General features: G+C 32.8%; 1 protein-coding gene across 1 annotated transcript; it reads right to left on the reverse strand.

Moving 5' to 3' along the window:
• Positions 1 to 10611: 10611 nt before the first annotated feature.
• Positions 10612 to 116226, reverse strand: Ten-a (Teneurin-a transmembrane protein). Its single transcript, XM_085958669.1, is given in 21 exon segments — positions 10612 to 11853; positions 11977 to 12331; positions 12531 to 12684; positions 12991 to 14879; positions 15533 to 15936; positions 16965 to 17714; positions 18419 to 18654; positions 20688 to 21349; positions 21949 to 22147; positions 23813 to 23977; positions 25471 to 25590; positions 54891 to 54917; positions 56741 to 56948; positions 58826 to 58972; positions 71163 to 71348; positions 72097 to 72306; positions 75810 to 76004; positions 90202 to 90495; positions 90694 to 91062; positions 92763 to 92882; positions 115989 to 116226. Coding segments are annotated over 21 exon segments (7953 nt in total). The 3' UTR covers positions 10612 to 10828.
• Positions 116227 to 144179: the final 27953 nt, after the last annotated feature.

The following is a 144179-nucleotide window of genomic DNA, read 5'->3' on the forward strand; positions in this document are numbered from 1 at the left end:
ATAAATAACTACGCTACTTGAACTTATACGCACGTATTAAGTCTATACCTCTAAGACTTTAGATATATCTTACCTACTTTTAGATAATTTCCCTAGTATATAAAAAAAATACTTATAATTTTGCAATATCGATTCCCTGATTATAATCTATAATATAAAAATGAATATTTGTTAGTTTGTTTGTTCGTTTTTTTATGCGCTGCCATACCGTTCATCCGATTGCGATAAAACTTTGTCAACTTATTGCTTGCACTTGCGCGCAGATTATAGACTATATCTTATACATACAAATGAAAGTCTGTCTGACATATGCGTTCCTATACCATTCATCCGATTGCGACGAAATTTTGGTGAATTGATGTGTGCACTACGGGTGCGAGTCATAGACGCTAAATGTAAAAGCAGCTGAAATGGTGGATTGCTTTGAGAGAAAGATCCTTAGGCGGATATACGGACCCATGAATGATGATGGGGAGTGGAGAATTAGGTACAACACGGAACTATACCGCTTATACCAAGATTCAAAACTCTCCAACTTCATAAAACTCCAGAGGCTAAACTGGGCAGGCCATGTCCAGCGCATGCCTGAGTCACGGATACCGAAGAAGATCCTCGAAGGAAACCCAGGAGGAAAAAGGCCAGTGGGAAAGCCACGCACACGATGGCGTGATAATGTTACAAAAGATGCCAACCAGATACTAAAAATCAGGAACTGGAAAAGACGTGCGGAGGACCGTTCCGGCTGGAGGATAGCGGTGGAGGAGGCCAGGGCTCGACTTGAGCTGTAGCGTCATCGAAGAAGAAGAAGATGTGTGCACACCCACAAAGGTTTCTGAATTAGAAAAACTATCTTCTTCTTCTTCATTATATCTTCTTTTATTCATATGGTTCCTATACCATTCATCGGATTGCGATGAAACCTTCGCCAGTTGTTGTGGCAACACCCGCAAAGGTTTCTGAATCAGTACAACCATCTTCTTCTTCTTCGTCGTCTTCATTCTATATTCTTTTATTCTTATGATTCCTATACCATTCGTCCGATTGCAATGAAACTTGCGTCAGTTGTTGTGCCGACACCTGCGAATGTTTCTGAATTAGTACAACAATTTTCTTCAACCTTTTTTTCTATTCTATCTTCTTCTATTCGTATGCGTTCTTATACCATTCATCCGATTGCGATGAAATTTTGATCAGTTGTTGTGCGCATGCCCGCGAAGATCTCTGAACTAGAAAAATCATCTTCTTCTTCTTCATCATATCTTCTTTTATTCATATGGTTCCTATACCATTCATCCGATTGCGATAAAACCTTCGTTAGTTGTTGTGTTAACACCTGAAAAGGTTTCTTAATTAGAACAACCATTTTCTTTTTCTTCTTCATTCTATCTTCATTTATTTTATATAGTTCCTATACCATTCATCCGATTGCGATTAAATTTTGGTGAGTTGTTGTGTGCACACCCGCAAAGGTTTCTGAATTAGAAAAACTATCTCTTCTTCTTCATTATATCTTCTTTTATTCATATGGTTCCTATACCATTCATCGGATTGCGATGAAACCTTCGTCAGTTGTTGTGCTAACACACGCAAAGGTTTCTGAATTAGTACAACCATCTTCTTCTTCTTCATCGTCTTTATTCTATATCCTTTTATTCGTATGATTCCTATACCATTCGTCCGATTGGAATGAAACTTTCGTCAATTGTTGTGCCCACACCTACAAAGGTTTCTGAATTAGTACAACAATATTTTTTCTCTTCTTCTATTCGTATGCGTACCTATTCCATTCATCCGATTTTAATAAAACTTTCGTCAGTAATTGTGCCAACACCCGCGAAGGTTTCTAAATTAGTACAATTATCTTCTTCTTCTTCTTCTTCTATTCGTATGCGTTCTTATAACATTCATCAGATTGCGATGAAATTTTTCTCAGTTGTTGTTCGCACACCTGGGATGGTTAGTATTATATAAAATACAAAGTTTGTTGTTTGTTTGTTCCATCCAATTTTGAATTTTTTACTACATATTAATACTATTAATAACGTTTGCATATTTTGGATTCGATTTTAATTTACAGTTCTTTTGTTTGACCTTTACTCCTATTAGAATTACTTTCATATTGTATTACACAGATATTTTAATATTAAAAAGATAATTTCATTATTATTTTTTAAATATCTAAGGTAAATGTATCCACTAAGCGACCCTGTGCGAAGCCGGGTATCTCACCTATAATATAATTTCAAAACACGTTAAATATTTATATAAGAATAATTAAAAACAAAAATAATTCAATCTTATAGTTTCCACTAAAATTATTTAATGTTATGTTTATTATGCTGAAATAATTACACATAATAAAAATTAAATCACTACGCTATGTGTACCTATACGCATGTAGTAAGTCTATAATATACCCACCTTTCGAGAATTTCATAACAAGAGGTTTTCTAGTCTATGTTAAAATAAATATATTGTATCTCCATAAAAATGTACTTTCATACATATTATATATTGCCAAACTGGTAGGTGCGCAGTGTTGCGAAGGTAGGCACGAAAAGTTTTACACAAATAAAGCCACGTCATGATTGCAGTTTGCAAATAAAGTTTATAAAACAGCCGCTAGTTATAAACTACATAAAAACAGTCCTAAAAAACGTTGTTTGTTAAACTGTCTGAAGATAATATGTAGACTAATTTTTTAATACCTCACTTCTATACTATTGTTGAGTGTGCTGGCTATCTCGTGAAAAAATGATATACAAGGATCAAATCATAATATTGAAATTTGAGGCAAATTTGTTAACGAATGATAACTGTTGTTAAATTTGTCTATTTAGTTAAAATTAAAAAAAAGTGAATAAATCAATGCAAGGACCACTAATGCATTGACTGATTTAAAAAGACAAAGTGAAGGCATACATAAAAAATTGGAGCTTTGGAAATCAAAATTTAAAAAAAAAATCGTCATGTTTCCACTTTTAAATGATTTTGCGCCAGATATATTGAAGCAAACAAAAATCTATTTACTGAGCGTTATGATAGTTTGCTAATGCACTTTCCCCATTATTTATTTCACAAATTTACTCTAATAGTAAAAAAATCATTTGATTTCAAAACTATGATATATTAAATATGTAGGTAGTTGTACGTTTGATGTGATACCTATATCATGAGTGATATATGTAATGATAACTCCCGTGTATGTGTATAATTTAGGAAACACTACATTATAGTACCACACTGCCCTTAACCTCAGAGATAGGTAGGTGGGCCCGACAAATATCCTGGCCTAGGGGCTCGCTTTTCGCAAAATCTTTTTTAAACATCCATCGCATGAAAAATAAATTAATTTAAATAAGTATAAGTAGTAATATAAGTAGTAAAACCTTGTTTATTATTTATATATTTAAGTTTTCTTTATTTTTGTATTAGTGCCTACATTTTTGACTATTTAAAAAGGTGTCTGAATTATTTAATGAAATAAAGGGGGGAGGCGCCAAGTTTCATTTTTTTTTAAAAAGGAGGCGTAATAACATTAAGTTTGGAAATCACTGATGTATTTGATAGGAACCGTAATTTAATACTTGTGTATTTTTGTAGATACTAAACATTATACTTACCTACATATAATAAAACAATCATTAGATTTACTTAGGTGGAAGATAACGGTGTGAAAGACCCCTTACTTCAAAAATTGTACTGAATTCCACACCACCGTGGAGGTACAGTTAAATTGCGGGTTTTTTTAAATCTGTGGTTTTCCCATTACGACTATTTCATTGTACTACGTTTTAACTTAATTTTCTAAGCATAACATATTATACAAACTACAAATGAATATATCTACATAATATTATCTAATTAAAATTTAAATGGTGACTCATAACTTTATATTATAATATAAAACAATCGAAATAATAAAACTACCTACTATTATATTTCTAAGAAAAATACTCACTTTCTGAAATGCAAAATATTAAGAATAACATTACCTACATAATATATACAAAATACATAAAAACATTTTATACATGTGATAGAGGTATTTTTTGCAATTTACATTAAATTTAGTCAATACCATTATGTACGGACTATGTCCAAAATGGTATACCAACATAAAATGAATTGATTTTACAGACATGGGGTGCAGAGAAATAATATTATATTATGTTTATACCTACATCAGATTGAGTATGATAACATTTTTATAATAAAATAATATTATTTGGTACTTATGACATTAAAAGCAAAATTAATAATTAGTAGGTAATCTTAAATGTATTAGTCCTACCTAAATAAATTCACTGATTTCAGGGACATAATAACATGGAGTTAATGTTATAGTATAATAACTACATGTAAATGCAACAGTTTCAATATAATTAATTATTTAGACATGTACCTACTCACTAATATTATTTTTTTTAAATAAAAAAGATAAAAATAAATATCAGTAAGCACTTATTCATTAGACGTAACCAACTGAAAGAAAGCATAGTGGTTCGTACCACGAGAATGTCGTGTATACTATACTATTGAAAATACTAAAAATACTTTCTGCGACTATTGTATACCTACATACTTCATAAACAAAAGAATATCTAGTTGTATTTGAAATGCATGTCCTGACTAAATAATATTCTTTTCGGGCATAAGTTATTATTAGTAATTTATAACTACAATATAATTTATTATAGAGGTAGAATATGCAAGTACTCATATGCACAAAGGAAAACCGACCGCTTGCTGTGCGTTTTTGTGCAGGTCACTCGAGGTAGGTATATTTTCAAATGCACATGTTCCACAAACTGATGTAAACTTTACAGACCTTGTAATAAGGGTTGGTATTCTTCTAAATCTGGGTAAAAAGGTTTTTATGACATGCCCGAGATACCGGGAATTTAAGGTAAGTGTTTAGGAATAAACGTCATATGAAGCAAAGTTAACATGATAAAATAAACACTAATAACATTACATTAAGGGTTAGTTTGGCATTTATCGTCAGATGCACGGAACATTTTAAATTTCAAGGTTCGTTATATTATGGGAGGATTTATACGAGCCATCAGTCATATAATTAAATTGAACAAACACATAAATTGGTCTCGCTGTTCTAACAAATAACATTTTATAATAGTGTCTCACTTTACAAAATTATTATGTGGGTTTCTCTAACGTATATCTTTTTACATAGCCCTATCACTGTCTTATCAAAATATCGATCAGACTTTGGAAAATGATTAATTTTATATAGAAAACATTCAATTAAACTACTTGTGCATTTTTATTTTTACGCATAAGCATTTTATCTACAAATAGCTAAAAGTAGATTTTTTTGTATATAATAATAAATGGGGTATCCATGATTTAAGGGCCTAAATAAAGTGCGAGTTCTTCATGGCAACGGGAGTGTTAATGAAAATACAATATGTACCCCACTAGCTTTGTTGTGTAAAAACGGAGAATTTGTATCTCCACAGGAAAGTACTTAAAAACGATAATCGACTAAAATTAAATTAATTAAAATTACAAATAAAAAGCGAATGTGACATATTAGGCCTTTTAATATTATATAATAATACCTATTATAATGACAGTATTCTTTCTAAGCTGTATTATAAACTTGTTAGATATTTATAATCATCCACAGGTAATAAACAAATAAATGTCAAAAGTTAAAAATCCTCCTCCTGTAAAATAGCATTTTGGTTAATTCGCCCTTTTTACATAACACCGACGATATTAAAGAAAATCTTCTTGTATAGAGATGGAGCCCAAACATAGGAAAAGTGATGTCAGAAAAGGGTCACTGGGACCACTAATTGTTCATAACCCAGGATTATTGTATTTGTTGTTTCTTTCTTCGATACAAAAAAGGAACTTATGTCAAACTGAAATTGACTACAGCCCTTTTTAGGTAAGATAGATAATGTTTGTGTGAGTAAATAAAAGGCATACTTTAAAAAACAAATTTAATTTATTAATATATATTCGAAACACTTATAATACTTTCTATTATAGTTAAATTATGGTGACAATGAATTGGACAGCTTAGACCAAACCTAAATACACTTATCGTAGTTGGATGGACAGAAAATTTAAACGATTTTAGAAATAATGATAGTTATCGAAAATGAGTTTTATGATTCAGTAAAAAATCTTTAAATATTTTACATAAAAGTTAAAAGCAGAACTAAAAACATGTTTGGCCAATAATTAGACACCTGCTGTAATTGTATCTATACAGCTTTTTAATGTGAATGTCTAAAATACCTATGCAAATAATTAAAAATGTGTATTAGAACTTATAATCAATTAAATTCTAAAGGAGAATTAATTATAAAGTCGGAGGAATTAGTAAAGTGGTATTGGAAACATAAATACTTTGTTAGACACTTAATAAGACATGCAGGAAATTTTAATTCCATTTATATGAATAGATTTTATAGTTAATAGTTTTTGTTTGTAAACAACACATATTTTTATAGTAATGCAAATACATAAACATCAATGCTTGACACAGAAAAACAATGTTCATAGTTCCCTCTATAAAATCTCATTGGTAAAAATATGAGTATTTCCTGTTTACATCAAAATATTTATAATATGATTGTTACTAAACAAACCATTGTTTAATATAATATCTTTCTATAATTACACGTTCTTTTAAAAGAAACAATAAATATGCACAATAAGCTTGCTTTGGTTACCAATCATATAAATTATTACATATTATAATATAGTCATATTATGTATAAAACGATAATAATTCATGCCAAGAAAAAATATCAACCAATCCATAGGCATCCAATTTCTATAATTATTATTAAAAAAATATGAAAAACTGTGTGTCAAATTATGTTATTAAAGCCGTGTTGACACGGTCCAAGTACGATCTAAGTACACTTGGATTGAGCGCCATCCAAGCGCACTCGTACGGGACATCTTCATACAAATTACTCGTATCAGTCCTATCTAAGCTACTTGGACCGCGTCCTACTCATCCAAGCTAGCTTGGATAGGAATAATTAGTATGAAGATGTCTCATACGAGTGCACTTGGATCGCACTCGGTCCAAGTGTACTTGGATCGTACTTGGACCGTGTCAACGCGGCTTAATTGTCTGTTTGATGGAAGATTATTCTAGAACCGACATGTAACGACTGCAATTTCATAGTCGGTGATTTTTATGTATCTGAAAAAGCAGGGGGATTTGTATGTAGTTCATGATATAATGGTATGGCTATAAATATTATTTTAAAATATAGGTAAGATGCTGTGGTCTACAAGGTGATTTTTAAATTGCACCCAGTGAATAACTGGGATGACAATGTGTGATGTTTAAAATATTTGACATTTTATAATATATTCATTTGGGTTAGTATTAAAAAGCATTGTATACTCAATAATGTACCCATATTAGTTTTAAAATAAAAAAAGTTTATGATATTGACTACCTCTTCCTATATCAATATTCAAAAAAATAATTATCTGTGGTATCTCTCCCAGTCTAGTTGAGATAATTTTACTGATTATATAATAAATTCAATCAACAACAAACAGTTGGTTCAACTTTAAATTATATAAAATTCCACCAAACAGCGTTTTTATTATTTATTTTTTATGAATTCATATTAGGTATGTTAATGCAAGATATTTATTTAAGACAGCTTAGGATGTCTATGGACCATTCAAAATAAATAATTTGGAAGATGGCAGCTATATACATAATATTGTAGATTCGTGTAATGATTCTTCGTAGAAATAAGCCATAAAATAAAAAAAAAGTATTTAGACAGAAATCAATTAATCATGTCAGGTTTTGTCCCTTTTAGCATAAGTCAAAATTCTACACTACATACTTACTATTACATTGGGCACAATTATTTCCTGCACTATGGATATTAATAATTATATATTGGACACTGTTAAAGCATTGGCAGATAGTAAATATCAATAAATAAAATTCGTATGCGTAATAATTATAATTTACATAAATCAGTCCATTTAGTAATTTAATTTATATATTTTCCCTGAAAATGCTATCTACACAAGTTTTGACTCATCGTCATAATATTATATCTTTATACAAAACAGTGGCTTTCTCAAAAAATATAAAACAATGAAAATGCAACACCGTTTAGAAGTTCTGGATATTCTATTAAAATACCAAACCTTTAATCAAAATGATAATATTTCAATATACGCAATTAGCTGAGTAATTTTTGCCACTTGAGTGAAATGTATCACACGCGGATTATCAAATTCTTATTACCTCAGATGAGTATAGTAACCGAGGAAACAACAATTCGATAATTCCACTTGCAGTCGGTGCAATGGAATATAGACGCTGAAGTCAAATTCAAACGGATGCATATTTTCTATTTTCATCTGTCATCACCCAGTACTTCTCAATAGTGTTTTCCCAATAAACGATTCAAAAAGAAGTTTTAATTATGTCGATATAAAAATTACTATAGTAATCTTATTCAGTTTAATATATTATTAAAATAAATGATATTAATATTTATATAATAATGTTTTTATCTATAATACATAACAAAGTCAGTAAATATTATGGTGTTGTTGGTTGTAAAAATGAGATTCAAATAGTAAACTAGATATTTTAAAATAAATTATTTTACCCTACATAAACATATCAGTTAATTAGGATTGGCAGGATATTTTTTTAATTAGTAGGTAGTAAATTATTGTTGTTTATGATTTTCAATTTTATTAGAAAATAGCGGAATGTAAAATAAAATATTCTTTCCTTAATTTTTTTTTGTGTATTTGATTATCATAGTGAAACTCCCTCGAAAAAATTGGTGTCTGAAATCGAGTTGTTAGTAATACAAAAAATGATAGGAAAACAGTTATTGCTTCAAGCAGTTTCTTGCAAGAGCATTACAATTCTTGGATTCTGAATCAATCGGAGATTTTAATTATATTTAAATTATAGCTAAAAATTTTTAAACAAGGTTTGAGTATAAGAAAACAATTGCCGATTATTTTGTTAAAAATGGAAAAACATTACGTTTTGTTACTATAAATATGCCACATTCGATAGTTTTGGTACGAAAGCCAAAGCCAAAAAGTGATGTAGTAGGCTTGATGGCAAGTACAGTCAACAAAAGCGAATGTAGCAGTAATCACATTATCTCTGTTTAATTTCTGTGCATGACAAGAAATTGCATCTGCGTTATACATGATTCCACTCAAAGATTTCGGACTAAAAAAGAAAGTCTTATACGTTATTTCTGTAATGAAATATTAAATTATTTTGCAAGCACATGACGTATGGTTAAGTTGACAAACTTTACAAATATCGTTCAGTTGCCATTCCGATTTTCTTACATACGCAACGGCGGCCATTTTCTTTTGTTCACAGTGAATACTTACTCGAGTACAGTTATAAACGGTTTTACACTAATTTTACATGATTTTTCAATTGTAGTATTATTAGCTGCTTATCTACTCATTGTGACGGATTGTCTCTTTATACGCCTTGCAAATTGGCAAATAAATGTCATAACAGTAGTGTGAAGTTCTTTACAAATGGACATGTAATGTGAAGTCACTTGTAGCTAACGTAATCTGTGGACCAGTGGTGCTTTTTATTGCTTCAATTTCATACATTTAAGCTCCATAGAGAAGAAGGTGTTTTCAACATCTTTGGTTCCACTATATCCATAAAACTTGATCGATATTTCTAGTTTTTCATATATTCTATCCGGCACCGTCAGGTTTTATATTGAGCCGGCATATTGAGACGCATTCTATTTTACCAAAAAGCACATCATCCGAGTTGCTTACTTTAAATAAGGTTGCATTAGATACGCGTAGTCAATGCAAATTATGACGAGGGATATTAAAAAATAATTAATTTTCAAAAATATATTCAGAAGCCAATAAGAATATTTTATTATTAATATTTTCACTAAAATAAAACAAAATAACAAGGATACTGTCAACTGATCGCATGACAATTTCTTTCTAAGCAGACAAAACATGTTTAAAACATTATTGAGTTATATGCTTTAAAAGTAATAATTGAATTACCATTTTCACTCCTAAGCAAGGTACATAGACGGGCCTCCACAAAGCGGAGCTTATACTGATAGACTTCATCCAACCCATTGAGTCCTTGCAGTGCAAACTATAAAATAATATCCTTCCACGAATAATGAAATTAACAGTTAACACCATTACTATTTATAAAATTTGTGTCACCATACGTAAAATATTAGTATCATCTTACAATAAATATTTATATTTTGGCACAAAAACAGTTTGATGGTGTGATTTTTGTGTCAAGTAATAATCTAGGTTAATAAATTAATTATCTACAGAAGTATAAAATAAGAATATTTGTTTTCCTAGCTATAACAATAATATTAAATTTACTTAACTGAAATTAAAACTTTTCCATTACTGTAATAATATAATCGAAGGAACAGTTTTATAATAATTAATATCATGTTATATTTTTTTATGAGAAAACCACTGATTATTATGTAAGTCATGATATATTACAGAGTACTTATATGTTTTTTCATCACATAATAGTTTTTTTTATTTACAAAAAAATACATTTTTAAACTCACTATACAATTTAATTAATCACAAAGATATTTTCATGCATACGCATTCACTCATTTCTCACAGAATTTTGGCATCTTGAATACACAAATATACTTTGGTTTTTTTTCATATTAATTTAGTAAAAAAATTGTCTTTCTTTTTTCAAAAATAATTATTTAAATGAAGTCTTTTTGATAGACGATCCTCCGCATGATCGCGTTAATGAAACCGGAATCGGTGACTAGCATTCGGGATCGTCGATCTCCGAAGGGCGGAAGGATCGAGACCGAGCCCTGACTTTCGTTTGTCTCTTCCTCCTTCATCTTCTTTTGGATTGGTCCGTCTGCTTCTTGATGAATCGAATGTTGAAAGGATCCTCCGCCAGCTCAGGATAAGTCTGGATGTCGTGAACGTATTCCCCTTCGTAGTTGGAAGCGGAGCCCTGTTTCTGGATCTCTTCCGTCTCTGACGCGGACCACTCCACGCTTCCGGTGAATCCATTTCGAACTGTCTCTTTCTCTCTGTGCCATGCTTTTTTTACCGCAGCTAGCCGGGCATGGTGCAAGAGACGCTGCTTTTCTTTTTCGACTGTCGTTCCATATCTCAAGTTGATGACTGCGTTGGCTCCGTGGATCTTCACATCGAGGTAATTGTTACCGCTACCGTTTTCTCTGGCTATTTCGTGGAACGTGGTGTTCACTTGTCCCTGCATCCTCTTCAGCTGTTGCTTATCTTCGGCGGCCCTCCAAGTCTCCTCCTTGACGAAATAGAATGCATCCTGCTGCTGTCCGCTGTGAATGACAAATGTGAACGGTAGCATGCTGGACCGATTGAACACTGACGTGTAGACGTCCCGGTATATAGCATTAGCTCCGGGCACGCTTGACACGATGGCCTGCCCACGATTCGTCCGCGACACTAAGATACCTTTCCCGAATGGAGGATCGGACGCCGCTCCAATTTTCTTAGGAACCAGATCCATCACATCCGTTTTGAGAGCAGACTTGGGAGGTGCCGAGAGAGCTTTCGCGTCGGACATTTTCCTCAGCGACAGGAAGGATATGAACCCAGACTCCACGTTGATAGCCGGTGAATTGGACATGAGAGACGGGAGCTGGAGGGCCCAAGATTCTTTTGGACTTCCCCAGATTGTCGGCTGTTTGGTAATGGGTGGAAGGACGGATCCGCCAGGGAGCTCGTCCGGGAAGAGTTGAGGAGCAAGGTTCTTCAAATTGTATCCGAGTCTCGTGAGCCAACTCAAATGATCTAGAAAAATGCAAATTTCATATGAAATATTATTTTTTATTTGAATACTATGGTAATACTGATGTTATGTCAGCGAAATGCGAAAATAGGCAAGATATGTGTTAAAATGTATAGCTACTTTACCTGTTGGTTTTTCTCTAGCCTGTTTCAGATTAATCGGATCATTCCCATTGAATCTATAAAGATGCAGGTGTGTAGGTGTGGGTACTCGTTGAATAATATTCTCCCAGAGGGGAGACATCCATTGGCCGATGAGTGGATCGTATGCTTTTCCATTGGGCATGTGGACCAGGGACGTGACCTGGTCCAGCAGTCCTCCGCAGTAATCAACGGGCAGATAAAGATACGGATTAGAATCATAAACAATATGACCGTATGGTGACCGCATGATCTCTCTTATTCCCTCTCCATATTGATTGAATATCATTATTGGCGTACCGCACTGATCTGTGGCCACGTAATACTTATGCCGATAAACCTGTAATGTAAAATGATAATTGCAACATTAATAGTTGTTCATCAAAAACGTTACTATTGTTTCAACTCTTCTAGTAGTACCTAAATAACAACAGAACGACAGAATAGCTTGTTTGTTGAATTGATAACAAGGTAAAAGGGTGATTAAATGAAATCAATATATTGTATTATAAGATATAGCTATATAAAATCAATAATACCTGAGCATAGATTAAGTGACCTCTGTCGTCGTAAACTAGTGTCATGAGTTTTCCATCTCGCGGGGAGTAAATTTGACTGACTTCATGTTGTCTCTCTTGGTTGGTGTAAAAGAACTGAGTAACATTTCCAAAATTGTCTTTTCTTGTCGCCAATCTGTGGAACAAAGAACATTGTCAGTTACAAAATAGATACAGTTTTTTATAAAATTTTTATCAATAGTGTTAGTTTGTGCAAGGAGGTTTTATATTACTTTTTAACTGTCAGAAAATACCGCCCCATTAACTGAATGTTAAATTAATGAATGATCAACCTGAATTTGAATTTATAATGAATTTGAATCTGTATATTATGTACTTGTCTAGGGCTGTTGAATTATGTAATTGTTGTCCGGAAAATTGTACGTATGTAGTTGGCCATCTCTTTCCACCAAAAATTACTTATAACGAAATTTTCCATTACCTGTCTAAATGATCGTAGAAGTAGCGGACGTCGAATCGACCTCGTTTGGTCGCTCGAACCAGCAGTCCTTTCGCATTGTATTGGAAGCGTTCCTCGCGTGCGTTTTGAGCCACCAAGCCGCGGTTGTCATATCTGTACTGCCCTTCACCAAACTTCACCATCCTATCCATGGCATTATACTCCATAGGGATGATGTTCTTCCGGTAGCTGAGCGACAGCATGTTGCCGTTGTCGTCGTAACGGAAACCCCATGGTTCCAGAGCCTCCACCCCGACCAGCTGACCGTCGCAGTCCCAAGTGTAATTCTTGACGTTGGTATAACTGTTGACTCCGACGTTTCTGGTGTAAGTTCTAGTCTGTGATATTCTTCCATGGGTATCGTGGGAGTATTCCATTCGGAAGACTTCCATCCCGTGAATGGTCACGGCGATTTGTTTTTCCAAAAACCTTTCGTCGATCGTTCGAGAAAATATGGCTGTTCCGTCGAACACAGTTGTCTCGTTAAATTTGGGCCTATTGATTTTAAACTGGCTTATGAGTTTGGGGGCGCCTGTTTTACTGCTATATGCAAGGTTGTGAGTCGGCAATGTCTGCCCTCCTATTCTCCCCTGCACTGATATTAGTCGGTAATTGGTGTCGTATTCATAGGTGAATTTCGCATTGCTGAGTCCCGTCTTTGCGCCATAGTCTATTCTCTCCTCGACCAGGAGTCCGCCGGCATACTGATAGTCCCAGCGGTAATCCATGTCCCGTTCGGTATGCAGGACCTCGCTCGGCATACCGGTGACTTTGGAGTAGCTGATCTCAGTTCGGCCGTCACCGTGTACAATTTCAGCAAGCCTACCGGATCCGTGATATCTATAGACGATACGAGCGCCGTCGCCCAGATAAACTGTCTGCAGAAGGGCACCAGAGTGAGAGTAGTGCTGAAGATACGATTTGAACGAGCCGGGCGGAGTGTATGTTACCCGTAGAAATCCGAAGGACGGCTGGACGCTGAAGGAGTGCTTCGTACCGCTAGGTAATGTCACCTGTCTCAGGCCACCGTCGTCGTCGTAGATCAAAGAGAACCGCCTCTGGCTTGCGAGGGTTATCTTGGAGACAAGATTGCAGTCATTGTACGAGATTGTTTTTGTCCCGTCCTGGGCACTTGTGATCTCTGAAAGCAGTCCATGGGGGTCGTAGCTGTATTTCTCTTCGGACGTTCCCCACTTCCAGCCATCAATTCTGTTGAATCTGTCATACGAAATGTTGAAAGGTGCCACCCCATTGGAGGGCACGAACGACTGTGGTAATCCAGCAGGATCGAAAGTGATTATTAGCAGTGGCTGGTGATCGCGATCGTAGAACGTCTCCTTGCTCGTGAATTGATCGAATTCGATTCCGAGCACCTTCGAGCCGTTGACGGAGATCTCTCGGTTTAGCGTCTGCTGAGGGTTTCTGACATCACCCACCAAGCTGTACACCGAAGACATGGTGTTTACGAGATTATCTCCAAAGGTTGTGGCTTGATGCGACCACATTCTCAACATTTCGGCTTCGACAGGAAGAGCGGCTTCCAATAGGGGATGTTTTGCTACTGCTGCACTTTCTAGTTTTCCACCCCACGGTGTCAAAACGGAGAGAGTGTCATTGGAATAGATGGCGGCCTCCGTTTTTTCATCGTTATTCGTGATCGTCAAGGCTTTAGAATTCTGGCCTTGCATCAGGAGCTCGCAGGTGTGTTGCTGGTCATTTACGATCATCGCTTTAATCGGGTTGGAAACCTGAACGACCAATCCGTGACTTTTACTGAGATCGGAGCCAATTTTTATGACTTCTCCTGTCGGTACGATTACAGAAATTACTCTTCCCAAGTCATCATATTGGTACATGAATGTTTCCCCACCCTGAAATGAAAAAAGCACAAATGTTATAAAATGATTTACAATAAAAAGTATCATTGCAGGGTTATTCGAAGTAGTGATTTGTCGTTTTATGAAGTTATTGTTTTTTCCGTAGTCTCCGTAATGCACTGAAAAATTATTGAACCCCTGTACTGATTGTTACATTTTGTCACTTTCCCCCCCTTGCCTAAACTGCATTTTAATTTTGCCCCTCCCCCTTATTAGCTACAAATATATTTGTTGAAAATAATTGAATGTCTTCTCAGATTATTTTATTTTCAGAACAGAAGTGATGGTTTTGTGACATCACATCATCTACAACCCTACCCTATCTCCCCTTCATCATATTATACCGTGCACCTTCTTCCCAATTAGGATGTGATATCATATTATGTGGACAATTCATATATTTAATAATACAGATTATAGATGATCAGTTACCAAATATTTGAAATAAGCTTTCAAGGGAAGAAAGATTCAAGGTAGAAAAAAAGAGATTGTTATTGTTAGTTCACGAATATCATAGTGATATTATGTAATATGCAATAGTGGTTTAATTTGAGTACCAACAAGATTCTGGTCTGACACCTGATGAAACAATTCCAGTGATTGACAAGCTTTGATCGAAGTCGTCATAAAGAAGAATAAATACTTACACTAGATTTGCTGTTGAGTAATCCAGTACTGCTGTCATAATCCAATTCGATTTCCGATCTTCCCTTTTCAGTCAACTTGGTAAGGAAACCGACGCCGGACATTTTCAGTTCTGATTTATGGTCTTGCGTATTTTCAATAGAGCTGACAAGGTTACTGTAGTCACGGAGGAACTGTATTTTATTGCCGGATGCGTCAGTCACCGTTGACAGTTTTCCGAAGCTGGTGTTCTTCGAGTACAGGAAAGAGTATCGCGTTTTTGCTGAAGCCAAATCTTTAGTTGCTACGTGTTGTCCGTATCTATTGAAGACGTATACTTCGGAAGTTGGTGGGTAAGGAATGTGGAACTCTCCACTTTCGTCATGACTTTGCAAGTAATGCTTCAACGCCAGGATGTGTAGTGATCCTAAAATAATGTAAAAAAAATACATATTGTAGCTACTTTAGAATCATTTTATAAAATTGTTCTCTCTGTTCGTCTGATTCAATTATTTATTTGTTTAGTGTGTGTTGCAATATTATTGAGATATTGCATTAGATTAGAACAGTGGTGGCGAACTTATGGCACGCGAGATGATTTTGCATGGCACGCGTTTGAAGAGAAAAACATACATAATAAATGACAGATCGCATCGTATAAACAATAGCAGGGAAACACTCTTCAAGAATACGCATTACGTTTAATGTAAATATATAATTGCATAGGTCGGTCCTTAGGCTTTATTCGTCACATATAATATTTTATCGCACTAACGTTATCAGGCGGTGGGGGATGCCACGCCGCGAACCTTTAATTTTGATCGATTTACAATGCTTGAGACCACTGTAGCGAGAGAATGCCTCATCTGATCGAAGCAATTCTGGTGTCAATTTATGCGTAAAGAACCAGACTAATCAATAGATTAACAGACAATGTCATTTTTACCCACAAAATTGGCTAGTAGACAGTTTTAAAATTGGTGGACCGAAATGTATGGCGTAATTGAAAAAAGTGATAAAGCTCTATGTGTGCTATGTTCTGTGAGTGGTATCTAGAACATCATCATTTTTTTAAAATAGAATTCTTAAATTTCCCCATGAAAAACTGCTCGGCACGTCAGAAAGCCGAAAAATAATATATGGGAAATTGGCACGTGAACATAAAAAGGTTTGCCAACCCTGGATTAGAAGATGTTTTTAGCTATTTCTGCATAAGATTTATGTTCTACTAGATCTTATTCTGGTCACATTATGGTGCAAAATGGAATTTAATTGCATCGACTACTTCTTCTCGGATTCATTAGCTGCAGAACTTTACATTAATTTTTCTATTGGACTTACACACTTAGTGGTATAAATAAGTATTCTTAAGCGAACACTTTATCATAACATGCTTTAACCCTTTTAAATGAAGAATTTGAATTAATATAAGTATGAGATGAGAAAATCAATTACCTTGATCAGCTACATTGAGAACGCCATCTGGCGAAACCGACAGCGCCGATATTGACTGAAATTTGGCATTGGATGAGAGTAGAGTCTCCGCATTGCTCGTGGTCTCTTCGTTGAAGAAGTTTGATATGCACGGGCAAGTGACGGGATCCATACTGCCGTGAGCCTGGGGATTGATCGTAGTCGAAGAGCTGGAGTTACATTCGCAGGACGCATCTTTCAATTTATCCTGCTGCTTCCCGGCGAAGATTGTGATTTTCCCAGCGGTATCGACACATTTTATCGAGTTGACTCTTCTCGAGTCGGCTTCGGCGATGTAAAGTTCACCAGTAGGAGAAAATGACAGCGATAACACTGTCCCCAAGACATTTTCGTGTTTTTTACTATTCACAGCCGTGGAAGTGTTTGTACCTTCTATTTTTTCATTGGAATCAACGCCAGAACTGCTGGTTGTAGAACGACAATGCAGAGGTGTTCCAGCGACCACTTTCACTTTCAAATCTGGGGTTAATTTCATTACCAATCTGTCGTCAATGAAGTGCAACGATCCGTCAAGCGGCGATAGGGATAACCCGGTGGGCCACTGCAGCTGTGCTTGATGGGCGGGGATAGCCCCGATGCAAGGTGGCGGACTCCAGTGGTTGTGGTGGCCGTGATGCCCGACCAGAGTATAGATGATGCCTTTGGGATCGACCGCTCGGATATTTGTGCCGTCGGCGATGTACATGGTCTTGTCTGCTGCTATTGCCAATCCTGAAAATATTTCAAATATGATACACCTACCGATTTTTTATGGTATAGCGATTGAGATGGAAATTTCTCTGAGTAAATAAACATTATATTATAATATGGATACGTGCATTAATTAAGGCTCTAAGTACCAAAAAGTAGTATTGCCTGTAGTTACAAAATACCGAGTCATTGCAGTAAAATTGCATGAAGCAGATCTTTTGAAAAATGTAGATTCACAGTATGAAGCAATCACGGCAGCTTCCATAATTTTAGGTATTAGGAACTCGCGAGTGTCAACACACCATCGTCAGGCATTTTATATTGAATGCCGTTGACCACTGCAGTGGTACTTACACCATTATAAATAAAACACGCCAACGGACTTACAACATCAAGAGGTTTAAATATTTTGCTGTATTTTTTTGACTTGCTTGAGGCACTTAGACCATATTTCAAGTTGGTATGTAGAACATTTTTCCATAAAAATGTCAGTTTTCATTTTTTTGGTACATAGCGCCTTAATTAATACACGTATTCATATATTATCACCCCAGGATTGTGCAAACTTAAAACAAAACAAGCAGTATGGACATTTCAAAATATAAAAATGTTGAAATTCTAGGATTAAAAAGTATAATCTAAAGTAAGCTAGTTGTAACCAAAATAATTATATAGAATTACAATTTCTTAATGCGATGTAGTCTATAGTAAAAATTATAAATTACCTTTAGGATGAGACAGTTTTGCTTTGATGGCGGGTGCTTCATCTCCGCAATTGGTTTCATCTCCCGGAATACACCTTTCACCATTACCGACAACCGGTTCCACATTGATTGATGGCTCTCTAACTGCATCGAGTGACAGAACCCTCAAAATCTGATGTTTTTCGGGATCCGAGACATATAAATGACCGTCAGCAGGAGAAACGCATAGGTAATACTGATATGACACTTGAGTTGCGCTGAAATCAGGGAAGGAATTTTAATAACATGACAACTAAAGTAAAATCAGGAACCATCAGTCAAACTAAAATTGTCATTTTTAAATCAGATATTTTTGTAATACTTAAGGGGGGACATGCTCGTCGTAGGTCAAAATTGAGTTTTTATTGTATTTTCAAACCATGATCCTGGACACTCCTTAAACGTTGTAGATAATCTATTTATATAATTTTGAAGCCTTATTATCCTTTATATTTATTTTAAACATTTGATAAAATAGTATTCTTTTAAACCTCTCGCTCTAATGTTTTAGAATATAGTCATATTTCGGTACATGAATGTGCAGTGGTGTTAAGATTTTTTACATTTATTAATTTTTAAACGCATTTATAAAACCATTAGTATAATTTATGACGAGATAATTTTAGTAAAATATTCACGATAAAAAATTATATTGATAATCTCTGTGATCACAAAATTTGACAAGAATTAGGCAATTTATTATTCAAAAAATCGGCAAGATTAACACATTTGAAAATAATTCTAAAGATACTGATTATAAGCTATGTCTTTGACCATTCAAGTGTGATAAACATCCTACGAATAATGATTGCTTTATAATAATTATTGACCTAAGAATAAGGTAGTGTTTTTTTTAAATACGCCCTTTCTTTTGGCATTCCCCAGTGGTTAAGCTACAACATACGGCCGTAGCCATAAATTGACAAACTATAATTAAAGTGGGGAGTAAAATTATGTTAACGCGTGTGTTTGAACATGTACCTAACCGAAATTTTTAAAATTTTTTTTTAAACGTTTAAGGAGTGTCCAGGATCATGGTTTGAAAATACAATAAAAACTCAATTTTGACCTACGACGAGCATGTGGGCCGTTAAGTACTAATCTTTGAAATATAGCATATTATATTAATAAAAAACACTACACATTATTTATAGTGTATCTGACTTAAATCATGATTCAAACAGGCTATAACATGTTATTCTTTATAAGGGATTCGGGTCTTCGCTACGTATTTATAAAACATATTGTTCTATACCAGTGCATTTATGTGGGAAGGACTTAACCATATGAAGAAAGCCAAGACAAATAAATAGCTTTATAAAAGATACAGAGATAATAATCAATCAATGTCAACCTATCCATCCTCACTTAAAACTTGCGAACACTCGTAAGATAATTGAAGTCCATTGTAGTAAATCTTTGTTCGATTCCCTTTTCCTACTTGGTCCCAACCATAGATAACAGACATACCTATATTTATACCTACAGCCCAAACTGACATCTACATATTATTATGAAAAATACAAAGTTTGTTTGTTCAAATTACAGACCTACAAACTTATCTGTAGAATGGCTAAAAATGGAACTAAGAATTACCATAGGACGCCATTTTGAAAATTTCATTCAAATGTCAGATTTTGTCCAGTTACGAGTCTTGATTGGGTAGTTTTCGACAGTGGCTCCCCCATCCCATTCTTCATAATATAAGTTTGTAGGTCTGTACCTTTCCAGTTAATTCCAATTTTGAATTTTCACAACTCTTTTATTTGACATAGCTGTCAGAATTATTTTCATTTTGACATGTTGTATGCCTAGATCATGACGTCTAGATATAGATATTTTAATATTGAAGAATGTAATTATTATTGTTTTGTTAAGTAAAATAAATGTATATTCATCAATAAGCGACCTTGTGCGAAGCAGGTTACTTCAGCTACTAACAAATAAAGTTAATTGAAAATTATTCTACCGTTGTTTACAAGGAACGAAACAGATAGGTATGTTTAACACAATCTATATTTTTGTAATATGATTTGCGGTTTGCAATTGTTCGATGCTTGAATATTTAATATTAGTTATGAGTTATCATTGGATGTGATTATAATCTGAAACACCTACCTATCAACATAAACAACTCAAACATCATAAAATTCTTAACAAAACGCTTTGTTACATAACTATTATAATGGAATTCTACAATGTAAAAGCCAGTTCAATTATTAATAATTATAAACGATATTAAAATATTTACCTCATTTGTAAAACGGTGTGCACGGTTCCTTCTGGAGTAATTCTTCTGACCAGGTTAAAATCACCAACGTAGAGACTTCCATCGGGACCTGAGGCAAGAGCGACAGGTGTGAGCAACTTGGCATCCTTGGCTTTACCGTTACAATGATCAGGACACAGCAGAGTCCTCCTGAGGCCGGTTCCCATAAGGACCTGAACCGTGCGAGGGTACTGCTTCAGGTGCAGCGTAGAACCGTCGCCTTTCTGTAAGATTCCTTCGTAAAAGTTGTAGTGATGATGGATGTCGAGTCCCCAACCGCCGATATCAGAAATATCCACGTCACATCCTTGTAAAGTGGCCGTTTGCGTTTCCCATACGGGTTCTCGACAATTTGTATGCTGATAGCCGATAGATATCTTCGCTTGAGCCACTCCATACACTTTCTGTTTGTATACGTTTCTCTTATTCCATGAGAATGTGTGCGTGAGGTTGGGATCCGCTTCATATGTCTTCACATGTAGAGAGCCCTCGATTTCGACTCTGACGTGCACATGGGTGAGTGAGGCCGGAATGACATCGTGAGTCAGTTTCATGTGAACGGTGCTCAAATAACCTGCCGCCTGTGACGATTGGTACATGAGGTGAAGATCTGAGCCAGGGATTGGAATCGATTCTTGAACAATCTGAAAACAATTCATAATAACAAAATTAGTACGTTTATATTTCGCATATATCAAGAGTTACCAAAATTATTGTTTTCCAAGCCGCAAAATAAAGTATTAAAAAAAGAAAAAAATATTTATTGAATAATAAAAAACACAATTTTATAATGAATGGTCTATTTGATTTTGACCATTCATATTTGTGTTTAGCGATGACTGACATAACAATAACAAAAATGCACATAATTCACATGATATGTTGAGATGCCATCTATAAAAGGTAATCATATTGGCTAAATATGCATACATACTCTCTATACGATCAATGGGTTTTTAGGGCTTAAATACTTACCTTTCACGTGGATCAGACAATACATACTATAACATTATAAACTAGGATAAAATGACAAACCGGTCAGGATTTCGGAATCCATCTGATAGTTAATAACTTCTTTGATAATATTTTCTTGACAGAATGCCAACAAAACAAGCAACAAGCATGGCACCTTCACTCATTCAGGGTCCTAGGCATTCTTCTATGTTGTCTATACTTTGTATAAATTTATCACAATATAAAATGAATCAATAAGTGATAAAAATATTGGGAAAGACAATAGTACCTGGGTTTCAGCAAATATAAGACTTCTTCCTGGTTGAGCTCCGACGGTGTGCGGGGCCCAAGTGCCGGCGAGGCGAGGAGTGAGAAGCTCGTGGTCGTGCGCAAGACACGGAGTGTGCAGTCCTGGCTCTGTGCCTCTCGTGAACACAGATGATGACAGGCCGGGGAAGCCCAGTCCATTGTGACGGTTAGCCAGGAATCTTTCAAAGATAATAGTGCATATTTAGCAACATTATAAGCAGTTACTCATCTGATACCGGGAAATTTATCTATAAAGGTACTTAATTCATTATGAATAATTTGATATGGAGAGTTTTGAAACACTTTTTCACATCGCAAACATTTATTGAAAAAACAAAATATGATTTTTGCGTGATTAGTAACTATGTAGGAATATATTTTTTAAAATTTTGGTCAAGTTATCAAATCATTTCTGTTCTGGCAGAACACACTAACTGGAGAATACTAGTTTTGAGTAATTTGACTTTGAAGTTGTTAAAAAGTTTGAAATAATGGACTATCATGTGAGTTTATTAAGTAATCGTAAAAAGGATGACTTTAAAATAAAGACTGTTTATTTATTAAGAAGGTTTCCAGACGGTAAAGTTTGAAATAAGGAACATTTTGGTACTAACTCAATATGTCATTTTTTCGAATTAGTGTCTTCTGCCAGAACAGTGACGAAATAATGTTCAAAGGTTTTTAAAGGACATCTAAAACAAAATATTAAAAGTTTGCATTGAAATATTAAATAAATAAAAGCGGTAATCGTATGTCTTTTATATTTATTATATTGTAATAATATTTGTATATTTATATAAAGTATTTCGTAAACATAAATTATTGCAATTTGTCAGGGCTATTTACACAACTTTGCATGAGGAATATTCCCTTGCATTAGTTTTGTTAGATACGTCTATGCCAAGCTCAGGGACAGGATGTAAGCTCCGTGTCAGATTTTGAATACGGAATTATAATAGTAAAATAACAAACTTAAAAACTCTATGTCTGCACTTGAAAAGTTTTCAAATGAGTATTTATACTATTGGGGGTGAACGTATGTGATCCCCGATATTATTGACGGTGTTCTAGAAGGTTGCGTTATGTGTGTTATGCGTGACATGATTTATTCGGGACACAGTTAAATAATCACAGTCTTCATATTATTGGTTTTGTATTATAGGTAACAAGTTTGGATATACACGACACAGATACAGGACTATTACATTTGTTTTTAAGTTGAAGTTTAAAGGTTTCCATTGTGATTTAGATTTGAGGTTGAATGTTATGCGGAGCTGCACGCATAATGTGACTGTATCGTTGAAGACCGAAAATGCAACTGAATTTGTTACCTGTCATTTCCTGTTCGTATTATTATCTATGCCATATAAATGAGCATAGATAATAATGTGTCTGTTGTAACGTTGAGTAAACCTCTACAATACCAGCATAATAACAATGATAAGAAACTGCGATTTGTTTTGATTTAGTAGACTAAAAGTCATAATTTAATAAACTGTATGACATTGTGAATTTTTACATTTGTACATTTGTGTCACACGGAGGATTATGGATTATTCAGCATCTAGTAGACAGCCATCATCTTTTTGTATTCAAATTTGCTAATTATGGTTCTCATTAGTAACATTCTCTCAAAACAATATTTTAATATTGTATTAGATATATTTTTATGCATTACACTGAAAGTATGCTTGGATATTTGGATTGATATGCGATCAGTATTTTTTTGATTGACACAATTTATATTATTACTTTTCCCCTCATACAGTTGAAATATTTTAATCTTAGAAAAGTAGGCAGGCATTAAAAAGTATGTCAATAGATATTATGAACTAATTTCTTACTGTGCATCTGTCCGATCTTCAGAGCCGCTGCTGAGTTCCATGTAGACTGGCGGCAACACCACAATCTGGTTCCACGGCACAAACACGGTCTTGGTGAGAGGATCGAAAGGCGATCGCTGGAACTGAAGTGTCACAGCACCTCCTCCGTTTACGAGGAAATCAAACCTGAAGAGTAAAACGTATGTGGTATTATACATTGTTTATTGAATTTTCGGTTTCATCAATATGAAACAGTAGGAGAAAATTATAAGAAATTTGTAGTTATATTGATTAGAGATGTATTTTTCTACTGAATACGACTAATGAATAAGGCATTAAGTGCTAAAAAGGGAATAAATTTGATTTAAATGAATGAATATTAAAGATATTTGCAAAGAAAAAATGTACATAACAAGATTTATAAAAAAAACATATGGGCTGTCAATAATTATTGGTCTTTGGTCTTTCATATAAAAATACATACATTTGGACTTAAATCCTGTTATGTTTCTGTTGTATTTTTCATAGGTATACGGAATTTTTGTGTCACATTGGACATTTTAACCGGTTCTATGCCTTCAGCGAGTTTTTTCGCTCTATAATCGACAGACCGCACATACAAATTTTGTGAGTTATCTTGTCTGACTTTAAACTCAAATTACTAGCCACTGTGGATTGATTTGCATAATTTAATAAAAAATTAAACCCACAGTGACATCAGTGTTTGAATACTTATGAAATACTAAGTCACAAATTATCAATATCACAGCGATTTTATTAAGAGTTTTGCTCTACTCAGTCAGATACTGTCATAGTAATATCGTGAGGCATAGAAAAGGTTAAAAGGTACTGGCAATGGTACATAGAATATTTATTCATCTGAAGTTTAATTTTTTGTACAATAATTAGCTTATTTATTACTGATATTCAATTGCTATATTTTATTAAACAAATATTAATATAACAAATAAATATCTTCAAACAATTATTGTAAAATAAAAATAATGTGTTTCACTATCTGTATCGCATTTAGAAGTGTGGCATACTTATTAGCTTGTTTTAGAACTTCTCTATGGCCACAGTGTAAGGAAATATCTTAAATGTATGTAATTTTACATTGTTATGAAGTCAAATGATGACATGACAGATGAATAAAACAAATGAAAATACCGTTGCTGTCATTCGCTCACACTCACTGAATAAATAATTATTAATTAAATTATACATGAATATTATAATTATTAATGGGGAACGTTTTCCAAAGTATGAAAAAGATTTATTGGAAGATTTTATAAGACATTCTATTCTGATCATTTGGATGACTTCATTAATAAATTATTAATAATTGTGAAAGTAATACTTTTACATACGCAAGACATTTTCCTTGGCAGTGGTAAAATAATGATGATGGTATTAGGTACCAACTTTATAGGTGGACTTTAGACCATCTATCATTTTACATGAGGCATGTTCCAAAATTATAGACGCCAGCATTAAGTTACCAATAATTAACAAGAATTTAGATATTATTTCATACATCCTCGGACCGGCTTTCCACCACCATTATATAATTGCTGATAATGAAGTTTGTATTTTTTCAAACTGAAATAAATGTAAAATATTAGTAAACTATTGAATTGTACATTATATATAAATATATTGAAAAAAAAAACACTTACCATCCACCCTGGCGGGAAAGTGTGAAACCAAATCTTGCGTCGCGGTCAACCGAAACTCTTATGCCAACTATTCCGAGACCCTGAGACGTCAACACCTGTCCTCTCATCACCGACACTCGGCTATAATTTAACAACACAGTCAAAAGATACTCCAATATAAAATTCACCATTAAGTTCATTCCTTGCGTTGGTTGATAAACACAAAAATAAATAAAGAGTGATTTGATATCAATACAATACAAAAAAAGTACTGTTGAAGGTTTAAACCATGTATAATAATGTGTTTATAATGTATAATACTTTTCATAAAAAAAATTGATAGATTTAATAAACAAAAATGATTTTTAACAATTTCAATTAAGTATAACAAAATAGTATTGGTTTTAAAACATGCAGCAATTGCCAACAATGTGCATGAGAAGACGTTTAGTTACATGTTATTATTGTTAATTTAGACTATGTTAACAGAAATTATTGCAATAGTTTCAATCTAATATAAACTACCATTTTAGATTATCATTAATCGTCATTCCAGTAATTCCCTTGCAATAAATATGTTTATTATATTCATAATATAGTCACCTTTTGGGTGATAGTAATGAAGGTTGCAAATGATACCATTATGAAAATATGGACAGTAATAAATCGCACATGTATTAGAAAAGAGATCTAACTCAAAATTTGTCGATTTTCAGTTATCACAACTGGAACCTCTGTAGAGCCATCTACACGTGTGTATATGCGAAAGTAATTTGTTTAATTTTTTATCCCTAGATTTCACAAGTGTCACTTTTCCACTGGGCCATATTTGACGTTGTGTGAATTTGAACAGTGACATTTTTTTAGTTGCGTCGCTTTTCCAGTACGCATAATGTGAGAAATATCTTCAAAACGTGAACTGTTTTTATTTTATTTTTGTCTCATTGCTTTGAAAATACGGAGAATCAAAGATCTAATAAAAATTAAAATGTCTCTCCTGAATAATTGCAAATTTTGAGTTAAGTCTCTTTTCTAATACATGTGCGAAATGTCTTGAGTATGTAACAATTTGTTCGTGTTACATATTATTCAGCATTAAGTGGTTATGAAAATTGAATATTTCTTGCAAGAACGTCAAGCTGTCATAATGGTTTGATTTTTAACAACTTCATTCATAGATAGATGATTGACAAATAAGTCCTAAAATGAAGTGACACAAAATTACTGTTTATTGAATAAATTTATATTTTTTTTAATATATATTATAGTCAGTGAAGGAAAATATTATTACAATGTAAATAATCGTGTCATTTCATTTTAAACACTCAAAGCTTCAATGATTATTATTTTATCAAAGAAATTAACAAAAAAACGTCATTTCACTTTTATTTTGTGCAATACCAAGCACACAATTGACATATTCAGTGTTTTTTTGATGTTGATCAAAACATTTGAAACACACAATGTATGTATGAGTTTTTTATTGAAAATTTCTTTGAAAATTACCACAAAGTTAGTATTTTCATAGCTGTTTGATAGTAGTAGTAGAGATGAACGTTCACATTTTCATATATTTTTATATTGCAGTAACAAAACTCAATATTTAAAATCTTAATTAGATATTAGAACAATGTGTGATTATGTTCATATTTGAAATTGAAGTGCCGAGGGTTAGACAAAATTGAATAAATCGACAATATCATACGATTGTAAATTTTACATGACTGCTTTTTCAACATTCTGTAAATTTAATGAAGTCTCATTCTCAGATGAGTCTTTATTACTATTCTAAATATAGATATTTCTTTATGTTTATGTATGTTTGAAGGAAGATAGTTGAAGCCAAAACGTTAAAATTATGAACGGGTGTTATAACATTTTATACATCATGTCTGAGAATAAAATGTTTAAGTACTTTACTTGTTTAATCCTCGGCACCTCAATTTTAACTGACAATACTGATATTAAAAATATTATATGAAATGTGAACGTTCAATATAGTAGACTTATAATTATAACAGTCCTGGATATGTAGCATAATCATTAGATAAATTAAAAATAATGTCATGCATAACTTTCCATATCTCGCAGTAAAGTAGGTAATGTCAAAGCGCATAGTATGAAATATATCTCCGTAAAAACAAACGGCAGAGGTAAGTATATATATATAATATATATTTATGTATAATATACTTTAAACAGTAATTATTGTAGTTTTGTTGAGCACAGTATGATGTTAAAATATAATGCCAGCGGGGCTTTATACGATCACGTATTTTGCTTGTAACTTGCGTATTGGTTGGTGGCTTGGAAACATTTAAGGATAATGACACAACAATAGGGAGGTAATGAGAGGCACCCGAACACAATGACTGAGAGTGTGTGTTAATAAATTAAATTAATAAATTACTCGCAGATGGCGACACCAACAGACTATAAGTAAATGATTGTCGCCATAGTACCACGACGGCAAGCTGAAATTGGCACTTTCCCGTTCATGTCCTATTGGTTGTCGGTACAGGAATGGGAGAGCAAATCTATTTCAGATATATGGCTTTGTACAGCGGCTACGGTATAGTAGTGACTGTAAACTATTGCATATAATATATTATGTATTATTGACATAACGACAAACAATAATATAGTTGATAGATTTTACAGTCTCAAATATGAGTATTCATTGACTTATAGTTTGCGTGTACCTATATATAAATTTTCTAAGCCTACAAACAGAATTTTGGATAGACTACTAGGATAATCTTTTATTATATTTAAATAAATAGGGCACATGTATATGAATAAATAATTTAACAATAATGAATGGATGTCTAGCTAATGGAATGCAACGTTTTTGTAAACATTTTTTAATAGGTCAAATAGCTTCTACAATTATCACAATTGAACCAGAGGTATACTCATTGAGATATTATTACAATTCAGGAATTAATATTTGCTAATTTTCATAGATTTTAACTATACAAAGTTTTTGACTCACAACAATTTCAGTCTGGTGACAGGCATTTCAACAGGTTTTTCCATGGGTTCATTTAATTGGTGTTTTCACTACATTGCCATATTATAATATATTATACTATTGAATCTCGATGAGTATCATTCAAAATATGTTCAGTTACTTATCAATGAGTATGCAATTTTCAATCAGATCGGTAAGTTTACTATATGACTGATTTTGACGGTTCCCGCAACTAAATCAATATTGCTCATTGAAAGTGACGAGATACTTTATGAAGTGGTATGCAGCTTACTTCACGTATGTCCAAACTGGTAGAGGTACAATTATTTTAGGGCATATCGGAGTCTTTAGAAGCGTTAGTGAAATCTTTACTCAATGAGTATATCACAGTTCCCCCCTTTTTTATGGAATATCTTAAACATATTTGATATTATTGATTGTTGACAATTAAACATATTTTATAGACATTTTAGAGAGAACTAGTTTTCAATTTTAATTGGTGCCGGACTTAACTTGTCAAAGCAATTACCACTAATAATATTCACCATTTCTTTCTAACCCTGCTAATTGACTGACTTCGATATTCTAAATATAATGTTTTTTATAAATTAACTTTCTAATTTCATATTTATTAATCAAGAGTATATGTTTATTTTGATTGGTATTTTTGAATCTGCTGTTAATTTTACATTAGGGTTTTAGTGACTGAAGAATGTATCAGTTTTGAGATAGGCGGTCTAAAAACCATTCAGTTTTATCATTTTGCATTAATAAAATACAGATTGAACATTATATTATATTACAATGTAAATAGATATATTGCACTATCACTATTAACGATATTATAAATCGTTCTGAGGATTGGTTTGTAATCTGTCAAAAGTTATTAACAGCTAATGACTGAAAAAAAAAATCAAAACCATTACTATGTTCTTACGTATTACAAAATTTTGGAATACATTATTCTGACACTTAAAACCGTAACAATCTAGACGACTGCACAATAATTTGTAGAATAAAATTACTATTTTCTATTTGGTACTACCTCAACACATTACCTATACAAGAAAAGACCTATCACAGATTGTAAGCTGTGTCGCTAACAGAGCGCATGAAGTAATTATGTATTTTGAAATAGTCCGTCTTGCTTGCACTTTCAACAGCCAAAAAACAATAGATAAAGCTAATATGTAATTGCAAAATAACACAAACTGTACAGAGTGACTGTGTATGTCACCATACTGTTGATTTACTGAAAAACGTCACAAAAAACATAGTTACTCAATCAACAATAATAAGTGATAATATATCAATTGCAAAATGATGAAGATTCTATAAATTATTAGGTAGTAAATTCATGCGAAAAGGAAAAACACTGATCCTCTTTTACTGAAACACATACAAACCAGTTTAAATGAACAAAGAAATATCTGAATAATAACGACAAATATATTCAATATTAATTAATTTATATAAATGGGACTTAGGATATAATATTAATAATTATAAATTCTCTGCCTATAAAATAATGACATTTAAAGGCGTTAACTGGTTTATAAATCTGATGAGATGGATTTCTAGAAAAGCTGTGTGCAATGGATGAACTTGCTACAGATTTATTAATTTCAGAAATGTTTACATGACACCTCCCTATATTCTACTCTCTACGTCTACCGGGTGCGTTAACTGTCAAATTTGAATAAAGAATATTATGAATTTGGCTTTGAATAACAGTGACAGTAACTCATGACACGTCATGCATTTTCAGAGGTATTGGTTAGTATTATAGAAATGTCCGGTTAATATTCCATAATGACGGTTAATTTTTATGACATTATGCAGCTTGCATGATTCAGGTGCCAGTTTCTTGACTCTGATGGAGTCTTTCGTGGAAGCGCTCTTTGTTGCGAGCTGCGTGAAACAAGCTGCTCAATTGTACTAATTCCAGTGAAACAAATTTTAATTGTAGACATGCAAGATTGCTGGTAAAGCCTCGATGACATTGAGCTACTTTACAAGCTGCTTGTCGGCGAGTTTAAAAGCGGGCGAGTCAGCCAGCGCGATTGTGATGATGACACGCAAAACTTTCCACTCGCTCAGAAGCCAACAAGCTAGCGAGTTTAAACCGTCATTTTTGGTACTATTTTGACAGGACGTATTGAGTAGTTCGTTTTTTTACCAGGAGGTCACCACTATCGCTCTACTGCGCAGACGCATATCGCCCCACACGCCAGCGTGTAGCGTGTAAAGTAGCCTGGCTTTCAACTTTTCTCGGTAGATTGTTTACAATCTGTTTGTTAGCTAGTTCGATGAGTACACTGGTCGAGTTTACAAGCAGATTTTAAATTCGCCGACAAGCCGCTTGTAAAGTAGCTCAATGTCATCGAGGCTTAAGTAACTAGTCGACAAGAAAACAATATTTTAACATGATTTTTTTTTAATATGAGTTCCTGCTAAAGTATACATGTCAATAATTCTAACTATGATTCTGAAACCTTTTGACCACTATGTGGTTTAAAATTTATAAGTTTCTGAAGTATAAGCATTGTAAAATAATTTTATCAAATATAATTTACCTATAAGTAATTAAATTATTGATAACAGTCAAATCAAAAACTATGTGTTTTTTTTCAAATTTAAAAGCACTTAGGTAATTAAAAAATACGTAGATAATGAAAGCAGTGTATACCTATTTGCTACATTTCTTTAAAAAAATTACTAAAGCATAAGCATTTTATAAGGCTGGTATATAAGCAATTTTATACTACTTATATAAAATAAAAATTTTCATAAATAATCATTATTACATTATGTTTAAATATAGGTACCTAAGTAATACGTTATATCATTTACAGAAATCAATTGAAAACAGAACCAATATCCAGATGACGGTAGTTCGATGCCTTACATTTTCATACAGAAGCAGTTGCAAGTGTATGAAAATATTGATGTTGAACTTTCGAGAAGTTTGAATGGAACTATAGTTTTCTAACTATAGTTATATTATAATAAATTCATACAATATAGCAGCGGTGTCCAAAATTTCCACTTTCTTGGCGCTCTAGAAAAAAATATGATTTGTACAACCCGTTGAAAATATTGTCTGTGGAATCAGATTTGGGACCGTTTTATTAATATTTTTTTTATACAATACTGAATACACACGAAAAGAAAATTTAATATTAGATTATTTACTACTAGAAAGAACATAATTTTGAAACGTAGCTATTGAAAGAAATCCTAGGAAAAAAGTTAGATCGAGTATATAGGACTCATCTGACTTCGAATATGTGCATAATGCCTGCGATAAGGGAAGAGCAGTTTAAATTTTGTTATTGCTATAAGAAAACAGCCATCGAAATATACGAATTTATCATTGTGATCGTGCATCAGCCGTATTGAATTAAGATCATCTGGAATATTTTTTTTCGAATAGCTTTTGTCACCCCAGGGCGTCGAGCCTCGTAACTTGAATACCACTGAAATGACGTAGCCTAGTCACTTTATCATGCTTTCCCATTTTAAGCATTTAAGTAAATAGTGATCCTAGCAGATCACGTGATCATCACTGTATACAGGTCACACGGATTTTTAGTTTTACACAAAATGATCTTGCATAAATGGCTGGAAGTGCGTCATCAAAATCATTGATAGTAGGTATACAAATTACACAAACTTTTAATAAGATTAGTTATGTGATTTTTTTAATCGTTTTCTCTTTATTATGTCTAAGCGTCAATTATATTGAGCTTCTTTACGAGCTGTTTGTTGGCGAATTTATAATCTGCCTGTAAAGTCGCCCAGTGTAATCATCGAACAAGCAGGTTCTAAACACTCTACCGAGAAAAGTTGAAAGCCGGTTAACTTTACACGCTACACGCCGGCATGTGGGCCTACTGCGTCTGCGCAGTAGAGCGCAGTAGCAACCTCCCGCTAAAAAAACGAACTACGTTCTGTCAAAATAGTCGCTGGCTTGTGGCTTTTCAGCGAATGGAAAATTTGTGTGTAATGATCAAATCGCAGTAGCTGAATCGCCTGCTTTTAAATTCGCCAACAAACAGCTCGTAAAGAAGCTCAATGTAATTGACGCTTTCTGAATGTCGATTATAATACATAAAAAGAAAATAAAATGGTTGATTTCCTTTTCCTACTTGGCCTCAACTACATATTATTATGAAAAATACAAAGTGAGGTTCTTTTAAATAACCTTTCTTGCCAATTCCTATTTTGAATTTTCACGACAGATCAAGATAAAGTTTACAGTCCTACAAACTTATCTAAAGAAAGGTAAAAAATGGAACTACGAACTACCATATGGACGCCATTTTGAAAACGTCATTCGAATGTCAGATTCTGTCCAGTTGCGAGTCTTGATTGGGTAGTTTTCGACACTGGCTCCCCCTTCCATTCTTTAGATAAGTTTGTAGGTCTGTACATATTATTTTGGATTCGATTTTAATTTAATGTTATTTTTTTTGACTTAGCTGTTAGAATATTTTTTATTTTGACATGTTATAAATGATTAATATTGAAAAATAAAAAAGATAAAATGTATATTGATCGATGAAGTGATCTCGTGCGAAGCTGAGTACTTCAGTCTAGTAATCAATTTAAAAAAAAAGTAAAAACCGATTTGGTTAAAAACATTTTGTATACAGATGATGATATAAGAAAAAATATTATAACGTTATACATATACATAAATTCAGGAGACAGCGATTATTGAAATAGTTCAATAATTTCCCTTCATGATGGTAGGTACAGTGACGTCCCGTGGGGGTAGGCAGATTGAGCGTCGCTTGGGGGCGGCAGTTACTCGAAGGGCGGCAAATCAAAGACAATCATTTTTTATATATATATAAATAGTTACATAAACTTATTAATAACGAACATATCTTTCCATTTAAAAAGTCAGCTCACCGATTGGAAACAACATGTATTAATTAATATAAAAGGTTTTATGTTTTAGTGGTAGGTATATATATTGTTAGTTCCTACCTAATGTATCCATACAACAAATTTCTTAGATATTGGAGTTATGAAAGGATGATAAAAAAATTGTACAAAAAATGGAGCGGCATTTTGGCGCTGCCTAGGGGCGGCATTTTGTCTAGGGACGTCACTGGGTAGGTAGGTACACCACACAACGATTCCTAATAAATTAGGTGTTACTAATATTATCCAACATATCTATGGCAAGTTATTTTATTAAAGAATATGCCATAGGGCATTCGAGGTGTAATTTGATTTTAACGAAAATTATAATATTAACGAATAACGCCACGGGCGAATAAGAAACTTATGGAGTCTGACATTATAGGGTAGTTTAATAAATTTAAGTGATTCAGAAGGGGGTACATCTTTCTTTTCTACAGAAAGGTTACATTACAATAAAAAGCGATTAAAAAGTTACGAAAATGAGTCGATGAAAATATTGTGTCTAGGTTTTACATTTTACAATAGATTTTTATATACATACGCTCTACATTTTACAGAACCAGTATGTATACTTTGAAGCTATTATCCTGTGTCAGCGACTTTATAATAATATTATTAAAAAGATAAATATTTTACGAATTTGGCCGGGATCGTCCCAAAAACATGACCCTGTCCGGATCTCGGTTGATCCTAATCCGGGACGCTAAATATCCCGGAATGTACAAGCCGTCGACCCAATTTTAACAGTTTGAAAGAATACGTAGTAGCTAGTGATTCAGTAAGCTTTGATGGGCAATATAAAAGTACATAGTTTTGAAAGGATTTTTTCGAAAGAAAATCTAAAAAAAATCTTCACTAACTTTAATTTACATGAATTGTCTACTACACGGTAGTCATAGTTACGCCGCGGATTTAATAGGTATTACCTTTTTTATATTATTTAAAAAATCATTGATTACATTAATCTCTGTTTTAATAGATAAATAATTTTTATTCGATCTTCCATAAATCAATACTGAGTTTAATCATTGATTTATATTATTTACAATACTGGATAGGTTTTTATTTTAACTCGCATAATATATTTGAGCCGTAGTTTTTAAAATTCCGTAAGATAATCGGGGGCGTTCATAGATTCGTTTATCGGTATTCAGCGGTATGCAACCGATGAGGTATTGGGCCTTTGGTGTCGAGTGGTTTGCAGCGAAATGATATTTTATATTGCAGGGGTGCAAGTTAAAACTGAAAGTTGACTTTGTACCACCTATCTGATTACCGATATTTTTACATCGCATCTGAGAAAGACATGTTTTTTGAAGACTTTATCACTCTTTCACTAATTCGGATCAATTGGCAACATTAAACAAACACAAACACAAAATATTGCAGGACACTGAATGATTCAGATATGCCAATGATTTATTAACCAATTCATTCGTATATAATGATTCTTTCACAGTGCTCTAATACATGTATGTTTCGAAGAGCGAATTGATTTTTTCCTCACTCGTAATGACATTCAGGAGCTTTTTTGAGTTTTTTAAGCTGTCAATTGAAAGCGTCTCTACTACAATCACTCTTGGATACGTTATGCCGGGTCCACACTGGCAACATGTCGCCGGCAACCTCGTTAAATATTACGATAATTATCATACTTATCGTAAAATTTAACGAGGTTGCCGGCGACATGTTGCCAGTGTGGACCCGGCATTAGGGGCGCCTGAGAACGCCACATTTGAATATCGTTCGGATAAACATTAATTCCATTTATTTTGTAGGTATAATGTACAACAATAATTTATAATGTTAAGTAAGTATATGCCATTTTTTTTTGCAAAACTGTGTTTGCTAATATAAAAAAAGTTTATGCATGTTTAAGGCATTCAGTTTTAAATAGTTTTTATATAACAGATGCTTACAATAAAGTCTCCTATAAATACATTGTTTTACAGTGCAGAAGTTTTAATTTGACATTGTTTTATATTGTTTGGTAATTTAGTGATAATCATAAACATAAAATAGCAACACGAAACACAAATTTTGTTAACAACAATGAACTAATTGAACGCGTGACCCAATATATTTTTTTAGAAATATAGGGTAATGCAAGATCCACTTTGGTACCAAGGATGTATGGGACCAATCTCAAGAAATATAAACAAGAATATAGATAGCAAGAAGTGGCTTTCTTAAAATGGGATGCCTCATTAGTAATTGAGACTCCAATCGAGACCTGCGACTTATTTGAGATCGTTTTCTATGGGCGCTAAACCAGAAGATGTCATAAAGAGTTGAGGCTTTCGAGACGTGTCTGTACTAACGTATCGTCTCCTTGGACTGACAGGGTAACAAATGTCGACGTCCTCAAACGAATAGAAAAGACTATAAAAACCAAAAAATACGGTAACTCAGTCCTATTATGACAGGGCAAAAGTACAGCATGCCCTAACTCGTATAAGAAAACATAAACGGTAAGTGTAGCAGAGGACAACACCGAATTTTGTAAGAACCTCCGTGACTGGCATGAGTGCATTTCCATCAAACTGTTTCGGGTAGCAGATGAAGATTGCACCGATGGTGGCCGATCTCAAATGAAGGATGCAATGAGAAAAACAAGACCCAAAACTACAGAACCTATAATACATTTTTTTACTGGTTTTAAGGTTTAATTTAAAATTCGCATTAGAAATTTCATGATAATATTTTAAAAATATGTTTTATTTTGTTGAGTAATTATTCACTAGCCTGCTTTAAAAGCGCAATTCCTTGGCTGCGAATGCTAGATGCATAATGATTTCTGTCTGAAAATGTATCTGCATTCCGGTTTATAACTTTATAATAAGGAAACATTATCTCCATATTATTATTTGTATAAGTATTGATAATGTAATATTAGAATATTTTGATTAAATTAAATTATTTTACTCATGTTAAGGGACCATAACTTCTGACTCATTCTGTTCAAGCATGTAACTCACTGCGTTATATAGAAATATGTAATAAGAATTCTTTTCGTGGCATTGGACTGTAACCCATCGACATAGTGATTCATGGTAACGTATATAATTTGAATGTTTTGTTCTGACCTATTATGATAGTGTAGGTATCTATCTAAAACTATAAGACTCAATTTCATTTATTTGGTCCTACTTTATTTAGTTATTTGATGTGTTACATGAATTTCTTGTATTGAGCTCTGATACGACTTTTCTGAAATATTGCCCTAATATATAATTTGTAAAATTATATATTATATTTATGCATATTTATAACATAATCTCACCCGACCTAATTAAATGGTAAATTACTATTATCGCTCCAAAATCGGAGAATTTAAAAAAAAGTAATGGTCGTTAGCTATTTTCTCAATCATTGGATCCATACTTTGAAAAATATACTAATTTCATCTTGGATTCAACACGCAACCCACGGATTTAAAGGCGGGTATTTTGTCCGCTACTTCAATTCGGCCACCGAAAAATGTAACACATACAAATGGTAGGTACAACGTGTGAATAACAGATACGACAGTTTATAATATACCTATCAATTATATTAGCTTTTCCGCTCCTAAGCGAACAGGGTCAGATTTACGCCTGAATGAGCCATGGGAAAATACATGTTGTAAGTTGTAACCCCCGCCCCAATAAAAGAACACTTATCTTTACTAGCAAAACAAATTTAAAAAAAATCGGTGTGTGTGTACTTATGTACGCGCGTTAGAAGTTATACTTCTTTGGCGTAACAAAACAAAAACAAAACTTGTGAAAACCTAGATTCTTCGACTAGCTCTTAAATATCTTGTTAAATTACACACGTAAGAAAACGGGCTGCTTATGCGCCATTGGTTTATTTCTATACACTTTAACTAATACGACTAAATTATATAATGGTTTCTCGTTGTTTTTATTTTTAAAGTACCAAATGTCACTCTGACGTTTAATAGTTTGTGTACGTAAGGGATTGCAAATGACAAATGACAATAATAAATTCGCTGCTTAGGCAACAAAACCATTCTAAACTATAATATTATACTGTATAATCGTCACGATTGCAGTATCATACTGTGGCGTAAAGGTAGTGCGTTCAGCTGATAACCGAACAATCGGTGATTCGAATCCAATCGATTGCGTTTTTTTTCTGTAAAAAAATAAATTATGTGTTACATATTTACACGCCAAAAATATAATCTGATCTGATTTTCCAAACGCGCCTAAAGAAGTATAACTTCAAAAATACTAGTTTTTAAAACACCTTTCTTACGTTATTGATGGTTAATTCCACCGAAATTGATAAATTCACTTGATTTTTTTTATTCAGTAAATAATTCACAAGATTTAAGAATGTAACATACATAATTTGAAAACACCTCAGAGAAATATATAACTTTTTTATTACCACTAGAAAAAATCTTTTTAGTGGTTATACCTATATTGTTTTCAAATTAAGAATGTTACATTCTTAAATATTGCAAATTAATCGTATAAAAAATATATTAAATTATTAGAAAGTGCAAGTACAAAAATTTGGAGAGATACTGTCGCCGGTAAGTAATTAAAGTAGTTTATTAATACTTTTAAAATCGATTGCTAAAAATTAACGCGATTTAGAAAGCGCTTCAAGAGAAATTTAAAAACTGCTAGTTGATTACGTCGCATCATCGCCGCAGATTAATTCCAGCGGGCGCAGATTCGAATCCGACTCAGTGTAGTTTTTAAGTTTTTAACATTGAAGACTCTCTTCAATGTTAAAAACTTGACAGACAGTTCTTGATATTAAAGAAAGTGAACAGTAAAGGAATTAATTAAATATTTTTTAATTCGTAAACGACAATAAGCTGCCGTTGGTATTCTACAAGCGATTTGGACGTTTGGTGGGGTCTGGGAGCGCTACTAATTTTGAGGGTCCCGGTTTATAGCTTACTTAGCCCTACGGTAAATCCAGTCATATAATCGAAGCATATTATGAACCTCCACAGATTTTAATAAAACTTTATTTTTTTCCTTTTTCTATAATGAATAAACGATTCTTGGTGGAAATACATTGTACATATTAATATTATAATAAAGCACAACATTAGTTTCTTTGAAATGGAGGACGCCGGTCTTGATTATTGTTATATAAACTGGGTGGAATAAGTACCTACGACAAATTGTGTTTTATTTTAATTATTATTCTATTTGTTTCTCTAATATCACCTACTATTATCAAATACTGAAGGGTAGGAAAATAATTATGCTAAAATTCGTATGGGTCTAAAACTTCTGCGACACGGTGCATAAATTACATTTTAAATTCGAATAACTCATTCCCTACGATCTTTCGGAATGTTCATTACATGCTATTAACATTCTTATCTCGTGCCCATAGTCGATGTTGTACAACTGGCAACGGTGAGTAACTAAGTATCTAATTCCCATTACTTAAAGTCGAATAAAACCGGTCGTCGAACATTACGAGAAATCATAGTACCGGATAATGCTTTGTCTTTTGATAAGGAAATTTGACCCTTCGCCCCCCGGCGCCGATAATTGACGCGCTGTTTAAAACAGGTAGACATCCCGCGGAGCCCAAATTACAGAGCGCCGCTCTGTAGGCATCTTTGATTCCAAGTTTTATGGCAGACACAATGCCCCCCCCCCCCCTTCTTCCACCTTCTCATACCCCTACTCAATCCCTCTTTGCAAGCAGTGGCGTTATACATTTAAACACCTGATCAATTCTTTGATAATCAATTTTCTAAGAAATACATATAATATATTGGTATTAAAATAAGATTAGCCAATTTGAAAAGAACTGCTTCAAAAAGTAAAATAATAATAATATGGCACAGTTGGTGGTTTTTAAACAGTACCATCAAGTCAAATAATTCTTAAAACTAGATATCTGCTAAATTAACAATAATGTTGATGCATGAGAATGGGGACGAGTCAGAATTAGTGCTTTTTAGACAGAAAAATATAGAAATTTACATAAAAGTGGTTCACAAATTAATCTATAAAAATCTATCAAAAATAAAGTTACCCCAATATTTTTTACGAGGAATGGTTATTAGATATTAGCTCAACTCATTGAATTGTTACTTTGAAAAAAAAATACATTAAAAAAAATAATAACGATTATTAATAAACAATACTTAAAATGTATAGTTCTTTCCAGCGGCGCGTTTCTAGATTCGTCAGATAAATTAAAAGGATGCACCCGAAAGTACAAAGAGTTAAAACCAGTCACAAAGTTATTAAATTACATTGTATTTTTTCTTTAAAAGATGAGTAAATTTGTGTGTAATGATTGTGTAAAAACACACTGATTATAAATGTTATTTTTTTATCGTAGGGGGTCTCAAAATCAGTCTGTGCGTCAGGTCTTGATGTAACTAAACGCGTGACTGATTCTTTCACGTTTTTTTGAAAAAAACCTAGCGGTTTCGTTGTGGTGTTTTCAAAAATTAACCTTTAAAAAAGTCCTAATCAACGAAACTGGCATAGATTTTTTTTAAATTACACGTGGACACTAAAAGAGTGTGTTGTATGTTTTTTTATTTATTCTCATGTATTCAGTTTCTTTTCCAAGTTATTAATACTTGAGATTGATATACATGAAACCTTGATTTGGTAGTTAAAATTTATACTGATTTTAATATATTTTTAAACAATTCGCCGCGACCGATGTTCCATTTTGCAAATATTACGAGTATGTAATAGGTAGGTTCTGATTTATAAATACCTTTGTCATAATTTAGGATTTTATTGATTGTGGTGATAATAGCACAATATTATGATACTCAGATGTAGGTACCTATGTAAATTAAGCAGGTTTCGAAAATTGTAAAATATTAATGACAATGAACATGTGTATTATTAAATGTATATAGGTTATCAAAGTATTTAGTGAATATAGGTATATTTAATTTCAGTAGTTATTTGAAAGTACACGTCACTTTTAATTGAGTTATGATGATTTATCTTTGATTGATTGTCTATCGCTCTCAATGATTGTCTAAAATAATGGTCGAAACACATTAGCCGCAAAATGGTGTCGATATCTATTAGCACTTAGCCCTTTTGAGAAAGTGTTTTCCAAAATATTAAACAATTGGATATAATGTGAAACTATCGACTATATTAAAAGCAATTTATTTCTAGGTGTAGGTAATTAATAAAAACATCCTTGTACCCTTGCAATTTATTCGGGTGGGCGTACCACACTTTGGGAAGTATTGTATTATAACACTACAATCATTAATGCTGTAGACTAGAGTTTGCGATTTCTCGACTTTTTTCATTTCTCCTTACCGATTTTGCATTTTTACTTCTTCTTGCTGAATCAAATTTTCATCAGGAAATTTAGCATAGGTTCAGAATAAAAGTCGAGAATTTTTTAAAGTTCATTCGGCCAATATTTAAAAAAAATCCGTTCCGAATTAGAGTCGTGAGTTTTTTGCATTTCTCGAGAATCGAGATTCAGTTTATCTGATTATGTATTTCTCGAGAATTCTCAATCAAACCCCCTAGTGTCGCCAACCCACCATTTTCATATATTTCTTTTCTTTGCAAACTGTAGTAACAGTAGTAGGTATCTGTAGTTTGTTAGTTGTCGTCGATCAACCAAGTTTCGCGGCAATTGTGACTCAACCCTGAGGAGCAAATTACGATAAAATGTTTTACGGGTTCAAATTTTACACATTATATAAATTTGGGACAAATTAGCCAATATTTTTAATATTGGGTATAATATACGTTTTGTGGTTTTTATAATATTACGTTTATTAACATTGAAACAACGCATAGGTACATTGATGGCCCACATCCGACGATGTATAATATCGAAATAGTTACATAGGTACCGACGTTAATAAACTATTAAGTTAAGTAAGGTTAGTTTAATTTGTGAACAACTTGAACATAAATTTTGTAATGTTCACTCATGTAATAAATAAAATGAATTAAATTGAATTAAAAATGTTTAATATTAGTAGATGAAACAATATGAAACAAAAATAGTTGTTCGGAAGATAAATGTTTTTAGAAAAAAAATCAATTTACAATATCCGTCAATGTAAACGAAACAAGTGCTGATTGTTTTGAAATTATCTACTCGTAGATTAAGTGATCACTATATTATATAGTGTTTTATTTGAACTATTATCGTGTCTTTCCACCGAGAATTTTCATAAATATTTGAAAACTATTTTACGATTAAACATTTTTTTTGTTGATCTCAGTAGTTTTTCATAGCCATACCCAGTCGGGGGTAATCTGAGCACGCCAGTGCTGTTTAGTTACACGGGGGAAGAAAAGTCAGTGACGTATTTGTTTACTAAGGGATGGCAGGGGGAGCTCAATCTTTTCTCCGGAAAATTGCTCTGTCAAAAGATTTATTTCTTGAGCTGCCAAAATAATAAAAACATGCATAATTTGCTGTATTTTTTCCCGGTAAAAAATAACGGAGTGATACCCCTCGGAGCTGATGTTGAAAATATAAAATGTTTTTATAACAGAGTGTAAGGATACATGTGACCAAGTTTCATATGTTTAACGTTATTTAATTTTTAGACATTTGGTATAAATTCAAAAGTGAACCACGCGTGAAAACAAATGCCATGGGCGGTTTTTTTTTTTTACCAACATAACTGTGCTGGAAATATTATGTACCTAAGTATTGTCCGTAGTATGACAACATATTATTATTATCTTGGAGATATTGTGTACAGTGACGGTTTGAGGTAGGTGGTGGCCCATGACCAAAATGAAAAATAAACAGTGATGCTGATGTTGATCATTTAATTAATTTGAAAAGACGAATTGAAGGCCATAATTTGTTATAATATTACAGGTAACATAATATGGTGAGACATTGCCACATTGATTGGGTTTACACGTCTAATCTAAATTAAAGTAACATTGCTGTATTTTTTTTTTCAGATAAGTATGCTTAACGGAAAATATGCCATAAGTAAGAAGTTTCAATTTTTTTCTGTGTTTCGCATCCTTCAAAAATATTTAATGAATGTTTCCACTCCGTACAAAAGTAATGGATCATTTTTTTTTAAAGATGAGTAAATTAAAATAACATTCACGCTTCTACAGAAAAACTTTAACGCAGTTCAAAGAAACGGGTGAAATCTAAAAAATAATTTGAAAAGCCATGGTTCAAGGCACCCTCCCTGATTGACAATCTCCACATAAGTATAAACGACTTTTTTCAAAATTTGGAGCGAACATTTTTGATGCCAAAAATAGTTAACTTGTAACCCTGAAATCTTCTTATTTATCAATGCAGCAAATTCAGATTATTTTTTCCAGGTACTGCGAATACGCTGTCAGTCTTCATGGAACCGATGACTTTGACACTTATCTAAATCACTCTATGACATCTCGTACCCACTGAAGATGTAGGTCACAAAGTTGGAAACCTCTGCATAGCTATCATACCATTGAAATTAACACTTAAGCATATCAATTAGATATATTAAAATGTATATTCAAACTTAAATAAGCAACGTGACAATTAAGGTGAAAAGTAGTTGTCTGTAGAATTTATGTAGGTACATAGTTATAGATATTAATTATTATGTAAATAATTACAAAATAAAAAGAACTTTTTATATACAACGTTTTTAAATTTTCTGTTGAATCATATAAACTTGACTTGACTAGCTTAAACGATCAAAAAAAATTGTACTTGAAAGAAATAATACCGAATTGTCATATTGATTTCCATAGTAACGCACGTATATATTAATATTAATAATGTAGTTGCTAGGACCCACTTAGCAACCAATAATAGTTTTACTTTTTACGGATTTCTTCCGAAATAACTTTTCATACAAAACAGAATTAACTGAAAATGAAATCAATTCTACTTAAAGATGACTAAAATTCATTGGCATCGTGTTCTGATATATTCTAAAAGTTTCAAATGTCTAGCTAGTCGGGAAGTTAGTTAAAAATCGATTGCAAGATTTGTACCGGACAAATAAGAATACGAGCTAAGAAAAATATTGTAATAAAAATAGTACCCATCGTTTATATTAATATTATGATCGCTTTATAATGAAATCGGGTAGGTATGTTACTTCTATTTATTTTTTATTTTCATTTCAGAATTAGATTGCAATATAAAACAAACTCATATCCGTTCTTATTTCATCGGGATATCGAAAGAACAGCTGGTCGCGTTCCGTAATTTCATAAATTCTCTTGTATTGATTTAATCTCACTGTTTAAAATTGTATACTAAAATTATCCGGTGCTAACTAGTACAATTAAGTGTAGTAAAAATAAATTCACTAAAGCACCAATTACACTAGCAATGTAGCCGGTCTAATGACTCTACACGACCGATAGACCAGATCGTGAAAAGTCAGTTTGAATCGTTTCGACGAGTTGCGGATGAATCGTGTGGAGAATATGATATTTTCTATTTTTCAGCAGGAGTTTTATGAGAGTTGGGTCATTAATTACAGATAACGTATGGAAATACTCGAAGAACGTTTGTGGTTCCGAGTACAGCCGAACACGTCGCTTGCTTTAGGGCATATTTAACGTTTACGTAATGAAGTTGCACGACATTATTCATTGTTTTAACCGAAATTAATAATACAGAAAAAAAATATTATGCTAGCAAATACAATCAACAACTTGTTACTTGTCGAAATGCAATATCCAATAGTTTGTATTGTCATTTTTTACAACGTTTTTATTAGCTCGTATTTTTGTTTCTCCGGCGGTTGTTTGTCCAGTACAAATATTGCAATCGATTTTTAACTAACTTCCCGACTAGCTAGATATTTGAAACATTTAGAATACATCTAAACATGATGCCAAGGCATTCTTTTAATACTTTTAGCCATCTTTAAGCAGAATTGAATTCATTTTCAGTCAATTCTGTTTTGTATGGAAAGTTATTTCGGAAGAATTCCGTAATCCAATCCACTATTATTGGTTACTAAGGGGATGGTTCTAGCAACTAAATTATTAATGTGCGTGCGTTACTATGGAAATCAAAATAAAATGTCAAAATGACATTTCAGTATTCTATATTTGTTTGTTTGTTTTTTATTTACTTCATATAAAGTACAAGTTTGAGCATATTGAGCATAATGATTCAACAGAAAATTTTAAAACGCTGTATATAAAAAGTTCTTTTTATCTTGTAATTATTTAAAGTGAGAACATAATATGAGAGAAGACTGTTTATTTGTAGCCAGCAATCTGACTATTACTTATTTTTGGTTTAATTATAATATTGTTAATAGTAGCAATACACCGTATGCTATGAACCAATCAAATCAAGCGTCAACACGATCGAATTGGTAGGCAGCTGAATCGTTCCGTGTAATTACTATAATTATAACGTTGAAAATAGCTCACAACGATCGGCACGAATCGTCAATCTGCGAGGCTGCTGGTGTAATAGTCCTTTATGTATAACCTTATTCCTATTCACACAAACACAACCCTTCGATTGACATGCAATTAGGATTAAAATACCCACATCTTAACTAGGTAGGTATGTAGTTACTAACCAGGTTTTTAGTTATAATGGTGGATAAAATGAAACAAACTTTAGAAACATATTTATGCCAAATATGTATCGAATACACATCCATCAAAGTCCTGGCAGTATGAATAATCAATTATTAAGCTAACGCAATTTAACTAATAACTCCGAAATTTCCTAAGAATATACATCTGAGGTGGTATTATGACACATATTATGTATAATCATTGCCACATTATTGAAACTTGTGTACCTAATTGACCCCAAAATTTACAATGTGTGTATGGATCCAGTGTATGGACTTGATAAATTGAGCCAGTGGCTAACATTCATTTCTCGTAAAAAAAATCTGGTAATAGATACAACCCCCACCCCGTGGAGGCATATATTATGATCTTAGGCTCGAACAATCATTGAATAAAAAATAATTAGTTTAATTATAAAGTAGTAAAAAAGATAATTATAATATCGTAGCTCATTACTTATATACATGTTTGCAGACAAATTAGCACGCTTCAAATTTTTTTCGCCGTTTACCCTGTACTATGTATGTAGTTACTGTTAATACGAGTTTGTCTGGTAGAACTATAATAACCGTTACCTATTAGATAAGTATTAAAAAAAAAAATAACTTTGTTAATATTGCATCGAGGTGGATAAGGAGGTTGTGATAGAAAAATACTTATCGGGTTGTTTTATCCACCCGCACTATAATGTATTTGAGCACAATAATGATTCTGATAAAATCGACAGTCAGACATACATAATTTATTAAGTATGATAAATTTATATCAAAAGTTGATACTGTCAACCTTTGCTTTAGTGAATTATTTATTTTTTACATGAAAATAGTCCAAAAGATAACTAACGCACGTCACTATTAATAGATTTGGAACCTTATAGAATATAAATTTGTTATTATATTAATGTATACTAAGCACCGAAGCGTCTTCTTTCTACCTACAACTCGTGACTAATCTCAGGTGAGATTACAAAGATGCAACCGTTACGTTTTCAACGATTGATATCAGCTGATTATTTAGATATTTTTAAATACCAGAATAATAAAAATAAGTTTGAAGCATAACAATGGACACATCGTACCTACAATATACAAGTCAACGATTTGATAATCGTTGTTTTTACAAATTATGTTGATAGTTCCAATTATATATTATTTGCCGTGAGAGAAATTTTGACTTTTATAGATTCACATAAATTACATTGGAACATTATAATATATTATATTATAAAAATCGCCACCCTGGAACTAAACTACCCTAGTATGTGAAGAATCATAGATTTGAGATAATTGCATCCAAATATTTTAGTCTCACTACACCAAGTCATAAAGCAATTTGAATAAAGTATTATTTGGTAGAGAACATAATATAGGTAAAGATAATTTGGCAAAATAAAAACAAAGAATCATACCCATACTGACAGAACGCACGTCTCTTGTAGTTGTAGCAAGCGAAAAGTAATACATAAACGGCACAAGTTTTATAAGACAATTTTATTGTTGGACAGAGAGGATTAAATAGTGATAAATTTTGTATGGTTAGGTTAAAACAGCATTTTTTGAGATACTACACTCAACAAGTCTACAGTATAGACTCCGAGACAGTGATATATATATATAAAATATGAATCTCGATTATTGTATTAATCTTCAGGGTACGAGTATGCATACTATATACTTACACTAATTACAATGTTTATTAAAAAAATAAGAACCTGTCTACAGTCAAGGGTAGACTGTGATCGATCCGGGATTTTTTCTAGTCAATCGCCTTTAATTAAATATACAATATATCTTTAACAATGGATTAAGTTGTTGCCATGAAAAAAATAATCTAATCGTCGAATATTCAACAGATCGGAGGAAGATACAATGTAATAAACACAATACATCAAGGAACTAGGAATTATTGCGTAAGATCTCATTCAAAAATAGTTTCAAGATTATGTGACGCATTTCTGTGAAGATGCGGTGTTGACGATTTGGTATTAAAATGTATACTTAATGAAATATTTTGAATTACCGGATTTTCTTTTAGTATCAGGCAATTATATTGATGATACATATAAACTTTCAAATGTAAATAATATACAGTAGGTGCCAACTTCACGATTTGAAGAACGCTCATGGAATTTTCGAAATCCTTCAAGCCTACTTTTACTTATCTAAAGTAGTAGAATTTACGAACCCCATTATAGTTTTCATAGTTTTAATGATACCATAAGTTTATTTTAGCAAGTACCTTTACATAGCAGACGCTATGCAATAATGTTATTTAATATTTTGACAGTGACATTGAAACAAGAGTTCAAGGTATATTTTTTATTACAGGTACTTACCAATATTAAAATAAATATTATCCGAGAATCTTCTCGCTGTTTGAAAGTTAAGTCAATAACGTAATAAGTGGTAGACACATTTATTTAAAAAGTCATAAATCAACGACTCCGAATAAAAACGCGATAACTCAACAAGTGAACAAAGTAAAAAAAATAAAGGTTTCCACAAATGTTTTGATTATTATGAATATAAATACATTATAATATAGTATCTACTACATCGACATCATCTTAGAATAACTTAATAGTATTTATTTAATATGTCTACTTGGACCAGGAATCATTGATAGTTTGCATAATTATAGTACATATTAGGATTAAATGCCTGACTCCAGTCAGGAGCAGTTTTCACATCACCACATACGCCACGTACATAATATTTATGCGTGAAAAGGGACTCGAAAACGTCATTACTCTATATAAAAAGTTATAAGCAACTTATTCGTAATAATGTTGGATTATATCTCACACGTCATATTGCACATTGATAATGATATTATTTTCTTGGCAATTTATATGGTAATGTTTTGGGTAGGCTTATCTTCCTTTAAACACTAAAAGTAATTGTTGGTTTGAAAGCAAGACCTCACTTAGAATATTGAAAACACTTAGTAGGTATGTAGAATTTACAGACATATTTAATGTAAGTTGATTTGATCAATTTGGTCACCACAATACCCTAAACGGCCTTAACCATAACAACCTGTCTACGCAATTGTCAGAACTTCAAAATATTCTTGCAAAAAATTAAAAAAACACCCATGACAATTTCTGTATCGTCAATAAAAAATCTATCTCATTGTAGAATGTTTCAATAAAATCCACCAATCTGCGCAGAAATGAAAAAGTATGAAAAATGATCAATCATCTTTCATGCGGAAAAGAATAAACAATAAATAATTTTGGCATAAACCTCGTTAAAAATGCGTTAATTGTACTTACGCGGGGCATCTATTTTTTAATTAAAATTTCAAGTGACGATCGGCTTATTCCGCGTGATTTACATCCAAAAAACGTTAAGGGCGTCAGAAGCGCGATGGAGGGGGTGGCGGAGAAAAATTAACAGCAACCCTTTGAAAGCCGGCGGGGGGCAGGTCGGTCGGCAGTCGTTTCGCAAATATGATTTACCTAATTTCTGCAAGTGACATTCAAATCTGTCCTGATGAGGCACGTTGTGTGCGTACTAAAAGAGCCAACTCCCCCTGCCCCCCCCATTATGAAGTGGCTACATTGTGCAATTTATTATTTTCAATAGAAATCTTCCATTCCACGTGATAGCTGGCAATAAAATAGTAATGTCTCCCTATAAAAGCATTGTTTCTAGTTACATGAACATGTTCGTATATTATTAAACTACTACGGACTGGAATACTATTATTCTAATTTATAATAGAATCAAAATAAATTTGATTGTAATACTTTGACGATAAATTTTTTTTTTAATAATTAACTATTTATAATTATTTATTATTGCATTTTTCAACGGTTTTGAATTATACATAATATAAGGAATGATTAAAGAATTTTTCGAACGTGAAATAAGCCTGAATTGTTATTTATAGAAAATACTACGTTGGCAACATAGTTTGTAAATACAATACAAAATGGCGGTGTTTTCACATTTTTTTGGTTACTTGGATAATCTACTATTATTTGAGATTTTACGTGACTCGTCTAAATAATTATGATAACATATAAATAATTACAAGATAAAAAGAACTTTTTATATACCACGTTTTTAAAATTTCTGTTGAATCATTTAAACTTGACAATTCTATGTATTAATAAAAACTTTTTATTGTACTTGATAGAAATACTGAATAAATATAGAATACTGAAATGTCATTTTGATATTTCATATTGATTTCCATAGTAACGCACGTATATATTAATAATTTAGTTGCTAGGACCCCCTTAGCAACCAACAATAATAACTTTCCATACAAAATAGAATAAACTGAAAATGAATTCAATTCTGCTTAAAAACGGCTAAAAGTATTAAAAGAATGCATTGTCATCGTGTTCTGATATATTCTAAAAGTTTCAAATGTCTAGCTAATCGGGAAGTTAGTTAAAAATCTTCAATCGTCCAATACAAATCTTGCACAAACAAGAAAAAAAATTATACTAGACACACAATAAAAAATCTGTAGCGGACAAACAATAATACGAGCTAATAAAAACGTGGTAAAATAGGCTTCTAGTACCAATTCAACTTGTTTTTAATTCAGTGCGCCCGTGAAAAAAAAATCTCTGAAGATAAATCTGTATTGCGAAACGACTTAGTGATAATTTAAGACATATGTTTAACAACCTTGTTCCAGGTTTATTAAAATAATATTACATAAATTATAAACATTATAAAGGTTCAATTTGCACAGTAGAATGATTTTCTTTAACGTATTTATTTAACAAAATTAATTAAATAGTATATATTTACAACTTATTTAAAAGAAAATTCAGGATTTACTTGGTGGTCATTAACTTAAAAATAGGTAGGCGTACCAGTATGTACCTATCGTCCGTAATAAATTTACAACTAAGTTTATCAAATTAAATTGATTAAAAAGTAATTTCAAAAAATTTGTACCTATGCAGTTCACCGTATAACAATTCAACGCGAGCTATTATATCAGAAACAGATGGCCATACAGCATTGAGTACAAATTCATGTATAAATACAGCACTTAAAAATACGCAAAAAAAACATTGTAATATAAGGGAAATACAAGAAAATTAAATGAAATGAAATTAAATTAGAAATACAATTTTATCGTATATATATGTATACAGATTTCTGAATGATTCTAAAGTAGTCGAGGAAGTAGGTACTTGTGAGATGCTCCATGAACAACGCGTTATTTTTTTTTATCTCAATGCTATATGGTCATTCACCTATTTGCAGCACAACAGGTCACGATGAACTGCGGGACGACAAACTGTATATTATGCACAATTCACATATCGCTCATGTATATTCACAATACCTCGTATGCTACAAAACACGAGATGAAGAAAACTCTACTTAGTCACTCTTAATGCATTTTTTTTTTAATTTGTTGTATTTCACTATTAAAATTAATAGTAGGATAGGAAAAATACGTGATAATTTTTATGGAATCATAGATATTATATAGATTTTTTTCATTTCATGTACAAATAGTGTCATGTGGCATACGAGGTATTGTTTACTCATGAGTGATATGACGTGTAATATACAATAGCATCTGTAAAATAAAGTTATTTTTTTTATTTATTTTTACAACGTTTTTATTAGCTCGTATTCTTATTTGTCCGGTACAAATATTGTAACATTTGTAACTTTTAGAATATATCAGAACACGGTGCCAATGCATTTTTTTAATACTTTTAGCCATCTTTAAGTAGAATTGAATTAATTTTCAGTTTATTCTGTTTTGTATGAAAAGTTATTTCGGAAGAAATCCGTACTCCAATTCACTATTATTGGTTGCTAGGATTCTGTGGTCCTAGCAACTAAATTATTGATATATACGTGCGTTACAATGGAAATCAAAATGACATTTCAGTAGTATTTCTATCAAGTACAAATTTTTTCGATCGTTTAAGCTAGTAAGTCAAGTTTATATGATTCAACAGAAAATTTAAAAACGTTGTATATAAAAAGTTCTTTTTATCCTGTAATTATTACTTAGTACATGTAGTTGTTTTTATGTTACGTTAGTTTTATGTTATACCATTAATATTTTACGTACTTATTACGTACATACATCACGTACTTACTACCCAGTGTTCTTTATTTTAAATAAGGAATGTAAATCATAAAGGTCATTTTTGTCTGGCAATTGAAATTTTCAGACTCAATATATATTTGAAAATTTTACAGTAATGATGCGTAAATTTTTTTTTTTGCATAATGATCTGAATAAAATATTATCGTTGTAGAATCTAGACGTTAAATTAAGATCGCAGTCAAATCTAAACGAACCATTATGATCAAGACTTGTCAGGTCTAAATTCAATTTCGGCACGACATTTGACACGATAATGAGAGGTCGTCATTCGTAGGCCGGGGCCCGCAGACGGGCGGGGGACACGACCCCCAAGTTCTGAAAGTCAAGATTGGAGATGTAATCAGGCGAGAGACGCTAAAATCTCGTCAAAAACTTTCGTCAAAGTGCCCCTTATTAATACCATAATGTCCGAAGGCGATGGAATTCGGCTGCCTCGTACGTGTCCAATTTGACAAACCAATTATTTATTCAGATAAAACTACAAACTTAACGTAGGTACGCATAGGTATTAAGTATTAACATTATGTAAATAGTACGTCAGGACAAAAGATTTTGGACTATTATTGTACTAATTTTAAACAAGCAAGTTTTATATTTAATTCTGCCTACTCCGAATTTATTTTATGTTATATCGACATTGATCCAATGCGCAAAGAAACCGTCTTTCGTCCTTGTCAATGACAACGCGTTAATCATTAGTTTACATTTAAAATGTATCTCAATCGGTGACGGTTTTAAGTGCGTGGAAACACGGGGCGCTGACAGGTTTGGAGCCCCCCCTAGATTTAAAAAATCGTTAAATAAATTGTAATATAAATTAGTTTTTCGTTTGAATTTAATTGACCGCGGCAGTCAATGATCTATGACCCAGTTATATTGTCTTATGCCTGGTAAGGTTAATATAATATGGTTAGTTGTTAAAAAAATAATTATGGGTAAATTTTTTGTATATGTACTTAATAGTTTTCCAGCGAGATTGTGAAAATAGTTATCACAAAGATTGTAGGTGCAAGTTAATATTATAATATTAAATAAAAACGTTGTATCTCAATTGAACATGGTTATGCAGAATGTAGCCAGTCCACAATAATGTCGAGCTGAGATAATGGCACTTTAGCAACAACATGATATTAAAAATGTATGTAAAATTGTAAATAGTATTTTATTTCAAGATTTTTTTTTGCGGCAGAACGTAGAGAAAACCTTCTCCCATCTGATCTATATCATATCTCATTTTTTTATTTTTTATGGACTGGCTACTTTCTGCATAACTATGTCCAATTATATGTATATATTTACGTATTTTAAACGTTCAAGTGCATACCTATTGATTTCAAAAAGTGTCCTTTATTAGTAGAAATCTTATTTGATAACATCGATTAGTTACATTAGTGATTCTGTAGAGACGTAGCCAGATTTTTTAAACTATGGGCAATAATATTTTTTATTTTATATGAAAACAAAAAACTGTATAGGTACGCTAATAGACCAAACAATTACTCCATTTGATATTGCAAGATAGAATCAACACAATTAATATACGTAGGACATTTAAACTTTTTGTATTAATTATTTAATCGAATTTTGGGGGCGAACCGAAATCAAGCATATACATTGATAACTATTTACAAGGAAAACTCTAACTTACGTAAGTGAATAAGGATATTTAAAAAAATATTGAATTATATTATAATTACATAATTATTATAAATTACGCCCGCGATGGTTTATAATGTTGTGAGTCCCGGGTTCGAATCCAGGGACTGGAAAATAATTTATATGTTGTTTTTCAAGCTGTGTTTGGACCCAGAGTATGGACCTAATATGTTGAACAAGTGGCTAAGATCCAGTTCTCGTAAAAAAAACAAAAATCTGTTTATAATCGAGCATGGTGATGTAATATAGTTTTGCTAGTCTATGGGTGTAATTCGGATAGATACTTGAAAGTATTGTTATTTTAACAGGAGATCATTTGAAAATAATATATATATTATAATATATGTATGTTATATTGAGTTATAATTTATAAGTTTGTACAGATAGCATGCAAGCATGGAAAGTTAACTATAATGATTGGTATTGCATGCTCAGTCGAAATTTCTGTATAAATTTAAAATTAAATTCAAGATACATAATATGTGTTCAGTAAAAGAAGAAGCATTCATAATCACTAAAAATATTAATAACTGTAGAAAATAGTCGGAATAAAATATTTTTTTCATAGTTTTAAAACATCATAATATGAATTATGTACACTTACACGCTAACCTATTAAGTTGTGCCTATTAACGAATAGTATTTTGTTTAATTATCCAATCAATAAATCCATGCACGGCGTGAATATATTGATATCTCAAAAAAATCACAAATTTTGTTGTTAATTCTTATGGTTTTCATTACATCAAAACCGTAACTAAAATAAAATAAATTTTGGCGCAATCTTAAAATGTGACATTTTGAGTTATCAACATATTATCGCTGCTGTCCACGGAAATAAAAATAAATTAGGTACAAAATATTTATATTATGTAAGTTATGCTTTACTTTTTTTTTTTAATGTTGTGTACCTCTTTACCTTCATATTGTTTATTTGTCATAATATTTAATTTTATATAGCCGTAGATTTTGATGTGCCAAATATTTATGGAAAACGTACGCAGTGTGAAATTCGTATAGGATTTAATTAAAACGACTCGTAGTTTAAAAAAAATGACCAATGAAGTCGAAATAGCGTAATTTCATGAGTTGGTCGAGATTGTTAATAATAAAAATATCAAGTCATACGTTTGATTTTAAAAATAAAAGTGCAGTTAATAGAGGGACGATTGAGATTACTGATCGATGTTGAAAGTGCAACCAAAACAACAAGACTAAAATATATCGTTCGAGTAGAGATTTTGTATGGGTAGTACAGAATCGCTGAAGCAGCGTTCTGCTATTGAAGTTTGAAATCGGTCAGGAAGATTTCGATGGGAAAGGAGAGGAAGAGAGGTCCAGGGTAAACACAAAGGGGCAGGAGGGGCGACAGATAAACAGTGAGACGCAGACAAATGGATCGGGGAAACGAATAACACCGTACTCTCATCACCGATGTAGCAACAAAAATGTCAATTTTGGTATAAACGGTCGAAACGTTCAAACACTCGGGGCATCGACAGCCCGGTTTGTTGAATTTCCGCTAGTTTTTTTTTCTGTTTTCCGATCGAGAGCGCTCGCGGTGGGCGGGGTGGGGTGAGCCACCCTCGGACCCGTGTCAATGTGAGTGTGATCGTGTTTATCAGGCACGGTAGCCGGTGTTGGTATGCGTGTGAGGGCGGTCTAAGAACTTCAAGCAGAGTGGACAAGACAAACAAATTAGATGGAGCGACACATATAATGTTGAACACAAAACACAAGAGTGCGCATTACACATAGCTGCACGGGGGTCACTAGGTCCAGGGAGAGGCTGACAGAGGAATTAGGAGATCAGATAACAGGCGCGGTAGATGGAGAGTCGGGAGTCAGCGGCTCTATTTGTGTACAGTGTAGGTGTGTTAGGTGGTGGACAATCAATGAATTACGTTTAATATAAATATATAAATATAAACTAATGCGAGACATACACATACTTTTACATACACATACAGAAAAAATAAATAAAAAATATTACATTAACAAACGAAGGGAGAGGCCGGGGGAAGGGGATGAAAGCTGTCGGGTGACAAGCGGACGACCGTTCGGGCCGTCGAACAGATAAATAATGATGATTATAATGATGGCGGCAGTGAGAAGAATAATATAATCATAAGAGAAATGATAGCAACACAGACATAATAGACAATTACAAAACAGATAATAGATGTCGTAACGGATACGGATACGGATACGGGGGGTGGCCGGCGACGACTTACCACTGTGTAAAGAAATTCCAGAACTCGCTAGGAGTGGCGGACACACGGCGGCACGGGGACACACAGAAAGACAGGACAGAGATATTACTACACAGATAGCTACCGGACCGAAAGCGGGGCGGCGGGGGGAAACTAACGGGAGGGTGCAAGAGGAGGTCCGAGGAGACACCCTCGCCTTGCGCTCTCCGTGCGGATTTCCTTCCTCCGCCCACCGTCGACCCATTCTTGGTTTTTTTTGACGTCATCTCACATTCACACGTCAACATACACCACACGCACACAGCCGTTATTATGGAAATAACACGTCATTACATAATATGTATTTATATATTAAAACGAAACAAAAACGAAAAATGTAAATAACAAACACAAATGATAATTTTAAAAATATATCGGGGCAGGGAGGTCGGTATAAGGTTTAATGGTAATAATAATATATAAATAGGAATAATATACTTTTACTGTACAAGCTCATGACAGACACAAGTAGCGGAAATCACTATGGACGGCACAAATACAAAATAAATCACATATAATATGTGAAACGATGAAGATCGCCATGTTGAAATCTCGGTTTTGTTTCGAAGATCCTGAATAATTTCAGCCGCATAAATAATCATACAACAAAAACAGTGTTGCCCTAATCATTAATAAAATAGTTATCATCAGTTTTCTTCTTGTATGCAAGCTTGTGTCCACCATGGCTCGCATTCAACCGTTTGTTATTTTGCATCTCAGCCTATGTTAATTAATATATTCCAAAACCATAACCCGATTCACGGTTCAATATTATCAATGTTACTTTTGCGGGAACTCAAAAATAAATCAACAAACAATAATAATAATAATACAAAACTGATAACAAAAACATAACGACAAAATAATCTTTGACAGCAGAAAGTGCGTGCAAGCGTAACTTTTTTCTCGATAAAAGAATCACTTAAATGTTCCCGTCGTTCTCCGTCCGGTGTGAGAGAGAGAGAGAGAGAATCAGACGCGTGTATTATAATATTTTTATCCAAAATTTAAATGTGGTGTGTGAAACAGAGAGGTGAGACAGACAAAAGGTTAGACGCACACAAGGGAAACATTAGACAATACACAAACATCCCGGAGAGAAAGCACCCAGATAAGAGCGAGACAAGATTACCCCAGATGAAATATTCCAAGACAATAATAATTCTGTCACGGAAGATGAACATAAGGAAATAAAAACACTGCTCAAATCTTGGATTGGGTCCTGTCCGAGAGCGGAGAGGGCGGGAATAGGATACAGAAGGGTCTTCGAGGACCAATCGAGGCGAGGGCATTTTGCCGGATACGCGTCGCGTAAGTCCTACTTTTTGTGATAGTAAAAATCGAGGAGGCTTTCTGCCAGACCTCTGACCCAACGATTTCGAGTCCGCGGACGGGCATACCTTCGACCCAGGAAGTCGACGGCGTGTCAGTTCAGTAAATTTGTTCGATCGTTGAAAATAGAAAACAAGGTGGATTACCGAGGTGAACCAAAATTTAATTCATTACAAAAAGGAAAATTTTAAAAACATTCCAACATATTCATGAAAAAAATCAGTATTGTAAATCTTTCTTACTTATATTCAACAAGTCGATATATTGTTATTTCGTTTTTTTAGTGTTATTGGTTAGTAAAAATCAGTCTCAAAATTATCTAAATTCTAAATGCGAATAATGTTAATAATAATTATTAAAATTGAGCGAAGCTACGCCCCATACGTTAATACCAAAACACTATCTAAGTCGAGTTGTTTTTTTTTTTATTAATTAATGGCATTATATTTGCATGGCTATAAAGTGACCCAAGAATTGTTGGGTACATATGTGACACCTACCTTTCGGAGTATTCGTCCATATGGGCGTACGATTGGACAGAGTTCTCTTCGATGAGGAACTTGACCCTCTGGTAGAAGGAGGCGGTCACGGAGGGAGGCTGCTTCCTCAGGAGGACGTCGGCCGGATCATTGGAGGAAAGGCACATGATGTGTTCCTTGCAAGTAGGGCTAAAGCAACACTCTGCATCTGAGCAGTCGGATGTTCCGTCTATACCGCGATGACGACAACAAATATTTTATAGATTAATAAAATTTATCAGTGTAAAGAATTGATTTATATTTGGACACAGCGTTACATATTATTAATTCTCAATAATTAAGTGGGTAAGTTAGTAAATAAGTTATAATATATTATATAAGTACTTATGAAGTACCTTGTGAATACTTTTCAATATGCAACCTTATTGCAATGGAGGTAGAATACATTTTTTAACACTTAAAATATACAAATCGAAACTATTAGAAGCAAATCATGACAACTTGTAATAGTATAATAAACATTTTTTTTATTCAACGAATAATAATTCACAAGAATGTAACATTTTTTTATTGAAGATAAATCATTTGAAAACACATCAGCGCATCTATTCAATACACAAGGCTGCTATCGGCGGCTTTCGAGGGTAGTTATCAATTTTATGTATTGAGATATAATAATTTGTTACAATAAGTAAAGTTAGCCGTCTAAATTGTCAAAACTAACTATAAAAGTTAACATAGCCAAGAGAGGTGCTGTTAAAACATAGCACTTTTTGACAGTTCAGACGGTTAACTTATTGTAACAATTATCCCCTCGATGCATAAATATGATAAACTACCCTCGATAGCCGCCGATAGCAGCCTTGTGTATGGAATAGATGCGCAGAGAAATATATAATCAAAACAAATTTGAGAAGCGCTTCAGAGAGGTGTAAAAAACTACCATGTAGTTAATTTCGTCGCAATTAGATGGGACGTACGTAGCATATAGCATATGTTTTATAACTTTGCACTTTTTTGTACTCTTTATTATAATACTGATACGCCTCTTTGTATGATTACCTTGCATAAAATCGGATATTTACTTGTATTAATATATGCAGTAATAAATAGACAGATAATAAGTAAGTATATGTAAAAAAATAGTTTTAGAATATTAATTTTGCATCATTTTCATCCTAGAGCCGGAGTGCAAAGACATGAAGCATATACCCACTCTAGTTGTTGCGAATCCAGTATTCAGACGCTGGGCGTCTATTTTTTAGTTATTATATTTTCTCTTAGGTGATTTAGATTAATTATGACGTACCTATATTCATAGTTGGTATCTAGTATGTTTGTTCACTATGGAGGCGTAATATTTTGGAATTATCAAACTTGTGACTTTACCTTTAATAATATTAGAATTACACCTTTAGATTTTGAAACATTTGTAATCGAGTGTACTTAAATGTCTAGTTGATGTTTCCTTTTTTCCTAGATACGATTTTATCACATACAAAAATAACTATAAATAACAGTCTAAAATTTACTTTCGATAGTTTTGGACACTGCTGGATTTGTTTCTAGTAGCTTCGTATATTGTACGTTGCATTTATTTAGGTGGAAACGTTAGAAGAATATGATAGTAATGCTGTAAAAAAATTAAAGCGAATTTGAAATAATATGTATTCTACCCTTATAGTATTGTGGTAAGTAGAGATAAATTTACAATATTGTAATTTGGAGTGTGGTTTCAAATCAGATAGGGGTTGTTAATGGAATGCTTTTATATTTTAAATGCTGTGTTCAAATATCTTTCACATAACATAGGAAACAATGTTAACGAGATTAAAAATTATATATTTATTTAAAAAAATGTTTTAAATTTTGTAAAAAGTAACTTTATTACATAGTTATATTGTTATTAATTTAAGAACGCAACGGCTCTTGGGTTGTTTAATAATAATATAATTTTAAAAGAAGTTACCTACGGTTATGCAATGTAATGTGTAACTAAGTATTTCTATTAAAATTGATCCAAATAAAAGAATAATTTGATAAAAAAATGCCTAATAAATGTTTAGCATAGAATACACTATAATATTTTTAAATAATATTACTCACCGCCATCATTGTCAGTGTTATCGTCGCATATGAGTTCCAGTGGCGTAGAGCAATCAGCCCCAGCCCATCCTCTGGCGCATACGCATCTGTACTCTCCCGCCTCGAGACTGCACTGGCCGTGACGTGAGCATCCATTCTCGCAACCCGCTGAAAACCATTTGATCTTATTAATTACGTACATATTGGTTAATTAATAATAACTTCAGCGCATCTATTCTATACACAAGACTACTGTCGGCGGCTATCGATGGTAGTTTAGTTCAGAAGTATTACAATTTTCACAATAAGTTAGGTAGTTGTAATTGTTACATTGAGTGGTATGTTTTAACAGAACCTCTCTTGGTTGTGCTAACTTTTGGAGGGAGATAGATAGTTTTGACTGTTTAGACGGCTTATTGTAACAATTATAATACCTCAATACAAACATATTATAAACTACCTTCGATAACCGCCGATAGCGGCCGATAACAGTCTTGTGTATATAATAGATGCGCAGGTTCCATAAAAGTATTGCTGGCTGAAGTCTTTAAAGAATATTAAATACACAACACTAGCAGTACCGAAATCTATATTCATTGCGCTAATGTATTACATAGTAAAATATGGAATTACTTTCGCAAGTAATTATTGTATCACGATCAATTGGTAATAGGTACTCTTAAATTGTCATTATATTTCACCTTACAACCAATTTAACGCATGATGTATTAATTATTTATAGCGGGTAATTTATAGGGAGGTAAGAGTTTATTTTTCCCTCACTTTAATCTGTTTTATCTGTTCATTATAGTTAGAATGATTCTGGCAGACTAAATTTCAGGGCAGACTAAAATTTTGGTAATTTTGTTTTTCACACACATATGCCTTGCCTTATATGGATTATATAGATCAATAATTGATAGCCGGATCGTACATTTAAACTCATCCGACTGCAACACGTCGAATACGTTCGTATGATTTTGATGGTATTCATAAAATACATGTAATTTAATTTACCTCTGTATACAGTTCGAATGCAACAAATTTCAATCAACATGGAGCGCAGTATAATATCAAAATGTCGCATCGGCACATTTAAATGCAGGAGTTGCTTTTTCATTTGTTTCGGCTAGTGGGAGAGACAATTTTCTCTTTAGCTCTTTTTCGTGCTAGGTTATTTAATCTTTCTTCATGAACTGCTGGACCGATTCATTTAAATACAACATGGAAAAACAAATGAATTAGCAAGGTGTTTATTTGAATCTATGCGCCATTGTGAGTATTATAGAATATTTTGTATTATGAGTAGAATAAGAAATTATTTTTATAGTAGTGACAATAGCACGATAGGTGGTCAAAGTATGTTGATTATGAAAGGATTTTTTCTGCAGAGTTACATTTTCATCGTGCTCTTATAAATAAATTGTTAAAAAAATGCTTGTATGACTTTCATTGAATAATGTTTGTCAAACATAAACAAAAAAAATTAGGAGTGCTCTGATATTCTTCCATCTTGAAGATAAGAAGAAGTACTTATTCTTTTATTGTCAGAAGTGGAAGTAAAGCTCAGATATGAATAAATGATGGTAAACGCTTCCAGAGCGATGGTTGAAATTCGCGTAATATTTTTTGTTCGAGAGGTTTCCAAATATAAATATGACTTATAGAAATAAAAATAAATAATCACGCAGTACCTACATAAATAAATCATAAAAAAGCGATAGAAAAACGATTTACAGGTACTTAGGATGGCATGATTATGAATAAATATTTCATTTTCTGTACCTATAGGTACTCACTATATTTTTCAAAATATCAAGAAAACAGTAATCTTGATTTAACCTAATGCTTAAAACTTAATACAGTGTCTTACTGTATATTATACAGTGTACAGTTTAGTTATCCCGAACCTCCCCTTTTTTTACAATTCATTGAAATGAAAGTTCTTGGGTGGTTGGGTATTTTCCAATCTTAAAAAAAGGTATATTGCTAATCGCCCCACTTTCACCTGTGGTACGGTGGAATCACTGAACAACGTGTACATAGTTCGTGGTTATACCTTCGTAGCCACCTGCCATCATCATACAGAGCTACCAAGACCCGCCTCTATTTAAATAAATCCAGCTACCTCTTATTTTGATGACAAAGATATTGAAGAAAACCTTCTTCAATATAGATGTACCCTAAAAATATAAAAGAACCACTGGGGAAACTAATTTTCTCACAAACTACGAAATTAGAGATTGGTTTAGCTAATTTTTTGCATATAAAATTGACAGGTACGTCAAAGGAAATTTATCTCCATCAATGTTTATGGGGAAATGACAACTAGAAGACAGTTTAACATCTTTGCGTGATTTATTCTAAGAGTTTAGTATGAAACGGAAAAAATAACACTTTAACGTCGATCTCGCCGAGCGTGTTAATTAGATAAGTCCTCGAGCTGTCAATTATTGTGACATAAGCGATAGCGCAATGTGCAAGTGCGACATCGCACGACCTGAATGAAACGAAGCGGGCATGAAGCATGCACGGGTTCGAACGAAAGGTGACATACGAGTACCTGTTGAATGTTGAACATGAAGTCGAAATGAATATTCCCACGTATCGATTTCAGGTAAACCGACAGTCGTAATCAAGATGGCGCCATGTAAACGTTTGGCATGCATTTGGTTTTTCTAGAGTCTAGACAACTTGATAAGCAATTAGTGACTCGAATGATGGTGCACTAGTGCAAAATAATGATCACATTTTGTTGAAATATAGTTCCTACTTGTCTTATCAATTGGCTTTTAACTGTCTCGACATAATATTATGTATACAGTTGGAGTTGAACGATAAACATTGCCACGTGAGAACGCACCATTAAAATATAATTGCATATAATTATTATAATTATTTTATATACAGAATACATGCATAACACATTTGGGGTTATCTCGGCGTTATTGGGTGTCATGGGGTTACATAGTCAAACGTCGATATAGATGTGATGAGGGATTTGTGGAGTAACCTCCATATTAGGTTTTTTTTTAAATTACTTATTTATTGAATGGGTTTTTCATAACTAAAATACCAACTAGGTACTAAGTTAATTTACGAAAATGTTATGAATTGAAAGTTTGCTACAATAATTAAGATGGAAACATAAAGTGTTGAATATTCATGATTTCGTCATTACAGAGGCACTGAAATAAACATCGTCCCGTAATAATGATATTCCGTCGAAATAAAAAAATACGGTTAAGTGTAGGCAACAAACGGTAGCAACAAAAATAAAGACAGACGTCACGGCGAAAGAATTTTCGCGAATATTCAAAACGTCAGCCCGATGAATAATGAATGTGGCGACATTTTCGCGAAGTAATTTATTCAAAGGACGACCAGCCAGCACCAGAGAAAGAGAGTGCCTTCTCACCGCCTCGCCTCGCCTCCGCTTCGAGTTTTATTTAAGAATTCTAATCCACTTCGAGGAAATTACGGCAGAGCGACAGTATTCATACAAAAGGAGCTTTGGAGGAGGCTTCTTTTTGAATGGACGTATAGCCTAATCGAGTCGCAAAATAGTCGAAATACCTCGTTGAAAATTTATGAAGATATCAATATTTTATAATGTTGATCGTTGTTAAGACAGGTATTAAAGTGTTTATGTTGAGGTAATTGATTGTGAAAATTACATGAAATTATGGCTGTATTGTAAGTAGATTTTTTAAAATACTCATCAATCATAAAGGCTCTTTAATTATTGCTGTTAAAAAAGTGCGCTGAATTTGAACAAAATTATGTTTACGAAGCAAATATGCGGGTTAAAATGTATAAAACACAAGTTATTTTTGTTTGTTTATTCACTAAACTTGTCAACAAACATAAATGTCAAACACAAAAAACAAAATCTTTCGGTCACAATAGTCCAAAGCTACACTACAAAGTACTACATTTCAGTTAGAGATTACAATACCAAATAAAGAAATGAAAACCAGTATTTCGGTATTTTTTATTAATTTAATTAGGTAATTTTTATATTATCGTTAAAACATTAATTCGGGTAGAAAAGACATCTACGTAATATAGAAATAGAAAATAATGTACGTGGTGGAAATAGTGACTTACAATACCTTCAATTTATTTATGATTTGAACTAAAATATTTTCTCAACATGTTTAGATCATCAATAGTAGAGTTTTCTAGTCTTGATCTTATCTTCGCGAAAATAAATCGGTTGCAGACTTTTTATACTTGACAGGTAACTTCGTGGAAATATTCATCGCTAATAATAATACAAACTTAAAAAAAACACATTTAACGGCTTGTCACTAAGGATAATGGAATCCATAGAGGTATTATATAAAAAGAGGGGAAGAAATCGGCTTTCTCATACAACTGAATGAAGCAGGCCAACAATAGCCATACACTTACGAGAAATAGAGACGCGATAAAAAAAAATGCAGGCATCACTGATGATTTACTTTGGTCATTATAACGTACCCATATATTATAATGTTAACGTGGAAATTTTGCCGCAAATTGATTAGCCTGCCTCACCATACTTTTTTACCATACTTGCCTGCTTCACTATACTTTCATATAACCTGCCGCCCCTAGATGAAATCGAACTATACATTGTGTCGTCCATGAATATCATAGTACGAGATCATAATAATTGTATTTTTGTAATAAATATGTACATTCGGTGTTTACTTTTCTTAATACCGAAAAAATCGGTAAATTTCTTTCTTAAACCGGTATTTTGGTATCGATAAATATTGGAATTACGATATTGGAATACTGGTATGTATTGCAATCGATAATTTCAGTGCAATGTCGCGGTGGGAAATTGAAAGACTGAGGGACCTCAGGCTAGACTAAATTCCATCTTGTAAAAAATGGCCTTTTCAATATGGTTTTATGCAGCGGATACACTATAAAAGCAGGGTATCAATGGTTTTGAGATATGGATTGGACACGTGTACTCAGGATTCCCCGGACTGCAAGGTATACCAACAAATAAGTTCACGAAGAGCTAATAAGACAGACTCACAACCGTCTGTCCGAGACAAACTTTTCAGTTATTTGACTATGGAATATCTGGGAGGAGAGATGATGAGGTCTATGGTTTTGAGAGACTGTTCATTATTGGCAGAAAAAGAAAACGAAAAACATTCAAACGCTGGACCAACTAAATCAAGAATGCAGTGTGTTCTTTATCGGTGTCAACAATTACCGACAACTGAAGGAAAAGACATTATTAATTTAGAATTTAATAAAAATATCAGACTTTTTTATTATATTACGATAGACATAAAGAAAATCCACACGCCGACGTATGATGGGTTAATAATTATTATTGATATATTTTAAATGTATTAAACAAATTGTACATATTGATTTAACGAACGAATATTAATTGGTCACAAATAATATGTACTTATACTTAGAAGGTTAAATGACAATAAAATCAAATAACGAATATGCAAGGATATGAGTTAATCTATATATTAAATATTAAAATATATACTTAACGCAATTTTCATATTTTTTTTGTTAGTTATTTCCGGTTACTTACTACAAAATACGAATTCCATATGTTCCGTCTAGAGAATAAACTAGTAAAAAATCAATTATAAAAATTTAAATGAAAATGCATTTTATGTATGTACATATTGTATTACTTTTCTCAAAGTTTGACGTAGAGAAAAAAAATCGTCACTTGCAGGCGAGGATAGAAAGAGGTTTCAGTATTCAGAGCTTTTCTGAGCTTTTCTAAGCTTTTACTATTTGCTTTGTGCTCTCGCGTTCACCTGTTCGTAGTGCGGATGTGCATTTGTTTTGTACCTATTTTTAAAGCAACTGTACTTTCTGTGAAAGGAAGGGTGCGCGGTAAAAGATCGCTTTAACCAACGAATAAAGCCGCTGGGTTAATACTGGAACATGAATACTCAGGTGCATGATAATAATTAAAGTAAAGCGATGTAACATTACCAGAAAAAAAAATGTTAAGTAAAAAAATAATTATAATATAGGTTTTATAAATGTAAGTGTTGTCAGAACGAAAAATTAGCTAAAAATAAAAATGTTTTAATTAATCAAAGATAATACTTATTACAGTTATTTAAAAAATATTATTTTAGCAATTGAATGTAGCTTCAAGAGTTGTAAAGATTTAAATATATAAATGATGGTATTATTGTACGTACCTATTTTTATTACTTATATTTAAAAAAACACCCACGATAGTCGAGCGGTTACAGCGTCGGTTTATATTGTTGTGGGTCTCGGGTTCGAATCCCTTGTCAGGAAAATTCACATGTTGTTTTTCAATGTGTGTTTGAACCAGAGTATGGACCTAATATGTTGAGCAAGTGGTTACATTCCATTTATAGACAAAATCTGTTAAATACAATCCCCACTCTGCGGATACGATAAAAAATATTAAAATAACATTGTTTTTTCTAGATCTAAATACGTTTAACTTGAAATCTTTTTTTTTTTTTTATTAGAGTTTCGTTATTCCCACAGCATAAAATCTGAGATTAAATCTTGTTTATAGGTAAACATATTTTTTTCTTAAATGGATGTATGTTTTTGATGTAGTCCAAATTATGTAGATATGTTTACTGTCAACTTTTCGAAGGAAACTTTTGCTGTGCGAAGTGTGTTCGAATCCCACTCGGTTGAAGATTTTTTTCGTATTTTAGAATTATGAAGCTTTCCAAACTATTTAATAACTATTACCGTTGTGAGATTATTTGGTAGCCATATTATATCTATGCAAACTAGTTTTGAGCTGAATTTGATGGATAAGTGACTTTTTATACCCACGTATAATCAGAATTCTCATAATTATTTTAAAATGATGTGACATGTGAATTTGGGTACAATGATAATGAATAATTGTTGTATTTTACACAAATAAATAATGTAAATATTCCATATTCAGCCCAACGACGAAGGTTGCATTGCGTCTTGTCGCGCTTTATTATAAAGAGGGGAGAACAGAGCTTTTATAATCGTTCTCTTCTTTGCCGACCGTTCACTGAACGAAACCCACAAGTCTACATGGAAATACACTCATATACTCATATAACGATATTGTTGAGACAAAAGGTCTAACTGACAAATTATTTAAAGCGAATTATATTTTATTTACAATTATACAAGAGTTCTAGTTAATTTACTTAGGAATAAAGATATTGAACATAATGCATATCTAATCTTTACATTACACTAGTTTAAAAAAATCGAGTTTGCGAATTGATATTTCAGTCCTGTGGGTCTATTCTATGCTTATCGACCGCTAAAGTGATAAAGTGAAAAATATTATCACACTTAGGGTAGGTTTGTATCAAAATATTAGCACTTATTGTAACAATTACACGAAGCCGGTTTTTATTGTTGCAATAAGTGCTATATTTTAACAGCACCTATCTTGCTGCTGTTAAAATATCGCACTTATTGCAACAATAAAAACCGGCTTCGTGTAATTGTTACAATAAGTGCTAATATTTTGATACAAACCTACCCTAAGTTTGATACTATTTATCAATTTAGTGTTCGATAAGTATAGAATAGACCCACTGAAAGGCATTTAACGTGACTTGGATATGCATTGTATTTTGGATGCCATCAGAAAGCGCGATATTAACAGTATATAATTATGATAGATAACAGTATCAAGTATTCCGTCACCGTGCCCCGTGACCAACCTTCCCGCAGCTTCTAGCAGTGTTAAAACCCTATACCTATACATGCTGTAGGTCTCAAATGACAGGTGTGATAGTGATACTGATAAGACTGATAACGTAAATGGCGCGATCCTGTGCTTGCAACAGGGTGGCGTAGTAGTAATCTTTAGATACTTATGGGAAAATAGTAAGTATCATTTTCGGTTGTTTAAATATTATATTTAATTGAATTTAACGATTTTACTACCTAGTCATTGTCATTCAAAATACATTTTGTTGAATACGCATCTTGATCTATATAATGATTTAATGCGGTCCGATTCATTGACAGTGTTAAATCAACGTATTATATAATTATTGTAGTTAGATTTAAGAACAGAAAACTGGTATATTAGAAGTCGCTTTGGAAAAAATATGACCGTTCGTTGTTTTTCTTATATTAACAAAAATTAACTGAAGAAAATATTCAATATATAGTTGGATGATTATGTGTTTATTGGGTCGTGGAGCAGTGACATGCTGGAGAAAATTGGTAATTTTCTGTTAAATATAATGTTTCTAGTGAGCCGATGATTAGAATTTGTCGAATTTTGATCTAAGTACGCAATGAAAAGAAATTCTATACATCCATTGATAACGTAATAGAAATATATAAAGAAGCCGTGAGATTATATACATTACCGATAGCTCGTGAAATCATCCTAATAAAAAACGATAAACTTTATAGTAGGGATGTAAAAATAGCCTCGTAGAGACTGTAAACCATAAACTGTTGGGTTTGGCACATTTTCATCAGTAACAAATCTAAGAATGATCAATGAGGACTTTGGGGAATCCTAAATAATCCAAAACGCTCCGACTAATATGAACTGGTCATGTCCAACGAATAGACTTGGATCTAATAGCTCAGAAAGGAAAGTTTTTGAGACCCAAATAATTATTGTGCTGCCAGGATGCACGTGTTAATGCTATCATGAATTTAAGAAGGATGGCTTAAAGGGAATGAGGTTATTTTATAACAAACGATAGTAATCAAGAGATTTAAAAAAATATTAAAGCTACATTTTCATCCCCTTATGGCGTAACAAGATGAATATTTTGAAAACTGTAACGAAGCCTGCGGTCGCTGGGAAATAGGGAGAGTTGCTTTGCCGTCGCCCTCTACGGGCAGGGGTTTTTAATCTATTTTTATTCCAAACCGCTCGTTAGACATGAATAAAATCAAAGAGAAATATACACCATGTGATAGGTGCACGTAAAGTTTCTTTAAAGAGAGTTTGAGATAACATTCTGAACCCTCGGAATAAAAATGCACTAGATTTACTTGATTTTTTTAAACGTGAGAGTGAATTTTATTTTTACGCTGATGTTAAATATGTTGTAACATTTCAAGTGTAAAAATAGGTAATAAATGTGCTAATATTTTTAGTTTTTTTTTATACCATATATATACAAATCCTTATAGACAACACGACAAAAAATATATATATAATCAATATTTTTTTATGGGATAAACATTATTGTCCAATTCTCCCTTTATAAAATGAATAGTGCATGAATTGAAGTACGATTTTGAACTTCTTTGTGTTTTATAATTTTAGAACATTTCTTGCGACAACTATTATTATAATATACGGGCATGTTTTATATCGTTCTAAATATACGAAACCGCTAATTAGTATGAAGTAAGTACTAAAGTAGGAACACAATTATAGTATATGCAGTTTTATAATTTAATATTTAATATGGTGTTAAAAGAATATATTATTTTAAGTGACCAGAATTGCCATGAAGTATAGTTAGTTTTTAACTAAATTAAATGACAACAAACCCAGAATAAATTTGTAGTTCTTTCCATTGCAATAATGCCGTATAACGTACAGTGCTTGCGTATTAGATAAATCACAATTAACCACTTACCAAATTGATAAAAACATGAAACAAATACAGATTTTTCGGTAATTTACCAGTAAATATGATGGTATTAATATGAAATATAATGTATTAAAAAAACGCACATATCAAGGAAATTTTAATGATAGTGGAAAATATTGCACTGTATAGTAGGTAGTCTTTTTTCAGAAGTAGAATTGAAGAAACATAGAATATTTAAACTGTCATCGTTTAGAGTAGATCTAATTTTAGTACTGATCGCTTCTGCTAAAGAAAAATCATTCTGGAGTCCTACACTAGATATCGGAACTGTATGTAAAATTATAGTTCAATAATATAAAACGATATACCTATAATTACATTCAAAAGTAAAAATCATATTATTTATTAGTAACTAATTAGATTTCTACCAGTAAACCGGTTTACTGAAAACCGGCAATGGTTTAAAAATTAGAAATAAAACAACAATCTAAATACTAATGTCCCACCGACTCAAGTGTACCTGAATTTAGTTATCATCGTCAGCAGGGATCCACTGCTGGAAGAAGACTTCCCCTAGCTCCTTCCACTCTTATCAGTCCCTAGTTCTTAGTTGCCAGGTACGTCTACCGAACTTAATGAGTTTATTTATCCAGTGGGGTTTAAGTGACCCTTGGGTACCACTGTATGATGACATTTGAATAACTGTACTTTCACTGAGAGTCAAGCACATTGTCATTTCATCTGCTTAACGACCTCTATCACATCGTTTACTCTTATCTGGCTCCTTGCCCATTGGTTTATTTTGTGGTCTTTCCGCGTTATGGCCAACATACATCGCCACCCATGCCACGCTGCGCTACTGGACATGTTTGTATTTCTATCACATAGCTCGAAGAAGAGACAATCGTTGGACAAATTTAGTTATACAGTGGTATCCAAGAGGTAAAAAACGTCCGGAAGGTAGACCTAGAGGCAGCTGGATCGATGCAATGATAAAGTTATTCGGAAATACGTAGCAACGCAACGCACAGGACCGAGAGAAGTGGAATCAGCTCGGAGAGGCCTTCATCCAGCAGTGGATAGATTCAGGTAACATACATTGGAGTAGATACATTTTGAAGATACTATTCAGGGGCACACATAGTTTGGATCTGCGAGCAATTTTGTCCTTTGCATCAGCATTCATCTATGCGTATTAATTCAATCGGTAGGCTTTGAATACGTGAAAAATATATTGCGCGCGAAATGTTGGTAGAATTATTGATAAAAATACTGAGTATGTTAAGTTAATAAAACGTGTCTCATTATTTCAAGATAGGTATTTCCCCGAAATCAGGTCGCGGAATGCGCATTGGCGTACCCAGATCAAATCTGAGGGATCGCTTTTCAAACCGTAAATGGTAATATCCGCATAACGTAGATATGCCAAACAGCACGCCAAAGCATAGACTTTAATTAAATGCCCGTCTATCAATATCTCCCGTCTCGCTGCTGCGGTCTTATAAACCAGGCCGCCTCTGTCGAAGATTGCGTTTTCAAAGAAAAACAACAACACACTAACTTCTCCCTGATGCTGCATGATACAGATGGGGGAGAAGTTACTTTAAGTCATGCTTTATAATAATTTTATACTGTACAAAAACAAGTACGTTCAAAAGGATATACGAATTTACTAGATTATGCGCGTGTGTGTGTGGTTTTGCATTTTGTTTGCCACGGAATAAAAACTGTTATGCGGTAAGTATTTACATTGGTTTTACACTTTAAGTTAATTAGACTGTATTGAGTAAGAGTACGAGCTCTGATTTTTTTTAAATGTTAGGTTTCGGTGTAAATCAATCAAGTTAATACATTGGATCCATAATTCGGTTCAAGTTCTTATAAAGTATATATACCCACATACGTATTTATATCTGGCTACCTAATTATAAATATACATATTATGGATATTTTATTTTAATTTATTTCAAATGTCAAAAGGATGTATACCATTATGTTTTTATGCATTCAGCCACATTACTAATACACTTTTGTAAGACATTATGTTGGAATGTATAATAAATAACCAGGGAACATAAAATTAACTGACCGGGTGTGGTATTATAATGGGGTACTGATCTCGAGTGTGAACAAATATGTGATAAAATTAAACATGTGTTAAAGAATATGATATTTTCAATAACTGTTTCATAATACGGATTAATGTTTGTTACGTAAACGAAAGACGCAATCAATATTTGAGGACAGTCAGCGCGCGTTGGTCTAGAATAATGCAAACTCTGCCTCAAAACATTGGTCTATGGCGACTGGGTTTTATATTTTTTTTATCTTATTAATCTGTTACGTGATAATAACATTTATTATTAATTACTATTTTTTTGGAAAACTGACTCCAACACGAGTGAATGATTACATTTTTTAACAATGAAACTTTTGGAATATCGTAATTTTTTATGTTGTTCCTGTTCTTACTTACAAAATGTATTGCAAATTATTTGTAAATGAAACTGTTGAATATAAAGTGTAGATTAAAGTATTCGTTGGAAATATTTCTACTGTTGAAACCAGTATTGCTTTATTTAAAAATACAATACTGAAGAAAAAGCAATAAAAACAAATGTATGCCGTTTAATTAATAAATAGGAAAATATAACTTACACTACTTTGTCGATCATTGTAATAACATGAATGATATATGAAAAAGGGATAAAAGAAGAATTAGAAAGAAGGAACAGATTTTCTAAGGTCCTTGGGTTATACAGAAGAATAAAGTAGACATTAAAAATAAAATTAATACTTACGTAAAGTGCAGTGTTTCCCGTTCCATCCTTGAGAGCAGACGCATGTTCCATTTTTGCACTGTCCGTGAGTAGCACATCTGGCGTCGCAAGACTTCTGGTCGCACTTGGTCCCTGTCCATCCTGTGGCACATTTGCAGCGACCCATCGAGCATGATCCATGCGATCCGCATTCTAGGCCGCAAGCAGCTGCGTGAAAAGAAAACAAAGATTGTTAAATAAATTACTAATACTTACTTGTCTTTTCCTTTTGTTACCATCTTCTATCGAAGATTGGCGACCTAATTGCAGTTGGTAGGTACATCTCATAATCCTGGATAAGTCATATCAGATGTCTAGAGTAGCTATAAGTATTCTCTCTTACGCTCCTTTCAGATTATACGGTTTTCACCGTACGGAAAAAAATCGAATGGCGACATTCTTTTAGTGGCGTGAAGAAGACCATGGCCCTTTTCAGATTACTCGGCGACGGTTAAAAACCGAAACAACACCGTACAGCAGCCGTCTATTTCCACTGTATTCACGGCACCTAGACGGCCACCGATGACTCAGTTGTCTACGTGACCTTATATATACTACTGTATATTGTGAAAAGAGCGTGAACTTTACCGTTCGATTTTTTCCGTACGGTTACAACCGTATAGTGTGAAATAACCCTTATTGGTTCGTCTTAAAATAGCATCGTTGGTAAAAGGATCAGCCCAGAATATCTTCATGGTACGCTGATACAGCATTAATCATAAAATTTTTAGTAATATTTCCATTCATTTCTCATAAAAAGATTTATTCAGTGATTCGCTGTTTTTTATCATTTTCACAAAATTCTAACGGAGACTTAAATGTAGGCAATTAAATTTAAAGAATAAGTCAGTAGTGTGATTGGGATATGAATAAAAAGAACTTGTAAATACTTATCTATTGACAAATTGTATCTTACCTTGCGAGCAATCGTCGCCAGTCCAATGCTTATCGCAGACGCACTTCCCGCTGTCCAAGTCGTAGGTTCCGTGTTGCGAGCAACCCGGCAAGCATTTGTACACCTGCCTGTCCACTTCTGCACATGATTCTCCTCTCCATCCTGCTTTGCAGTAACACTTGCCGGAGACGCAGGCACCGTGCCCTGAGCAATCAGGCTCTTGGCAGTCGGCTACAAGAAAAAAATGGAGAATACATTATTATAACATTACATAAAATGCCAAATTTACACGATATGGATTTGAGAATGAGAATGTAGAACGGCAACTAGTGATTAAATAAAAAGGTTTGGGACGATTTATATTTAAATAAAGAACACATTCATAGTGATGTTCGATTGCCTGGAGTTTTCTTTTGTTTGATATAACTAACTAACCATTTAAATATGAACCATATTATTATCTGTGTATTTCTAAAAATAATATGAGGCATGGGAAGTAGTTAAGACTATTTAAGACAAAATTAGACTGCATTGTAAAGAAAATGTATTAAAAATGCATGAATCAGAATCGACTCAATTTTTATTTTATTTTAAATAGGCGAGCCATAATATTAGTAATGGGGTTACTTAGATAGGTCGTAAAAAGTATCATTAAAAAATGCTAAATTGCTCGTCTTTTTACGGTTATATGAGAAGATATTTTTAGACTTTAATGCGATTGGTAAGAGAGATAAATCTACCCTCTGTCCCTCTCGCTCGCGCATTCGCTCCAAATTGAAACGGACAAAACGCCGGGAAATTAGGTTTAAATTTCCATTTAATCTGGCAACACTTACGAAAACAAATTGAGAGCTATTGCCTTGAATGGCAGAAAAAAAACAAAATTCGAATTGGTAGGTAATATAGGAAAGACAATACCACATGAAACAGTACGATAGTTATGTAACATCTTGATTTATACGTAAATAAACGTCCCCACAGTGGCCTAGTTGGTAAGGCGCCCGTCTTTAAAGCTTAATCGCAGGTTTAATCACGAGGCTGGCAAAAAAATGGATGTTGCCTTTTTAATGTATGTTTGATACAGTGCAAGGATTCAATGAGTTGGTGAACTAACAACCATTCCTCGTAAAAAATATGTTAATAATAATACAATCTCTTCTCTTTGGAAATCCATATAGTCTGCTAAGCAAAATTTTTCTTTTACTAAATGTCATTATTTATAAGTACCTATGTATTATTTATTTACCAAATAAGGAAATGTTAAATTTCGACCCATTTTTGATGACATTCATAACAATTATTACATATTGTACATATTGCAACAGCGTTACATGAGCGATATATTATGGCTGCAGGATTTAAATGGAAATAGGCCAAGGATATAAATATGTGTGACTGTAGATTCCAATCCCGGGATCCCGAGCCATTTTCGATACCTATGAATCACGGGATTGATTTTTTTTTCAATTTTTATGGAAAATAAAATAAAAACGAAAATATAACGGAAAAAATACTTATAATAACAAATAACTACATTAGAAATAAACTGAGCATGAATGAAGTTTGATTTATACCCATGTGTAAGTTGCCGATTCATTTAATTTTTTCATATAAATTAATAAAAATGAGAAAGTTTGGAAAAAAACAATGCTTCGCACTATTAACAAAGTAATTCCACCATGATCTCATACTTTTTACGGCAGTTTCATATTTGGCTGACTAATTAGATTTATGAAGCAGAAAGGCCACAAGTACACCATGATTTGCTTTCCTATTTTAAATCTCGCTAGCCCATTCATTAAGTCTTTACTATCAGCAATCTCGTATTAAATTCATATTATTATTTATATTACAATATTATTTACTCCATTAAATTTATGTATTTTCAAGATTGAACGTACACAATATTAACAATAAAAATGTCTTAAATAGTATAAATTATACTCGATTTATTTTTGACCGATTTTATCAATGTTATTTGTAAATATAAAAGAAATTAACAATGGAAAAAATGCCAATCCCGGGATTGTCAAATTGTAATCCTGAAATCCCGGGATCAGAATTTTGGCTCGGGATTGGATTCCCTATGTGTGACTGAATTGAACTGAACAGAAAAATGCGACCGTGTTACCTATGCTTATTTTATCACGAAATATATAGCTGAGAACAAACACCATATTTTTAAAAACAAAAATGGTTTACTATAATCATCAATAATTATTGTTCTTTACGATCTCAGAGTTTTTTGTTAATAGATTATCCCACCTAAGTATGTTACTAGTTTTCCCCGGCTAATTGATTTGCTCAAGAATTTTAGTGCTAATAAAAAAATGGCAACACCGAAATAAAGCCATTCAAATCGAATGTTGCATAGCTTAATCTTTTGTTTTGTGAACCGACAAAAACAAAACAACAAACAAGCAGAAGCAAATAGCTGCCAGAATGGAAAAACATTAGCGCGGGGAAAGCGGATATTGCTATCAGAAAACATCGGGTAACAGTGTTCTAATTGCTTGATCACGTGACTTTGAGAGGCAGCAACGGAAAAAAATATATACGTAAGGTTGGCGCGCCTGCTTTTGCGCGATTAGGATCAAACTTCACACCGTGTATAGGGAAAGGTGTTTAATGAACGGACATATTGTTTTCCTAATAATCGGCCAACGTCAGACCTAAATAATGACATGCCCTTCTAGTTATTACTGATATGAGAGCTATTACAAAACTATTATTGGTATGAGGTCAATAATCAAACGGAGATCAATGCACCGTTCAGATACCTACTTATTTGTAAATAGTAGTAACATGGCGTGTAATAGTGCCCTGTACACTTGAATGAATTTACTGCCAGCAATAGCGTATAAATTAAACTATCGCCGAAAATGCCGATTGTCGCACCAAATTCATTCACGCGTTGCGTGCATTCTAAAGCCGCTAAACTTTTTTGATTCATTCGCGCAGTCTTGCAACTGATACGGCAATAAGTGTTTACATTTGCAGTTTATTTTATTTCGCGACAATACGTACTGGCAGCAGTAAATACATGTATGCGTAAATGGGCTATTCATGTCATTATATTTTTTTGTTTGAGGTAAACCTTCCATGTATTAAGGCTATACTTCAGCTGGGGCACGGTCTAAAATGATCGTGACCACGCGACGCGAAGATTGTGCAAATGACGCGTGCAGAACAAAACATAATTTGTCATAAAAAGTCAACATGCGTCCATTTAATGTTATGATTATTGTTCTATTACTACTAATAACAATATATTCATTGACATGTTTTCTTTTTCAAGTAAATGGGTAACGTTTTTTAGTCATCTTTACACGATTTAAGAATTAATTCTCCCGTCGCCATCACAAAACAAATTGACGTGTTCGCAGCACCCATAGTTGAAAATTATTTGCCGTTTCACTGAAGTACCGTCTTAATAAAATGGGAATCATCCCGGGAAAATGCATTTTATAATGCATTCACTAAATGAAATCCACCTTAGCTGAGTGACAAAGGAACCTACCTATTGTAAACATTTTTTTATGTATTAAGCTTAAATTAAACGTTTTTTAAATGTAATATTGCAAGCAAAAACATATTAAAAGCTGTGCTGCCTACATTAATTTATAGTACACGGGAAGGTCATTAAGTTGTCGTAATCAAATAGCCATAATGACTTTCTCTAGTAGTCTTCTGCAAAAATTTAACCCTAAAATAACCGGAAAGGTTTTACTCACCCTGGTCGCAAGCATCCCCCTTCCATCCCCTGGAACACCTGCACATCCCCTCGACGCACCTCCCGCGCCCTCCGCAGTCAGCTGGCAAGCAATCCCCCCGGGGTACATCGCACTCGGCCCCCTTCCAACCCTCCTCACAGTGACACACTCCTCCTCCGTATTGACCATGTCCCGAACACAGCACCGGACACACGCCTGAAAAAAAACATACATTATTAGTACTGTATCTAATGATTACTATGGGGATTAAACTGGTTCTATATTTAATAATACGTAAAACAAAAATTACCCACTATGTATTTGAATATTTTCCGTTTACAGACATGAAACATTTATGGACCCTCCTAAAATCACATCGCGACAGAATTTTTACAATGATAAATGCAATTGGATAACTTTATATAGAAAGGAACCGATCCACACTAATTATTATTCAAGATTAGATGGATAAATATAGGTACAAACATGATTTTGAAAAAACTTCTCAGAAAATATATAACCAATAGAAAAAATCTATAAAAATACGACACCCAGCAAAAATCGAACTTGCGTCTCCCAGGATTCGCGACCACGCACATCGACCGCAATACTATAGGTATCTTATCTAATTGCAACAAATTCTAACTAATGGCTGTTACAATACTCTCTGAAGCGCTTTCCAAATTGATTTACTATTGGCAATCTGCTTTGTATTTTTAAATCAAAGTAGGTATTAATTACTTTAATTACTAATCGACGTCACGGATCACTCCAAGATTTTTTGTTGTGAGATGCAGGTTCGATTCCTGCTGGGTTTTCTATGGGTAATAGTGTTTTTAAAATTATGTATGTTTAATAAAAAGAATGTTACATTCTTAAAACTTGTGAAATATTCGTATAATAAAAAAAATAGTTAATTGGATAAATACCTATACAGAAAATTTTCTTTAATTCTAAAATATATTTTTAAATGTTTGTACCTAGTATTAAATATATTATTAAGTACCTACCTACATTTTTATAAATAATATAAACGACATGTATATAATGTGAATGCAAGATATAAATAAATAGATTAGAAAATATGTATGTGCACAAACTTTTTCACGTGGGATGGTACTGTTCTGTACTGACAAATCGGCCATGGTTACAAATATAAATTTTATTAATAATCGAAAAAATCATTTTGTAATTCAATCCGTCCACGTGCTAGATGGCTAATGTGACAAACTCCTGAGTAATTATGAAAATTGAACGGCACTTCTTCATATTATGATACCATTTTCTTCGAAAGTTGACGACCAAATGGGCCAGTCGTATTAGTCCCATTTTGTACTGCCGACCAGTCTCCAGTAACCAAGTAAACAGCAACCACTAGGCATAAGAAAGGGAATCAGTATTTACGCACGTGGTTGCGGCGACCAGTCGTTATTTTTATGGCAACCATAATTGACGAAAACCAGTCGACAGTGTGTAAGGGGCATTAGATCACAGACACGTTGGAAATTTACGCGAGATGCGTAGAGGCTGGGGAATGGGACAAATAGACGCCAGGACAATTGGACGCTGCACTGTCGTTAACACGTAAACAAAACGTAGACGATGAATTTTAATCAGTTTCTATCTACTACTTAGTAGTTTTAATTCATTTTACTCTTAACATAATGCTTTTTTTATTGCGGATTAAGAATTACCATGCCTAACGCTTTATATAAAAATACAAAAACTAATTTTTCGTTGAAAATTAAACATATGCACGATTAAATCATTATTTACGTGTGCATATTTAAATTCTCACCAACTATTAAATCATAATATAATAATTTACATATAACTAATTATTTTTAATATTTTTTTTAAAGTACGTATAAGTACCTAACGTCTATTTATTTTAGAATTGCGTGGCGTCCAGTTGTCCCGGCGCCAAAACGTCCTAGACCCTGCCTAATTTCGGAAAATATGGCTGAAATATGAATGCTTGATTTCAGTTTTCTTGGCTCATTGATACCCTATAACCTCATTATATTATTATATTATCAATCTATTAGTCACTGTATATAAATATGAATATGTTTACAAAATATGTATAACGAACAGAAGTGTTTATTTAATATGTAAATATAATATTTTTCAAATAACTTTATGCAATGCAACAAAACGCATCACGATTAATGTATGTGTATATTTATTTATTTTATAAATAATTATTCTAAATTCATTGGACATGTACCGAGGATGCATAAACTATCCACAATAATAAGCTTACATTGAAAACACTAAATGATAACATCTGAAATCTGATTGTTGGTACATATTCCTTTTTGTTGACATGTTTACACGGCCATTGTTGTGTTGAGGTCCGATTTACATACAACATTGTCATTTAAGCAATCGCTCAACCGTGTTAACGACACATTGTGTACTTATAAACGAAAATAATTTTCTTTTCGTGATATAAAAAAATAAGGACCCGAATCAACAATGCGTGAAGTGTAAACAATCAAGACAACATGGTGGAGATGATTGTTTTTTATGAGAAACATTATTTGTTGGGTTGTCTTGTATGAATACATACTACAAGTCAATTATAATTTATTTCTTTGTTGGTAACACTGTGACGAATTCAAATCGTGACTAATCATGCATTATTCTACAAGGGATTTTATGATTACATTCTTGTTATATGTCAAGTTAACACTTTGATTTCTTTTTCGTGGGTAGTAATTACAACTATGGAGAATATTTGTATAATAGTATATTGCATCAACCAGATATCAACAAACGAAATAAGGACTCAGGAGTAAATAATGTTAAGTGACAAATGCTCAAACAGCTATATGTACAGGCTACTGATTTTCTAATTTATTTTTGTATTTAACATAGCTTTGGTGAACCAAAAGCGATCCTCATCAAATGCACTTAAATCTAGCGGGTCTACAACTACTTCTAACTCCGAAAATAACTGTCAATTAATTGATGGTCGTAATTTAAGAGAAATTCAAAAATTACGAGTAGCACAACGTGGCATGGAGAGGTGCATGTTGGACATAACGCGGAAAGATTGTGATCTACATTGTGAAATAAATCTATTGACAAGGAAGTATGCAAGAGTACGCTGTCTGATAGAGGTCGCTAAGCAGATTAAATGGCAATGGGCTGGACAAGTTCCGTTATACAGTGGTAAGTACACGAGGGGCACTAAACGCCCGCACGGACGCCTCAAAACCCGCTGGATAGACGAGCTTATAAAGTTTGGTAGATGTACGTGATAAAGAAGAACTAGGGACCGATAGAAGTTGAGGGAGCTAGAGGAAGCCTTTATCTAGCACTAGCAGCGGATCGACTCCGACTGTTGATGATGTTTCAATATAGGTAAATAAAAGGATCAACATAGTTTTATGCTTAAATAATGCTCGTTGTTAAAAATATGAAATCCTTTTTTTTTAAATCTAGATGTATCACTATCTCTGTTCGAGAGCATTATTTAGTCACGAGCCCTTCATTATACCACGAAAGTAAAATGAAATAAATAAATCATAATAATTTTAAGATTGATATTTTTTCCATCACGATGTCATGACAAGGCTCATCGTTAGTTGTGGATAGAAATAATCGACTTAGTACTTACGTCTAATTCTCTAATATATTGAAATCTATAAAAGAACTTATACATGTATTTCGATCTCTGATGATTATACACATCCACAGAAAATCCTAAAATTAAATTAGTAACACGTCAAATACTTAAATGGGAATTTTGCAACATGATCCGTATTGTACTTTATGTACCTACAATTTATTTATAAACCACATGAAATATAACGTAAAATGAATAATATACTATTATTTAAGGCATTTAAGCGATCATTTGGGAAACAGTGAAATTTTATGTCAATGAGCGGAGTCGTTAAAGAGGGCCATTTTATTCGTCATACGCTGCATCTATTAGAAAGTCTATTGTTTAATGAATTACAATGAATTTTAATTAATTTTGAGGAGAGTAGGTACATATAGCTATATATAGATAAGTGTTTAAACATGATAAAACATCCCTAATATCTATTTCTGAGAGAGCATCAGATCGGCGGCTAATAATATAAATTTCATGTAGTAATAGACAATTTGCCAGATAGTGCAGGATCCCATAGATTTTTCGTATACATAATATGCGGAACGCATTCTGACAATTGGAATAGGTTTTAGGGGTCACAAAGATATATTATAATGTCGATATTGCCAGGCGATATTAGTGGTAAATTTTTTTTTATTGATGTTTTAATTTTTTTTCTTATAACCCACCAAAAATTGTTCTGTGTTCTTCAATGAAACCAAGACCGAATCAGGGATAATTGAAAATGCAATAATTGTACCATGCCATCGGCATCGGAATGTAAGTCTATGGGATCCTGCACTAAGAGACACGAAGTTAAGTACAATGCTGTTGTTTAATTTGAAAGTTACTAGTTGATTAAAGTGTCTGTCTCTGATAAGCTTTTTAGGGGATGAAGTAATAATGTGACAAATTTGAAATGAACTTAAAACTCCACGTGCCAGAAAATAAAGATTTTTTACTATTTTTGTGAGCCCTACAGTTTATTTTCACATAGAATGTATAATGCGTCAATGACATTGAAATACTTTACGAAGTGGTTGTTGGCGAATTTACAATCTGCCTGTAAAGTCGCCCAGTGTCATTATCGAACAAGCTAACAAGCAGATTGTAAACAATCTGCCGAGAAAAGTTAAAAGCCGGTCAACTTTACACGCTACACGCGTCTGCGCAGTAGAGCGTAGTAGCGACCTCCCGGTAAAAAACGAACTACGTTCTGTTAAAATAGTCGCTAGCTTGTTCGCTTCTCAGCGAATGGAAAGTTTTGTGTGTCATCATCATAATTGCAGTAGCTGAATCGCCCGCTATTAAATTCGCCAACAAACAGCTCGTAAAGTAGCTCAATGTAATTGACGCTTAATATCTATTTCTGAGAGAGTATCAGATCTGCGGCTGATAATTTAATTTTCATGTAGTAATAGACAATTTGCCAGAGACACGACGTTAAGTACAATACGGTTGTTTAATTTGAAAGTTACCAGTTGATTAAAGTGTCTGTCTCTGATAAGCATTTTAGGGGATGGAGTAATAATGTGACCAATTTGAAATGAATTTAAGACCCCACGTGCCAGAAAATAAAGAATTTTTACTATTTTTGTGAGTCCTACATTTTATTTTCACATAGAATATATTAATACCATTAAATAGTATCATTAAAAATGTCATGGTTTTAAAATTGAGAATAAAACCATCTTTTGGTAGGTATATGAGATGTCCGTGGTTATAGCACTTTTTTCAAAATATCCTTTTGTCAAGGTGCGCATAGTAAATTTAAATTGATTACATTATAAAGTAAACTATATCCAGTAAATCTTCCATTGGAGTTTGTAATTGAATTGTAGTTTTACAGAAATTAATACGTTATGTATAGTAATATACATTATAACCAACAAATCAAACTAACGTGGACCTGACAAGCCCCAGAATTTGTACTCATCCTATAGGATGTAGAGATAATCTTTTATATATTATTATCCTAAGAGATTTTGGAAAATTCACTAACAGCTCATTTAAGCGACATTTTATTGTTATTTTTACATCTTCACTTCGAAATGTGCGCTACCGATTCATCTACCGTTTGAATTGACCACATTTCAGAAAATTTCAATGATTTTACAGGTACGTGACGTTTATATCCGATATTTTCTTACATACCGTATACGATACGCCATATTTCATGTAACGTACAGCAGAATGACGTCTTCATCGCTTAAGACCTTCTAATCCTTTATTTGACAAACAAATTCGATTATTTTTATTCAAATATCGTAATGTAGGCATTGGCGCACTTTTTTCCGGTGAAAAAACTATAATCTTGCTACAATTCACTGCGTAAATAAAAATCTGACAGGTGTGTCCGCCACTGTCCGTCATATCATAGATAACGTGATATTCCAAATTTGATTTTTTTAAATACTTCTTTGTGGCTGTTCACCCACTATTTTTCTTATTGAATAATTACCTAGGCTACTAATTTCCATACTAAAAAGTTGCCATTGCAAACAATGAAAGAAATTAATACGAATTGATATAGTTATCAAAATGTGTGATATTGTATAATATCTACCTATTTTTTTCGTCCCTATCATCATCAATCTTGACCTATACACTGCTGGATGAAGGCCTCCTCAGCCTTATTCTACTCCTTACTTACACATGAATTGTTATATTTATCAAAATCAGTGATATAATATTATTATCTACCTATCTATATATAATGCCATTATTATCACGAGCCTCAATAAATACACTGCTGGATGAAGGCCTCTCTACGTTGATTGTATTCTTGACAGTATTGAATTTCTAATGTTATTTATCTACATATTCATATCGTCATCATAATCATCATCATCATCATCAACTAGGATCAATCCACTACTGGATGAAGGGTTCCGCAACCTGATTCTACTACTATCGGTTTAACGAATTTGTGATATTATACCTATTTCTATCATTCTTATGTCATCGACCTGAACCAATCCACTGCTGGATAATGGCCTCCCTAGCTCGGTTCTACTCCTTTCTGTCATATGAATTGCTGTATTTATCAAAATCGGTGATATTATATTTAAAAACATATTCATATCGTCATCATCATAATCAACCAGGATCCATCCACTGCTTAATAAAGACCTCCCTAGCCTGATTCTACTCCTTTTGTCATATGAATGTATGTATTTATCAAAATCTGTGATATTATATGTATCTACACATTCATATTGTCATCATCATCATCATCATTATCATATACCTGAACCAATCCACTGCTTAATAAAGACCCCCTTAGCCTAATTCTCCTCCTTTCTGTCATATGAATTTCTGTATTTATCAAAATCGGTGATATTATATTTATCTACATATTCATATCGTCATCATCATCATCATCATCGACCTGAACCAATCCACTGCTTAATAAAGACCTCCCTAGCCAGATTCTACTCCTTTCTGTCATATGAATTTCTGTATTTATCAAAATCGGTGATATTATATTTATTTACATATTCATATCGTCATCATCATCATCATTGACCTGAACCAATCCACTACTTAAAGACCTCCTTAGCCTGATTCTACTCCTTTCTGTCATATGCATTGCTGTATTTATCAAAATCGGTGATATTATATTTATCTGCATATTCATATGGTCATTATCATTTTCATCATCATTGACCTGAACCAATCCACTGCTTAATAAAGACCTCCCTAGCCAGATTCTACTCCTTTCTGTCATATGAATTGCTGTATTTATCAAAATCGGTGATATTATATTTATCTACATATTCATATCGTCATCATCATCATCATCGACCTAAACCAATCCACTGCTTAATAAAGACCTCCCTAGCTTGATTCTACTCCTTTCTGTCATATGAATTGCTGTATTTATCAAAATCGGTGATATTATATTTATTTACATATTCATATCGTCATTATCATCATTATCATCATCATCATCATCGACCTGAAACAATCCACTGCTTAATAAAGACCTCGCTAGCCTGATTCTACTCTTTTCTGTCATATGAATTTCTGTATTTATCAAAATCGGTGATATTATATTTATTTACATATTCATATCGTCATCATCATCATCATCGACCTAAACCAATCCACTACTTAAAGACCTCCTTAGCCTGATTCTACTCCTTTCTGTGATATGAATTTCTGTATTTATCAAAATCGGTGATATTACATTTATCTACATATTCATATCGTCATCATCATCAACCAGGATCAATTCACTGCTGGATGAAGAGTTCCGCAACCTGATTCTACTACTATATTATACCTATTTCTATCGTCCTTATCATCATTGACCTGAACCCATCTATTGCTGGATAAAGGCCTCCCATGCCTGATTCTACTCCTTTCTGTCATTTGAATTGCTGTATTTATCAAAATCGGTGATAATATATTATATCTATTTATATTTCCATTATCATTATGAACCTGAATCAATCCACCGGTGGATGAAGGCCTCTCTAAGTTGTTTGAATTTCTGTCGGTCATATGAATTACTATATTTATCAAAATTGCTGATATTATATTTTCCCATTCATAATATCGTCATTATCATCATCAACCAAGATTAATCCACTGCTGGATGAAGGTTATCCCAACCTAATTCTACTCTTCTTGGTCATATAAACTGCAATATTTTTTTAAATTTGTGATTTTATATACCTACCCATTTATATCGTCATTATCGTCATCAACCTGTATCAATCCACTGCTGGATGAAGGCCTTTTTAAGCTGATTCCACATCTTTAGGTCTTATAAATTCCTATTCTTATCAGATATAATATGTATTACTTCATTATTTATCAACATTTGTCTCGATATGAATGTCCCGCACTATTATTGAAACTATATTATTTAAGGTTAATTTTTAAAACAAAATATGATTTTTAAAATATTATTCTGTGGCTCCAAGCATTTATTTTTTATAGACAATGAAACAAAATAATGTTTAAATTTATTTTTTATGCTGCTAACCTTTTTCTATTATGTAAATGGGACCCGAAAGAGATTAATATTCGCGTTATATTGGATCGCTATTTATGATAATCACGATTGAGATGTATAACTATTTATCATATTTAAATGCACATACCTACACATATATTGTATTAAAATTAAAATGACAGTGGTAGCAATCGGCGATTGCCAGCTGTTTTGCTAGGCTTAGCAGCCTGAAATGGTGTCAGATGATATTGAGAAGGCCAGACTCCAGAATAGACAACGCACATGACTCCAAATTTGTATTTGCAGTGACGACATGCATATCGTAAAACTGACAAATCAGATAAATTTTCAATTGTCTGACGTGAATGAAAATCCATCCCGAAGGGAAAACTATGGCGCCGTCTATACACACTTTACAATTATTATAATAAAATCCAACACCAAGTCACTATGATGAAAAGCTGTCTGCAAGACTTAGCGAGACAGACTGGCGAGAGCCAGCTGGCTCAGCTAGTTATTTAATTAATGCTCAATTTTATACGTCTTTTGTGTTCTTTTTTTAAAATTATGTTGTATAAATTTACAGCAGACATACAAAAGAGATTTTTATGACACCTATTAAAATAAAAGATGACAAAAAAAACTTTTTGAGCTTTTAACGTATTATCAAGAAACAAGATTTGTCCGGTTGATACCCACTTGATTGAATAGAGTTTTTATTATAAAGAGAGACTGTCGTGTTGTCTTGTTCACACTTTTTACGGTGATAGAGTAATAAAAATCATTGAATCAAGCTGAGTAATAAAAATCATCGAATAAAAAGTTTATGGCTGTAGATTTTGTGAGCGAACATGGGTACCTTCCAATAAAATAAATTAACAAAGATCCATGAAAATGCCAGTCCTGTCTTGGCAAGTATTTATACGAGCGTATTTTTGTAAGAGATTGTCCTTTACAAACATGTTTTAATTGAATTTATGAGGAAAAAATAAAGAATAATAATTGGCAATAAAATGAACATTTTTAGGGACAATGTAATTTTATATGAAAATAAAAAAATCATTCGTATTACAGTAATTGTTTAATTATAAAATAAGTAAGCACTTATCGTTTAAAAGTGCTTCTTTTATACCCATGTATTATGTAGTTTAGTATTATTGTAGAATTTTGAAGAAAATATTGCTGTTAAGTTCTTTAAGTATAGGCTTGCCATACGTTAGGTTAAGTTAGATTTATATAAATAAAACACATGCCGTGAAGCCCAATGACTATAGTGTAATGAAACAATAGTTATAGTTCGTCATAAGTGAACCAATTACAAGCACCCAAGCTTTGAAAAAATCACATAAACTTGTTGTGACCTCACCGGGATTGAGACCCCGGATGAAAGACACTGGACTACGAGGGTCACTTAGTACTAGCCATGTCATAGAAAACTTCAAACATGTATTACAATTCCCATGTGTGATTAATTACACATTGATAACGAAATAAAATTAGCATAATATGTGGATACTAGGTTTTTGTACTAAGTATTTAAAAATCCGCACATATAACAGCTTAGGTACAGCTTAGATGAAAATGGATTGTTAAGTACATACTTTTAAATACAGTGATACGAGAAATAAACTTTTTTAATGATGAAGCTACAGTGTGTTTCTCTTAAAATCATATCGGATTTATAATTATATCACATAAGCGTTAGTGCAATTTTTCGCTGAGGTCAATCAATAAAATTTATGACAAAATACGCGCATAAAAATGCTTCTCTGAGGAAAGTATGTGAGATAATCGTGATTGGGATATGGGTTTTAATGTTGGCAACATAAAATGTATGTTATTTTGAATTCGGAATTTTATTTGACAGTTGTAAATAAATTAATACTGTACATAAATACGCTATAAATTTCATGCTCAAAATAGCACTCCTGTTTCCACATAAAGCTACCATCTAAAGAAAATCCCGGATTATAACGTCAATAAAAACGAAATTTCGCTTCAATCGACGTGGCTTATTCGAGTTTGGCGCTAAAGGATGCCGATTTATCGATACGGCCGACCGTATTTCCGTCAGGTGACATCCCTTAGGCTTATATTTCGGGCTCACAATTCATCCTCGGATAATTTGTCTCCGGGATTCGTCCCATGTAATATCAACACCATAAATCGACGGAGGAAAGGGTTGCTATGGAAAATGACTTGGGCGCCTTGAACGTTTTTCGTTTGAAATCGTATTCACTTATTTTTATACAATGGAAAATTAGTTTAATTAAAGTAGAATATATATTTTCAATGCCGATTAACGATTAGGTAACAATTTAACAAAAGATTTATTAATTAACTATTTATTTTTATTCAACGAATAATTCAAAAGATTTATGAATGTAACATTCTAATTATTGAACATACATAATTTTGAAAACTTATTTGATGGCACCATAAAGGTTGACTTATTTTTTATTAACTATATTATAATATTTGTGGGCGTGTTGAATAGGTTAAATTTATAATTGTATATATTATCATGTTTCTTTAATATTTATACATGCTGTCTTTTCTACTTTCTTGTTATATTAGTTGTTATTTGTAATTAATATATTTTTATATATTTGTATTCATTATGTATTATGGCGCATTGGCCAATCGCTGTAATGCCGTAATACTCTTTTTCTAAATAAATAAATAAACTTCTGAGAAAATATATTAAAACCAATCGAAAATATCTTTTTGAAAAAAGTAAGACACCCCGCAGGAATCGAACCTGCTTCTCTCGGGTTTCGCGCCGATGCACATAGATCACGATGCTAAAGGCGTCATACTTAATTGCGACGAATTTTAACTAATGGCTCTTAATACTCTCTGTAGCGTTTTCCAAGTTGAGCTACTATTGGCGATCGGCTTTTGTTTACAAAATTATGTATGTTCAAAAGATTTATTCAATTCTAATTCAAATAACTTGCCGAAATTTCATAATAATTAAGGATACAATATTAGCTATCGAATTAAATTGGTACAAGTGTACAGGTGACCAAGTTAAGTAAATTTGGTAATTAATCACTTTTCCTGAGAACAGTTTTCAGTTATAATATACACTGCTATGCATTTAAAACACAGCCCCTAAGGCCTAAATTAAGGAAAATTCAATCATTAATCTGATTTCGAGGCGATCGATTTCTGAATTACCATTTATTATAATATGTTGGTTGGTAGATTCGATTCATTCAACTGCATATAGTTTAATTTTCAATATTTGGAGACAAACTGTCCCACAATCCGTACTTATACGGCACGCCAGTGGCAGGCCGTGTGGGTTCAATTAGCCAAATTAGAATTTACAGCGCGTAGTTGGTAGCGGCATTGAGCAGTGGCGTGTACTGTATCACTGTGACGACACAGGGGGGCAAAAAGTCTCCGAAATGGATTCGAATAAACCCACGCCTACGGGGAACGTTTTTTTACGCGTAAAAAACGGAAAGAAGAGCTTTAAAAGTTGTCCAAGCTAATAAAATATTCCGATTTTATAGGCGCAAGGATAGTACTAAAAAGTGTTTTTTTAAACCCACTCTTGAAGTACACGTAGAAGTTTTTAGCTATTTCAAATGACTTTTGTTTTCTCGTAAATTAAATGAATTGGTAATTTTGTACATTTTTTAAAGCAAGGAATTGTTTTACTACAAAGTTAAATACCTACTTACATTATTTTCCAACACCCTTATATAGGCTTTTAATTTTCTAATTAAGAAGAAGTCAAATTACATTACTAGTATGCAATTTGTTGTATGTCAACTTTATTCAGGGGTTAAAGTAACTTTTTATATCATAGAGTAGGTACTGTGTAGAATGCCATGGATATCAGCATGAGTGTATGTAAAATGTCTTAATAGGTAATATTAGTTATTGTAAATAATATCAATATATTATTATAACCACATAACAGCTGATTAATAAAATAGAAATCCAAAGCAAGTCGCCATATGACAAGACTTTGATGCCAGATTTGGTTAATGACTTAAAGACTTTCGGAATGTCTTCTAATATTACCAATATTGAATACATTACCATGTCATCTTCTTAACGACCTCTGTCACACCGAGTACCTACTCTTATCTGTATTCTAATGTATTGGTATATTTTGTGGTCTTTTTGCGTTATTCCTAACATGCATCTTTCCATGTCTCGTTGCGCTGCTCGCAATTTATGGAATTTTCTTACATTTAAGGTACATGATTCAAATGCACATGTGAGTACTGGTAACACACATTGATTGAACACTTTACGCTTAATGGATTGTTTACAGTAGTGCGTACTAATGATTCACACTAAGTCCGTGTAACCACGCCTTAAGACACAACGACAGATGTTTATTTATTATACCATTTGAATTTTTATTATACCATAAGTGTGGCTTCAGAGACAGCGTTTTGCACTACTATCGAGAGTAGTTTATCATATTTATGTATTGAGATATTATAATTGTTACAATAAGTTAGCCGTCAAAACTGTCTATCTCGCTCTAAAAGTTAACACAGCCAAGAGAGGTGCTGTTAAAACAAAGCACTTATTGTAATAATTAGAACTAACTTATTGTAATAATTATAATACCTCATTAAATAAATATGATAAACAACCCTAGATAGCGACCGATAGCAGTCTTGTGTATAGAATAGATGCGCTGAAATATTATGACGTTTCGTGCAAAGACGTGACCATAGCCGACCATAGTGGCATTAGCTATGAGTAAGGATTATTTTTCTTGGAGAAAATATTTGTTTGCTTTGTGAATTCCCTCCTTTTTTATGTGACTAGTTGTCAAAACTGTTTTCTAAATGTTTGAATATTTTGTTTTGATATGAATTATGTCTAACGCGATGTGCGACTAATTCCCACACTTGTTATTGTTGCAATGTCCCGCTACTGGGAAACAGGGACTTAACGTACATACCAATAGGTAAACGGGGGTAAATTTGACATCGGGGCAAAAAGGGGCGGTCTTCAAATCTGATAAAACGCTTTGCCGCTGGCAGGGCGATAATGTTAATTTAATCAGCTTACAAATAAAAAAAAGTAACGCGAACAGCTAATTGATCAAACAGGACACGAGTCAACATACGCATGTGTTTTGATTTGGTTACGATAGAGCATTATTTGGCTTATTTTATTAGGTGGAATAGATTTTATTCTATCACACATTGTCATGGTAGGTAATGATTTATTTATTTATTTAGTATAATCTTTCTTTATAGTATATTTGTATAGACATGAGATATTTTCGCCTGCGGTGCTGACAATTTTTATCAGCACAATCTTTAGTATTTGTACATATGAAATAAGTTTAAAAACTGTTATTGAATAATTTGTCCATCCAATGTAGGCATAATCAGGGAACACAAAAGTTAGGGAAGTATGTTACTATCTGGATGTGGCTATAAGAAGGTACAATTGTCCAGTGTGGAGAAATATGGAATTAACTTAAACACATGCTATTTTATTATTTACATCGGTTACATAATATACCTACATTAAAGTTTGTGACGTAAACGAACATTATGTATGAACATTGACAAACAGTACCTAGTTTAGTTAGTAACATAAACACTAATACCCAGGCTTTGAGACAATCACATAAATATATTGTGACCTCACAGGAAATCGAGCCCGGAGTCCCCATATGACAGACCAACTCCTTACGTATTGGAATACGAAAACCGATTACGGTATGGAAATATAAATGTGTATGTAGGTAGTGTAAATCTAGTACCTATCTGCAAAGCAACTAAAGTTGGACCCCATCATTTGTATTAAAATACATATACTAAGTATATAAATATAATACTCACTTTTTGAACAGTCCGTGCCTTGGAATCCATCAATGCAGTCGCACTTTCCCAAGTAACATGATCCTCTCCCAGAGCAGTCGTTTGGACAAGAGTTGCTCACTCCTTCAGCTTCAGAAACAATCAGCTCAATAAAATGCGGCTGAAGTTCGTCGTTGTAAACAGAAAGAAACCACCGTCCCGTGTCCAGATACTGCAGCAAGCTAACATTCACCATCATGCTCTCTGGCATGGCTGACCTCTTCGCGATCATGTGCTGGTCGATGGTGAATTGAAGATCAACGGTCGGGCGAGGCTCTACGATAGCAGGTCCGTCAAAAGGCATATCTTCTACATCTTTAGTCGAGAACGTTGCATGACTGTGCGGTGGAACATAGAAGGGACCTCTTTGTTCACCGTCAGACAAAATTCTATCAGTTCCATCGTAGTTCAGTAAAATGCTATTCAGTACGTCAGTTTTTGTGCTTCTACTTCTGTTCGGTTCTCTGTTAATACTGTGGTTTTCATGGTGATCATTTTCGTGTGTGTTACGTCTTCTTCTTCTAAGTCTATGGTCGACTCTTCCACCTCTGACGAACTCTGCAAAGTCATACTGCGTCACACTCGGAGCAACGTTTCTTCTGCCGTACACAGCAAAGTTGGCGCCCCAAGGCAGGGTGAAGTTTAGTCTAACGTACGCTGGTTGTTTGTTCCGGAATTCAGAGTTCCAGAACTGGAACGGTGGTATTGTTGCGCTGTGCAAGACGTCAAAGTCTCGAAGCTCCAGCGTCGGCGGCCATTGTTGGGCTTGTGTCTGCTCTAAGGGAAGATGCGGAGCGGATAGTGTCGTCGCCAACTTCTCCGCTGCTGCAGTTGCGGCTGATTCTGTGGAAAATATATATCATGAAATATGTAAGCATGTATATTTACAGCGAAATTAGTCATGACAAAGATAAGTAAATTTTTCTCACAGTTGATAATTAAACGCTCAAGCCAGGGAACACAAAATGAATGGAAACTTGCTTACATTATCCGGTGTAGTAAAACTGGGTACAGATCTCGGATGTGGAAATATATGGGATAAACTTAAATACGTGTTAAAAATATGTTATTTTCAATCGTTTGTCTCATACTATAAAATAAAGTTTGTCACGTCAACATTTTCGGACAATCGGGTGGCTTTGTGTCTTTCGGTTTTATAGCTTAAAATAATAGAGTGGACCCTGCTTCAAAAGTAGCCATTCATTTCGTTAGATACATAGTACAGTGTTTGTCTGCAAAGACACAACACTATCAAATACTAAATTCACAAGATAACTTAATCAATATTATCTAATTATTATTATATATTAATACCATAATGTAAAACTATATTGGAAGTGCATTTAAGTAAAAACTATAAGTTATAGTATTAATAATTTCTCCCTTCCTATCAGATAACAAATATCGATAATAAATATTTAATTTAAAATAAATTCGAAATAACTCTTCACTAATTTATATCTAATGCATATAAATAAAATGTATCATGGGGTGATAAAAGACTGTACACACACAAGTTGACAACATAATAAGAGCAGCAACACTGCTCAACTTGCCCATTAAATCTCGGTAAAAAGTAATAAAAAAATAGGCTGATGTTAGTGCAACAATATGTTAACAAAATGAATCAAAAAGAAAGTTTATCAGAAATCGGTATAGACAAGCATCGCAGGAGGTCGCAATCATTGATCGATATAATAATAATTGCATTATGCATTCAATGTTAAAATATCTGAATCTACTCATAAAAATCAAAGTCAAAATGCAAATAATTCTGATAGTCAAGCAAAAGAAATTAAAATCGAATCCAAAATATGCAAACTTTATCTGTCGTAAAAATTCAAAATTTGAATTGGCCAGAAAGGTGATTTGAACAATCAAACGTTGTATTTTTTTATAGGTTCATATTACATTGATAATTAGTTGGGGCCAAGTAGGAAAAGTATATCAAACATACGTAATATTTTGACTTAATACATACCTATAGATATAATATATTCAATACTGAATGTATCAATGCAATAAAGCTTCTGCGACACAACAAAAAAAACATGAAATATGGGTTTATAAGAAGTGAAACGAAAACATAAATTGTTAATGATAAATTTAATTTAGCAAAAATAATCCTAATTGTTTCGGCTTGTTAAGTAAGAATTACTATATTTTAAGTATCATCATATTAACATGTTATAATGATCCACGTTTCCAACCGTTACATTTTATTAATATACAGATGACAATACGAGTAAATGATGCAATAATTCAGGCAGTTTAACTTGACTTTATGGCTTATTCAAAGACATCATTAACCATATGCTTCCTCTCATATAACGGGATTTCTCTTTGAATGAAAAAATCACAAAAGTTTCTTTATATCGACTCCCAGATGACAATATTATTGAAGTGACAATAGCAAGCTAAAGGTTGAATTCGTGTACTTAAATTGAATGCTATTGTGTTCAGCTTATAACATGAATATATATGACATATAATATATGAATATTTCTTATTGTGTTATATAATAATATGTGCTATTTTTTTACCTTCTGTCGGTGATTGTGTCGAAAGGGAATCTTGCGTCATCTGGTCGTGGGTGACAGCTTTGACGTCTTGGACGAGAATGCAATTCGTTGAGTCGACGTTTGGTTTCATTGACGATACGGCTAGAAAAGAAGAAGAAAAAACAATAATTATTGTATAATTTATTAATTGAATGGGTGGTGGAACTCTATTACAATGGTGTTGAAACAAAGGTATCTTTTTTAATTCTACATTAATAATGTTTCAAAACCATCATTTATTAACCTTGAATAATCAATCACGAAGAACACAACAAATAATATAATTATATGATTATACAACGATATATTTCACAGGGGGCCCAATCGCGACATAAAATAATATACATTATGAGAATGATGCACTCGCTATCAAACATAAAATCTACTTTATTAAAAAAATAAAAATAAAACTATGAATTTAATATAATTCTGGTATCTTCCGATCGAATGGCAAATTTATCCTGCAAAGTACCCAACTCGCTTCACCAATTTCCCCTCATATATGAATAAGTACATATTATTAATAATAGCATTTACATTGTGTTTGTGTTACATTTACATTTACACCACCATGTTCGATCATATTAATATGGGCCTCCACAGAGGAGAGCGTTTTGTTTTTACTAAAAATGCATGTAAGCCACTTGCTCAACCTAAAAGGTCTATACCATAGATGTACTAAATATAGTCTATACTCTACTCTGGATCCAAACACACATACCTACTGTGTGTAATTTTCAGACCGGAGGTTCATACTCGGGACCCCTGACATTATATGCCAAAACTTTACCGCTAGTGCCATCGTGGGCGTTGTGTGCGTGTATTTGTGTACGTAGTACGTAATACAATATCATTAATAATTATTGTGTATGTAGTACAATCTCATTAATAATTAAATTTAGGTAAATATTACAATATAATAATATTTTGAAAACTAATAAATTACAATTGTCATTAGCATTACATTCTTTTGAAATTGGAATTATGTACTTACTAAAAAATGTTAATGTGGAATGCCTGGGAATGAGAAAAAAATCTATTATCTTTGCTACATTAAATGATGAGAACCCTTTCGGAGATTTAAATAGAAATTGAAATAGTTTTACATAATGTATTTTTTATTATTTTTAGATTTTTCTTTATAATTTGAAAGCTCCTTACCAGTGCGGTGCATGCATTCCGGTAAATCCGCTCCTGCTCGCGATGATGTCAAAAATAGCCTTGCCGTCGCCAATTTATGTTTACTAAAAACTATTCGAGTTTACTCGTTCGTAATTCATCTTATTTTGATCATACATAACTTGAAAACACCTCAGATATACATATACCCATTAGAAAAAATCATATTTGATAAAAATACGGATTTGAACTCGTATATCCACTGGCATCGCGCCACCAGTGCATTAACCAATTATGCTACGAGCCTCCTATCTAATTGCAACAATTAAAACTACTAGGTGATACGTGAAATGCTTACCAAATTGCCTTATTATCGACTATCAGTTTTTGTGTATTAAATCAAGGAATCTCAATTACCCTAATTACTAACCGACGCCCGGCTCTCGACAAATATTTTAGTTATAACGTCTACTTGAACTTGCTAACAATTTTTAATAAACCATTTCTTTTATTCAACGAATAATTCACAAGATTTTGAGAATGTAACATTCCATATTATATTGAATATAGATAACTTAAATACTTAGTTATGTATGTTCAATATATGGAATGTAACATTCTCAAAATCTTGTGAATTATTCGTTGAATAAAAAATGGTTTATTATTTTGATTACATTGTTCTCCACCCCTTGTTATAAAAACAAATACTTATACTTGATAATATTTATTTTATGAACGAAGTACGTATCTTATTAAACATTTTTTGATATGCGGTGAATAGTAATTAGTAAGTGATGGATGAATTTGATAATTTTAGTTTCTTATTATATGATCATACATTATAGAATATTCGTCAAAACTAGCTGTTGTAATTTTGTGGTAATTACTTCCCCAGCCTGCTGAAAAGATTAGTTGGTATTTTTAGTATGATAATTAAATTTGTAGCAAGGTTGTCACTATTCAGAGTTTGTATGTGTAGCCTTGTGTCATTGTCTGAATTTTCGCAAGATATTCGACCCATAAAACTTCCTTCCACGTCAGAGTAGTAAAGCTTCCGGAAGTAGCTGAATATTAAATTATGTACAGTACTTACGACTGTGAAACTTAACGAATTTATTGTAGGGTTAGAATAACGCTTGTTTTGAAAGAAATACGACTGGCTCATATTGTTTATTTATTTTAGCTTTCGTTTTTTTGCAAAACATTGAATACTTTCAAACTAAAGTAAAATTGATATAAATAAATGATACACTGAAAGCTCGCAATTACGGTTGTGTAAAATTTCGTGTCAAAAATTGACGAAAGGACAGCGGTCATTTTATTTGACGCAAATGGTGTAATTGAGACAGTCAGACAATTTAAAAGGTAGCTTCCAAACAGTTCTTAAAATTATTAAACTACCTACACAAAAATCTAAAACAAAATATACGTATTTCTCACAAAATGATAAATTGATTTTATGAATAATATCGATTTAGATTTTACAGAAAAAAATAAATGGTCAACTATCCATTCAACAATGTTAAAATCAGTCACGTGAGAGTAAGCCGATCATGTGTTGCTAAAAGACAGCAAATTAAGGCAGAAATTGCAAATAATATTATTATACCTACACCTGTTAGATTAGTTTTTTTATCATAGGGGGGAATCAAAATCTAAGTACTCTAACTCACTACGGCGTTACAGTAGAATTCAAATGAATTTATGTGGATACTATCCGTGATTTTATCCGACTGCTTTTCTCTTATGTATGCTTACATACTGTAATCCAAAGGTTAGGACACATTTGCGTATCTTTTCCGACATAATAATATACGCGGAATTAATGAAAACTCTCCCATTTTCGGTAGTAGAGATCTGTGTATGCCTGATAGCCATTGTGAAAATCGGGAGCATCAATAATTGTTTCTTCTCCCAAGGTGCAGAACTACCTTTATATAATTATAATACCAGTTCGGAGGGCAATATCTGTGTTCAACAAAATTGCTTTGATTATTTGTATATTCCTCTTCTATGAGATTAGTTTAGGATGACGTTGTTTTATGAATTCATATTATATTAGGGTCTGTTCGTAATCATCTTATTATGTCGTTTAATACTTCTTAATTACTTTTTTCATGTAAATTGTCAACATAAATAATCTGCAATGCTCACTAAATAATGTGGAATAAATATATTATTTTTAATGTAACTAAGTACATAATTTATCAAATATTTACGTTAATGTAACGTTTAATTTAAAAAATTGAAACATTATTGTCTTCAAATAAATATCTCAAATAAATTCTACTTATTTTTTTTTAATTCGTATAATATGTAAAAACTTCAACCAAGTTCTGAGCTATGAAAGTTCAGTTCGGCTTGAATGTTTTATGGCATTTGTGAACCTACCTGATGGTTTTGGTCAATTTTTCTTACAGGTGTTTTCGTTCAAATTCCCAGACACGTGCCTATATTATGGAGGACTAATAAATCCAAAAGTTAAAAGCTTCTAAGCCTAAGGTGAGGTAAATCTTTGCTCACTGAATCGATAGGTGCGATTACGGTCTCAGATTATATAAACTATTGTGATATGAACCTTCTTTACCGTTGTAGAAATATAATGTTGATTATTATTTGTGATGATAGTTTGGTAATTATTGATAGAATCAAATGAACATCTATCTACGAGGAATTTATTTGCGGATTTACTAAAAAATATATATATTATTTTTAAAAGATTTTCGTGTATGGAGCATCTGACACCACTGACAAGACCGGAGCGTTCGATAATTTATAGATAATATTAATATTTATCAATTTTATGTAGGTATATTATATTACATAAATATGTTTAGATTTTTTCGTCGTATAACAATCTAGTTCAAACGGTCATATTATGGAATAAAAGTCTTTAAATTTGTGGAATGCAAATGCTGTCAGCGCCGCAGGGGAAAAAGGATGGCTACGACACGTCATAAATATTTTTTTTTACCATGAGTCCGACAAGTTTCGTATTAAACTGTAAATATGTATATAATTATAAGGTAAATGAAATTAATTGACGCCCACGATGGCCGAGCGGCTTAAGCGTCGGCTTATAAAGTCATGGGTCCCAGGATCGAATCCTGGGTCTGGAAAATACACAAATTGATTTTCAATTTGTGTTTGGTGTCACTTGTGTTTGGGGTCACTTTCACAATTTGTGTTTGGGGTTTGGTATGGACCTAATAGGTTGAGCAAATGGCCAACATTCATTTCTCCTAAAAATAAAAATTTATTAATACAAACCTCCACTCTGTGAAGGCCCATATAATATGATCCTATTAGGATCAAACACGGTCAAAAGGGAAAAAAAGGTTTTAATTAATTTTTAATAATTCACAAATCAGGACGCAATATTTAATTGTTTCATGGGACGGAGTGATAATTTCGGGGATTTCACGAACCAGAGTTGCGTTCCTATGCGCTCTGGACCATTTCGAGCGCTGACACCGCTACATTTTAATATAATCTATTGTTGTTGCATTAAAATATGTCTAATTTAAAGTTTTTGAGCTAGAAATATGTGTTGGAAATTTCACTACCAACCTACAGGCAAACATGATTGATAAAATAAATTTATTTCAAATTTTAATGCTTTCGTTTAATTGTAGTAAAAGTTTCACGAAATAGAAAATAATAACCTTTAACGGCAGGTACCATAAAATAACACACTTACGAGTACGACATACCAAGCTACGTAGGTAGGGAGGTATTGAAAAATAAACTGTGTACCATAATTTTGTCACAGGTGTGAAATAAATAATATGGACAGAAAAAATATAATATCGCGGTAATAAATTAACCGAATAAAATTTTAAGTTTACATGTGATGAAAATAGTTTTCGGTATAAAGTATGATTTTAAGACATTAAAAGTGAATTTATTGAAGATATATTATGTTATAGTAACAGTGAAACTTCGTTTGCATTCTACGGTCGCGCATGCAATAACATTCATATTATAAATAAACAATTACTATGTGCAGCGATAAAAAAATGCAACCACATTTTGTATGAGATTATTTTGTAAGAAATCATTTTCAGGCAATTAAAAAAATAGGCGTTTATATATTATTAAAATTTATATGCTGATAACGAGATACAGGTGTTTGACCGTGTAATCTTTTGCCCCATCTGCGATTATGGAATCTGGTGATGTTATTACAAACCCGAGGTCCACAAACTTTTTCAAATTTGAGTGTCGTGATATTGATCAAAATGTAATGTATGCAATGGGCTGACTGCGTGACACGTATGGGTGATTATGCGCTAACGAAATATCTTGCGTTTAGTGCACCAGTAGGGCTATTCTAACTAGTTAACACGGTAACACTTTTGCGCTATTTTTCTTGAACCAAAATAACACGGATAGCACTCGGTGTAAGTCCGTATATATGGCGGTTGTCTACAATAATAATTGGAAACATACGGAACTGTGTCTTACTTGATTCCAGATGCATCCGATTAGAATCAAGAATGACGTATTTAAAAATATGTTGCTCTGCCACTCAACAATCTTTTGACAGCTCGTGATAAATTTTCAAAATAGCCGCATCTCAATTCTAATACACATGTAATTGTCGTACTCTAGGATCTAGCTCGCGGCCGTATTAAAAAAAACCACGCCAAAGCGAGTTCGGTGACTCTCGGTGGCGTATAGAAACAAACACTTTGACTGGTAAAAGATTTGACTGGTAAAAGAAGTGGATAATTTCAGCAGAAGACTGGTTAGAATGGAGTAGTTCCGGTCTACACAGGCTGCAGTACCATAAAATGTAATGAAGTAAGTCAACATGAGTTTTCGGTTTATTTTTTTAGAAATTTATTGTAAACGCTGATTGTGGTCCGCATTAAGCATTTCCTCCCGTGTGTATGCTTCCTATCAGAACCACATTTTCCAGTATGAAAATTGTCATGCCCAAACCGTCTGTGTAACTGGTACCTGTCGCACCGACAAGTGGTTCTCATTTGGGCGCTGTTGTAGCACTGATATGATTTTTACCACGTTTTTATTTTTGTTTGTCCGGTACAGATTTTTTCTTGTGCAGTACAAATTTTTTAACTAACTTCCCGACCAGCTAGACATTTTAAACTTTTAGAATATATCAGAACACGACGACAATGCATTCTTTTAATACTTTTGGCCATCTTTAAGCAGAATTGAATTCATTTTCAGTTAATTCTGTTTTGTATGTTTCGGAAAAAAATCGTTAAAAGTAATATTTACCACTCACTATTATTTGTTGCTAAGTGGGTCCTAGCAACTAAATTATTAATACGTACGTGCGTTACTATGGAAATCAATACGAAATGTCAAAATGACATTTCTGTATTATATAATATTTATTCAGTATTTCTATCAAATACAATAAAAAGTTTTATTTAATACATAGAATTGTCAAGTTTATATGATTTAACAGAACATTTAAAATCGTGGTACTTATATAAAAAGTTCTTTTTATCTTGTAATTATTGCTGAATATGTTTAAAAAATATTCCTTTCAAATAAATTATTTGAAATAAGAATACCTTACCTAATTATTTTAAATTTCAATAGAAAAGGTCTTATGGTAAAGGAATCCTCAGTTGAATATTTTAGTTTGGAGCAGTCGAATTTGAATATTTATGAAAAAAATTAGGTTATTGAATATTTAAAGTATCAGTGCTGTAATAATATTCGTAATCTAATTGAACCGTACACATGGGTCCTTGTTCGCCGTATCACTGATACGTTTTTTGGGGAACCTTAATAAAAACCGCTCGCAAATAGACCCTTTTGGCATAAACATGCATACGACCTTAAACGAAATTGCTAGGGCATAAAAAAACAGGGCCCGGGTAAAAATTGATATTAAAATTTCACAGCCTCGGCGGGATTCGAACAAAAAACCCAAATAAAAAACAAACAGGCAAAAATAAACAGTAAACAGGCCGTGGAGTGAGTAGTCCCAATCACACACCCAGTTGAGTCAGATTCACATAATGATTTCGACAAAGACTCAAGAATTATATAAAAATTTAGCATATTAAAAAAAAACAAAAAAAAAAATATTTTAAAATTATAATATAACATTTTTTTGAGCTCTGAAACAATTTTGTTTTTCTATTAGATTAAATAATATTCTTTACCGGAATCCTTCCGTGAAACAGTCACTACTCTTTGGTTTTTTTAACACAAAAAATGAGGATTCTCATTAGAGCCGCACATTTCCATTGAATATTTTACGTTCGCTGCCCGTAAAATGAAGAAAGAAAAAATGCCAAAAACAGCATATAAAAAATAAAGGTGAATTGAAAACGCAAGAACGGTTGAGATTTTTTAAAAAGGGGCAATCCCGAAGAATGGTGGACATAAGCCGTTGGAAAAATAAGCATTTTTTGCGGTGTAAACAAACACTCATACGTCTAGCAAGTTTGTCTCGAGACTCCTGATTATTTTTTTTATTTTTGAATACTTTCATATTAATCATCTTCAGAACCTACCTACGTGCACTTATTTGTGAGGAAATTACCTTATCAGATTACAGGGGATAATACTAGTAATGGAATAACGTGATACATCGACTTACTATCATTATTCTTGGTGGAAAAACGTTGTATCAATGAACATAAAATGCATACACCTACATAATATAATACCTAAGTAGCTACCAAAAATTGTAACGATGATTAAAACTGGTTTCGTTCAATAGGACACTCCATTGTATATTAATAATTTAAAAATAAAATATATCAATGATATTAACATAGGTTAAACATAATATTATATTACAAAAAAAATCTCTGTTCACAAACAGTAATGAGTATTTGAATTTTATACTTACTCATTTAAAAAAATAAATGCTTTAACCTTATTATATTAATAAATAATATTGTTTTATGTTCATTAAATTAAATGTAGTAAAATCTGTACATTCTCTGGAAGGTTTTAGAGTGATTGTTAAATACTTCATTTTTTAGTGCACAAACTATATCAATGGCACAAACACACAGTGGTGGGTTTAGGGACTTAAAAAATAAAATAAAAATCATTGATTTCAACTATCAATGTACCTATACCTAGTAAAAATAACATCGTATCTCTTCCTTATCCAATTATTATTGAAGAAATCAGTAATGACAGGGGTTTGGGTCGAAATCCCGAAGGCCGAAATCCCGAATGCTGAAATCCCGAATGGCCGAAATCCCGAAAACCTAAATCCCGAAAGCCGAAATCCCGAATACCGAAATCCCGAACGCTGAAATCCCGAATGGCCGGAATCCCGAAGGCCGAAATCCCGAAAAATAAAAAAATACAAACACCAACAATTGCGCAATCTTGAATTGCGCAATTTTTACAAGAGAGAATAAACACATTTTTTCTGAAAATATAAAAGACGAAAAATAAAAAATAAAAACATCAATAATTGCGCAATTTTCTTTTCAACAGAGACAATTTTGTAGAACAAATGGATTTTGTCTCTCTTATAAAAATTGCGCAATTCACGACGATTGCGCAATTATTGATGTTTGTATTTTTTATATTTCCATAAAAATGGGTTTTTGTCTCTCTGGCAAACACCAATGATTGCGCAATCTCGAATTGCGCAATTATTGGTGTTTGTATTTTTTTATTTTTCGGGATTTCGGCCTTCGGGATTCCGGCCATTCGGGATTTCAGCGTTCGAGATTTCGGTATTCGGTATTTTGGCTTTCGGGATTTCGGCCATTCGGGATTTCAGCATTCGGGATTTCGTCCGGCACCCAATGACAGATAATAATATTAGTGGTACACTTATGTACTTTTGGTGTTTGTTGGATGGTTTTTTAAAAATGTTTTGGGTAAATTCAATTTGTAAGAAATACGCATAATTTTAAATATTTTGACATGATTTAATAAATGTATGACTGATATGAAATGTTTTGAAGCCCCCTTTCAAATCTTCTGTCGAATCGATTGCATTGTCTGCGTCAAAGAAAACCGTCGCTGTCCATATATTATATTTAATTTAAACATCATAATTTGTCTAAAAATTAAAATTCGAAATATTTTTTAATTACATTTAATCGAGTTTTAGTATTGTGGCAATACTGAAAAATAAAATATATTTGTTGGATAAGAGCTTCCTTATTTTAATGTGCCTATTCCGCTATGCCTCTTATGGTTTGCTCCATACTGTGTTTTATTTTTTGAGTATTGGTCCCAATCAATATTCAATCAACGCTGATATGGCGGTGTAAAAAAAAGTTGCAGTTCTATTGCAAATCGTTTTGACTATAAAGGAAGGTCCAGCGCATTATCTGGTTAAACGCCTATTAAAACATTCCAATCTGTCGAACGGAAGAGCTGGGTTGGGCCGAGAGGGGTTGGGCAAATCTCCTAAATGAGATGCCCTATATTTAAGGGCTAATTGAAAGAATGTTTACATTTCACGGTCAGAAGTGTTCGCCCATTAAAAGGGTTGTTTGACAACGAAAATTTAGAGGAATTTAATTTAAATTTTGACTTGCTCCCCGTAGTCTGTGTATACTGTTTAAAATTTGCAAAAGTAATTATTTTCGCTTTTGATAAAACTGTTCTTGCTATGTAGATTATTTAAAATAACACATTTCGACGTAGTTAAGGCTATTCATAAACACTTAATAAAGTGAAACACAAGTTAAACAAATAAATATAATAACGCCAAGTAAAATTATAATTTAGTTTATAAAATAAACAGCGAGGTTAAAAATTTCAATATAACCTGACTTGTCATTAAAAATTCTTGCTTGAAAGAAAGCCATTTTAAAGTTATAGGTACGTACATAACTAAGAAAAAAACTTTATATTATATTATAAAATTATGGATGGAGTGAGATTTTAAAATACGTCTTTTGTTTTTTGGCTTATCCAATTACGCTACGGACCCAAGAATAAAACGTGTGAAAATCCTACTCAAAGGTTTTTGACTACAAACATGTTTCTGACACTCCTCGTTATATATTTTAAATAAAAAAAAAATGATACATTATTAAATTTTGTGTGTTAGAATCTATTCAGCATTATTGAATTATTAATATTTAAAGTGTAGAAAAAATATTATGAATACGACACAATTAAGCACGGACTACTAGCAAAGCCTAAGTAGCACTACATAATATACATAAGACAACCGAAAGGCCACTCCAAGTTATAATGGAATGACAAAATATAAGGTTATGTGGAATTACGTGCGGCGAAGGAAAAGGAAGCGATATGTGTGAAGATACCTTAAGGTGGCATCGGGGAGTTCTGTGGGAGGCATTCATCTGGAAGTGAATTGAAACAGGCTGATAATGATGAAACTAGGTTTATTATCCATTTTTTCAGCGACAATTTATTTCACATAATAGTGCAGGAATATGTGTATGTATCCACTGTTCTAATTTTTCATGTTCTGTTTTGTCACCGTTCTGTTTCTTCGTGTTCTGTTTTGGCCGGTTAGCAAAATAAATGTCTCGTAGTCCTTCCACAGACGAATTCAGGTGACACTTAGTTTTTGTTTTAGGTAATTTGCCAATGCCGTACGTAGTGATTTTCTCAAATCACCATTAATACTTACGTAAAGTAATTATTTACTATAATTTAACGGTAATGATTATTTTTTTAACTTAAAAAATAATCATTTTTTCATTAATCAATCGACGTTTTTATTGAATAACTTTTTAGGAATATTTGACACATAGTTCCTATTTTATTTCATTTGGTAACAAGTTTCATAATATATCATACCTACACAGTGACGATAGTGTCATTTCACAATCCTCAGCCGACGAGGAAGACGCAAAACATTATACAATATATATTATATAGACAAAAAAATACATTCCATTTGCAGTTTTTGTTGAATAAAAGATGTGAATGTTGTGATGTATCTAGTTGTCTATTGAATATTGCATTATATTGAATATGCAATGCATAGTTTGAGTACATTTTCATGATATATCATATATCATAGATAGGTGACTATCTTTTACAAGGCCAGCAATCGGTATTCGGTCGATGGTACAGAATTTATTGTAAAAGTTTACGAATTCGGGGATTATTTTCCGAACCCTCTCCTGCAGTAAAGTTGGGCTGGGGGTTGCACACGAGAGCATCCCTTGCGCCCCCCTCGGGGTTTCTGCTCCCCTAGCGGTGTCCCTTCGCCCCCCGCCCTCCACCCAGTCAAACACGCGCCGCCCCCGCCCCCGGCGATCGATTATACATTAAGGAGTACCGTTCTGAATTAATAACAAAACGTAGCGAACACGCGTCGTCCTGTGTACATCCGACGTTTGAGCGGTTTCACGGACGCCACTGGAAATGTCTACAAGGCATATTATCGTAAAAATACGAATGATAGAAATGTTGAATTAATGCTACATCAAACGTTTACGAATAAGGGAATAGAAATACAATATCCTATACATTTTAATCATTTACTGTGATGTATTAATAATATCTACGGCGCCAATACGAATAATATATAAATTTTTGAGTGGTGATAATACCAGATAGTATATAAACTATATTATGACGTATTATTGTTGTTTTAAATTCACTACACCTATTATAGGTACACATAACAGCAAGTAAACCTCACGATGGCCGAGCGGCTTAAGTGTCGGCCTATAACGTCGTGGGACCCTACTTATCCTGGGTTTGGTAAATACCTACTCATATTATTTTTCAATTTATGTTTGAGTCAGAGTATGAACCTAATATGTTGAGCAAGTGGCAAACACCCATTTCCGAATCCACGACGACATAGAAGGCGTCTCTACCAACTACTTCTAGCTACTTCAGTGCTCATTATACATTTAATTATATTATTGGTATTTAATCAATATAGTTAATTAATAGCTATCATAATTGTCCATTTAGATGGCAATCTTTAGGTGATAAAATATATATTGTTACTAAAAATTAATAATACAATTATTTAACAAAAGAATTTAAGAATATAAACATATTAATTAAATACATACCGTATGATCAAAATCTTTTTAACTTTACTGTGCTCATGAAGTATTGACTCATAAGAAAGACACTGTAAAGTGCTTAATGTTAAATATTACATATGAGAAGAACATTAGTTATAAAATCAGTATCATTTTAGTATAAGTACATAAGGGTTGTCAAGGAACTCTCTATAACGTGACTTTAATGAATAAGTTTACCATGAAAGCTTTTCCTTTTACCAATATCTATGTTACATACTGATAATGTGTGTTATTGCGATGGTATAATATATAAAATGAAAACAAGTTTTCAAAAAAACTACCTTTATGTAGGTACTTACATACCTACTAAGAAACTAGAGTGCTAATTTTCTATGTCAAGAAATGTCTTTATTCATTGAATTGATAATAATATGTTCGATTACGATGTCAGAATATGTTAAACCGGGATTAATAATATAATATGCACATTTTAAAAGTTAAACAAATATAAATTCACTGGAGATCTTTCTTCTAAAAAGCCATTGACAGTTAAGATACTGACTTATTATATATGTTACGCCGTATGTGCGAAATTGACTATTATATGAAATGGGCAAAATTTTGCTTAAATCATAAAAAATGCAAGCCCGTTGCCTTATTCATGAATTATGCAAAATATCTGCCGAGTGCGTGAATTCGGCAGTAATTTTTCTTCCTAGTTCATGCAATGGGCAAATTAGATAGTAGTGCTATGGTGGTGTTTTTTGCAACTAAACCAAATGAGTCAAATGCTCATGCATTGGTCAAAATAGATGGTCGCGCTCCGGTGGTGTTTTTTGCAACCTAACCTAACCTAACCAAATGTGTCAAATGTCATTGATTATATAAAATATACCAACCAATAACTACAATGACGTTCATATCCATTTACTACGGGCAAAAAATCTAGAACTATAATATGATAACGGAAGGATTTTCTTAAAATGTATTTTCGCGATTGCTTGGGTATCAGGCAATGGTCGATTGTTTGTTTGTGATAGTATGATTTGATAGTTTGTTGACACTTGTTAGCTAACCTTCAAATGGACATTCAGTTGAATTCAGAATTACAAAACCTAACCTAACCTAACCTAATAATAATAATATTATATTATGTCCAATTATAACTAATAAAACCATCCGAATTGAATTTACTTTTTCTACTGTCATGTTGACAGTTTAAGAATTCCATACCCTGATGAATTCACGCACTCGGTAGATAATTTACCTAATTCAAGAATAAGGCAACGGGCTTGACTATGTATTACATGAATTAGGCAAAATTTTGCCCATTTCATGTAATAGTCAATTTCGCACATTCGGCGTAACATATACATACATATAAAGACATAAAGTAAAAAAAATGCAATCGAATATATAATTATATTATATTTATTTAATTTAGTTGCAGGTTGCTATAAAACCTAGTACTAAGACACAACATGTATCGTTTAATAAAATGGGTAATAATGATTATAATAATTATTTGAGAAATATTTTTAACGAGAATATATTTGTAAAAAAGCAATTTATAAATACTTAAGTCTTCAATCGTTCGAACAAAATTTCTTTGCTCTTCCGGAAAGTGAGCGATAATTCCGTAAAAGTTCAACGAGGCTATATTTAGACTGGAAATTAACGAATAGACCCTTACGTGTTTAAAAGCTCTGATTACTGCCAGTAGAAAAATATATTGATACATTTACTAAGGGTTTTTTTCTGGTGGTACGAGGGGGTATGAATTAACTTTAATTAACACGGGTACGACAAAACTTTGTTGTTTTAAGACTAAAGCATAGGTACTTAGAATAAAGTCGATATACATTAATACAATTATTTATTTTCTTTTATTTTGTTAACTGTCAATTCATGGAGGAACTGCATTGTATGTATGAGGTGGACGAAGCCGGTCCTAATTTATTGATTAAAAGTGGTATAAGTACTACAAAAAAAGCGTTTTATTAAATTAAACAACAATACAATTATTTATTTTTGTGCAAAAGTTTTTGAGGGCCGGAAATGTATTGTAGTTTTTTGTATAGCTATTTTCACATTGTGTGTATATTATTAGCAATGCAACAATTCAGTGTTGACAGTCAGCTACGAGTGATTTCCTGACCGCCGGTTTGTCGCGTAAATTTCCTGCCATATAGTAAAGGCTAGAATGCTTGGCGTTTATTCACAAGGTTGCGTTTTCGAATACATGTGTTGTTAATTTTTCATTTTACTAAGTTAGAGTTAACTAAAAATATAGGTATAATGAAAATGGAAGAGACAATTATTATTGTTGTTGAATAAATTTAGTCAAGAGGTAGAAAATATTTAAAATGAAAGAAACGTGGTAATGCAATGCACATGAGTGATAGAAAAGGAATTGTGGTAGCAGAGATGGCAACACCGGCGATATTCGGAAAATATGTGAGTAGAAAACCATAGCAACCAAAATAACAATCATATACAATACCGATCTCCATCCGATCTCAACGGGCACGAAACGAATTATTACTGTCGTTACTATTATATACAATCAAATATAAAGACATTGGGCATTAGAACGATTATTCTAAAGAATTATCTTATAGAGATCTTCGTCCAGTACTGGTTTTTATTTACCTATGCTGTACAACTCTGGAATAATGGTTTGGAAACAAAAATTTTATGAATAATCTTTCTTCCACTCTTAACGATTTCAATTCCGTTTTTTTCAATTATTATTTAATTTGACAGACAGCAAAAGAAATATAATTGTTATTACTTATTGACAATTGAAATAATATTTCGATTCGTCTGTACAATCATAATTTATTTCAATCTTAGTGGAGTATTAAAATATCACTTGTTGAAAGGTGCATTTTTTTTATTTTTAGCAATTTACGCCAATATAGCCGTGATAAATATTAAGTTAACTAATGTGACACAAATACGTTTCAATGATGTAAAGGACATTTCTTGGACAGAGCACAGGATGAACCAGTCAATCATCCAGTGACTGCAGATAAAGGAACGGCTCTCGACAATATGTCCATCGTGGACCGGACAACCTGGAGAGACTGGCGGTTTTGGGTAGCCTCCAGGAAAGGCGAAGCAGAGAAAGAGCATCTGCGCGCCGGAACTGAATGGGGGGGCACCATTCATTCTGCCCGGATAGAAGCGGAAGATCGAGAAGGATGAAAAGTCTTGGTCACTCAAAGGATGGCAAAATTAAAAAGTGGTCACGATTCTCAGCCATGAGGATAATACCATGAAGTGAGATGTAAAGGTGTGACTGGTGGTAGTGATTTTAATATAAAAGGGCTATTTTCTTTATAACTTTTATAAAATTCTGACTCGAAGGTAAATCTTAAAAGATGTCAAAAAGAAAAGTAAAGGGGTAACACAATATAGTAATAACCCACTTAACAAAAAATCTATACTATTGTAGAATCCTCAATTTATTTAATGGTTCGGTTTCGGTTTGGAATATGGTTCGTTTTATTAAGTAAAAAATCAGTCACACAATTATTAAACAAAAACTCATATTCATACCTAGGTATACTTACTTACCAGTGACATGCAGTCCATATATAATATGCTGTACATGAGAAGCATCCCCATAAATACCATGTAGTTACCATGTAGTAATATTAAGCATTTATTGTACAATTCTATTGTATATTATACTTAACTACTTCTGTAGTACCGATTTAGCAATATTACGTTAATGTTTTTAGAATATCTTAGGACAACCCCTTTGCAATACCACTCACTATTTATACTACTTCATACTTGCACTGCCTGTCTGTCAAAACTAAGTTTGTTTGAAAAACTCTAATATATTGGATGTAAAAATTAATGGCTATTATATTATGTATTTTGTCGATAGCATACCCACAAGAAGTCACCGCATGCCACCACTACCCACCTAGTGAACCAGGTCAGTAAAAAAACTTTTTTATTTTAAGTTTACACCTGAATGTATAATAATAATAATAATAATAATAATATATCAATTTTTATTTTTTGAACTGGTTTCGGCATTAGTAAATAATAAAATAATAGAACGATAGAGCCACCGATAGGGTTCTAAAGTTTCGGAATGAAAAGTTCCCGTTCTGGTTCTAACTTAATTAATGGGATCTTATGGTTGGGTTCCAGTTATATTTCTAGCCCTGCAAAGAATACAGTAGGCGATACCATATTTTAAATTAAAGAATATTCTATTACGTGCTGTAAACCCACCAATATATTATTATATACACAGTCGAACTTGGTTATTACGAGGAAGATGGGACCGACTGAATTTCCTAGTTATATCGTTATATTATAACATTTTCGCGCCACGTTCTATTTAAGCATAGAACATAAGCAATCTGAAAACCATCGTAAAAATCCCCGAAACAAGTATGGCATTCATAAACTACAAAAGAAGTTGTTTATTGTAATGGAGTGCTGAGCCGCCGGCGTTAGTAGGTAATTTCAACCATATGTGAGGATACTTTTTCAATGTTGTCGGCAAAAACACCAATTAGGTACTTAGACACTTAACTAGTGTCATAAACGTAATCCGATCCCGGCGGTATCGGTCTAGTTAACTGCCCGGTTGGATTTTATTGCTTCGGGTCGAAAATGTTTTTAAATGATCGACACATTTACAGTTTTGATCGGTATAACCGAGAAGTAGCTCATAATAAAAGTGAATAAATATATGGAGAAAATCATGAACTAAAATGTCAACGAATGTATCTTCATTACATCCGAGATCTCGCTATTTCCGTGATCGTAATAATAACCAAGTTCCACTGTATATATTATATACAACGAGTGTATTATGCCAGAACTATAATAAAAATAATCGCAGTTGTTTCTGCCACGCTAAAAAATGTATTTCTCTAATTCAAAAAGGTGTTGAATTTCGCTGTGAAGGTGTAAAAAAAACCACCACCCGCTTAGACTTGAAGTTTCATTAGTCCACTACAATGAGGTGTACGTCATGAAAAATTAATGTATCTGGCTGATTAAAGTTGAAAAGGTCTACTTCCCGGCCGTATTGTGAGTGGAAAAACGAATGTTTTCCCCAGCGGAAAACTGCTTTTTCTTGTTGTTGTTATACGTTCGCGAGCGCTGACTGGCTGCTTGCTTGCTTAAATATTCTATTAATGAATTTTCCGCCCCCCTAATTGATTAGGCTATTTTTAAAAACATCAACATTGTTGAGTGTAGACAAAGAAAGGGGCTTTTCCTTTTGTGAAGACGCTTGGATTTTTTTTTTGATATTATTAATTGAACACGAAATTGGCTTTGTAAAATGAAGCCTCTTTGTTGAACAAAAAGTTCACCTACATTCAAATGGATTCGTAATTTGTATCCGTCCATATAAATTGCCATATCATCAGCAAGGCTTAACCTGCTTTAAGTGATATTTATCAGTTTTGTGATAATCTAGTTTGAATGTTAAATCAGAATTTATACAATGTTTACTTTTTTGTAAATAGTGATTATTATAATAATATTCTTTTTTTACACTACAACAGACCATGCGGCCCAATGACAGTGGTGTAGTGAAACAGTATTTCAGTAGTAGACCTCACGGGGAACCGAACCCGAAGCCCCATATGAGAAGCCAGTTTCTTACACACCGTACTATGAAGGACATGATATACTCGGCATTGTAGATTTATTTTGCATAGTAAATATTTAAGTCAATTTAGAAATTTTGACAATTGTGAATAGAAAACAACGCTATAGGTACGCATTTGCGATAACAGATCGAAATTAAAAATAGTAAAGGGAAACCCTTACAAAGGTTTAGAAACGAGTTGATGATATATTATTCAATTATATAATCAAAGCACTTAGATTATAAATATAATAGATTTCAAGTTATACATATAGATTTATTTCCTAGATAAATCGATGTTTGTTAAATTAAAAAAATGCGTACAAACTACGAATTAAAAATATCCAATCTTTGAGATAACTTTATTAATGTGTAATAAATAAATAATAAGATAAATTTGTTCAGCAAATGCAAATTTTATAAGTTTATTTTAAACTATAAGTTTGTCCTTAAACTAAAAAATCCTACTAATGTTTTTTAAATACGTACTTAGTGATTATTAAAAACAATATAAAATTAAAATATTAGTAACATGTCTGGAATTGCACCTTTCGTATTTTGTCGCTAGAGATAAATTTAGTATGAAATTAAAAAACCAAAAAAATGTAGAAAAATAATCACTGTGCCAACGGGATTCGAACCTTCTGTTATCAATTATTTTATAGTACCTAACTAGACTAACGTGCTCTGTGTGTGCTAAATAAAGGTTAATGATCTATTGGATTATTCACTAAATATATACAATAGAAAATTTTGTGAGAAAAGGGGAAACATGAGTCGCAACTTACTAGCACATGACCATCGACAATTTAAAATATGCTCATTTTATTTTTACTAACCACGAAACCGAGTAGATGTCACAAATTTAATTACATTGAATCGGTGTTTTAATTTCATCAAAAGTTTCATTTGATGTATTTCATTAATTATTATTATTCTAGGAAGCCATGCATCACGTTAATTAACTCCGCCTGAAAACGAACTAATAACATATTTCAACCGATTCGTTTAGTTAAGTGAAAACTGACCTAATTTAAAATAAATTTAATTATTGTAAACCGAGATGAAATAATTTATTATTCGGTTGAAACATTTGTGAAATAAGTGTAATATTACGAAAAAATTATATCAATTTTATATTATTAATGTGAAAATAATACAACAACTTAGGTACTTGTAGGTACTCTACGATTACATTAGTTATAATCTGTACACGAGACCTAGACTACCAGGGAACTCAGAAATAATGGGAACTGAAATACCCAACGGGTAAGGCGATAGCAGGAAACCCTCTCGAGTAAGGAAGAACCCGGGTTAAACTTACACACGTGTCAAGAATACGTTGTACGTATAATACTGAAAACTGATCTCGGTTTATGCATTTACGCTCATTTAATGTTGGTGTATTACACACACTATTGCACGTGCATAATGCGTGTTTCATTTTCGTAGGACACTCACACATTCAAAAACCCTGCTTCAACGTGCGGCGTATTGAATATAGCCAATCGGTATTCTATTTATTATCTGTTCTGTGTAGACTACCTTAAGTCTCAAAATAACGCTTTCAGGAAAACGCAATTAAAATTTTTAACGCACTTGTGGTTTTATGAATCTCTGGTTTCTGTGACAAATTAATTCAAAATGTGAATTGGGTCTCACAAATAATATAATAGTTTGCTTGCAAAGTCTACTTTTATTTGAGACTGCGGATATTTCCATGTACTTATATAGGTATATCTAAATGTTAACTGATAACTACCCTGTCACATATTTGCTGCGCACAAAGTGACTCCAAATTCAGTACACAATATTATGTTAAATCTGACGACAACAAAATATATTTAAAATATAGGTCCGGTGCTCGTTTCCCTCATGCGATGTCCTTCCAAAAAACCTTTTTTATTAGCGATAGTAAACCTTCAGCAATCGATTTTGTCGTTGTGATTTTTGATACCTAATCGAATATGAGAATGCTACAAACTTACATCATAGTTAGTTGACAATAATGCAATAAGCAAATAAAAACATCATCTATGACGATGATATCAATTTTACATTTACAATGTATCTTAATCTTGATTTTAGCTATTCTGAGATCTTAATTGTACCCTACCTACCGACTCAAGCTTAGAAGTTTTTAATTCCTTAATCGTCATAATAATATAAAAGTTGTTTGTTATATTAAAAAAATGTTTAAAATACTTATTAATTATTCCTTTAAAATAGTTCCACAACAATATTTATTTGAATAACGACTTCAGTAAATTCGTTCAGACGTTTATACTATTATGTTCTTCCGATAATTGTAAATGTAATTGGTTTAGACCGGTACATTTGTAAACATAGCACAAATGATTTAAAAATAAAAACATCCATGTTTCATAGCGGCGTTGTTTTTTCTTCTTTATATTGCCCAAAGCTAGAAGAGCTGGCACAGTTCCAGACTGTTCCTCCCACAATTTATTTTATTATCAAAATGAGAAAAAGAATTTATTGCTACAAGATTTATGTGGAAGGTGTGAAATGTGATTAATATAAAAAACAAATTTGGATCATTCGTAGAAAAACTAATAATATTGTTAGTCGAACTGTAGCATATATCGGAAAACGTTGATGATATTTTTTATATATCGCTCGGCTAGATAATTATGTCTTACTCTTTTTGTCCATGATCTTAGAAATTGGGAGTATATATCAGTCGTTTATTCTCCCATGCCAATATGCAATATGCCAATTGCTAAGGCAATATTACTGTTTAATTAAATCGCTTCGGGATTAATATAATTTAGTTAGGGTCTGAGTAGGTGGACGTTGTTTTTTTTTTTTTTTTTAACATTTTTGAACATTTTTGTGGTTTTTCGATTTTTTATATATCTTTCTCATTTCGATGTTTTATTTCGTGTCTGGAAACTTGTACGTATGCAGTTCGCCGTATCACACTTCACCGTGAAATGTTGTATCGGAAATATATAGCCGTATATTAAAGACCGTCTAACCTCATTGGGTCGTATAGTACTGACAAGATTTATGTCTAAATAAAACACTGTTATTGTCGGCTTACACTTTACAGGAAGCCAGCAGCAAACAATTTTTGAAAATAGTCCATTTACTGGATCGTTTAGGTCGGTTAGGTTAGGTTAAGTTTTCATTCTTGAATTTTTCCAAAATCAGATATGAAAATTGAATTAATGTTCATATTGAATCTAATAAAATTGGAGACCATATAGTATACGGTCACCTCTTTCTGATAAGAAAGCTCACGGCGAACTGTGCCACAGTGAAATGTTTTACGTACAATTTACATGTAACAGTTTACAGACAGTTACCGAGGTAACCGAAATATTATAATATTTCGACCGAATAATATGATAATTTTTATGATTGCACATTTATCATATAAAGTTTTACAATGGCAATTGAATAACATAAGAGTGATAATATGGTAAAATAGGTATTTGAAGATTTATTAATTAAACAATACTCCATACTATTTTTGTATTGAAAGGGTAAAAAGAGTAACACATTCGTAGCGAAAACAATAAGATACTTGATTAAAATTCGTTTGTATTCGAATGTTGATATGACAAAATAGGTTGGTATCACATTTAAAAAAAGTCAACTAATGTAGGTTTTATTGTAGATATAATCAGGCAATTAAATGACAATTTGAGAACGAAAAATAATCACATATAAATCAATTTTATAAATAAAATTGTCGTAGAGCAATGCGATACTGACGCCACGAAATATCCTCGTCTATCTAAAATGATTGATTGCCCCCTATCCTAAAAGAATAAAATACATTTTTGTTTAACGATCCGCCATTGAAATGGTTTCTTTTTGTTTTTGTGTTATAGAAAGCCCCATCACAGGTGTTATAACGAAATTGATTATTCTGTATTATACATGAACAATATAGTGTTATATGGCTTCGGTGCACTTTTTAGCCGTTCTTTAAACTACCTATTAGACGTGAGAATAAGCTTTCTTTAACAGTAAATAGGTAGGTACTTATCTAAGTTTATTTTATAAAACCTTTCATGATTCATCATTTTTAGAACCATTTCAATTGAACGGTAATTTAACTAACATGAAATTAACTATACTAACTGTTTATATAAATGTAGTTTTTAGTTATTTATTATTATGTAACTACCTAACCATTAAGTTTTTTTTTTCAAATTGAATAATAATTGAAAACCCCTTTACAAAAATAATTTTAATTACTCACTCCTAACACGATAGTTAGCTAAATCATGCCGATTGAAATAATATATTCTATTGACTTTTACACTGTAGCGTTAATCAAATAGTATATTTTTTATTAATATTTCATAATATATGACAATAACATATTAACAAGAAGGTGTTTACAGTTGTATATTGTCTGAAATTCTATCGAATTGTTCTAGGCAGCGGTCCGAGAGCATCTGTATATGAACAATGTTGATACCAAGGCATGTGTATCGGAACATATTACATACCTAATTCGGAATCATTTTTAATACAACTTTTGAACAACACAAACATAGAATGCTCCAAACGAAACCGCCCTGCACCACACTCGATCTTAATCGAGCGTATCACGAGGCCTTACGTTTGAATGTGAAGAACGAGCAGTATTTTTACGCCTGTGATTTTTTTAGTAGCATATACCCAATACTGAGTCTACACGCACTAAAGTGTGCTTTGACTGAATTTCCAGAGACTTTCTAATGAAAAGGGGCCGGAGAGAGGAGCACAAAAAATATATAATACAAAAAACAACGCCAAAACATGTGAAGAGATCTTCACGTCCGCAATTTTTTAAGCGCCCTAGTGGTCACTGGTCTCCAATATGTGACGCCATGTCGAGAAGAAGAATATTCACAAATAAAAATTACGCATGAAATAAATTTAATTAAAATTATTACTAACATGGCTGTTGTTTTTAGTTATAAATCTCACCAAAATATATTCTAAGTGTAAGGACCTACTGTCCGACGAGAAGTTCTAGGTAATAACCAGAATTCGCTGGAGTCGAAGTGCGGATAAAAGTAGGAGGGGCTTGTTAGTTCAAGGTTTTAACACGTGGACAACTCGTCGATAACCGGAAGTCGTTGCAGTCGAAGTGCGGTTAAAAGTAGGAGGGGCTTGTTAGTTCACAGTTTTAACACGTTGACAAGAAGATCTTGTTCGACAGTAAGATAAGTATGGGTTTTGAATTGAAACAGCTTTACTTTTATAACGCTTATTCTTCTGTATTCTTACACCACCACGAATTTATGGGAGGAATCTGATTAGTCGAAGGTAAACCAGTCTGCTAGGTCAAAGAACAAAGAAAGAAGTGACGAGGGCGGAGTTTTTGGTGTTACTAGTGCTTTTAATCGTGAATCGTGCGGATTCAATGTTCCCCAACTTATCACAAAGTAAAGTTGTGAATCAAACTATGTTAGATATCTGTCTCGTGAAGAGGCACTGTCGTCCGACAGCTAACTTATAATTAATTATAAAAGAGTTACTCACTTGCGAAATAAGTTAACATGGCTGCCAAGATGACAGTAAGCAGAATCATTCCGATGGAGCAGCACTTCCACGAGCACCTGTGCTGGCACCGCTTATCAATGTGGAATCTGGATGGTGAGTATGGCGCGCAGTGTGATCCGGGCGCCATGTTTCCTGTTCTTCCTCTCAGCTGGAATGCTGGTACTCCGACTAAGGTTCCGCCGCCTCCTCCCACTCCTCCGCCATTCATGTTACCCATGCCGCTCTGGAGCTGCGAAGGAGTTAGTCTGAAACGAAAGAAAATGAAAAAAATATAGAATTCGTCTTCATGTATGTAAATGGTGAACGATTGTCATATTTTTACATTTGAACCAGAGTTGGAAACGGAACTAGAACCGAACCTCGGAAGCATGAGAACCGGAACCTTTTATTTTAGCAAAATTACTCTGGACACGCCTATCTGTGTACCGTTTATCATGAAACCAGAGAGTTTTGGCTAAGAACGACAAATCATACATATTATTACAATATTTACAATTTAATTTGATGAAAAGGGATAAATAGTTAGGTTAGGTAAAGGTAAAATTGAAATAAGGGGACCACGGAATCTTATTAATTCAACAAGGGAGAAATTTAAATTTTATAGCGAATCGACAAACATTATGCATCGGTTGAGAAGTCACTCTACGCGAAAATAGTGATAATACGTTAAAATTTAATATACGTTCATAACTACATGATAGTAGGCTTTTAAATGCGAATGCCAAAAAACTACCCTGTTAGTAAAATAAAATGCCTACCGCAAAATAAAATTTGAAGTCTTCACACTACATTGACTTTAAAGCGGTTCCAGTGGATTGATTCCGCAAAAAACGCGCGCATTTAATAAACATAAAGGCCGCCATTTTTTGCGCGGCTGCCATTTTAATAAAATGGCTCATATTTTGTGTATAATACAGATTTATGCAAAACGCCGCTCTGCGATTTGTTTTTTAATCCGAGAGATGGCGCAGAGATGCCCTCGGGCGACGTGGTTGATGCACCGGATAGAATTTTAAATCGCTCCATGCATTATTAGTCGGGTTCTGCACCCCAGGCATTATTATATTTTTTTGATGTCGAACCCTACTCATAATAGAAAAGCCCAAACTGTTCGGTTGAATATATTGAATTATTAATATTGTATTGTCAAACACAATGTCGTATAAAACAAAACACATAAAACAATGTACCGTAACACTGACGAATAAATAATTAAATATTTCAAATATTTAACCATAAACATAGGGTAAGCAGTAATTTTTATAGTAAATTAATCAACAATCCAGACAGTCTGCTGCGGGTCTATTCTATACAAAAGGCTGCTTTCGTCCGCTAAAACCGCTAACTAGGGTATGTTTGTATCAAATTATTAACACGTATTGTAACAATTATAATTAGCCAGTATTAATTGTTGCAATAAATGATATATTTTAACGGCATGCCCCCTGCCTGTGCTAAAATTTAGAGCATGAGCGATAGAGAGAGAGCGAGAGAGAGACAGTTTCGACTGATTAACTGATTACAATACAATTACAATTATAATATTTCAATATAAAATGTATGTAACAAATACTAACACATTATCACGTTAGCACGTCAGCGGTCGATATTCGCCTTTTGTATAGAATAGACCCGCGGGGAGGGATGATGTAGAATGTAGATTCTTACCTTAACACAATTATTGAGTTAAATCGTGACACTCTAGTGCTGTCTCATCAATCCATCTTTTCGAATTTAAATTTCAGAAGCTATCATACACAGTGCGGTTTCTTGACAGTTACTAGCTCAATCCTGAAACGCTAGTTGTATTGTCATATATTAAAATATTAAATGTATATATCAGTTGATAACGTCTCATTGAAGCGGATGAAACCGGTCCTGAATATCGTTAAATTTTGTGAAATAAGAACTACATAATATTGTGTTTTATTTTATTGAATACAATGTAGATATATATTTCCACTAAGAAGTATTTTTGAAGAACTTAAAAAACATACATGTTAGAAAAAAATGTCAGAAAAACAGTTGGACCGAGAGTGGTTCGAACTCACTTCTTTTACTGCCCGGGTGAGTGTTCTTTGATCTATATTTTTGTTTCATCACTATACCGAGGTGTGTTTCTATGGTGGGAACTATTTAACAGTAAATAATATGTGCAGATCAGGGAACTCAGAAATAATGGAAACTGAAATACATAGCGGGTAAGGCGATTGCAGGTAACCGAATCGAGTAAGGAAGAATCCGGGCTAAACTTAACTTAACACGTGTCAAGAATACGTTTTACGTCGACTACTGAAAACTGCTCTCGGTTTATGCATTTACGCTCATTTAATGTTGGTGTATTACACACACTATTGCACAATGCGTGCTTCATTTTCGTAGGACACACACATTCAAAACCCTGCATCAAGATGCGGCGTATTGAATATAGCCTATCGGTATTCTATTTGTCATCTGTTCTGTGGTGCAGATGCTATTACTTTTCGTGCATGAAATTAGGGAAGATTTTATATGATTTTTTTTATGGTTGTTATTCCCGACTGTACTCACATCAACCCTATTGTATCGATTTGTCCCGCTAGGCACTCTTCCGACTATGTCTTATTTCGTGCCAAAACTGACGAACCTCACGCAAATTTGGTATGATCATAGTATTACATTACAGCCTAGAATGAATCACACTATTCAGAACCATTGAACAATTCAAATAATACAGAAATGCAAATACAGTTGACGATTTAAACTTATGCACTATAAAAGAACTTTGAGTGTATAGGTGCATATAAAGTAAATGACACGTGTATACATGTAGTGGAATAAAGATAATGTAAACAGTATGATATTGCGTACATACAAATTTTTTTCAGGATTACTATCATAACATGCTCCGTCTATCCAGTAAGGGTGAATATACGTAGGGTTTAAATTGCCAAATGCCTATAAAGATTGTAGTATTAATGTACTATTATTGAACAGAGAAAACAAATATCGATACCCTAGTTCGGAGTAGAGTTAATAATGCCATTCGATGTAGAAATATTTTCTTTATAATTCAACAAAAAAAAAATCTAAAATTTCTTCAACGGGTCACAAAATCGAATAACTGGGATTAATCATTTATTAATTCAATTATAAACGGGAATGTCTGAGTTGATTATTTGTTAAACTGTATAATTTCATTGTGTATTGGTAATTTCATTGTGTATTGTTAAGTTCATTCGAACTAAATAAAAAATATATACATTTATTTCAATCAAGGTTTTAACATTGAAATAAGAATTTGTGCAAAATTTTCAAACGCTACTACATATCTTAGAACTAGGTATTTTGAGTTGTTTCTCTATATGACTAAGGTATCGAGTACAAGAATGTTGTACAACGTGATGAAATTTGACGAATCTCTATTATTACTTACATATTATTTTTCTTCAATTACCAAATTTAGTTGTATTTGTTATATTGGCTAAGTTTATACCATTTATTATAATAATCATTGATATTTCATTTTCAGTTAATAATCTATTATAATGTAATGGTTTCATATTGATTGTCATTAGTAATCGAGGCGTCCTTTTATTAATTGAATTTGCGTTACCATCATAGAACTCTGATATAATGTCTTTATATCAAAGTTATCTTACGATCGTTCTAAAGTTGGGGTGGGGTTATAGTTCGAAACAACTTACAATCCACATAAACAATTCAACTGTAATATAAATATCAACAAAAAAAGTATTTTTCTATTTCATATTTTCTACTATGTACGTACCTAGGCATTGTAGCGCATTGGCCTATTGTAGAGAGTGGATCCATTTCTATTCCAACCCAGTAAACACCTTCAGGATCCTTTCAGCTGACCCTCACCTAGTACTCGCCTGATATACAACAGATGGTGAACGAAATCTAAGCTCAGGCATCATGCCAACGACGAAGATGAGCACATAGTTTCATATTATATATATTTATAATAAACTTTTCAGGTTATGTAGAAGAAATTATAATGTATTATTATTTTTACCATAAGTGCAGTCGAATATAGGTAATAGGTAAGTTTGTTCAAGTTGAAAAATGACAATGGGAGACTGTAGTAGAACCCAGTCAATTTTGATACTGGATAGTTGATCACAGCCTACTTGATGTTGCTATATTATTATAGCATACTCGATATGAATTTAAACGCCACATGTCAATTACGATTTTTAGAAGCTGGCGAATGCTGGAACAACTGAGTCACGTATTATAATTTTGTTTATATACATTACGCAATTATAGTCCATCTATTTAGATTGCTTGCAAATTCTATAATAGCAGTGATTTAACAACAACAACAAGACAAATTTGTTATAATTTGCTGTACCAATCATCCATTTGATCTGAGTCGTCATGCATCCGGCGCAAAGAATAAAGTCAATCTCAGATGACGTTAGATTAAACACCGTTTCACATCATGACTCTAGTCATACCGTTGGCAAAGAGTACCTATTGAAGGAAGGTCGGCTGTGGGTAACATAAGAAAAGTGTTTGGACAGCCATAGCTACGGGACTTGAATTTTAATCCCGTTTTCTGATACAATTTACTGAATATAAAAATATTATATTTTACTTTTTATAATATATATTTCATTGAAATTAACTGCATACAAAATTACGTCGCAGTAGAAAGATTGCATTTCATGAAACTAGAACTGCTTCGCTAGATTGTTTTAAAAATTTTCATACATTTCGCTTCAGATACACTGTTTGGTATTTCCGCTATGCCAATAGCCATTATAACAAACAGTATGTCGTCACTCGATAACATGATACTAATTTTGACGTCATCGGCGTATTTGTTTACAACATGTATCTATATATGCGTGCATTACTCCCAATTAATGCAGTTCACTTCACTTGAGCTGTGTTGGCGGTAGCTTATACGACTGTCTATGATAGACTAAACTAAATGATACCATTGAATAATATCCATTGAATATTATATAATAAAGTCATCATATAATATGAAGTCTTCGCCAATGAGACATACACACACTTATCTCAGAATTTTAACTGTTTTCAATAACCAATAGGCGATAAATACTTCCAAATAATTAGAAAAGTATTTTTTAATTAAAATTTTATAATATAATTTTGAATATGCTTTTGCACAGGAATCACCACGCGAAACGGCGTGTAATCGCTACACGGAGCAGTAGCTGCCGATCGCGACTTCTGTCGCAATCAGCACTCATTGTAAAAAAGGTTGTAAAGGAAATTATTATTATACCAATGGAAATCAATGTCAAGTATCCATCTAATTGAAGAATTTGTAATTACATGATATCTCATAAATAATATTATTCTTCATATTAACTATGATATTCTTCTGTGTTGTGTTTACTTTAGCGTGACATTTAAATACAAATTACCATGAAACATACTTTTAATAATTATTTATACAAAAAAATGCTTAAATATTTCATTGAATAATTCTACATAACAATAATAATTTTCAATAAAAAGAGTGTGGACAGTTTGTACCTACTAAGCATCCGCAAGCAGCGCATCTATTCTATACAAAAGACTGCTATTGGCCGCTATCGGCGGCTATCGAGGGTAGTTTATCATATTTATGTTATATATTGTTACAATAATTTAGCCGTCTAAACTGTCAGAAGTGTCTATATTACTTTAAAAGTTAACACAGCCAAGAGAGGTACTGTTAAAACATAACACTTATTGTAACAATTATACTATCTCAATCAATCAATGTGATAAACTACCCTCGATAGCGACCGATAGCAGCCTTGTGTATAGAATAGATGCGCAGCTCGGTATTTAAATGATTAAAGAACTCTCCAGACAAGCTAACTATATCGTGTGATTGAATGCTTATCTGGTTTTTCAAAGGGATTTCCAAATTATACCTAGATGAATGTCTAACATTTTATAGGATTTGCGTGGAAATAATTTCGTAAAGATAAACTGTAGCTACATAATATTGATGTGTAGCAGAGTTTTGCGAAAGATCTTTAGCCTAATCTGGAAGGATGGCATTCGCCATATAGCGACGTCGCTGTAACCATGAGCTTTACAAGGTCTTTGATGGGCGTCACGACGTCAGATTTATCAAAACGCAGCGTCTGCGATGCGTCGGCGATGTGATGCGTACCTATAGATAGACAATCACTGACAAAATAGTCTCACGTTTAGTAGTCTAGAAGCATTGATATACTACTAGATGAGGAGTTCCCATACAAGTGTCATTTTAAAAATGTACCACAAAAGAAGATATTACGAATATCGTCTTATAATATTTCCTTGTAGGTATAATGCGTTAAGACCGTTAACATGGATTCCCGAATTTCACCCGTATTGCCCTGGCTGTAAAACTAAATTTGCGTTCTTGGAATAGTAACCCTAGGGGTGTCTGCAACCCAAAGCTTGCAAGCTACCAAAAATTCATGTCTGAGCGGACAGAGCAAGTCGTCATGCGCTGACTATTAGTTAGAGTAAGATACAAGCTAGATCGGGTTTACTCTTAATTATTGCCAGGTCGTTTTCGAGACAAATATTATGTGAGCTTATATCGAGTTAAGTCCGCTGATATTAAAACAGTAAGTTTTAACACTGGCCGAGTCGCTGAAAATTGGGCGTCATTTTAATAAGCATAGATTCATCCAGTAGTATATCAATGTCCAGAAGAGAAAAGAAGTGAAGGAAGACCACAATAGTCTACAAAGAGAGTGTTGGGTGTGATCGACTGAAGGAGAGCGGAGTTGTCTACTATAATAAGAATAATGAGAAGAATCTGTGTATACTGTATACATAATCCCATTATAATATTATATGACTGCTTTTTTGGTATTCCGTTATGATGTGTAGGTATGTTTTTCAGTGCTAATAAATTGAGGAAAGCTTTAAATGTCTATCTTCTATTGCACTGATGACGTGATTACATGTCCTCACGTGAAACTGAACTCCACCCAAAACCGCTAAACTGTCTAAATCGCTCGTTTCCAGTCTATTCGACGTCTCGAATTTACATGAATAAGCAAGCGCCCAGCTAATAGGACAGTGTTTGCAGCAATTTAGTAAACCCCGATGTCCCTCCGTTTAATCCAGAAGCGTGTGTAAGCCTGGCTTAACTCACTGACACCTTAGTAATGAAATGAGACATGTCGTTTGCTTTTGATCAGATAAACAAGGGACATTAGTACTTATACAATGAATGATAAGGATAACTATTATCGATCGTGTTTATAATTTAATGATATCGCTATTCCCGACTGTAGGTTTTAGTCCCACTAGCTAGTTTTTAATTAATATATTATTATACATATATTTTTTTTATGATACAGACCCAATGGGAAATATCCTAACTGATATGCCACGACTTGGTGATTCCCGATAGAATAGCTAATACCTAAGTCAATAGCTAATTCCCGTAAAAATCTATTAAGATACTTCCACACTGTGGATTGAAATCCAGGACAAAATTTTCAATCCCTGGATTAGAAAAAAATAAGATATTCTATAATATATAATACATTGTTACAAAATTTAATACCGTTGGGTGGATGTATGATACACATATAATTGTAATTTAATATTTTTATTTAAACATCTATGTCGATCAGTGGCGAAGGGTGGAGGTAGGCTGTTAAGATCCGACATAAATAGTGCACATTAAACTTTGTCAGTCATTCGAATTTGTTTCTATTGAACTAAGATTACAATTTACGGAGATGCTGTTGGTTAGTTTTTAAAAATCGATTAAAACCTGCCTAATCCAAACCATAATTGTTTTGGTATACTTTGGGGGATACAACAAAATTGTGCACACTGTTTCATTCATACTTATTTGTTTTCATTGGATTAAGAATAGATATTATATAGGGTACACATATTATTGTTGTTTCATTTCTTTTTAATTCATTAATCCCTGCCAAAACCAAACTATGATAGATAAAAAATATTATTCTCTCTATGAAATATCCAAAGTTATGTATGATTTAATTGAACAATTTTAGATATTTTATACTCGTAGATAAACCAATATCTTTTGACTATTATGTACCTACCATGTCTTGGATTAGGCAGGATTTGATTGAATTTTAAAAACTAAGAAACACAACAACATTTTATTGGAAATGGTCATGTTTTGATTCCAAATAATATGATATTATAGAAATTTGATACTGTATAACGAAATCACACGCGGTAATCTTGGTGTACATCAGTGATTTCAAAACTGGGAGGCGCGGATTGTTGCAAAGGGAGGCGCGAAAAGTTTACCACAATAATGTAGCCACAGGATTGCAGTTTACAAGTGCATAGTTTATAAAACGGAAGCTAGTTACAAACTACATAAAAAAAACTGTCCTATAAAAGTTAGGTTGTTTGCAAACCTGTATGAAGATATGGAGACTAATTTTATTATACCTCATTTCTATACTATTGTTGCATGGCCCCCACAAGAGGGTGGTTGACAGGGCTCCAGCCTGGGGGCCCGGCGTTGCGGATCGACCAGTTAAGTGAGATAAACACACACCACAAATTCGTTCAATTAGTAAAAAAAGTCTAGCATTTTATAATATATATGTGTGATATAATTTGATGTGATCATGTGGTGTGTGTGATTGATGATAATTCACATGTAGAATTTTATTTTATAATTATTTGTAGTGTATTTCCTGACTAATAAAAATGGTTATATGGTAACAAAAACTTTTGTTAAATTTTGGTTGAATCGAACTGAAGAAAAAAGCACTTTGTGTAAAAACGTATTTAATGAAATAAAGGGGGGGGGCGCCAAGATTAGATTGTTTTAAAAGGGAGGCGTAGTAACGTAAAGTTTGGAAACCACTGGTGTACATTATGTGTTTATTATATGTTATTGCTCTTCGAGCTGTTTAAAATTATTTTTTTTCTCATGTCATTAATGATTGCATTCATAATAAAGCTAATCAGGGATTAAAAATGAAGTACAGAAAAATTAATAAAAATGTAGGTTATCGAAGATTTATATTGCTTATGTATGTAGGCGGGTGACATTTTGACTTTTAAAACAAGTATTTTTCTCGCGTCGCTCGAGAAAATTGCCCCAGTTCACGGATTAGCCACATAAAGAGCCAAGGATCATCGTAAAATGCGACACTTTTACTACACATTAAATATACCATAGTTTTTAAATATTCACGAGTCCCGACGGCGAAAGCAAGATAGAGCAGGAGAGTGCTGTACCTAACCTACGTACCAAGAACACGAAGAATCGCGTCAATAATGAAAATCGCCGCTGGTTTCGACTTATTATTCTGGATGGCTTCTAAAAGGCTGAACTTTCTCGTGTCTCGTTCAGTGAAGTCCTACTTTTTTTGTTCTTGAAAATATTCAATTTTACGAGGGAGTGCAACGACTACGAATAGCCTCTAGCAAGGAAGTACGAATGATGTACTGTCCTAATTCAATATTATTTTATTGATACTTTGCATTCATAGCTTAAAGTAATTCAATTCAATTCATTTATTTTTTTTAACATATTGTGGACATTACAAATTATAAGTTTAAGACGTTCACAACATGACATTTAGAAACAAAGATATCCTAAATATAACAGTATTACATAAAAAAAAGAGATATATCAGTAGATGAATTAGATAGGTACAAGGAAGTACACCGGATGAGTTAAGCAGACCCTATTTTAAGATTTTATAAAACAACATCCACCTAAACTCATTCTCACGTAGGTGGAATATATCAACACCCGAAGCAATTTCGTTGAACATAGTTATCACTCTCCCAATTGGCATTACCAGTGGCAGGTTGGTTCTGCACCTTGGGAGAATAAACAACTGGTGGTCTCTATTTCTAAGATAGTTATCAGGGACACACAGGTCAACACTGCCCAGAATGGCAGAGTTCTCAATTATACCTTGTATAAGTCGAAAAAAATACGTAGCTAAATAAAGATTTCTTCTAAATTGCAGACTGCAGTATGTAAGCATGCCTAAGAGAAAGTCAGTTGGATAAAGCCACGGATAGTATCCATACAACCTCAAGTAAAGGAGTCTCAAGAATTTATTCTGTACCCTCTCCATCATAAGGCCATACTTCAACTGGTGCGGTGCCCAAACAATAGACCCACTCTCAAGTCTGCTTCGAACTAAAGAATTAAATAAAAGTTTTAATACCGTAACATCTGAAAAGACCCGGGAAGTACGCATGACGAAGCCCAACATTTTAAGCGCTTTGTTACAAATAAATATGTAAGTACCTACCTAGGTACCCAAAAACATTAAAATGAAAAAATATATTTTTCAATTCAAATATAAACTTAGGTACCTACAGTTAAAAAAAGTTTGTTATAAATGTGCGTTTGTTGATGCTGTATGGGTTTTTTTGTTACGATCACAATACTAAAGCTTGATTCGATATAAATAAAAAGGATTTAAAGTTAAACACATTTAGGTATATTTTATAGATTCCTGATAAAATTATGAATTATTTAAAAATCTTTTTAAAAACACATTTGAAAAAACTGACTAAGCTCCATTTTAATGACAAAAATAACAGTTTTATTTCATCCTAGATTTTTTTAAAGTTTTGAGATACGTATTGATATTGCATATTATTTTGCACTAGATGTCTAGTTTTTATTATTTTATTTTAATATTTACATAAAAACTTACGTTCTCTTCTTCTTTCGTGTTGTATATTGCTTGTAATTAGTATTTTTGTTCATTTTATAACTATTTATAATACTATTTATAATTATGTATTAGGCATTGGCCAATAATTACTTTAATACTCTTTTCTAATAAATAAATGTCTCGGGTATATCCAAAATAGCACTGCACTTCGTCTTAAATAGCAATATTTTAATATATAATACTTACATAATATTAACTGTCTCAAATTCAGCTCGTTATAAACGATATTTAAATTGATAATGTTCAATTATTGATAATAATTGCAGAAATCGATTTAAGTAAGGATTATTAAAGGGATCGTTGTGCAATGTAGGGTTATACTATACGAGGTTATAGGTACTCGTATTACAAAAACGCGATACAAAATCTTTGTGCTAATTACCAATGTAATTCTTATTTAAAAGCCATCATATTAAATAAATTAAGCCAACGTGACACCTGGTATGTGATTATGCATATTATATTCTTATGAGGATACCTTATAAAATATTATTAGAAACATATAAGTTCACCCTTCTGAAGGTTACGCCACTGCTTGGCTGGGTCAAAAAATAAATAAAATAGGAGTTGAATCCCGACATCAGCGCTGGTAAAGGATTGGTGCCCGGAGCTGAACTAACAATTTATTTGATTAAAGTTTTATTGTGGTCTTATTGAGAGTAATTGTGGCTGTTTGAACTGTTGGTGCTCACAGTAAACTGTACCTACGTTGAGCTTACCATAGGTACTAACTATATTATTTATATGTAGGTACTTAACTATTTTCATTACGAGTATTGTGGACTGTCTGTAGGAATTAAAGGCTTTAAAAAACTGATGTATCAATAATTATGTCAGCGAAGGGAAAACGGAGATAAGTATAAAATTACTATTCTACAATAAAATCAAAATAAGATTTAGGTTTGGACAACGTGGAATGTTAATTTCTATGTTTCTGTGTGAAATTTACTAATCAACCGGTGTTGAGCTGACTCATCCATTTTATCTTTCACGTTAGAGCTTAGTTAAACACACGACACTGCAGAACTTGGTGTGCGTCGACGCAGGTCTTACTTGATTCCAAATGTATCAGATTAGAATTTTCAATCGGATGCATTTGGAAACAAGTAAGATCTGCGTTGACGCACGCCAACTGCAGTGTCGTGTGTCTGAGCCCTTATGCGTTAAAATTAATTAGGCATAGGTATACTTTTTCAGTTCTTACACCGTTCACAGATTTGTTGGTAATTTACCGCAAATTAAATTATCATTTTAATTATTTATTATTATACCACGTGTTTCATCCACAATTTGCAATCATAGTAGGTTTTGTGAAATACATAGATATCTTTGTTAATGGGTTGATAATCAGTGATTATTATTTTTACCATAATTATCGTTAATGGCAATGTATAAAAAACCATCTACATTAATTACTCTTCTTATTATTGCGTTATAACCTAACTAGGGAATCCAATCCCGAGCCAAAATTCTGATCCCGGGATTTCGGGATTACAATTTGACAATCCCGGGATCCCGGGACTGGTCCTGGGATTGGCATTTTTTCAATTGTTAATATAAATTTTTTATATTTACAAATAGCATTGATAAAATCGGTCAAAAATAAATCTAGTATAATTGATACTATTTAAGACATTTATTGTTTACGTTCAATCTTGGAAATACACAAGTTTAATGGAGTAAATAATATTTTAATATAAATAATAATGTAAATTTAATAGGAGATTTATATTACTATACATATATATATATACTATGCTTCCCCCGTGTTCCGTAACTCACTTTACATACACATAAGAAGATTTACTGTTTCTGATAGTAAAGACTTAATGAATGGATTAGCGAGATTTATAATTAATAGTAAAGCAAATAATCATGGCGTACTTATGGCCTTTCCGCTTCATAAATCTAATTAGTCAGCCAAATATGAAACTGCCGTAAAACGTATGATATCATGGTGGAATTACTTTGTTAAAAGTGCAAAGCATTGTTTTTTTCCAATCTTTCCATTTTTAATAATTTATGTGAAAAAATAAAATGAATCGGCAATCTACACATGGGTATAAATCAAACTTCATTCAAACTCAGTTTATTTCTAATGTAGTTATTTTTTTATCAAAAGTATTTTTTCTGTTATATTTCGCGTTTATTTTATTTTCCATAAAAATTGATCAATCAATCAATCAATCAAGACAAAAATCAATCCCGAAATCCCAGGATTATGTTTACCAATCCCGGGATTCATAGGTATCGAAAATAGCTCGGGATCCCGGGATTGGAATCCCTAAACCTAACGGAGATCGGCCACCATCAGGGCGATATTTGTTGCATCATATGCTACCCGTAACAGTTCGGCGGAGCTGCACTCGTACCAAGCCGGAGGTTCTAAGCCACGAAATGCGGCGTCGCCCTCTGCTACGCTTTTTGTTGATATTTTATAGGATGACAAGTTTGGGAATGTTGTAATTTTTTGTCCTCTCATAACGTAGCCGAGGAGAACTTCTCAGTCCTTTCGCATTAGATTGAGAACGTCAACATTGAGTTATTACCCGGTCAGTCCAAGGAACTATTACGAGGATGCGACTATCTATAATATACAATCACGTTACGAAAGCATTAACTTACTCTCCTTCGTTATGAAATACAATTCATGTACCTATGTATATATTTTGTATTTTATTAATAAAGGTGTAATAAACAATTTATGTTACCTGTAAAAGGAACACCAACACTAGGAAACTGCTTCACACGACATCAGTGTACGAGTTACACACATATTTAAAAAATAGCCATTTTAGTCGTCACGCAATCTAGTCTTAATAATGATGGTACAATATAAATAGCAATTGACTAAAAATAACAATTTTATAAAAATTGGTATAGTCAACATCCTAATCGGGCTGTGGTTGAATGCTGGTAGAACACAATCCGCTGTGAATAGAGTTGGGTTTCGGGAATTTTAGAGATTTTTCATCCCGAATCTCGAGAATTGAAATTTTCAACATTTCGGAAAATCCCGAATCTCGAGAATCTTTTCCCGGGATTCGGGATTTCTTTATTATCAAATATTAATTGAAAAAAGTGGACAGAAAACACAACACGTTCAAAGACTGATTAAACAATACAAACAGAATACATAATGCATCGCTAAAAATGTCTACATCTCTAGGGAGAGCATTGACCAGCCGCACAACCCTCGTTATTGATGCCAGGTGAGCCTGACATGAGGAAACAGCTTTCACCAAAAATAGGTCATGGCTTCGACCACGCATGTAATGCATAAAAATTTAAATTGTCCAGAATATTGGGATTGGAAACTATACCACGTGACAGCAGGGAAAATGCTTAAAGTCGCGTTGACACGGTACCTACGAGTAGCATATAATCATTTTTACCATCTTCCTACACAAAAACGCAAGTTCAATAATGTATATTATGTGGACTAGTCTTGCTGGCATACTTACAAGGCACATTATTAATTTGATGCTTAATAAGCTAATAGGTATATTTTAGCGGAGGCTTTAACCTCTTGTATAATAAAATTATTGCGAAGGGGTAAACATAATAATTATTCAGAAAATTCTTAAAGAGCCATCGATCCGAACGTTCCACTTTCGGCAATTAACGTTTCGCTCGCCGCTTCGAAGGGGATGGGGGGGGGGGGATTGTAGGTGGGCGATGGAGGCTGTAAATTTGATTTACGCGAAAAACAACCGCCCAATTCCCCCATCCCTCTCCTCCCACCCCCTATTCGCGTCTCATCGCCATATCTATTTTTCACCGCGGTTCAGTTAACCCGAGATTATATTTTAACTTTCAGTTTTATCTGTAAATACATTTTAGCAGTTTTATTGTGACGGTTTTGATTGCGTTAATCGTGCAGTGTGATTTAAATGAAGTCAGATTTTACAGACGTAAACCCAGGGTCAAACTCTCGTTGTGAATGTCATGTAAAAAATCTTTTCAAACATAATTTTTTTAAATTATATCAAACTTGTTTGTTTTATCCACATTCATTCGGTCTATTCACGAATTTAATATTGTAGTTTTATTGAATTTGAACACAAATTTCGTTGTAATTAATATCTACGTTAAGTTTGTTAAGATCACAATAATAACTGGATGACAATACGTAAACCTAGATTGACCCTGCATACAAATACATTAATCATTCAATTTATTGTATATAAATCTAAGTATCTTCGATTGCATATCTCTCGGTCATTTGAGTGTCAATGGTGTGCAGTTTTAAGGATGGGTGTCAGATACAAACCAGAGTAAGTAGAACTGAAAGCAATGGTCAGGATCAAGATAGTATTATTACTTGTAGCCTGTAACTGGTCGTCTTACGTGGGCGAAGTCGGTGGCGCGTTGAGCGGCGCGCGAAACTCAAACGTATAACCATGTGTGAAAATGTTCGTAGACAAAGTTTTTTTTTGGTTATACGTTTGAGTTGCGCCGAACGCGCCTACCGAAGACGAGCCGTAAGAATGTATAGAAATACTCGTATGATGAAACGGATGAACGGATTTTGAAGATTTTATTGTAATTTTTAGCATAGGCAATTTGGACAGACCACCGGTGGAGAAACATTCCTTTAATTTAAACCAAATCAAATTATCTACATGTGAGTAGAATTAATATTATTAAAACATAGATGATGCCAGGAGTGTATTCAGTCTCGAAATAGCCGAACAATAATGTTACTAACTCAAAAACCTGTCAGTAGAATTTCTATTATGAAAACATAGAGGGCATTTATGCACAAACACATGCAGGTGCACGGATTTTCAAGATTTTATTGAATTTTTTAGCATAGATTCTCCAAAAATTCTCGGGCCACCAGAAAAGTTCTGCGGACACCGGTTGAGAAACATTGCTTTTTTAACCAAATCAAAATATCTACATGTGAGTAGAATTTATATAATTAAAACATAGAGGATGTCAGGAGTGTATTCAGTCTCGAAATAGCCGAACGATAATGTTTTTTTAATTACACGCAAGAATAAACTTTTTCACCGCCCACCGGTCTTATTAGTTATTATTTATACAGAATAGTTACAAAATGACACGTCTTGTTATTTATTCAGTCGAAAATACGTCGAATTAATAATGACGACCGAAATAACTGGTCGCCGCGAGATTGACAATAATAATAATTTTATTTTACCTACGAGATTACACGGTTAGATATATTTACCTGTCATTATTCCTGTCACGCATATGTTTACGGCTGATGATGTCACCTAATTGCGGTCGGATTTTTCCACTAAAAGCCGTGAGAATGGTAAAAAATAATGTTTTCTGAAATTGTTTTTCTAGTATGTTTAATGTTTGAGGAATTTTAATGACTTTTAACTATGATTGAAGAAATCCTATTTACTTTGGTGAGTAATTCTGTATTTCTCGGATGAAACAACATACTATAATGAGCTTCAATATTGGGAGTATTGGGACCATACCTAAATAAGATTTGATATAAATAAAAAGGATTTCAAGTTACCTATACACATTAATATTTTTTTTATAAAAATCGATGTTAAGTATTTAAAATAAATATAAAAAATATTAAAACTATGAATTAGTCAAAAATCTCTTAATGACATTATAGAAAACTTAATAAACTAAATTTCAATCATAAATATGACCATAAAATAATATGTTATAATAAGATGGGATCCTTTAACAAATTCACATTTTATTAAATATTTTTTACTATTTTAAGTTTATCTTTGATTTTTTATTTTAATTAATTACTTTTTTTATCATCGAATAATTTACAAGATTTAAGAATGTAACATTCTAATTATTGAACATACTTACATACATACTTTTAGTCGGTTTTGTGACGGCACATTTTAAACCAGGGGGGGCAAACTGCGGCCCGCGGGCCGCATGTGGCCCGCCGGGTATTTTTTTGCGGCCCGCCATCATTAATTGTACTTCTGATTATGAATAACTTTTTTTATATATTTTTTAAAAAATATTGACAATAGATTAAAATTTGAAGAATTTCTTGTTTCGTAAATGTATTATTTCAGTACGTCTTCCTTGCGTCTCGTCTCACACTATGTAACCACTATTTTCTACATTGAACATCGATTTCAATAGATATTGATAGTGTGCCGACAGAGCTACAACTTGAGATTATTGATCTGCAGTGTGACACTGATTTAAGAGAATTGCATCGTCGTGAAGAAATCTCCAAATTTTACAATGCCCTTAATTCAGACAATTTCGACCAACTTAAAGATTATGAAAGAAAAATGTTCGTTATTTTTGGATCAACCTATATATGTGAACAAACATTTTCGATCATGAACCTCAATAAAAATTTACTACGATCAAATATCTCCGATGCCCATTTAGAAGCAGCTTTGAGAATATCAACTACAAAATTAACACCTGAATTTAAAAAAATGTTATAAAATGTGCATCAGTTTCATTCTTCTCATTAATTTTTTTGTAATGTTTATTTTTCGTGATAATAAATAGTGTATATCTAAAAATGGTATTTTACTTGCAGCCCGCCGCTCATTTTTAATTCTTGAATTTGGCCCTCCATCCAAAAAGTTTGCCCCCCCCTGTTTTAAACCCTCCTCTGCCCGCTTTTCATAAATCATCGCACTACATCAGGCCCCCTCTCAGACGTGACGTCATAATAAGAATGACCTCTTAGAACTAGAGCAGTTAAAAGATATACTTTCGTTTGTTCGATCGTGAATGGCAAACAAAAGAGATTATTAAAATTATACTACTAAATTAGATTGACCCAAATAGCTGGAGAGCAAAAATGATATTGAATTAAAAGAATATTTACCCTAGCTATTAAATCATTATGTGGGAGAGACGGAGCGAGCACGGATGTCGGATACTGTACGTATGATCGTGCAATTAAATAGCTTAAACGAAATGTACCTACTTGCAAGTCGCACTTTGAATAGCCGTAACAACTTGCAAGTAGCAACCGTGATTGCACATGCAAAGTTGGGCAAAGTTTCATGATTACAAGACCAAAATGGAACAAGGTGACTTTTCTCCGTAAAGGAGCAAGTGTTTGCGGGAGAGTGTTACAAAGATAATAATATCAACGAAACGAACACAACATAAATTTGAATCTGAATATTTTCATATGAGAGTGTAATGTTTTAGTTTACTATTAATTTGAAGCAGGGCTGCAAGTGGATCAATTATTTAGGATTTCAGTTGAAGTGGATACAACGTTAACGCTATACCTCAGTTGAGGCATGGTCTAAAAAGATCGTGGCTAGGCAATGCGCGGATTGTGCAAATGACGCGTGCCGAACGAAATATAATTTGTCATATAAATCCAACATGCGTCCATTTAATGATCTGTTTATTGTTCTATTAGTAACAATAATAATATATTCATGGACATGTTTCCTTTTTCAAGTAAATGGGTAACATTTTTAGTCATCTTTACACGATTTAAGAATTAATACCCCCGTCGCCATCACGAAACAAATTGACGTGTTCACAGCTCGACGTTCGCTCTCCGATTGCCAGCGAGTCCAAAATTTCGTCGCACCTATAGTTGAAAATTATTTGTCGTTTCACTGAAGTACAGTCTTAAGGTGGATAAGTTTCAGAACATTTTGTCGAGACTGTATTTTATATATTATTATTTCTAATGTTGATCAGAATCACCTTGATAACTATCTAATAATATGGGAGCATCAGTTGTTTCTGCTATCAAGGTCTATGGCTTACTTGCGCATCTATTCTATACACAATATAGGCCGCTATCAGCAGCTATCGAGGGTAGTTTTTCATTTTTTTTGTATCGAAGTATTTGCACTTATTGTAACAATTACAACTAACTTACAATAAGTGCAAATACTTCGATACAAAAAAATGGAAAACTATCCTCGATAGCTGCCGATAGTGACTGCTATAATAATAGCAGTCTTGTGTATATAATAGATGCGCTGGTATTGATGAAACCAACTAAGAATGCAATTGCTATTATGCTCAATGAAATTATTTGGAATATCCACATTATATTGCACTTACTTGCTAGTGAATATAAATTAATGTTTTTCTATAATTTCTTAAAATATTTTTCTATTTACGCCATCGTAATTGGAAGAATATTTAGTTTCATGGATTGAGCTGTTCTGTAAAATTAAATCAATCCCATGTCCTAGTTTTTGTTTAAGTACTTCAATTAAGAGTGTGCTACGATGACACAAAAAATACGGCCTGTCAATCCATTTCCTATAATGCGAAAAAAATATTGCGTGCCTTAGTTTAGAATTTTTCTTTGTTTTTGTATTTACGGATAAAATACAAAAGAAAATATGAAGCCTTTAGAAAGTAAGATAACGAAAGAAAAGATGACAAATTTAAAAAGCCTCCTTTTTGTATTGCTGAAAGTTTTCATTTTCGCATTATTTATTTAGCCTTTTTTGGGGGGCAGAGGGAGCGATCCACAGTTCCGCGAATAATACCATTACTATGAGGATAAAAAAGTTGAAAACAACTGCCATAGTGGAAACAAGCAGCGATCGTTAGAGGAACTTACCAGGGCGTAAGGAAGAGAAAGGAGGAAAATGTATATGAAGGAAGTAAGTAAAGCCGTAAGTAGACAAAAAGTTTTTTATTAGACCTCTCCGTTCTCCTGGGAGCCTGATACAATAGTAATGAGCTGGTGGGGAGCTGAGATTTGTAGCGGAAGCGTTCGATGAACAAGGGCGGGTGCGAAGGCGCCAGTCTACGCGCCCTTTAACATACATTCTATGTAACAGGGTGGCAGAATCTGCGAGGGGTAGTTTCTTTATTGTTTGCGTAATGAGTCTATTCAATTTTGTGTAAAATGCGAATGTCTATGCTGCGATTGGAAACGCGATAAAAGATCGCTGACTTTTACGATGATTAGTGTAGTAAACAGAATATTAAAGTGATTTCGATTATTATTATTTCAATATTACCTACTGCATGGGTTCAATTTACTGTTTTCTGAAGTTCCCTAAATGTAATCATCACTTTGGTTTGAATATGTACCTAAGTATTATTTTAATTATATTAAATCTGTTTTCTATATTATATAGGTAAGTATAAATATTTAAAATTAAATCTATATATTGTATAAATATAAAAATACTGCAGTAAGTTTTGTTAAACGTTATAATATTTATTTACAAACCTTGGATAATAAATAGTAGTTAGTGTATTTGTGTAGGTCGTAATGTATGTATAGGTAGTCCTAATAGTAATGATAAAAACAAAGCAAACTTTAATTTTCTTAAAAGTTTAGTTACATGCAATCTTGTATCATAAAACCAGTTACGTATATAAAAATACACATCAGAAACCATAATTTATGACAGATTGGCTACCGTCTTGTGGTTATGGTTATACTTATTATACAATATAATATAAGGCTAATCTAATCTAACGCATCGATTTGTGCTCAAATTGTACTGCGGTTAACTAATGATCAATAAAAAATTTGTATGTATTATGAGTATCCTTTATACAGGATAATACGATAAAAAATAACCTAATTTATTTAAATCCGTTATTTGGAGGGTATCAATATTTCTTAGACAAAACTTGCCACAGGTTTATGAACGCAAAACCATTTCTAAGAATCAAGAAAAAATATACTTATTCGTGATTTAGCAACGATAAATTTGATAAGATTTATAAAAATATTGATAATGTTGTCTTTATCATTAATTAAAGCTTCATATTTGGGAGTTAGTTTTTTGTTGCAGTATCCAAATAAAAAAAAAAACAAGAAAAATATCGTAATTGATAGGGTTGAAATAACTTGGTTTGACCTTGTCTTTTTTAGTGCGGTGCTGTCTTTTATCAAAGAATCGCAACACGTCTCCGGTTACATGTAAATTGTACGTAAAACATTTCACCGTGGCACAGTTCGCCGTGAGCTTTCTTATCGAAAAGAGATGACCGTATACTATACGGTCTCCAATTTTATTAGATTCAATATTAATATTTTTGGCAAAATTCATGAATTGAAGAATAAAAATGTAATCTAACCTAACCTAACAAATAATCCAGTATATCGGCTATTTTCAAAATGTGTTTGCTGCTGACATCCTGTAAAGTGTGAACCGACAAGAATCGTGTTTTATTTAGACATTTTAGACATGAATTTTATGACAGTAGGTAGATACTATACGACCCAAAGAGGTTGGACGGTATATTTAATGTACGGCCATATATTTCCGATGTAACATTTCACGGTGATGTGTGACACGGCGAACTGCATACGTACAAGTTTCTGAATACGCACGTCTCCATGTTCTGCGTCAGTTTCGTCAATTCTCCAATATCTGTATCATTGAGTCCAACTTCTTGGTTAACGTAGTTATAAGAAGTGAAAAAAGTTTTAGTACCTATTTTATACTCAATTTGTTAGAAATAAGCATATTGTAAAGGTTTTGTTATATATATAATTATATGACTAATTTGAACTGTTTCGAGGCCCCCTTTTAAATCTTTTGACAAATCGATTGCATCATTTGAATAAAAGAAAATCGCCGCTGTGTAGAAGTTGCCAAATCATCGACGACGTCCAATAGCGGATATGTCACGAAAAGAAGATGCAATGTGTATTTGAAGCGCCTAGTTTCAAAAGCCCCTAAAACGATTTAGGTTGTTCTGAGAAAAACGAGAAAAACCTCATATCTATTAAATCTGTGAACTATATGTATTCATTTTTTAATTAGTACATTCTAAAGAGTATTTTGGCTTATCCATTTTATGGGTAAGGTATTTTTGAGCATACGTATTTTCGGTTTTTGGCGTTTTTTGAAATTCAATCTTTGGCCATCGTACAGGTAACAAAAATATCCATCTAAATACATATTATTATCTATCTCAAAAAATTTGAAAAACCATTTTAGGGGGATTTGAAACTAAGCGTTTCATTTGTCGAATTCGTAACAATGCAGTGTAATTTAGAGTTTAGACGACGATGGCTTAAAATGTTCAGATATCAGAATAGGTCGTATGTTAGATGACACTTTGATAACAAGATGCGGATAACAGCGGCTAACTTGGTGTCATAATCATTTATTAAACTTGTTGAAATGATAGTCGCTCATGCGGGTGCGCTTCCAACTATCAGATAACATAAATTTGTCTACGTACAACTACTGACTAACTTGTGAAACTGATGAAATGTGTAGAAAGTAATTGAAATATGCCGAGCTTAAGTGATCGATCGATTTTGTTAAAAGCATTATGTTCGACTGGTCATTTCAATCTTTCGACCAACACTGTGATATTATTTAGTTGGGAATAAGGATTGCAATACCGAATGAATATATCAGTTCTGGTATTTCGGTATTTATTATTGAATACCGGTATGAATACCGGTACCTACTCGTCAAACCATATTATAGAAAAAAGTACCTACCGATTAATAAATATAACTATTAACATATATTTAAAATACTATTTTATAGCAACCTAAAGTACTTACGTTTATTAAATTGACCTTTATAAATATGTATAGATAATAACATTTTATAACTGCTATTTTTTACAACGTTTTTCTTAGCTCGTATTCTTATTTGTCCGGTACAAATCTTGCAATCGATTTTTAACTAACTTCCCGACTAGCTAGACATTTGAAACTTTTAGAATATATCAGAACACAATGCCAATGCATTTTTTTTAATACTTTTAGCCATCTTTAAGTAGAATTGAATTCATTTTCAATTAATTCTGTTTTGTATGAAAAGTTATTTCGACACCACTATTGGTTGCTAAGCGGATTGTCCTAGCAACTAAATTATTAATATATACGTGCGTTACTATGGAAATCAAAATATCAGAACACGATGCCAATGCATTTTTTAGCCATCTTTAAGTAGAATTGATTTCATTTTCAGTTAATTCTGTTTTGTATGAAAAGTTATTTCGGAAGAAATCCGTAAAAAGTAAAACTATTATTGGTTGGTAAGTGGGTCCTGGCAACTAAATTGTTAATATTAATTAATATATACGTGCGTTACTATGGAAATCAATATGAAGTGTCAAACTGGCATTTCAGTATATTTATTCAGTATTTCTATCATTTTTTGATCGTTTAAGCTAGTCAAGTCAAGTTTATATGATTCAACAGAAAATTTAAAAACGTTGTATATAAAAAGTTCATTTTATCTTGTAATTATTACAAATACTAGTCCGGGTACAGGAAAATAACTCTCAAGTTCGACATTTGTTGACTGTACTATCAATGTTGGTTCAATAGTTATAGAATAATTGAAAATATTTGCCACGAATGTTTTCTTCTTCGAAATATGTTAATTCATCGTGACCATTCTTTAAATATATTTGAGAAGTTTTGTTTTAATATTATTTAACAGCGTTTTGGCAGCATAAAACATATTTTAGTATGCTTTCTTAATACCGGTGTTTTTAATTTTTGAAGCCGGTATTTCGGTATCGATTAATAATTGAATATGTACCGGTTTTGAAATGCCGGTATTGCAATCCCTAGTTGGGAATAGGTTGTAGGTACCTAGGCGTCAATATTTCCCTAAAATATTGTATGAAAATCATAGTACGTATTGAAAAATGTGATGAAATATTGATTTTAACTAATTAATTAATTATGAGAATATCCACGGTAGCCGATTTGATAAAGCGTCTATGAAGCTATGCGTCATGGGTTCGATCCCGATGTTTGATTAATTACAAGGACAAAATGGATTGGTAGAAAAATTCGCCGTAAAAAATCTTTTATGGTGGAAAGCCCATACATGGTCCGTTTAGAAGTGAAATGGTAATTTACTTTTACTACTACTTAATTTATGTGTGTTTGAACCCACGGACATCAGGGCTCGAAATGGACCGGAGCGCCGTTCCTGCTCATGAAATCGGTAAAATTATCGCTCCGTCTCGTAGAAAAAATAATTTGACCTTCTGAGCTAGATAGGCCATATAATAGAAAATCTAACACACTTGTTTTTATGAAATACACATAAAATTTGATAACTATGTAAATATCTTCAGAAAACTGTCGAGCGCTCCGGTTCGTAAACTTCTCTATTTCGAGCGCTGACGGACATGATAGGTTGAGTAAGTGACTAACATACATTCGCGTAAAAAAATGCATTACGATCTTTGGATCCAACATGATAAAAAAAGAAGTTATGAAAAACTTATAAACATAAGTAACTATTAGAAAAACGTTTTATTGAGTGGGGTTTAAAATCATTCACTGTCCGGGTGAGTACTATTATCCATTAAGCTCCGATCTGTCTATTCCTCACCTCACGCAAAGTGTTAATAATTGCTAATAACCGATGTAACTGAGGTGTTTACAATTCCGGCAAGGAAAGACAACTAACTTTGTAATTTAAATCAAGTAGGTAAAGTTATTAGGTACTTATAAAGATGATTTATAAATGACGTCATGAGTAATCCAAATTAATTTATGACTATCTTGCTAATTATTATTATCTAAATTCGAGCACAAGTGTTTGACTCAGTAGGGGGGTAGAGTAAATCCTCAGTTACCATCAGTCTCAAACTGAAACGACATTGGAGCGAAAATGTTATTTTATTTAATAATTATTTTATTTTAATCTAAAATCACAATAAGTATATAATATATACTTTTATAAGACATTTTTATTCAATTAGTGCAAAATTAAACTGATCAGTGAATGTACTTCAACTAGATTCAGAGAATTTCCATGAAATCATTCAAATGTCACAGTACAATGATCCTGTATTAAGGTGTGTATCGACATTCCATGTACAAGCATTAATTCGAAGCTGTCTATCCATCGCACTGACTCGATTCGATGACTTTAAAACAAAGCCCTATGGAATAATAATAATTGTGCAGGAATCGATTTAATAATGCCACTGTCACTCAGGATTAATGCTTCATACGTTATGCGCAATAGCATTAGATCGTACGAAACATGTCTCGAGAAATGCTAAGTGTTCATGTGTGTATATTATGGGTATTGAAAAGATCTGAAATCGATTCCCAGTAAAGCAAATCATCATTACATTCATGTGTAATAATGTGTAAGGTTAAAAATAATTTAAAGATCAGACAAAAAACTAAACGTACTACAGTACAACAATGGAAGTAGGCATATTATTATATTACATCGCAATTTTGTTATATTCATTGGTGAATGGTGAGCTTTTCAAGTTAGTATGACTAGATTTCAAGACGAGTTTGTTTGAGTTTATGCCATGTTATAATTTTATTATTGAGTAGAAGTGGTGGGAATTTTTAATGGAAAGATTATGAGAAGTGGACATGGTAAGGAAGTGGTTTTCTTATTTTATAAATTGTTATTTATGAATTACATCCCAGTTATCGCGGAATCTATTGAAAATATATCACACTGTCTTTATCGTTTTTACGGCCGAGGACGTTCTAGTATATTTTGAATATATTATGTAGTAGGATTATAGATTAGTTATCGTACTTCTGCTCTTCTGTCTTTTGTGAGTATTGAAGTGTATACTGGTGGTTTTCCTACGCCTTTATTGACCTGATCGCCCATTAGAACACATCCTTTCTAAAGGTTGTGATCGAGGAATCTTGACAAATAATCATAAACGTCCAGTCTCGAATCTCGAGAAATTATTTTTTGAAATTTTGAGAACACTCATTTCTCGATAAATCATCAATGAGATTCTCGAGAAAACGAGAAATTGTTACTACGCTAAGCTACCCATGCAAATTTCATATCTCGGTTATATTAGTCGAAAGTGCCAAGAAAAGCTTTCTACTTTGAATCTCAACGAAATTTCATCGGAGACGGAAATCAAAAAATCAATCTCGAATTATCGAGTTAACAAATATTCTTGATTTAAACAATTCTCGGATCTCGAAAAAAGTGCTACGTAAATGAAATCGTTCTTCGACAATATCTACACATTATCTACACATATTTTTTTTAAGTAGGTATCCTGTAGTAATCTAAAGATTCTAGAAATTTATGCAAATACTTGCTAAAGGCATATTTTCAGGTATTTATAGTATTTACTGGCACTATATTCAATCATTTTCAATAATTCATGCATTATAACTTAATATGAACATTACAAATTATTAATTTATCCGTTTTACTGGATACATGGGTAAAAGATTCGTAATTTATGCTAAATTTGATAGATTACATTAATACTTTAAGCCAATATTCACAGAGAATAAGCAAACTTATCAATTGCATTGGTTTTCTGATCTGTGGGCAGTATTATGTAGGCTCAAATTCATATGGGATTTGTATTCGCCACTGAATTTCTGTGTATATTAAGTAGGTATACATAATCAGTGAATCCTTAGATAAATTTTATTTTATACCATTAATAGCAATGAATAAGAGTTCATCTATCCTCAACATTAAAGTAGTTATATTTCCACACCTGTATCCTTGCTTCTTCCGGTTGATCAAGCTAAGGTATAGATGGGGGAAAGAAGGCATCATTGTAAGGATAGGGTGTATCGATAATAGTTAACCATTTAGTTTTACATCGAAAATATTAGTAAAGAAAGATTCTCACATTATTTACTAACCTGTAGATAAAGGCAAGGCAGTTAGTTGATGACAAAGGAAGGGACGTCTCCGAATTTTGACTTTGTTGTGATGTGTGCGCTTGCGCATGACGGGAGACGGAGGCCGCCCTTTTCGTAGACGGATTGTGATAATCGTCATGCAGTGATGGCGAAGGAAAGATTTCAATGGCAAAGACTTCTCGATGGACGGATTTAAACGATTATAAGAAACGAAAACATTATTAGGCCGTGATCAGAGTCGCCACGCTTCTCGAAAATAGTATTGAGATCAAATTGATGTCTAAATAATACGTAAATACGTAATTAAACCCACCGGAACGCAAGAAAATAGATAGGTAAGTAAATTAGAAATACAATCATATCGAATATAATATTTACATATAATTCTGAAAGATTCAAAAGTAGATTAACAAGTAGGTGCTATTTAAGCTATTTATGCTAATTAAGTTGTATTTATATCGATTTAATGTTTTAAATGGTTTTGTAACATACGTATAACTTATGTAATTTTTACCATTTACCATTTTGTAAACCATCTTTTATCTCAACGCTATACAGCCATCTCAATATACATACAAAGCACTATGGTGAACTGCATTGTGTACAATTTACGTGTAACCTTGAGAAACTAGCGACACCTCTAAATACTAAGATTTTTTTTATTTAGTCATGGTATGCGGTCAATGAGGTGTAACTAACGCTAATATCGTGAGGTGCGGACAGATTAATCCTAAAAGTGGGTCTATATGCAACTATAGAAACTTAAACTTGCTAAAGTTCTGCAAAATGCTATGCTAATAATTACATAATCAATAATTGCATAGTATTAAAAAGTGTCGCTAATTTCTCACATTATGATTTCATTGTCTTAGATGGAAGCAACGTGGGTGCTCTATTTATGCGAATCTCTCTAAAAGAGAGAGAGAATGTGTGTGTGAGCAGTACTGTGTTGCGCTGCGTTACAGACAGACAGACAAATAAATTAAGATAAATATTATGATATTATCATGAATTATTTTAGTATGTAGATACATGTCTTAGACTTATTCAGTTATGTAATGTATTTATTATATGCTGTATGTTACGTACTTAACGAAGTATCCTGATAAGTATTATATGAAATATGAATGGTTTTAGATAACTTTACAAGAAATGCATTTTTATTGAAAGGGTGTTTGTACGTTGCATGTACCTACCTAAATGATACACTGACTTTAAGAAAACTGTTGAGCATCACTGTCGTTTGATAATATGCCATGTCATCGTCATTACTGGTGATTGTGATTGCCTTCCCACAACCAGTCCAAAACATACAACTAAAAAAAATACAAAAAGCAAAACAAAACGAAAATGGCGCCGGCTAACGCTGGAAATTCGCTGCGGAGGAAGTTGGGGATTATTTTATTGCCTACCTCTGCTTTTATAGTTGAATTTAATTTAATTCGTGCACCCACCTACTCAGTATGCATATAATATCTATGACTATACTGTTTTTGTACTCATAGCAATTGGATACAATTAAGCGGGAACCATACAACCATTCAAATTTTAATTTAAAAATTTAGCTTCCATTCTAAATAATAAATACGCATATTTTATTTTAATGATTTAGTATTCCCGTTGAAGCTCTTATTAAATATAACTAAAGTGTATACGAATTCTAATGGATTGAAGCTTTGTACTATATTCCATTTGAGTCTTACTTAGAGACATTACTCAAATGGAATAGTAGAAAACTTAAATCCATTAGAATTTAAATTCAAATCCCATCAAGTACCTTCGGTTGATAGTATTAGTATTATAAATTGTATAAGGTAAAATCAATCCGTCAATATGTTGACCTTAAAGTTATATTTAAAATGGTTACCTACATGTAAATTGCATGTAAAACATTTCACCGTGACACAGTTCGTAGTGAGCTTTCTTATAGGA

This window comes from Rhyacophila brunnea, unplaced genomic scaffold (assembly GCF_057557595.1).
Source record: "Rhyacophila brunnea isolate RB1 unplaced genomic scaffold, BYU_Rbru_1.0 scaffold_8, whole genome shotgun sequence".
Taxonomy (NCBI): Eukaryota; Metazoa; Arthropoda; class Insecta; order Trichoptera; family Rhyacophilidae; genus Rhyacophila; species Rhyacophila brunnea.